This window comes from Eurosta solidaginis, unplaced genomic scaffold (genome assembly GCF_040869045.1).
Source record: "Eurosta solidaginis isolate ZX-2024a unplaced genomic scaffold, ASM4086904v1 ctg00000120.1, whole genome shotgun sequence".
NCBI classification, from domain to species: Eukaryota; Metazoa; Arthropoda; class Insecta; order Diptera; family Tephritidae; genus Eurosta; species Eurosta solidaginis.
In genome coordinates, this window is record NW_027136879.1 from 1,892,355 (window position 1) to 2,036,533 (window position 144,179).

The following is a 144,179-nucleotide window of genomic DNA, read 5'->3' on the forward strand; positions in this document are numbered from 1 at the left end:
CCGTTGCACGTATTTATATCAACCTGAACAAAGCGATGGCAAAAAACCCCAGGGTATCACGATTTATTTTTACAAACATCGATTACAAGTTATCATAGGGATGACATAGTACAAGGTGGTATAATATTTTAAGGCAAATACACAGCATTGATAATGACATTGAACAGCATTTAATCTTCCACAGAAGCCTATATCTATCTCGATTCCTTCATACCTGTACAACCAACCGTTAGCCAATCAAAGTTAATATAATCTGTGTGCAAAGCACGCTAGGTAGGCAATTGAAAAGTAAAATCCTCTGTCCGCAAACGAAAATCATGGTATACTTTTCATACCCGTCTTACTATATGGTGCATAAGCATGAATCAGATGAAGCGGCTCTGAGAGTTTTCGAGAGAAAAGTTTTCAAAAGACCTCTACGCGTTGGTGATGGCGAGTACCGAAGAAGATTTAATTATGAGCTGTACGAGCTTTACGCAAAAATCAACATAGCCCAGCGAATTAAAAATCAGCGGCTACGCTAGCTAGGCCATGTTATGCGAATGACAGAAAATATTTTTATCGGAACCCTGCTAGGAGGTAAAGGGCGGCCCCCACTCCGCTGGAAAGATCAGGTGGAAAACGATTTAAACTCCTTTGGTGTGACCGATTGGCGCCAGGTGGTGTGGCGAGGAAGCGATTGGCGCGCCTAGTTGGACGGATATAACCGTTTAAACGATTAAGCGCCAATTAAGTAGAAGTAAAGGGCTGTCGTACAGTTCATTTAGTTTCATTTTTTTGACACTAAGTGTTGTCAAAAGGGTGTTTATTAAATGTATTTTGGTCGATTTTATTGGAAATATTCATATTTATAAAAAATATGAATATATACTTTTTTCACAATAGTTCAATTCCTCTTCCAATAATGGCTATCGAAACGCAGTATAATGAATGGCCGAAAAAGGAGGGATGAAACACTCATTTCAAATATTTTATTTCATAAATTTTTTGTTACAATGGTATTTTGAAAATAAAATACGATTGATATTAATATAATTTTCGCAAAGATAACGCCTTTTACATTAGTCCATGATCCTATATTTAACAAAAAAAAAAATTGTAAAATAGGCGTGCCCCTTAACCAATGTGGGAAAAATATGTGTACCTGATTTTGACTTGATACGTCAATTGGTCTCACAAAACGTTGCAAAATGATTGATTGACTAATAGGAAGCGCGACGCCTATTTCCAAAAAGTTTTAAGTAAAATAGCTTATTTACAACTTTTTTATAAGATTTGTCGGGCAGTATTCTCGAAAATTAAGCCTTAAGCTGGTGTAATCTGCCCAGGAGTTGCGATATTTATTACTTATATACAAAGGAATAAATTTAGGGGGGCGGTAAAGTCTTTATATGTAACGATATCTTAAATAAGATTTATTGTTTTTTAATACTTTTATGTTGTAGCCTTTTAATTAGTGCACACGCTCGACAGGCGAAACATTTATTAAATAAATTTTCCGTTTCTATATAAATTTATATTTTTTATTTTTTTGCTTATTTTTTCATTGCTTATTTGTTTGTTTATTTCGCTTTTTGTTTTTATTTTTCAATATATTTTTTTAAATGACTTTGCTAAGCGTTGACAAGCGCACTAAGAAGCGAGTGTGAAAAAAATTCAAACATATTTTAGAACGCAAATGTTTTATTTTATAAAAGAGGAAAGCTAATAAACAAGCTTAAACTATTTAGACAAAATTTGTTTGAAAGATTTTTAGAGAAATATAAATTTTGATCAAAATACTCGTTAGCGAAGTGTTACTTCTCACTTTAAAATATTCTCGAAGTTTTAACTATATTTTAGTTTTTAAACATTAACAATGAAGTGTTTGTACATACATGCACTCTTCAACAAATATAAATCACAGTCTATAGTCAATGTGCAACAGCCACTACTGGGAAATGAACTTATCCATATTGCATGCAGTTGCTACAGCAAATTTTCATTGCACAATTAATGGCGCTTGGGCACCTGTGACTTTTGTCACTTTTAAATTATTACTATTTATTTTTCATTAAGATAATTTATAACTTTGTTAATGACATTTAAACACCTTGTCACCATTTCCTATACAACGATTTTATTAAATATGTACTTATATAGGTATATTTATTTATTAAAATTTCCGTTGTTCCGTGTGAACAGCGCGAAAACAATAGCGACAATTAATTTCCCACTATTACTTTCACGAAATTACATATTTGAGCTGTCGTTATTTATTTATATGGGGTATTCCATCCCATTTCGACCAATTTTGAACCCGACCCCTTTAGAATTGGCTGAAAGTTTTTCTTCTTTTTCTAGCTTCCCAAAGACGTTTTTCAGAATTTTTTCAAATTTTTCCATCCAACTCAAAAAAAGTTATGAATTAAAAAAAAAAACGGTGTTTAACTTTTCTTTTTTTTTTTTTGGCGGCCACCGTGGTGTGATGGTAGCGTGCTCCGCCTATCACACCGTATGCCTCGGGTTCAACTCCCGGGCAAAGCAACATCAAAATTTTAGAAATAAGGTTTTTCAATTAGAAGAAAATTTTTCTAAGCGGGGTCGCCCCTCGGCAGTGTTTGGCAAGCGCTCCGGGTGTATTTCTGCCATGAAAAGCTCTCAGTGAAAACTCATCTGCCTTGCAGATGCCGTTCGGAGTCGGCATAAAACATGTAGGTCCCGTCCGGCCAATTTGTAGGGAAAATCAAGAGGAGCACGACGCAAATTGGAAGAGAAGCTCGGCCTTAGATCTCTTCGGAGGTTATCGCGCCTTACATTTATTTTTTTTTATAACTTTTTCAAAAATTGACCGTTTGGGATATTTTTTTTTTTTAATTTGTTTTTAAATTTACTTTTCGGAAAAAATACAAAAAAATGTTTAAGGTTTTTTTTTTTTCAGTTAAATAAAAAAAAACTTATCGGCCCACTCCGGGATTAGTGGGGATGATTGCAGAATTGATTGAAGTTTTTTATGACAAAAAAAAAAAATAATGGCGAAATTCGAAAAATCTCGAAAAACTGAAAAATTACAAAAAAAAACATACAACAAATGCAAAGCATTTCTAAACCTACACAAAAACAACATAGTTATAACAGACGCAGACAAGGGAAACAAAACTGTGGTTATATACAAAAGAGACTACAAAGAGAAAATGGAAGAGCTACTGGAACACAAAAACACTTACAGAAAACTGAGAACAGGCCCAACAAATACACTGCAAAAGAAAAACAACAGAATAGTCAACGATCTATACAAACAAAAATACATAAACATTAAAGAAAAACACAAATTAACTTGCTCGGCAGCGATTGCACCAAAACTTTACAGGTTACCAAAAATACACAAGCCAAATACACCCTTACGCCCAATTGCATCATCCGTGAATGTACCATGATACCAGCTATCGAAACATATAGGAGACATAATAAAGAATATAACCTCAGAAGAGTACAACATTAAAAATATGTTTAGGCTGAAAGAGAGACTACAAAATATGATAATCGACAAAGAAGAAGCTCTTGTATCTTTCGACGTCGTGTCACTATTCACGAACATTCCCACCAATCTCGCCATACGAATAATAATGGAAAAATTTTATAAAATCAACTCTTTAATAAATATACCCAAATGCAAATTCCAAGAAATTTTAAGATTTTTTTTACTTGATAATAATTATTTTATTTATGACAACGACATATACGCTCAAACTTTTGGTATGCCAATGGGCAATCCGCTCTCACCTACAATAGCGGATATAATTCTAGATTACCTTATTGATAAGACTCTAAATGAGCTGAAACAAAAACATGGCATCGACATAAAATTTTTAGTAAAATATGTGGACGACATTCTGGCGATTGTAAAACGTAAGGACCTGGATTTAATATTAGAAACACTTAACAAATATCACAACAAAATTCAGTTTACGATTAAAATGGAGAGAGATGACAGCATACCATACCTGGACGTAAGAATATATAAAAATATAAATAATGGAAGCCTCTCATTTGAGTGGTACGCAAAGCCTTTATCCTCCGGCAGACTGATAAATTTTCATTCGTCCCAGCCAGTGAAATACAAAATAAACACGGCAAAACATTTGATAAAGAAAGTACTAACTATAAGTGGCAAGCAATACTGGAACACAAACTTGCAAAAAATTGATAAAATGCTTAAAAGCAATAGCTACCCACACACCCTAATTAAAAATCTAATAAAACAAATAATAAGAGAAATAAATAACGCACAAAACAACACAACGGAACATAAGGAAAATAAGTCAAAACAATACTTCAGTGTAACCTATGTACCTAAACTTACCCAAAACCTCAGCAAAACTATATTCCACGACAAACAAAACATATCTTTATCATATAAATCAAACTACACACTCGCAAGTATATTTACTAACACAAAAAGCCCAACCGAAAAATTAGAACAAAACAATGTGGTATATGAAATAACGTGTAAAGGTAAAGAAAATGAAATCTGCAGCAGGGTATATATAGGGACTACCAAACGTGCACTGGGAATCCGATTGAAAGAGTACGAAGCTGATATACAAAACAAGAAAACCACCACCGCCTTAGCGCAACATATCACAACAAGTGGACACTCAGCTGATCTGGCTAATACAAAAATAATAGATAGGAACAAACACGGGAGAGCCAGATATACATTGGAAAGTCTGAGAATATTGGAAAAACGGGCAAATACGATAAACAAGAAAGAGGACACACAAAATATAGCAGCTGCTTACCTTTTATGTTTATAGTTAAGAATCATTATGACAATGATACCAATGTTAAATGGTACTAATGCTTTTAGTTTTAATATTTAAATAACAAATATATTACGTAAGTGTTTTCTATGTTTATACGTATGTAAATCAATGTTAGTGTTGTTCTCGTTACATATATAAAGTAAATTTATATATATAAATTAAAGTAGTCTTTATACCATAAATTAATGTAAATGTTTTTATCTTTATTGTTGTAAATAAATTAGATCACCTCTGATGATGCTAGGAAGTCTAGCGAAACGTTAGGTGGAAAAATTGAAATAAATATCTTTATTTGCAATTAAGAAACGATTGGTCAAAAAAGCCTATTCCAACAAAAATCTACAAAAATAAATTGACCGGAAAAATCATAAAATTACAAAAAAAAAACTTTAAACTTTATATATTGGATTCCGATCGGTTTGATTGATTTTCATATATTTTTGTTAAGCTTTTCCGATCTATTCTGAACTAGTGCAAATAAAACAATTTATTTCACCTTACAGCTCGACGTTTCGCCAAATTTCCTTGGCTTCTTCTGGAGCAGTTCTGTATTTATTAACAATAAAAACACAAAAACAACAACATTCATTTGAAATTATCACAATTACACATATTAACATTTAACAATGATTTATAAGTTTTCAAATTTTCACTTACATTTGAATTACGGCATTAAATTAAAGAAATAAAACATAATTACAAGAAAAAAGATTAAAAAATATGGAAGATTAAAAATATAAAATAAAAAATAAAACGATACCATCCACTGTGGTACACTTGTCATACTAAAAGTAAAATGTTATAAACATAATATGTAAGTGGCAGCGATACCATCTGTGTCCTCTTTCTTATTCATAGTCTTTTCCCTATTTTGCAAAATTCGTAGGCTTTCCAAGGTGTATCGTTTTTTCTCTCTAGCTTCTTTGTCTATTATTTTCGTGTTTTCGAAGTCAGCGACGTGGTTGTGTGTTATTACGTGTTGTGAGAGAGCTGTATTTTGTTTTTGTTTCCTAATATCAGCTTCATGTTCAGCTAATCGTGTACCCAAAGCGCGCTTAGTTGTTCCTATATAAACTTTGTAGCATTTTTCTTCGTTATTCCCTTTGCATTCTATTTTGTAAACCACATTGCTTTGTTTTTCTCTGTTTATAGGAAGAGAAAAGAAACAGAGAACAACAAAGCAATGTGGTTTACAAAATAGAATGCAAAGGGAATAACGAAGAAAAATGCAACAAAGTTTATATAGGAACAACTAAGCGCGCTTTGGGTACACGATTAGCTGAACATGAAGCTGATATTAGGAAACAAAAACAAAATACAGCTCTCTCACAACACGTAATAACACACAACCACGTCGCTGACTTCGAAAACACGAAAATAATAGACAAAGAAGCTAGAGAGAAAAAACGATACACCTTGGAAAGCCTACGAATTTTGCAAAATAAGGAAAAGACTATGAATAAGAAAGAGGACACAGATGGTATCGCTGCCACTTACATATTATGTTTATAACATTTTACTTTTAGTATGACAAGTGTACCACAGTAGATGGTATCGTTTTATTTTTTATTTTATATTTTTAATCTTCCATATTTTTTAATCTTTTTTCTTGTAATTATGTTTTATTTCTTTAATTTAATGCCGCAATTCAAATGTAAGTGAAAATTTGAAAACTTATAAATCAATGTTAAATATTAATATGTGTAATTGTGATAATTTCAAATTAATGTTGTTGTTTTTGTGTTTTTATTGTTAATAAATACAGAATTGCTCCAGAAGAAGCCAAGGAAATTTGGCGAAACGTCGAGCTGTAAGGTGAAATAAATTGTTTTATTTGCACTAGTTCAGAATAGATTGGAAAAGCTTAACAAAAATATATGAAAAACTTTAAACATTTTTTTGTATTTTTTCCGAAAAGTACATTTAAAAAATATTTAAAAAAAAAAAAAGATCCCAAACGGTCAATTTTTGAAAAAGTTATAGCATTTTGAACACAAAAACGGTGTTTTTTTTTAAATTCATAACTTTTTTTGAGTTGCATGAAAAAATTTTAAAAAATTCTGAAAAACGTCTTTCGTAAGCTAGAAAAAGAAGAAGAACTTTCAGCCAATTCTAAAGGGGTCTGGTTCAAAATCGGTCGAAATGGGATGGAATACCCCATATATATTTGTTATTGTTACTGCTTTGACTATAGACATGCAACAGTGTCGTATTATGCCAAATATGAAAATATGTATGTGTGTTTATTTGGATTCGCATTGCGTAAGTAGAAACATATGTAAAAAATATGCGATTATTGAGTGCCACAACAAAAACAAAAACAAGAAATATACATTCATTAAATTGCCACAAAAACGACAATAACAACAACAACCGCATGTATTTTATATATACATAAATGCACACAATTAAATTATTATGTGTGAAAACAATTAATTATAGTACAACAAAAACAAAATGTAGATAGGTAGACGCGTAAGCTTATAACAATCTGCATATATAGCGCATTTGCTACACTAATCGATTGAACGGTGTAAAGGTTGAATGTTGGCTGAGGAGTAGGGAAAGGATGCTGGGAGCCCTGCAGACGCAAGCAACGCAATGCGATGAAGTGAAAATTCCAATTTGCCCAGATTAATTACGCATTATGCGATTTTCAAGCCGAAATTTGTTGCAGCGGCGTGTGGTGAACATTGTAGGTAGAAATTGAAGAAGTAAATATAGGCGTATAAGTTCGACAGCATAGCAGCGAGTGCGACACGTAATCTGAATTACATGGTGGGTATGTATGCACACTGGTGGCTAGAATTATAGGGCACTGAAGCTATGAGAGTTTAAGTTTTACGTTTAAATAATTACTGCGGGTATTAACAAAAAACGTTTGAAACACAAGTTTGTTGAAAAATCGAAATGTGCAATGAAAAAACTTCTACTATAAATTAACGTTACTACAACGAAACGTTTGAAGAAAGAAGAAAACAGAACATTTTTATAAAACCGCTTACTTTACATAAATTTAATGGGATTTATTGGATTAAAAAAAACCATTAAATTTTAAGATTCCGTAAGAAGTTATGAGTGAATTAAAAAATTACTTTGATTTCATGTAGTTGCCTTGCAAAAAATGCGATTAGTCCACGAGGAGTCGTAAAGAATATGCGACTTCAGCCACCTGTTTATGCATGAACGAGTAGTGTCGCACTGATCCGTTTTAATTTCATGTAGTCGCCCTGCAAAAAATGCGATTAGTCCAGGAGGAGTCGCAAAGGAATATGCGACTTCAGCCATTCTTGATCTCTTTATAAGGTTTGAAGTGATTCCTTTTGGTTGAGCATACCCTATGGAGAGACGAATTGTATCTGTTTATGCCTGAACGTGTAGTGTCGAACTGATCCTTTTTATACTTCTGCGGGTACGGGTTCTTACTCTTCTTTAAACCTTTATCGGTATAGTTAAACAGATTTCTTTGCAATTGTTTTTGTTTTATCGAATCGAACCTGAAACTCTTTGTACCCCTTCGAGTACTGTCGGCTACCGATTTTACAATTATTTTCATCAACGAAAATTTTTAGACTGATTATAACCAATTGTACCCAAAAGGACTTGGTGGTATCAATTATACTCCACTGTAGGCAAAAAATTATAGCAATGGCAGACCGCTCTATTCGGTATTAGTCGCAGGTTTTTTTTTCAGGATATTTAAGCAAAGAAGAATTTGAACAAATGACTAAACATTTTATTGCAGCTCTAATACTATACTTTCAATGTTTGAGAGGTAGGTACGACCGCAATTGATCGCGTTATGCAAATATAAGCCAGCAGTTTTAAGATTTACTCAGATGTGTGGGTTGGAATCTACTAAATCACAGATGTTTCTTTGGCATTTACGCTGCTGTCATATTACAGTCGGGACTTGGCATTGTCGTGGACTGGTGAAAAATTGTTGTTTTTGTTTTTGCCGTCCTTATTTTAACTGTAAAAACAAGGAGTGTTTAGGAGGGCAGTGTTACAGACGTCGTCATTCCTTTGCAGGATATGAACCCACCGACACCAGCACATTTTAGTTATGCTCCGACTGGTCCGGGATCGGTTTTTATTCCGGAACTCGCTATGTGGTAAGTAGAGGTAGGTAAAATTCAGTAGTTTTTAACTTTTGGCTTATTTTGGTTTGTATTCACGTTGTTGTTGTTGTTGTAGCGATACGATTGCTCCCCAAAGGCTTTGGGGAGTGTTTGCGATGATACAGATCCGGTACGCTCCGGTAACACAGCTTCATTAAGGTGCTAGCCCAACCATCTCGGGAACGATTTATATAGCTGCATTAAACCTTCAGGCCATCCCTCCCTCCCCACCCCAAGTTCCATGAGGAGCTTGGAGTCGCCAGAGCCTCGTCTGTTAATGAAATGGGATTCGCCGCTCGAAGGTAAGGTTGACAATGGGTTTGGAGAAGCTATATATTGCGCTGGCAACTTGAAAGGGTTGCGCTATACGGCCCCTTGAATCTGTTATTTTAGTTGCCTCTGACGACAGGCATACCTACCGCGGATATATTCTAACCCCTAACCCACTGGGGTTTTTTGTATTCACGTGCTGGTTTCTTGTATGTTTCATGGCTTCACTGTGTAAAACAATGTTAGACGTTTAAATATTTCGTCAGTGCTCGTGTTTATTTGTTCGTACGTAACTATACCATTGCATGTTTTTGTTGTATACTACTATACTTTTCTAAATATTCCAGGTCACAAAAAATCAAACACTATATAAAGGGCTAATGATTACCATTTTAAACTTGCTTTATATAAAATTGGGCGTGGCCTTTAACCGATCCCGCCCATCTTTACTAGAAATATTTTTTGCTATATAAACAATTTCATTACGTATGTTAATTTTTCTTCGAGTTATGGCTCCCGAAATATAGAATTGCTTAGTCATAAAAGTTAGTAATTTTCAAAAATTTTAGTGTTTTCCAATTTAATGTTATAATTCAATTTAGAAAGTAAAATTCTATTAATACAAAGCCCCTTTTCGCTAAGATTTAGCTTATTATTTTCGTCCATGACCCTTTTAAAAATGTTTTATATAAAAATGGGCGTGGTCCTTAACCGATTTCGTAAATTTTTCTTCGAAGCATTTCTTATAGTAAAGGCAATCTCTCTGCCAAATTTTGTTACGATACACTGAAAGAAATGGTGCTAGTAAAATCAACAAATCGGTTCTGTTGTTCTTGACTTAACGGAGATTCGGTGAAGATGATCGAATTATGGTTAATTCGGCCGAGTTCTTTTTCAAGCGAACAAATTAGTTTAATCATTTCAACAGAAGAGAAATTGTCGCTCTTAAACTAACAAAATTCTGTAAAATTGACAGATTCCTGGTCAATCTAACTGATTTTTCTGTTAACACAACTGATCTTACAGGTCATTTCAAAGGCGATCAACTGTCAATACATGAGCAAATTTCAAAGAGAATTTTAGGCTCACTGCACTCCCTACTTTGTACTTATGACACCGGTGCGACTTGTTAAAAAAAAAACACCAAAATAAGAAAACCGTCAAATCGAAAAAACACACAAAATGGGAAACAATAAAAAACTAGTCTTTCAGTTATAAATACAAAACTAAAAAACCCTTTTTTGAGTTTACTGTGCAAAAAATTATGAGAGACCGGGACACCTATATAACGGGTACAATTTTGCAACTTCTCGTCCAAGGGAAATGCAAAATTGCGCCCTCTTGTTGCAAAAGTTTTGCATGAACGAACAGGATTTTTCCAAAATTAGTAACATTTTGTTCAAGCTTTTATTATTTTCACTCAAGCGAACGAATCTAACAAGTAAGGAAGGCTAAATTCGGGTGTAACCGAACATTACATACTCAGCTGAGAGCTTTAGAGACAAAATAAGGGGAAATCATCATTTAGCAAAATTAACCTAGGGTAACTCTGGAATGTGTTTGTATGACATGGGCTTCAAATGGAAGGTATTAAAGAGTATTTTAAAAGAGAGTGGGCCTTAGTTCTATAGGTGGATGTCTTTTCGAGATATCGTCATTAAGGTGGGCCAGGGGTGACTCTAGAATATGTTTTTACGATGTGGGTATCAAATGAAAGGTGTTAATGATTATTTAAAACGTAGTGGGCCTTAGTTCTATAGGTGGACGCCTTTTTGAGACATCGCCATAAGGGTGGACCAGGGGTGACTCTAGAATGCGTTTGTACGATATGGGTGTCAAATTAAAGGTATTAATGAGGGTTTTAAAAGAGAGTGGCCCTTAGTCGTATATGTGGAGGCGTTTTCGAGATATCGACCAAAATGTGGACCAGGTTGACCCAGAACCACGAACAGTATTCCTGCCAAGATTCCAAGGGCGTTTGATTTCGCCCTGCAGAACTTTTTCATTTTCTTCTACTTAATATAATAGGTGTCATACCCATTTTACAAAGCTTTTTCTAAAGTTATATTTTGCGTCAATAAACCAATCCAATGGCGGCCACCGTGGTGTGATGGCAGCGTGCTCCGCCTACCACACCGTATGCCTTGGGTTCGCACCCCGGGAAAAGTAACATCAAAATTTTAGAAATAAGGTTTTTTAATTAGAAGAAAATTTTTCTAAGCGGGGTCGCCCCTCGGCAGTGTTTGGCAAGCGCTCCGGGTGTATTTCTGCCATGAAAAGCTCTCAGTGAAAATTGTTGCGATGGATAAAAATTGTCAGAAATTTCGGTTGAATTGACCCGTATTTCGGTTGATTTTACCAGTCCTTTTCTTTCAGTGTAGGTTTAACGATTTTTGATTTATGATTAATATAATTTGTAAAATTGATTTTCTCACAAGTGGGCGGTGCCACGCCGATTAAAAAATTTTTTATTAAGAGTCTCAATATCAGTCCACATGTCAAATTTCAACATTCTAGGTGTATTATTTACTAAATAATCGGTTTTTTTGTGTTTTCCTAAATGTTATATATATAAAAAGTGGGCGTGGTTATCATCCGATATCGCTCATTTTCAATGCCAATCTATTCTGGGTCCAGATAAGCTCGTGTACCAAACTTGGTGGATATATCTCAATATTTACTCAAGTTATAGTGTTAACGAACAGACGGACAGATGGACGGACATTGCTCAATCAAATGTTTTTTCGATACTGATGATTTTGATATATGGAAGTCTATATCTATCTCGATTCCTTTATACCTGTACAACCAACCGTTATCCAACCAAAGTTAATATACTCTGTGTGCAAAGCTATTTGAGGCTATTGTTGTATTTTTTTTTTTATACTCCTCTAGCTGCGTACGGTTAACCTAGTTATTCCAGACAAGCGCTATATCACATTAAGAAATACACAATATGTATCTACTTTTGTAAAGTGCAAACAGCTGCCATCATCATCAAATAACGACGCCACAAATAAAAAAGTTTATTATCCAATTTTTGTATGTGTGTGTAGGTGTACGTTTCTATATCCGCCCGACTCAGTGCATCCATGTAACCGCAAGCGGTCAGTGTGGTAACATTTAAGCACCTAGTGTATGACGCCGCTTGGTTGGCAATCTACATTTAAAAAGCATTTGCGTTAACCACAAGCGCACAACTACACACTTATCTGCACTACGAACACTCACGCATAAACATGCACACATCTACATACATACGTCTATTAAAAGGTGTATTTGTGTAGCTAACGCTGTTATGGTTTAGGCCAGCTAGCTACCTATGTGGCATCAAAAAAAAACTCCAGTGGCAAATAAAATCGGTCAAAACGTGGTCTTAATGGGTTAATGGTGAGCGAATTGTGGGCAGCACAGTGTAGTCGTTGGTCATTGTTAAGCTCGTAAATCGTTAAGAGTTGAAAAACAATTTAATTTTTGTCAGCTTTTTTTAACTATTGCTTTGTTTTCGCTTTTTTATTGCTATTAGTTTTAGTATTTAGTTATAGGAGAGGGAATGCTTCACCTTCGACTCTTTCACCATAACGTTATATCAAGCCTACTGTGATGCATTCCTGTGCAGTTTGAATTTAAGGCACATTGTAGGTTCAGTTATGTATGAAAGGTTCACCATCAGCGCCCGCCTTTTCTCCTCTCCTTAATTCGTTACTCATATGAAAAGGTCATACAGCAAATAATTGCCGACCAAATGGCTAGCCATAAATTATTGGTAAACATTTTAACCCAAGCGAAGCTCATATCTATAGATCTACGTCTTTGTGTCATTGTTGCTGAAATAAATAAAAACTGTAACAATTAATTCTTTTTTATAAGCGCATTTGAGTGTTTAAATTTTTCTACTTTTTTTAATGAGCCGTTTTATATTTGTTTATTGTTTTTCAACTTTTGGCACAAATCATTGGCAATCATCTACTGCACCTATGAGCATATCTCTGGTGGAAGTGTATAACCGCTTAAGCGAACTTGTAGCCAAGTTTTTCCGAGGCTTACTGACATCATACTTTGATTAAAATTAGATGCACAGTATTTTAATATTACATGCGCGCTTTTGCACCTCCTCGGACGACAGCTGTTATTTACCCATTGGTTTCGAAGTTTTATGCGTTTGTTTGATGAAACCGAACGATACTCGTACTTTTTGCCTGAATGGCACCAAATTGAAAAATTGCATTCACTTTAGGTGAAAATATTTTCCACAAAGAAAAAAGACAGACGGATGAATATTTATTTTAATGTGTGTATGTACCCAATATTTTTCGAGTGGTACAAATAAGGCAAAAACCCAACAAACATTTTTTTCTTCAAAATTATGCAATAGTCGTTTGGTGAATATAATTTCTAAATTCTGTGTTTAGTGCTCTCCTTTTGATTAGATTTTTTTTCAACGATAGCTATGCAAAGACTGTAATGGCTCTCCATGGCTAATAACAGCTCATATTGGCTCCCTACAGTTAACAAATCGATAGCGCAATAAGAATGCGGAAAAGCAGTATAGCTTGCTTGAATAGCTTTAAAATACTTTTGGGCGGGAAAATTTTTATTGACTTCATTAGCTTAATTGTTTTAAGCATTTTGCTTTACGACTTTGTAATAGATAAAACTCGTAAGTCGTGTTTGTACAATATGAGCATAAAATGAAAGCTGTTGATGAGTGCTCTATAGTAGCTTGAGTTGCGATATTTCTGTCACTTTCCAAGATATAGATCTAAACGTGTCCCAGTAGTTTTCGGGGATTTAAAGAAACGTGCATTTAAACGGAAGATATTGGCAATGGTGCCAATATAGTATGATTTTAATTTTAAAATCATAATCTGTTAAGGAGGTACGAGTCAATATTTAGAAACAAGCGCTAACACGCAGATTGTTTTAGTTGTTTTTTTTTGTTAAAATCTTTTTTAGACTAAGCGTTTAATAAATTTTTTGTGGCTTATTTGTGAATTATTTTTGAGTACTAACAAACATACGTGCATTTGTCTTGCCTCGTTGCTCGTTAATCAACGAATAAACCACTACAACTTCGCTGATTATATTTTTACCAACACAGCCACAGTTTCAATTATGCTTACGACTAAAATAGAGGTTACATGAATGAGAGTGACACTTAAACTAAAAGCATAGGGATAGGGCAGAGCAGTGTGGCGTTATAGGGAGACTGAGAATAATAGAGCAAGTGGAGAGAAAGGAGAAGACGAAATTTGAGATGTAAACTTCTAGGTGATTATTTAAAAAATTTAAGTTAAAGTTCGGAAAGGACAATGCCTTTTAAGTCCTTGCATAAACTGCATACTGTAACGAATTTTGGGAAATACCTGATTATTTTGCAGCTCTGTTAACGTTCGAAACTCTGAACCGTCCAATAAATAACTCAAATATTCAGTACAATAAAACATTCTTTATTTAGACTACTTTGGGAGTGGTACTTCACAATTATAATTATCGCGAACTTCACAAAAGCATGTTAAAATCAAACTGGTTCCTGATTCCTCAGCTTGCGCTGCTTTTATACTCTCAGTTACCTCATTCGTCTATTTCTCCTAAGGTCTGAACGTTTCACGAACATGCCTTCTAGAACAGTTCTATATCATGTTTGGTTATTTAGCTATATGCACGTATATCTTTAGTTTATGTAAGGCCATATGCTTTATTGCCATCTATGTGTGTGAACTATTCTCTGTACTGTTGGCTGTTGGTAATGTGTGTGTGAAATATTCTCTTCGCTTCAAGCTGCTGGTTGTGTGTGAAATATTCTTCGTTGCCTTCTATGTATATTTGTATATGGCTTTCTGGTGTTGTATGGCATTTATTTACTAATCGCACAGTGATGCATGAAATTGCTAACATTCGCCACAATACATTTTATATGGCAGAACTATGTTTGTAGGGTAAGCTGGATATATTGGGCTATCAGCGCAAGAGTTATGTATGCCAAGACTATAGGCGCCATTAATTTATGTATACCAAGAGGTGGCTAACGCCCCTATCAACATAGGCAGATATTTTGCAAGAACCACCGAGGTATTGTGGACTACACCTCTCAAAACCATATATCCGATTATCTTGGTAACGAAGATTCATCTCAAATATTCAATGGGTATTTTCTCGCATAAAAGTGGTATAAATGTATATGCATGAGAGTCATTGCAATTGTGTGTTGTTAATGGTTCGCGGTTACGCCGTTTTCACTGTTTTTTTTTTGTACGCAAAGAGGCAGTAGCATTAGTAATATTTATTTATACACCTTTTGGGTTTTTGCATATTGACGAAGTACCTCATGAGCGATTGCTGCCATGTCGACTTTTGCATTACCATACATGCCTACATATACACGCATATATGCATATATAAGCAGCCCTAGGTACTATTTTTTTTTTTATTTAATGTGAAAAGTGAGTAAAATAAAGGCGTTGACCATCAACTCAACTTTAGCTGCAGTAGCACATAAGGCTATTCGTCAAGAGGTCAAATCTGGATGGCATTCGAGTATTTACTTGATTGCAGTTACTCATAATTCATGTCCTTCATTCTGTTTCTCTTCGCTGGTGGTATTTCACTGACTTTTGTTCAACTCTTGCGCGTGTGTGTGTAAAAAGTTAATAGCAATTTATTTTCCATAAAATATATGAAGTTAAAGGCGTTGCATAAAATATGCTACTGCGTGGTAAAAGGACCCATGAGGAGTATACTCTTTTTAAGCATTTTGAAATCGCTGCAAATTTGTTGGTGTTGAAAAAGATGTTTATTTATTTTAAATTTTACTTTTTGAATGAAATGATGTGAGAAAAAACAAATTGTATTTCGGGATGACTAACACCCCTAGCTTGTTAGGAGCTTAGAATATACCCACGGCAGGTATGCTTTCGGGGAGTGTCCCTATCGCTGCAACAACAACAACTAAATGATAACACTTTTTTAGATATTTTTACTAATATTTTCTATATAGATACTAGCAGACCCGGCAGACGTTGTTCTGCCCTAAATTTGCATACATCTGCATACATTTTAATAAGCTTTTTCCGTCTAACTCTGCCCTTGCCCCTCTACACTTTTTCCTAATATCTGTATTCACTCCTCCCTCCGTATTTTTCTCTTCATCTAGCTCCATCTTCGTCTCATTCTATCTCTTTCACAGTCTCTTTCTCCTTCTCTCTTTTCTCTTCTCTCAAGTTTTTCTCATTCTTCTTCATATCTTATTGCCAGTCCCAGAGGGTGGTATGCATTTTGTTTTAGTCCCGTTCCGAGTATCAGTCCCAGTCACACTCCGAGTTTCAGTCTCAGTCCCAGTCCTAGTGCTAATCCTAGTCCCAATCCGTCTCTGGTCTACTACCCTGAAAAAAGCATCGTAAATACTAATATAGGCAAATTTATATACCAAATTTCAGGCAAATCGAATAGGACGTATGTAAATAGGTATGTGGGTGTTATTAATTCATGTCTCTATTTCGGCTTCGCATGCATATTTACCAATTTTGCCAGGTTGATACGGCTAAATCGAATATCGAAATGAAAATTTCTTTAAAGCTCTCAGCATAAGCTTTTATTTCATATCCATAATACACACACATTCTAGAGGTATCCGGGTCCATCTTTTGGCCTATATCTCGAGACCTTAGTCACCCAGCGGTGTAAAACTTACTCTGTACTAAAGCACTCATCAACAGCTTCAATTTGATACCCATAATGTAAAAACACTATCTAGGCATTCACGGGCCCACGTTTTAGCCTATATCTCGAGACCCTAGTCACCCAGGGTATGAAAATTACCCTCTACTAAAGCACTCATCAACAGCTTTCATTTGTTATCCATATTCTATAAACACATTCTAGGGGTACTCGGGTCCACGTTTTGGCCTATATCTCGAGACCCTAGTCACCCAGGGGTATGAAAAATACCCTCTACTAAAGCACTCATCAACAGCTTTCATTTGTTATCCATATTCTATAAACACATTCTAGGGGTACACGGGTCCACGTTTTGGCCTACATCTCGAGACCCTAGGCACCCAGGGGTATGAAAATTACCCTCTACAACAGATGGATGCAGCTTAGGACTATTCATTAAAAGTAGTAAACACGTAAGAGCTATTTACACTTTTATATGAATTTTCCCTACATTATTACATTTTTCGTAGGTAGTGTTTTAATCTGCTATCTCTTGTAGTTATGCTCCTATTTTAATTTTATCATTTACTAGAGCCACCCTCAATTCACCTCTAAATATTCTAAATTTTTTATTTCAAGCATAACATGTTTATAAGAGTTATGAATAAAGAGTAAGAAACATTAAAAAAATATAAAGGACACTTGCAAAAGGTAGCCATGCCAAAATTTTTTTATGAACACTTTGAAAAAGTTTCATGCATAACAAATTTTGAATTGCCACTTTCGCTTTTCGGTTTAAGATGAGCGTTTTTTTAAACATTTGTAAAGTACTTTTTTTGTGATAAACTTTTTTTGGAACGGGTTTACCTAACGCTTAAGGGCGAATTCTAAGTCTGTGATATGCAGTAAGCGGAGTGAGTGCGCAAGCTTCCTTTGGCTGAACTAAAGTTGCATGCAATATTTTTGATATTAGTTTTCTCACAAACACATATACATTATAAAACGTAAAAAAAAAATTGCACAGGATATGCAACACATGCTGACCTGTACATTCATATTTATGTATGTTTAGATGTACATATACACCCCATTGCATATTTATAGCAACATTTATATTATTTCGTTTTAAAATTAATATTTTTATAATATAAATCGTTTCACTAAGATTGCCAAAATGTTTTGATAAATTTTATATTTGGTTTTAAATTTGGATTTTTTTGGTAGCAATTTTATTAAAAGCTTAATTAGTAAGAGTTCCATATTTTTTATAAGAATTCCATATTTTTTATAAGAGTAAAAATACAAAAATTGAAAAAAATGTTTTGATAAATTTTTGATTTTAAAATCGTTTTTTGTTTAATAAAAATTACAAATTTAGAGTATAATTTTTAAAATCTAAAAAAAATAAAGAAAAACCGTTTTTAATATTTTTCGTTTCAAAATTAAATTTTAATAATACAAATCCTATTAGAAGATAAATTAGTATTAGTTCCAAGTTTTGAGTACAAAGTTAAAAGTTAAGACGATTTTTGAAAGCATTATAGTGTTGATATCTTATTAATTTCAAAATTAATATTTGTATAATAAAAATTTAATTAAACACCAAATAAGAATTCTAAATTTTAAGTATAATTTGTAAAAATTAAAAAAAAAAATATTCGAAAAAATAATCTTTTTTGGTTATTTTTTTTTTTTTGTTTACAAATTAGTATTTTATTTATAGTAGAAATCTTATTAAAAGTTAGAATCCCAAATTTTGAGAATAACTTTTCAAATTGAAAAAACAAATTTCGAAGGAAAAGTTTTTCTGAAATGTGTATGTATTTTAAATGAAAATATAACCAAAATAAGATTCTTCTTTTAGTGGATTGAATTCATTATGTTCTGAATTGTCAGAATATTTATCGTCTCACCTTCCTTATTTAACCCCTAAGAGGAACTCATTTTTTAAAAACTCTAAAATGAATATTGCTCTTTATTGCCATTTTTTATGAAAAAATAGGTGAAACTTTTGTAAAAATTACTCATAAATATAAAAATGAAACGATTTTCTTTTAAATTTTGGAAAAATACGCTCAAAGTTTAGAGCAAGGAATAAAAATAATTAGGATTTTAGAATTAGAAAAAAGAATAAAAATAATAAATAAATTTTTTTTTTATATAAAAAAAGTTAAGGTTTAATTTTTAATGGAAACATATAAAAAAATTGTTAGTTTTAGTGAAAAATTCCATTTTTCTAATTCTTGAATAAAAATGCTCTTTTTAACTAAAGCATATATGATACTACTTTATTTTTGCTTGGATTCCAAGCTAAAAAAACTGACGAAACTTTATCGGAACTTCAAAACACAACAATTTCTATCATGAAAAAGCGAGACCATTATTCCCAGTGAGTTTGACATGTTTTTATACTCAGTTGAGCAGAGCTCACAGAGTATATTAACTTTGATTGCATAACGGTTGGTATAAAGGAATCGAGATAGATATAGACTTCCATATATCAAAATCATCAGTATCGAAAAAAATTCGATTGAGCCATGTCCGTCCGTCCGTCCGTTAACACGATAACTTGAGTAAATTTTGAGGTATCTTGATGAAATTTGGTAGGTAGGTTCCTGGGCACTCATCTCAGATCGCTATTTAAAATGAACGATATCGGACAATAACCACGCCCACTTTTTCGATATCGAAAACTTCGAAAAAGTGCGATAATTCATTACCAAATACGCATTAAGCGATGAAACTAGGTACGTGAGTTGAGCTTATGACGCAGAATAGAAAACTAGTAAAATTTTGGACAATGGGCGTGGCACCGCACACTTTTAAATGAAGGTAATTTAGAAGTTTTGCAAGCTGTAATTTGGCAGTCGTTGAAGATATCATGATGAAGTTTGGCAGGAACGTTACTCTTATTACTTTATGTCTGCTTAATAAAAATTAGCAAAATCGGAGAACGAACACACCCACTTTTAAAAAAAAAAATTGTTTAATTCAAATTTAAAAAAAAAAGTTAATATCTTTACAGCATATAAGTAAATTATGCCAAAATTCAACTCCAGTTATGATATGGTGCAACAAAATACAAAAATAAAAGAAAATTTCAAAATGGGCGTGGCTCCGCCCTTTTGCATTTAATTTGTCTAGAATGCCATAAGTCGAACAAAAATTAACCAATAATTGTGAAATTTGGTGGAGGCTTAGCTCCTAGGACTATAACTGTTTTCTGTGAAAAAGGGCGAAATCGGTTGAAGCCACGCCCAGTTTTTATACACAGTCGACCGTCTGTCCTTCCGCTCGGCCTTTAACATGATAACTTGAGCAAAAATCGATATATCTTTACTAAACTCAGTTCACGTACTTATCTGAACTCACTTTGTATTGGTGTAAAAAATGGCCGAAATCCGACTATGACCACGCCCACTTTTTCGATATCGAAAATTACGAAAAATGAAAAAAATGCCATAATTATATACCAAATACGAAAAAAGGAACGAAACATGGTAATTGTATTGGTCTATTGACGCAAAATATAACTTTAGAAAAACCTTGGTAAAATGGGTGTGACACCTACCATATTAAGTAGAATAAAATGAAAAAGTTTTGCAGGGCGAAATCAAAATCCCTTGGAATCTTGGAAGGAATACTGTAGTATGTATGTATGTGTGGTATTACATATATAAATAAATTAGCGGTACCCGACAGATGGTGTTCTGGATCACACTGGTCCACATTTTGGTAGATATCTCGAAAACGCCTTCACATATACAACTAAGGGCCACTCCCTTTTAAAACCCTCATTAATACCTTTAATTTGATACCCATATCGTACAAACGCATTCTAGAGTCACCCCTGATCCACGTTTATGGCGATATCTCGAAAAGGCGTCCACATATAGAACTAAGGCCCACTCCTTTTTAAAATACTCATTAACACCTTTCATTTGATACCGATATCGTACGAAAAAATTCTAGAGTCACCCCTGTCCCACCTTTATGGCGATATTTCGAAAAGGCGTCCACCCATAGAACTAAGGTCCACGCCCTTTTAAAATACTCATTAACACCTTTCATTTGATACCCATATCGTACAAACAAATTCTAGAGTCACCCCTGGTCCACCTTTATGGCGATATTTCGAAAAGGCGTCCACCTATAGAACTAAGGTCCACGCCCTTTTAAGATACTCATTAACACCTTTCATTTGATACCCATATCGTACAAACAAATTCTAGAGTCACCCCTGGTCCACGTTTATGGCGATATCTCGAAAAGGCGTCCACACATAGAACTAAGGCCCACTCCTTTTTAAAATACTCATTAACACCTTACATTTGATACCCATATCGTACAAACAAATTCTAGAGTCGCCCCTGGTCCAGTTCACCTATAGAACTAAGGCCCACGTCCTTTTAAGATACTCATTAACACCTTTCATTTGATACCCATATCGTACAAACAAATTCTAGAGTCGCCCCTGGTCCACCTTTATGGCGATATTTTGAAAAGGAGTCCACCTATAGAACTAAGGCCCACGCCCTTTTAAAATACTCATTAACACCTTTCATTTGATACCCATATTGTACAAACGCATTCTAGAGTCACCCCTGGTCCACTTTTATAACGATATTCCGAAAAGGCGTCCACCTATAGAACTAAGGCCCACTCCCTTTTAAAACACTTATTAACACCTTTCGTTTGATACCCATATTGTACAAACGCATTCTACAGTCAACCCTGGTCCACTTTTATAACGATATTCCGAAAAGGCGTCCACCTATAGAACTAAGGCCCACTCCCTTTTAAAACACTCATGAACACCTTTCATTTGATACCCATATAGTACAAACAAATTCTAGAGTCACCCCTGGTCCACCTTTATGGCGATATTTCGAAAAGGCGTCCACCTATAGAACTAAGGCCCACTCCTTTTTAAAATACTCATTAACACCTTTCATTTGATACCCATATCGTACAAACAAATTCTAGATTCGCCCCTGGTCCACCTTTATGGCGATATTTCGAAAAGGCGTTCACCTATAGAACTAAGGCCTACGCCCCTTTAAAATACTCATTAACACCTTTCATTTGATACCCATATCGTACAAACAAATTCTAGAGTCACCCCTGGTCAACGTTTATGGCGATATCTGGAAAAGGCATCCACCTATAGAACTAAGACCCACGCCCTTTTAAAATACTCACTAACACCTTTCACTTGATACCCATATTGTACAAACGCATTCTAGAGTCACCCCTGGTCCACTTTTATAACGATATTCCGAAAAGGCGTCCACCTATAGAACTAAGGCCCACTCCCTTTTAAAACACTTATTAACACCTTTCGTTTGATACCCATATCATACAAACAAATTCTAGAGTCACCCCTGGTCCATCTTTATGGCGATATCTTGAAACGGCGTCCATCTATAGAACTAAGGACCATTCCCTTTTAAAATAGTCATTACCACCTTTCATTTGATACCCATATCGTACAAAATAAATTCTAGTCACCCTTGGTCCACCTTTACGGCGATATCTTGAAAAGGCGTCCACCTATAGAACTAAGGCCCACTCCCTTTTAAAACACTTATTAACACCTTTCGTTTGATACCCATATCGTACAAACAAATTCTAGAGTCAGGCCTGGTCCACCTTTATGGCGATATCCCTAAATGGCGTCCATCTATAGAACTATGGCACACTTCCTCTTAAAATACTCTTTAATACCTTCCATTTGATACACATGTCATACAAACACATTCCAGGGTTACCCTAGGATCTTTTTACAACATGGTGATTTTCCCTTACTTTGTCTCCACGGCTCTCAAATGAGTATGTAATGTTCGGTTACACCCGAACTTAGCCTTCCTTACTTGTTGTTTATGTTTTACATTTTATTTTTACATTAACACTTTTAACAATAAAAACAATGCAAATGACACGCGAAAATTATATCGGTCTCCAGTGGTTCACTTTTTTCACAAGAAAGTTGATTTTAATTGTGTTTTGTGCACTAAATTTTCAAACTAAAAACAAAATTTTCATGTGTCAGAAAAAAATAATGAAGAAACGGCCGAATGTCAAAAAAACCTATCGAAATACAAACTGGATCGTTTGTTTTTAATGAAATAGATTGTATTTTCCTTGTATTTCGTTAGTTTTTTGAAATATAGTTTACATACTTACACCAGTACTGATGCCGTATTAGGAGGGAGTTCGACAAAAAATTGAAGATAAAATACAAGAAAAAATACACGAAAATAAAGAACTGTCATATAGGTATAAAAGAAATATGCTGGAAAATATAAAAAACTTCAAAATTTTTTTTTCACTCTATGCACAATAAACCCGCTCTAAATTGCATTGTTTATTAATAAGGAATAAAAAAAAAATAAAAAAAAGTTTTTTAACTTTTGGATAACAATGCCAACACATGCAAAAATTTAAGTCAATTTGTTTTACCTTCTGAAAAAAATTCTTAAAGCTTAGAACCAAAAATAATATCGCCCTAATTGTGTTTTTTATTAGAAAAAATATAAAATATGGAAAGAAATTTTTTAAAATTTTTGGAAAAAATGCTTTGATCTAAAAAAATGTTAAGATTTTTTTTTGAATTTTGGAAAATAATATTTCATGTGAGTTTCTTTTTTCCGCATTTAATGTTTGTGTAATGATTTAACAATGTTTATGTTCCAACTTGTTTTTACAAATTTGTCTTTGTTATATTTATTGTTTTTAAATAAAGATGTCCAGCCCCTGAGGATGCCGAGGAGCTTGGCGAAACGTCGGGTTTATAAGTGAAGTTTAATCTTGCACTGTTCAAATATCTGACCATACAAGCCTATAATAATTCTGAATAATATTCAAAGTTTTTGAAATTGAAAGAATTTTTTTTCGCTTTTTGAAAAAAATTTAAAAGATTTTTCTTTCAATTTGAGAAGTTTAAAGGTTTTCTTTTTAATTTTGGAAAAAAATGTTCATAAATATACAAAAATTACAAATCTTTTTACTTTTTACAGCCCCACTTTTAAATATTGAATAAAAAGTCGGACATTTTTTCTTAGAATTTTGGACAAAAATGCTTAAAGTATAGAATTACATCGCTCTTGTTTGCGCATTCTTTCACAAAAAATATAAAAAATTGGAAGGAATTTCCTTAAATAGTTAAATCATATCAATATGGGTGGTGCTGTAAATATGTGATGTGGTATATGAGCAACATCATATCATATCGTAGGTGTTTATGAATGACCGTAATAGTCAGCGGAGGAGTTAAAGATATTTGTTTTTGAACTACTAAAAAATGCACGAAAATGAGCAAACTAAAACAATGGAAAGAAGAACGCTTGGGTATGAGTAGAAAATGGTGCAAATGGTACTTAAAGCGTTATGAGCATTTTTCACGCATATGCACACAAAATATTAGTTTGCTTTCAGGCGCACTAGCCGGTAAGTAACTACACAGACTCGAGTTTTTTTTTCATGTGAGGACTACATTTTTTTTGTAGGTGTATTTGAATACCGCACACATATGATGATATTTTTGGTCAAACGTTAGATTTATACACAAGGGAGTTATTGTACATATGTACGTATGTATGTAGATATATCACAAATTATATAGACTAAAACAAATCAAAAAAAATTTGAAATAAAAGTAGCGGGATCCAAAAGGCGAATAGAAGTAAAAATCAAGTCAAAAGATTTGGTTGCGCTGTGATTAATTTTGCCTTACTCTGCATCAGCGTTTGCATATGAATTTATTAGTTTGCTTTGCATGCTCTTCGAAGAATTTCAGTAAATGTTTTGGCTCAAGGGCATTCGTAAACTATCCATATATAGCACAGAGCAGGTGATAGTGATGAAAAAAAAAATTAGAAAAAAATAATTTGCAAGGGTAAAAGAAGATATTAGTTTTTAGTTGAGCTGAGAGTGGCTGTCCTGCAGTGTGTTTGTGTGGGATGCGTCACACATGCTGCACATGTGCAAAATCTGTGCACATATTGATGTATATGTATGCACATACTCATGTTCGTAAAGTTTTTTTTTTATATTTCATATATACATATATACATACATATATATGTATCTACATCGATAGCTTTTAATAAAAAAGAAAGGTTTCACCGGAAAAAGCAAATCATAATTTATGACCATAACAAGCGATAATAATAAAGTCTGACTGCTAAAGTAGACCTTAAGCACATAGCCGAGTGAAATAAATAAAAAATATTTTCTAGTAAGTAAATAGAGGCAAGGGGAATTACTGCACGCCATTGCCACCTTACTTATCTGTAGTGTTACTGATTTGTGAGGTGGAGAAATTACGCGCAATCAACTTCGCTTTCCTTAATTTTTTTTAGTATGGCATGCCAATGGACGTATCTTGTTCGGTATATTTTTTTTCTTTTTTATTACTTTTTTCTTATCAGTTCACAGAAAATAGTCATTTTCTACCTTAACGTAAGACAAATAAAAGCACGCATGCGTATATATATCTAAATGTATGCCTTATAGTTTGAAGTCTCCTGACTTATCTGGCAAACTGTTGCTACGCATTATCGTACAGTGTAACAAAAGGACTTTGAGTTATGACTGTGACTGACTGTTAGATAAGAATAACGAGAAGAATACAAAAGAAAAAAAATGTGTACGTATCAAAAGTAACGGGCTTCAATAAAAAGGGAGCTTCAACCTTAGACGTACATATGTACACACATATGTATGTATAATTGTGACTACAAACTTGCTAATAGAGCCTGCATATGATAGGCTATGATGACGTATGTATCTACTATTAAAAAAAATATTTATAAATAACAAGTAAGGAAGGCTAAGTTCGGATGTAACCGAACATTAAATACTCAGCAGATAGCTTTGAAGACAAAATAAGGGAAAATCACCATTTAGCAAAATGAACCTAGGGTAACCCTGGAATGTGTTTGTATGACATGGGTTTCAAATGGAATGTATTAAAGAGTATTTTAAAAGGGAGTGGGCCATAGTTCTATAGGTGGACGCTATTTCGGGATATCGCCATAAAGGTGGACCTGGGGTGACTCTAGAATGTGTGTTTGTACGATATGGGTATCAAATGAAAGGTGTTAATGAGTATTTTAAAAGGGAGTGGGCCTCCCAGTACGTGAACTAAGTTTAGTATAGATATATCGACTTTTGCTCAAATTATCGTGTTAACGTCGGAGGGACATACAGTCGACTGCGTATAAAAACTGGGCGCGACTTCAACCCATTTCGCACATTTTCACAGAAAACAGTTATCGTCATAGAATCTATGCCCCTACCAAATTTCGCAAGGATTGGTATATTTTTGTTCGACTTATGGCATTAAAAGTATTATATACGAATTAAATGAAAAAGGGCGGAGGAGTCACGCCCGTTTTAAGATTTTCTTTTATTTTTGTATTTTGTTGCACCATATCATTACTGCAGTTGAATGTTGACATAATTTACGTATATACTGTAAAGATATTACATTTTTTGTTAAAATTTGACTTTAACAAAATTTTTTTTAAGGGGGCGTGTTCGTCATCCGATTTTGCTAATGTTTATTTAGCACACATATAGTAATAGGAGTAACGTGCCGTCCAAATTTCATCATGATTTCTTCAACGACTGCTAAATCACAGCTTGCAAAACTTTTAAATTACCTTCTTTTAAAAGTGGGCGGTGCCACACCCATTGTCCAAAATTTTACTAATTTTCTATTTTGCGTCATAAGGTCAACGCACCTACCAAGTTCCATCGCTTTATCCGTCTTTGGTAATGAATTATCGCAATTTTTCGGTTTTTCGAAATTTTCGATATCGAAAAAGTGGGCGTGGTTGTAGTCCGATTTCGTTCATTTTAAATAGCGATATGAGATGAGCGCCCAGGAACCTACATACCAAATTTCATCAAGATACCTCAAAATTTACTCAAGTTATCGTATTTACGGACGGACGGACAGACGGACGGACATGGCTAAATGAATTTCTTTTTTCGTCCAGATCATTTTGATATATAGAAGTCTATATCTATCTCGATTAGTTTATGCCGTTACGGATTACCGTTATGCGAACAAAGTTAATATACTCTATGAGCTCTGCTCAGCTGAGTATAAAAAGAAAAACTATGCACTACATTCATATCTTGTAATTTAAATAGTACACGTCGAATGACGGTGAGCCTATCCAGTTACTTCTCTGATAATACTAAAAGTTGTACATATATATGCCCTATACTTTATTTTTGTAATCTTTTTTACAGCAGGTTAGTTTACGCCAATGTTGTACTTATTATTAGTACTCTTTTTGTGGTTTTTTTTTGGTTTGTTGTTATGACTGTACTGTATGTAGGCGGTTATCGTCATTTGATTGTTTCAATTTTATTTTAGAAAAATACTAAAGCACATATCTTTTTGGGTTAATATATGATAGTTTTTTGTTTAATGGAAACAAGAAAAACAAGTAATGATTGGTCTCATGCCTTTTATGAATGGAGCTGAGCAGTAATCTGATGCAATTTCAAAAATTCAAAAAAATTAACAATCAATTGTATGAACTATATATTATATATACGACAGATCTGGAAGATTTTCGGGCAAATGTTTGCCTGATTTGTAAGCATCCTGTAAAATTTCAAACTTCTAGCTGCTGATGAGGAAGAAATGATATACTGCATAAATCGTCGGTCTTAACAATCTCTTCAGACAACATGGTATGCCTTGTATGTACAAATTCCGTGAAATCTCAAGCTGCTAGCTAATAAAATGAGGAAGAAATGGCGTTGAATACTTAAATACGAAAAATTATTTGTATGGCAGATATATCCTAAAGTAGTCCGGTCCGACTGGTTCCGACAAGTGATTGATCCAACACCCAAATATACCCACTCACCGAACTTCATCTAGATATCTCTTGAAGGACTAGTTTGCGTTCAAACAGACAGACGCACATGGCATAACCCATTGTGAATGATAACTAAGTGTGATATCTTACCTTTCAACTGCCTGACAGGATGGTTACTTTTTAGCGTTTTGACAGGGTGTTCAATATGGCTGCGCATATCTTCAGCGGGCGATAGAAAGAGATGCAGAATGAGATAGCGATAGTCAATTACAAATCAGATGATCCAATCATTTTGGAATTTTGACGTCTATGCAGAAGATATCACACTTAGTTATCATTCGCAATGGCATAACCAATTCAGCTCGCCAGCCTCATCATTTCGGTGCACTTATTGGTGGGTATATCTATGTTCCTATAAGGACTTACAATTTTTGAGATTCGGACTAATATAACTTTTAATTTTCATTAAAGGTATGAATATAATTAAATAATGTAAACTCACAAAATATAATAATAAAGAATAAATAATAATGATTGTAATGATAACGAAAGTATTTTTGTTATTGATATTAGAGAAAAATTGAAAACAAATTTTGATTTTTGGCGACCTTTAAATTTAACAATTATTTCTTCAAACTGGCTCTAGGTCAATAAATTAAACAAGTTGTTGTTGTTTTTGTTCCAATATATTTCGATCTCCAACGGAGATCGTCATCGGGGACTACAATAATAAATAAATAAACACTTTATTTTACACAATTTATCACAGGCAAATTTATATATATGTATGTATAAACATATTAGCATCATTACTGCAAACATACATACATGAGTTCAGATGTTAGGTGGGCAGCGTCTGTTCGAGATGCTGTTGTTGAACTGATTTTCGCGAGTCAAGTAAGTGGCGGTAGATGTGTGCACACATTTCAGAGTCTTTCTTGTAGTTCAATCTTTTGTTCTCGTCCGTGTCTATTATGTGGAGCATCTCCAAAGTAAAGCGTTTGTTGTAATGCTGTTCTTGCTGTAGTATGCTCACAGCGTCAAAGTCTGGTTTATGTCCGCTCTCCGCACAGTGGGCCGCAAGTGCTGTTTTATGTGTATTGCTTGATTGTAAACATTTGATGTCAGATCGGTGCCCTGCTATTCTTGTTTTTAACTTATTTTTCGTTGTGCCAACATATTCTTTCGCACAAATGTTATCTCCGTCTCCTGCACATGATATCTTGTATACAATATTGTTTTTCTCCATCGTTTCTAATTTACTTTTCATATTCTTGAAAAATATTTGGTTTGTGTACGCCGGTTTGTGTGCAATTCCGATTCTTTCTTTATCATAAATATTTGAGCATTGTAATCTTTCGGAAAAGCCAGGTATATATATAATAGATTTATATGTGATCGGTTTTTTACCTTCGATTTTTGATTTGGTACCCTTATGATGCGTGTTTATCAACCTACGTATTACCACGGACGGGAAATCGTTCATCTTGAGAATGTGCTCGATACGTTTTTTATTCTCAGGGTGAAAAATTGAATCACTAGTATCTAAAACTCGCCGGATAAAATTTCTCGCTGTATTAAAAATCATACTTTTCGGATGTTTAGATAAACAATTTATAATACGTCCTGAAGATGTAGGCTTTTGGTACCAATCCACTTTAATTTTATTGCTTATTTTACATACCAAGGAGTCTAAAAATGGTAATTTGCCATCTTTTTCCAACTCCATCTTGAATTGTACATCTTTGTGGTATGAATTTAGCAAATCGAAGGTTTCGTCCAGTTTATCCTCCTTTACTAATGCAAACACAGTAGTAAAGAACACGAGACTACTTAGTAAATACGTAGACGATGTGTTTGCATTAGTAAAGGAGGATAAACTGGACGAAACCTTCGATTTGCTAAATTCATACCACAAAGATATACAATTCAAGATGGAGTTGGAAAAAGATGGCAAATTACCATTTTTAGACTCCTTGGTATGTAAAATAAGCAATAAAATTAAAGTGGATTGGTACCAAAAGCCTACATCTTCAGGACGTATTATAAATTATTTATCTAAACATCCGAAAAGTATGATTTTTAATACAGCGAGAAATTTTATCCGGCGAGTTTTAGATACTAGTGATTCAATTTTTCACCCTGAGAATAAAAAACGTATCGAGCACATTCTCAAGATGAACGATTTCCCGTCCGTGGTAATACGTAGGTTGATAAACACGCATCATAAGGGTACCAAATCAAAAATCGAAGGTAAAAAACCGATCACATATAAATCTATTATATATATACCTGGCTTTTCCGAAAGATTACAATGCTCAAATATTTATGATAAAGAAAGAATCGGAATTGCACACAAACCGGCGTACACAAACCAAATATTTTTCAAGAATATGAAAAGTAAATTAGAAACGATGGAGAAAAACAATATTGTATACAAGATATCATGTGCAGGAGACGGAGATAACATTTGTGCGAAAGAATATGTTGGCACAACGAAAAATAAGTTAAAAACAAGAATAGCAGGGCACCGATCTGACATCAAATGTTTACAATCAAGCAATACACATAAAACAGCACTTGCGGCCCACTGTGCGGAGAGCGGACATAAACCAGACTTTGACGCTGTGAGCATACTACAGCAAGAACAGCATTACAACAAACGCTTTACTTTGGAGATGCTCCACATAATAGACACGGACGAGAACAAAAGATTGAACTACAAGAAAGACTCTGAAATGTGTGCACACATCTACCGCCACTTACTTGACTCGCGAAAATCAGTTCAACAACAGCATCTTGAACAGACGCTGCCCACCTAACATCTGAACTCATGTATGTATGTTTGCAGTAATGATGCTAATATGTTTATACATACATATATATAAATTTGCCTGTGATAAATTGTGTAAAATAAAGTGTTTATTTATTTATTATTGTAGTCCCCGATGACGATCTCCGTTGGAGATCGAAATATATTGGAACAAAAACAACAACAACTTGTTTAATTTATTGACCTAGAGCCAGTTTGAAGAAATAATTGAAAAATTGAAAAGTTTACAAACGGCGATGGTTACTAGGATACGTTTCTGAACTTCACTTCTTTATCAGCTAGCTTCTCGAGAACTGAGTATTGAACTCGAAATCTCCAACATTCATACTTTATTCTAGTGTAAAGGCAGATGCCTTTAACCACTCTGCCATATGAATGCACCGCTGCTCGCTTTGCAAAAGTATAAAATCGTGATTAGTCTAAATAACACTGTTCTTCCAATATAAACCTGAAACAATGCCTTAAAATATATGGAATATGACCCTACTCATTCATCGATAGCTGGCAACTTGATACGGTTTCATATATCGTATCCCATATGTCTAGTACATATGCAAGTTACCCAATGAACACCTTTCTTCAATCTCGATTTAGAAGCACTCAACTCTTAGTCGCAAGGATGATATAATTATGTGTTACTTCTTCCCCAACTTTGCTAATGTTTCTTTTTTTGTTTATTGGGTTAGAGATAGTTAATTTAAATTTTTTCTTCCGTTTTCTCAACCAACTGTCCCGCAAGACTTGCTACTGCGAAATCAAGAAACTCCACTCAATTTCATTCTTTCATACTGGCAATATGCGCCTTCATTCTCAAGTGGCAATTTATTTATTTATATTCGTTTTTTACAAAGTTGATTTGAATATCTGAGTTATCGTAAGAGTATGTACGCATACTTTACTTTTTTTTGTTCGCTTATGGATAAAGATAGGTAGCGAAAGCAATACGGGAAACAATGGCAGCTCTTTGTTTATTAAGACACGAGATTTTTATGAATATTCGTAGTAGGGAATGAATTTTGCTGTGGAAGGCTAGTATGATCATCTGAGTCTACATACTTTTCTTTTAGTTATTTTTTTTTTTTATGAACCAGTTATTTTTTATTACCTAAATAACAAATTTCATTGTATTTTGATATTTTTGACTCTTTCAACATTTTTGTTATCTATACATTTATTTAATTTTTTTTTTTTGATTTAATTGTATTTTATTTTATTTGTTTTTTATTTCATTCCGTTCTGATTTTATTTGCTTTTATTTTGTTAATTTTTTGATTTCTATTTTATTTATCGCATTATTTAAATTCTATTGCATATATTTCATTTTGTTTTTATTTTCATTCTAGTTTATTGAATTTTATTTTGTTTTGTTGTTTTTTAAAATTTATTTTTTTGTTTTATTTTTATGTTTTTTTATATTTTGCATTATCTAGTTTTCTTTAAATTATTAAATGTTATATTATTTTATTTTATATTTTTTGTTTTTAAATTTTGTTTAATGCTGTTTTCTTATACTTAATTTAAATTTATTTTTTTATTTCAGTTCCAATTTTTATTATTTTTTCATGTTATCTAATTTAGTTTTTTTTTATTTAAAACATTTTTTTTTCATTTAACATTTTTTATACTAAATACTTAAATTAATTCTTTTTATTTTTAATTCTTTTTTTCTTAAAATTATTTTAAATATTTTTTTAATGGTATGTAATTTAATTATATTTAGTTTATTCTTTATTTTGTTCTATTAATTACAGTAACATTTTTTCAACTATAATTGCAAACCCCTATCACCTTCGAAATCATTTGATCTTTCTTCAACCTTCATACAATACACGGGCTTTGCTTCTCTACATGGCCCTTCAAGGCATTGGTTTTGGTAAGCCATCACTTCAGCCAACCTAACATAAACTACACAAGACCTTTAACATTAACAAAGAAATACAATTTAAAGTCTCATTAAACTGGCATGCATCATTGCCGATATATGAATTCACATTCTTCATTCTTCTTTTAAGCTTTTGAAGATAATAATAAAAAAATATTCTTTTTTTTTGTGAATGTTTTTTGTATAGGCTTTGCTGGTATTTTCAATTTGAAATGAAAATATCAAAAAACTTTAGTTTTCCTCCATTTATACCCAACGTTTCGCCAAGCTCTTTGGCATTATCAGGGGTTAAATCTATAATTTGCACCGAAAAATGATAGAACAAAATTAATTTTAACATATTTTATCACTATAACAAACCTTTTTTCTACAAAAACTTACATAGAAAGAAATAATTTAACACTTATAACTAATATCACAAAAACAAAGTGATTATAAACTATCGGTACCATCATCTTTAGGTACACTTGTCGTACTGAGTATCATAAGCATGGCAAATAGCTAGCAGCAATAAATTGTGTGACCTTTTTTTGTTCATTGTCCTCTCCCTTTTTTGTAATATGTGTAGATTTTCCAACGTGAATCTCGTTCTTTCCCTCTTTTCTATGTCTATTATTTTCGCGTTCATTAGATCAGCTGTGTGTCCATGTCATAATACGTGTTGAGCAAAAGCTGTGCTGGTCTTGTTCTTCTTAATGTCAGCGTCGTGCTCTGCAATCGGGTTCCTAGTGCTCTTTTTGATGTTCCAACGTAGATTTTGTCACAGTTCTCATTGTCTCTCCCCGTGCATTGAATTTCATATACTACGTTGTTTTGTTGTAGGGGTTCTATGGGACTTTCTGTTCGTGTAAAGATAGTTGAAAGTGTGCTGTTGGATTTGTAAGCGAGGGATATGTTTCGTTTTTGTTTCTTCATGTTCTGGTTGCAGTTTTCAGTAAACTTGGGTATGTATGTGACACTGTGGTATTGCCTTGTCTCCGTTGCGATCTCTGTTGATGCTTTATTTCGTTTTCTATTTCCTTCTGATAGTTCTTGTTTTATTAGTGATGTAATTAGGCGACTTGGGTAATTGTTGTTGGTGAGTATGTTGTGTATTTTGGTTTTGTTTTTTCCCAGAACTTTTGGTGGCTTATCGTAAATATTACGTGTATTAAATTTTTCGCTGTGTTTATTTTATATTTTTTGGGTTGTGATGATATGAAATTTATAATACGTTCGAATAATATCCAGGTCGCTTCGTTTAACAATCACAAAAACGTCGTCCACGTACTTTACTATAAATTTCATCTCTATGTTGTGAAGTTGTTTTAGTTCGGAGATCGTATTTTTCAGTAAATCATCCATTATTATATCTGCTATGGTTGGAGAAAGTGGGTTTCCCATTGGCATTCCATAGCTTTGTGTTTTTTTTGTTCTTACTTGATTGGACGTTTGCGTTTGCGCGCTTGGCGAATGCAGCACTTCATGTTTTTCCAATTTTTCGCGTGTCTGGAATGTCGCTGTACATTGCACACAATGATATAGACCCAAATCACCTACTCCAATCGAACCAGGACTTGATGTTGAGCGCGCTCCATCCATATCGTATACACTACAACTTAAAGTCAAGAACCACCACTTCCACCACCATTCATGTTATTCGCAAGCGCATGCGCCGCTGCATGCTTATGATGACCATTTGTGGCTAAAGCTAACAGTTGAATGGTGGGTGAATTGCGTGAAGACGATGTAGTAGAAGTTAACGAATTCGCAGAACCTCCTTTACCTAGTACACCATTACTTTGGTATCATTTTTTAAATTGATATTGTATGTTTTTGGCGTTGGGTGAATTTGGATTGATATTAAGTTGGGTGGGATTTGTAGCTGTTGGTGAACGACGTGATGTATAATCAATACTTGTAATACTATTGTTGTTGTTGTTTTTAATATTGCTATCGTTGTTGTTGTTGCTATTGTTATTTGGTGAGTTTATGAATTTTAAAGTGCTGCTACTATACTATTACTATTTTTGTTACTACTGTTGTCGTCGTTATCTTCATTGTCCTCATCAATATCGCCAATATTTTGTTCGTTATTGTATGATTGTTGAGGATGTTGGCGGTGTTGTTTTATTCTACAGATTATGATGATTATAGCCTAGGCTGGATGGAAAATAGTCGATATTAAGTTTTTCATGCGGATGTTCGTTGGCGATGTGTTCTCGAAGAGACTGAAATTGGAAGAGGAGTTTGTTATTTTAGAATTATTTTCTATATCGTTTGCCTTACGGCAGACCACTTTTTCTTGGCTATTTGTTTGAAAACGCCCGTAGCAGGAGTTTTAGTTCAAAATCAACTCTTCTCAGAATTTGCTTTTAGAGCTCCCTATCTCAGAATTTTTTTCAAAACACACATCATTTCAGCATTGGTTTCCAGAAGCAAACATATTTAATTTATGCTTAGATAATGGTTTGAAAAAATTTCTGCGACAGGGCATTCTTCAATAAAATTCTGAGGTATATTGTTTTTTTTTTTTAAATAATTCTGAAATAGAAACAATTTGAAAGTGAGTGTTCTGAAAAAGTTTTCTGATGTAGGGCGTTTTCCAATAAATAAATGAAATAAGGACATATTTCAAGCAATACAGTTACTGTTATGCTAAAAACGTTGAAAAGCTGCTTATATCAATCTTTGCTGTTCAAATTAAATTTTAACTTTGCGGCTATGTAAGTTTCATAATTGAAGAGCCTCTTGACTTATATTAATCTGATTGATTTGGAAATGATTCTTTTAATTTATTGCATTACTTACTTGAAATCCTAGCCTCATTGAACATTGTGGACATTTCACCATAAAATCTGTATGCGGTGATATTGCGCCAGTCATAGACGTAGGCTCCTCTTCACTGTTACTGTTGTTCTTGGAGCTGTTTTTATGATGAGGATGATGTAAACTGGATGCCAGTGAGGGAAATGCAAAACAGAAAATAAATAAAAAAAATTATACAAAGTTATCAAAGACGACTAAAAACTATGATAACGGTAAGATAATCAATAATTTAAGAGAAATATAATAAAATACATACTTATATTGGTTATTTAAGAGTCAGTGAATTAGTATCAGTTTGGCGGAGCGAAGGAGCGACTGCCGCGCCTTGTTGGACGGCCATAACCGTTTAGACGGTTAAGCGCCAATTAAGTAAGTAAGAATCAGTATCTGTTAGATTGTATGTAGTATAAAGTTCTCTACAAATAAAGTTAGAAGATTGATTATTTAATAAACAAAACAAAAAAAAAAACACCAACGATTTCTACAAAATCTTATAAATTAGCATAATCTCGATCAAACCATTGCATGTAATTCGTGTTTTTGTTCTTTATTGAACCACGATCTGAAAACATGAAATACAAGTGTAACAACTGTTGCGTTTATGCCACTATTTATAGATTTATCTTTTTAATTGTTTTGCATTCCTTTCTTCAAATATATTTTTTAAAGTAGAAGACACACAAAAATGCTTTCGCGAGTTTGACAAATCTAAGTGCGCAATTGTACTAAGTTTTTTTATTACTTAAGCCATTGCATAAAGATCATTTCCCTCTTAATTTTATGGCTGAATTTGAAGTGTTTCTTTGAACATACATATGTGCTTATATACGCTCTCATACATATCTATACACCTATTGATACACATATGTACGTACTATGAACATTCATACAAAGTATGTACCTCTATAATAAAAACTCAGTTCAGCACAATTCTTGCGTGAAGTCATAATTATACACGGAACTTAACCTTAGGTATGAATTTATCGCTTTAACATATATGTACATATAAATTTCAGCTTACTCTCTGCATGACTCCTTACGTTTGTTGAAGTAAGCCTACTTGAAGTACATACAAGGCCATACAACTCACGTACACAATAGCCGTGTTTTTTTTTTACACGCGTATAGGTACGTTTCGTTTGCGCGTGAAAAAAACGCCTATCCTCGCTCAGATAATGCTTAGGAGACCCATCTAGCGGCTGTGGTTAAGCAACTAGCTACAGCAACAGGGTGTACCGAAATGCGGAGACACAACCCTCTGTTGTATTTCTGTGTATAACATATAGCTGAATCAGTTGTGATAAATAGTGGGCGCGCATAGAATACATAGAATTAGTGCAGAGGGTGAAACATAAACACATATTTCAGTTACATCTGAGTATAATGCGTACTCAAATTTAGTAGTGCTAATTTTATGCGTAGCAATTTCAGAGGTGTATTTAAAGTTTGCCGCTAAGCAGTCCATATAAAGTTTAAGCGTAAAACTATATAGATGTGAAAAAAACACACACTATACACTGTACATATGTATGTACGAACACTTAAGTAATAAACAAAGATGATGATCTCATCGCCAGGTCTCTGCACCAGGTTTCAAAGTATAACCAGAGAATTGTGTAAAAATTCGCTGCTGTAACGTAATGAAAACAAAAACAACTACACACACACTAATAACAGCCACCAACACCAAGAATCAGTGAAACAAGACAATACACAGCAAGATAGGCACAGATAAAATACTTAAAGTCAAAAACATTTTTATACTCAGTTGAGCAGAGCTCACAGAGTATATTAACTTTGATTGGATAACGGTTGGTTGTACAGGTATAAAGGAATCGATATATATATAGACTTCCATATATCAAAATCATCAGTATCGAAAAAAAATTCGATTGAGCCATGTCCGTCCGTCCGTCTGTCCGTTAACACGATAACTTGAGTAAATTTTTTAGGTATCTTGATGAAATTTGGTATGTAGGTTCCTGGGCACTCATCTCAGATCGCTATTTAAAATGAACAATGTCGGACAATAACTCCGCCCACTTTTTCGATATCGAAAATTTCGAAAAATCGAAAAAGTGCGATAATTCCTTACCAAATACGGATAAAGCGATGAAACTTGGTAGATGAGTTGAACTTATGACGAAGAATAGAAAACTAGTAAAATTTTGGACAACGGGCGTGGCACCGCCCACTTTTAAAAGAAGGTAATTTAGAAGTTTTGCAAGCTGTAATTTGGCAGTCGTTGAAGATATCATGATGAAATTTGGCAGGAACGTTACACTTATTACTATATGCCTGTTTAATAAAAATTAGCAAAATCGGAGAACGACCACGCCCACTTTTAAAAAAAAAATTTTTTTAATTCAAATTTTAAAAGAAAAGTTAATATCCTTACAGTATATAAGTAAATTAAGTCAACATTCAACTCCAGTAATGATATGCTGCAACAAAATACAAAAATAAAAGAAAATTTCAGAATGGGCGTGGCTCCGCCCTTTTTCATTTAATTTGTCTAGGATATTTTTAATGCCATAAGTCGAACAAAAATTTACCAATCCTTGGTAAAGGCTTAGAGGCTTAGATTCTAGGACGATAACTGTTTTCTGTGAAAAAGGGCGAAATCGGTTAAAGCCACGCCCAGTTTTTATACACAGTCAACAGTCTGTCCTTCCGCTAGGCCGTTAACACGATAACATGAGCAAAAATCGATATATCTTTACTAAACTCAGTTGACGTACTTATCTGAACTCACTTTGTATTGGTGTAAAAAATGGGCGAAATCCGGCTATGACCACGCCCACTTTTTCGATATCGAAAATTACGAAAAATGAAAAAAATGCCATAATTATATACCAAATACGAAAAAAGGGATGAAACGTGGTAATTGTATTGGTCTATTGACGCAAAATATACCTACCATATTAAGAAGAAGAAAATGAAAAAGTTTTGCAGGGCGAAATCAAAAGCCCTTGGAATCTTGGAAGGAATACTGTTCGTGGTATTACATATATAAATAAATTAGCGGTACCCGACAGATGATGTTCTGGATCACCCTGGTCCACATTTTGGTCGATATTTCGAAAACGCCTTCACATATACAACTAAGGGCCACTCCCTTTTAAAACCCTCATTAATACCTTTAATTTGATACCCATATCGTACAAACACATTCTAGAGTCACCCCTGGTCCACGTTTATGGCGATATCTCGAAAAGGCGTCCACATATACATATAAAACTAAGGACCACTCCTTTTTAAAATACTCATTAACACCTTTCATTTGATACCCATATCGTACAAACAAATTCTAGAGTCACCCCTGGTCCACGTTTATGGCGATATCTCGAAAAGGCATCCACCTATAGAACTAAGGCCCACGCCCTTTTAGAATACTCATTAACACCTTTCATTTGATACCCATATAGAACAAACAAATTCTAGAGTCACCCCTGGTCCACGTTTATGGCGATATCTCGAAAAGGCGTCCACATATAGAACTAAGGCCTACTCCTTTTTAAAATACTCATTAACACCTTTCATTTGATACCCATATCGTACAAACAAATTCTAGAGTCACCCCTGGTCCACGTTTATGGCGATATCTCGAAAAGGCATCCACCTATAGAACTAAGGCCCACGCCCTTTCAAAATAGTCATTAACACCTTTCATTTGATACCCATATAGTACAAACAAATTCTAGAGTCACCCCTGGTCCACGTTTATGGCGATATCTCGAAAAGGCGTCCACATATAGAACTAAGGCCCACTCCTTTTTAAAATACTCATTAACACCTTTCATTTGATACCCATATAGTACAAACAAATTCTAGAGTCACCCCTGGTCCACGTTTATGGCGATATCTCGAAAAGGCGTCCACATATAGAACTAAGGCCCACTCCTTTTTAAAATAATCATTAACACCTTTCATTTGATACCCATATCGTACAAACAAATTCTAGAGTCACCCGTGGTCCACCTTTATGGCGATATTTCGAAAAGGCGTCCACCTATAGAACTAAGGCGCACGCCCTTCTAAAGTACTCATTAACACCTTTCATTTGATACCCATATCTTACAAACAAATTCTAGAGTCACCCCTGGTCCACCTTTATGGCGATATCTCGAAAAGGCGTCCACCTATAGAACTAAGGCCCACGCCCTTTTAAAATACTCATTAGCACATTTCATTTGATACCCATATTGTACAAACGCATTCTAGAGTCACCCCTGGTCCACTTTTATAACGATATTCCGAAAAGTCGTCCACCTATAGAACTAAGGCCCACTCCGTTTTAAAACACTTATTAACACCTTTCGTTTGATACCCATATTGTACAAACGCATTCTAAAGTCAACCCTGGTCCACTTTTATAACGATATTCCGAAAAGGCGTCCACCTATAGAACTAAGGCCCACTCCCTTTTAAAACACTTATTAACACCTTTCGTTTGATACCCATATTGTACAAACGCATTCTAGAGTCAACCCTGATCCACTTTTATAACGATATTCCGAAAAGGCGTCCACCTATAGAACTAAGGCCCACTCCGTTTAAAACCATTATTAACTCCTTTCGTTTGATACCCATATTGTACAAACGCATTCTAAAGTCAACCCTGGTCCACTTTTATAACGATATTCCGAAAAGGCGTCCACATATAGAACTAAGGCCCACTCCCTTTCAAAATACTCCTTAACACCTTTCATTTGATACCCATATAGTACAAACAAATTCTAGAGTCACCCCTGGTCCACCTTTATGGCGATATCTCGAAAAGGCGTCCACCTATAGAACTAAGGCCCACGCCCTTTTAAAATACTCATTAGCACATTTCATTTGATACCCATATTGTACAAACGCATTCTAGAGTCACCCCTGGTCCACTTTTATAACGATATTCCGAAAAGTCGTCCACCTATAGAACTAAGGCCCACTCCGTTTTAAAACACTTATTAACACCTTTCGTTTGATACCCATATTGTACAAACGCATTCTAAAGTCAACCCTGGTCCACTTTTATAACGATATTCCGAAAAGGCGTCCACCTATAGAACTAAGGCCCACTCCCTTTTAAAACACTTATTAACACCTTTCGTTTGATACCCATATTGTACAAACGCATTCTAGAGTCAACCCTGGTCCACTTTTATAACGATATTCCGAAAAGGCGTCCACCTATAGAACTAAGGCCCACTCCGTTTTAAAACACTTATTAACACATTTCGTTTGATACCCATATTGTACAAAAGCATTCTAAAGTCAACCCTGGTCCACTTTTATAACGATATTCCGAAAAGGCGTCCACCTATAGAACTAAGGCCCACTCCGTTTTAAAACACTTATTAATACCTTTCGTTTGATACCCATATTGTACAAACGCATTCTAAAGTCAACCCTGGTCCACTTTTATAACGATATTCCGAAAAGGCGTCCACCTATAGAACTAAGGCCCACTCCCTTTTAAAACACTTATTAACACCTTTCGTTTGATACCCATATTGTACAAACGCATTCTAGAGTCAACCCTGGTCCACTTTTATAACGATATTCCGAAAAGGCGTCCACCTATAGAACTAAGGCCCACTCCGTTTTAAAACACTTATTAACACCTTTCGTTTGATACCCATATTGTACAAACGCATTCTAAAGTCAACCCTGGTCCACTTTTATAACGATATTCCGAAAAGGCGTCCACCTATAGAACTAAGGCCCACTCCCTTTTAAAACACTTATTAACACCTTTCGTTTGATACCCGTATTGTACAAACACATTCTAAAGTCAACCCTGGTCCACTTTTATAACGATATTCCGAAAAGGCGTCCACCTATAGAACTAAGGCCCATTCCCTTTCAAAATACTCATTAACACCTTTCATTTGATACCCATATAGTACAAACAAATTCTAGAGTCACCCCTGGTCCACCTTTATGGCGATATCTCGAAAAGGCGTCCACCTATAAAACTAAGGCCCACGCCCTTTTAAAATACACATTAACACTTTTATTTGATACCCATATTGTACAAACGCATTCTAGAGTCACCCCTGGTCCACTTTTATAACGATATTCCGAAAAGGCGTCCACCTATAGAACTAAGGCCCACTCCCTTTTAAAACACTTATTAACACCTTTCGTTTGATACCCATATTGTACAAACACATTCTAAAGTCAACCCTGGTCCACTTTTATAACGATATTCCGAAAAGGCGTCCACCTATAGAACTAAGGCCCACTCCGTTTTAAAACACTTATTAACACCTTTCGTTTGATACCCATATTGTACAAACGCATTCTAAAGTCAACCCTGGTCCACTTTTATAACGATATTCCGAAAAGGCGTCCACCTATAGAACTAAGGCCCACTCCCTTTTAAAACACTTATTAACACATTTCGTTTGATACCCATATTGTACAAACGCATTCTAGAGTCAACCCTGGTCCACTTTTATAACGATATTCCGAAAAGGCGTCCACCTATAGAACTAAGGCCCACTCCCTTTTAAAACACTTATTAACACCTTTCGTTTGATACCCATATTGTACAAACACATTCTAAAGTCAACCCTGGTCCACTTTTATAACGATATTCCGAAAAGGCGTCCACCTATAGAACTAAGGCCCATTCCCTTTCAAAATACTCATTAACACCTTTCATTTGATACCCATATAGTACAAACAAATTCTAGAGTCACCCCTGGTCCACCTTTATGGCGATATCTCGAAAAGGCGTCCACCTATAAAACTAAGGCCCACGCCCTTTTAAAATACACATTAACACTTTTATTTGATCCCATATTGTACAAACGCATTCTAGAGTCACCCCTGGTCCACTTTTATAACGATATTCCGAAAAGGCGTCCACCTATAGAACTAAGGCCCACTCCCTTTTAAAACACTTATTAACACCTTTCGTTTGATACCCATATTGTACAAACGCATTCTAGAGTCAACCCTGGTCCACTTTTATAACGATATTCCGAAAAGGCGTCCACCTATAGAACTAAGGCCCACTCCCTTTTAAAACACTTATTAACACCTTTCGTTTGATACCCATATTGTACAAACACATTCTAAAGTCAACCCTGGTCCACTTTTATAACGATATTCCGAAAAGGCGTCCACCTATAGAACTAAGGCCCATTCCCTTTCAAAATACTCATTAACACCTTTCATTTGATACCCATATAGTACAAACAAATTCTAGAGTCACCCCTGGTCCACCTTTATGGCGATATCTCGAAAAGGCGTCCACCTATAAAACTAAGGCCCACGCCCTTTTAAAATACACATTAACACTTTTATTTGATACCCATATTGTACAAACGCATTCTAGAGTCACCCCTGGTCCACTTTTATAACGATATTCCGAAAAGGCGTCCACCTATAGAACTAAGGCCCACTCCCTTTTAAAACACTTATTAACACCTTTCGTTTGATACCCATATTGTACAAACACATTCTAAAGTCAACCCTGGTCCACTTTTATAACGATATTCCGAAAAGGCGTCCACCTATAGAACTAAGGCCCATTCCCTTTCAAAATACTCATTAACACCTTTCATTTGATACCCATATAGTACAAACAAATTCTAGAGTCACCCCTGGTCCACCTTTATGGCGATATCTCGAAAAGGCGTCCACCTATAAAACTAAGGCCCACGCCCTTTTAAAATACACATTAACACTTTTATTTGATACCCATATTGTACAAACGCATTCTAGAGTCACCCCTGGTCCACTTTTATAACGATATTCCGAAAAGGCGTCCACCTATAGAACTAAGGCCCACTCCCTTTTAAAACACTTATTAACACCTTTCGTTTGATACCCATATTGTACAAACGCATTCTAGAGTCAACCCTGGTCCACTTTTATAACGATATTCCGAAAAGGCGTCCACCTATAGAACTAAGGCCCACTCCCTTTTAAAACACTTATTAACACCTTTCGTTTGATACCCATATTGTACAAACACATTCTAAAGTCAACCCTGGTCCACTTTTATAACGATATTCCGAAAAGGCGTCCACCTATAGAACTAAGGCCCATTCCCTTTCAAAATACTCATTAACACCTTTCATTTGATACCCATATAGTACAAACAAATTCTAGAGTCACCCCTGGTCCACCTTTATGGCGATATCTCGAAAAGGCGTCCACCTATAAAACTAAGGCCCACGCCCTTTTAAAATACACATTAACACTTTTATTTGATACCCATATTGTACAAACGCATTCTAGAGTCACCCCTGGTCCACTTTTATAACGATATTCCGAAAAGGCGTCCACCTATAGAACTAAGGCCCACTCCCTTTTAAAACACTTATTAACACCTTTCGTTTGATACCCATATTGTACAAACGCATTCTAGAGTCAACCCTGGTCCACTTTTATAACGATATTCCGAAAAGGCGTCCACCTATAGAACTAAGGCCCACTCCCTTTTAAAACACTTATTAACACCTTTCGTTTGATACCCATATTGTACAAACGCATTCTAGAGTCACCCCTGGTCCACTTTTATAACGATATTCCGAAAAGGCGTCCACCTATAGAACTAAGGCCCACTCCCTTTTAAAACACTTATTAACACCTTTCGTTTGATACCCATATTGTACAAACACATTCTAAAGTCAACCCTGGTCCACTTTTATAACGATATTCCGAAAAGGCGTCCACCTATAGAACTAAGGCCCACTCCGTTTTAAAACACTTATTAACACCTTTCGTTTGATACCCATATTGTACAAACGCATTCTAAAGTCAACCCTGGTCCACTTTTATAACGATATTCCGAAAAGGCGTCCACCTATAGAACTAAGGCCCACTCCCTTTTAAAACACTTATTAACACCTTTCGTTTGATACCCATATTGTACAAACACATTCTAAAGTCAACCCTGGTCCACTTTTATAACGATATTCCGAAAAGGCGTCCACCTATAGAACTAAGGCCCATTCCCTTTCAAAATACTCATTAACACCTTTCATTTGATACCCATATAGTACAAACAAATTCTAGAGTCACCCCTGGTCCACCTTTATGGCGATATCTCGAAAAGGCGTCCACCTATAAAACTAAGGCCCACGCCCTTTTAAAATACACATTAACACTTTTATTTGATACCCATATTGTACAAACGCATTCTAGAGTCACCCCTGGTCCACTTTTATAACGATATTCCGAAAAGGCGTCCACCTATAGAACTAAGGCCCACTCCCTTTTAAAACACTTATTAACACCTTTCGTTTGATACCCATATTGTACAAACACATTCTAAAGTCAACCCTGGTCCACTTTTATAACGATATTCCGAAAAGGCGTCCACCTATAGAACTAAGGCCCATTCCCTTTCAAAATACTCATTAACACCTTTCATTTGATACCCATATAGTACAAACAAATTCTAGAGTCACCCCTGGTCCACCTTTATGGCGATATCTCGAAAAGGCGTCCACCTATAAAACTAAGGCCCACGCCCTTTTAAAATACACATTAACACTTTTATTTGATACCCATATTGTACAAACGCATTCTAGAGTCACCCCTGGTCCACTTTTATAACGATATTCCGAAAAGGCGTCCACCTATAGAACTAAGGCCCACTCCCTTTTAAAACACTTATTAACACCTTTCGTTTGATACCCATATTGTACAAACGCATTCTAGAGTCAACCCTGGTCCACTTTTATAACGATATTCCGAAAAGGCGTCCACCTATAGAACTAAGGCCCACTCCCTTTTAAAACACTTATTAACACCTTTCGTTTGATACCCATATTGTACAAACACATTCTAAAGTCAACCCTGGTCCACTTTTATAACGATATTCCGAAAAGGCGTCCACCTATAGAACTAAGGCCCATTCCCTTTCAAAATACTCATTAACACCTTTCATTTGATACCCATATAGTACAAACAAATTCTAGAGTCACCCCTGGTCCACCTTTATGGCGATATCTCGAAAAGGCGTCCACCTATAAAACTAAGGCCCACGCCCTTTTAAAATACACATTAACACTTTTATTTGATACCCATATTGTACAAACGCATTCTAGAGTCACCCCTGGTCCACTTTTATAACGATATTCCGAAAAGGCGTCCACCTATAGAACTAAGGCCCACTCCCTTTTAAAACACTTATTAACACCTTTCGTTTGATACCCATATTGTACAAACGCATTCTAGAGTCAACCCTGGTCCACTTTTATAACGATATTCCGAAAAGGCGTCCACCTATAGAACTAAGGCCCACTCCCTTTTAAAACACTTATTAACACCTTTCGTTTGATACCCATATTGTACAAACGCATTCTAGAGTCACCCCTGGTCCACTTTTATAACGATATTCCGAAAAGGCGTCCACCTATAGAACTAAGGCCCACTCCCTTTTAAAACACTTATTAACACCTTTCGTTTGATACCCATATTGTACAAACACATTCTAAAGTCAACCCTGGTCCACTTTTATAACGATATTCCGAAAAGGCGTCCACCTATAGAACTAAGGCCCACTCCGTTTTAAAACACTTATTAACACCTTTCGTTTGATACCCATATTGTACAAACGCATTCTAAAGTCAACCCTGGTCCACTTTTATAACGATATTCCGAAAAGGCGTCCACCTATAGAACTAAGGCCCACTCCCTTTTAAAACACTTATTAACACCTTTCGTTTGATACCCATATTGTACAAACACATTCTAAAGTCAACCCTGGTCCACTTTTATAACGATATTCCGAAAAGGCGTCCACCTATAGAACTAAGGCCCACTCCGTTTTAAAACACTTATTAACACCTTTCGTTTGATACCCATATTGTACAAACGCATTCTAAAGTCAACCCTGGTCCACTTTTATAACGAAATTCCGAAAAGGCGTCCACCTATAGAACTAAGGCCCACTCCGTTTTAAAACACTTATTAACACCTTTCGTTTGATACCCATATTGTACAAACGCATTTTAAAGTCAACCCTGGTCCACTTTTATAACGATATTCCGAAAAGGCGTCCACCTATAGAACTAAGGCCCATTTCCTTTCAAAATACTCATTAACACCTTTCATTTGATACCCATATAGTACAAACAAATTCTAGAGTCACCCCTGGTCCACCTTTATGGCGATATCTCGAAAAGGCGTCCACCTGTAGAACTAAGGCCCACGCCCTTTTAAAATACTCATTAGCACATTTCATTTGATACTCATAATATACAAACGCATTCTAAAGTCAACCCTGGTCCACTTTTATAACGATATTCCTAAAAAAGGCGTCCACATATAGAACTAAGGCCCACTCCCTTTCAAAATACTCCTTAACACCTTTCATTTGATACCCATATAGTACAAACAAATTCTAGAGTCACCCCTGGTCCACCTTTATGGCGATATCTCGAAAAGGCGTCCACCTATAGAACTAAGGCCCACGCCCTTTTAAAATACACATTGACACCTTTCATTTGATACCCATATTGTACAAACGCATTCTAGAGTCACCCCTGGTCCATTTTTATAACGATATTCCGAAAAGTCGTCCACCTATAGAACTAAGGCCCACTCCGTTTTAAAACACTTATTAACACCTTTCGTTTGATACCCATATTGTACAAACGCATTCTAAAGTCAACCCTGGTCCACTTTTATAACGATATTCCGAAAAGGCGTCCACCTATAGAACTAAGGCCCACTCCCTTTTAAAACACTTATTAACACCTTTCGTTTGATACCCATATTGTACAAACGCATTCTAGAGTCAACCCTGGTCCACTTTTATAACGATATTCCGAAAAGGCGTCCACCTATAGAACTAAGGCCCACTCCGTTTTAAAACACTTATTAACACCTTTCGTTTGATACCCATATTGTACAAACGCATTCTAAAGTCAACCCTGGTCCACTTTTATAACGATATTCCGAAAAGGCGTCCACCTATAGAACTAAGGCCCATTCCCTTTCAAAATACTCATTAACACCTTTCATTTGATACCCATATAGTACAAACAAATTCTAGAGTCACCCCTGGTCCACCTTTATGGCGATATCTCGAAAAGGCGTCCACCTATAGAACTAAGGCCCACTCCCTTTTAAAACACTTATTAACACCTTTCGTTTGATACCCATATTGTACAAACCCATTCTAGAGTCACCCCTTGTCCACTTTTGTTACGATATTCCGAAAAGGCGTCCACCTATAAAACTAAGGCCCACTCCCTTTTAAAACACTTATTAACACCTTTCGTTTGATACCCATATTGTAAAAACGCATTCTAGAGTCAACCCTGGTCCACTTTTATAACGATATTCCGAAAAGGCGTCCACATATAGAACTAAGGCCCACTCCCTTTCAAAATACTCCTTAACACCTTTCATTTGATACCCATATAGTACAAACAAATTCTAGAGTCACCCCTGGTCCACCTTTATGGCGATATCTCGAAAAGGCGTCCACCTATAGAACTAAGGCCCACGCCCTTTTAAAATACACATTAACACCTTTCATTTGATACCCATATTGTACAAACGCATTCTAGAGTCACCCCTGGTCCACTCTTATAACGATATTCCGAAAAGTCGTCCACCTATAGAACTAAGGCCCACTCCGTTTTAAAACACTTATTAACACCTTTCGTTTGATACCCATATTGTACAAACGCATTCTAAAGTCAACCCTGGTCCACTTTTATAACGATATTCCGAAAAGGCGTCCACCTATAGAACTAAGGCCCATTCCCTTTCAAAATACTCATTAACACCTCGTACAAACAAATTCTAGAGTCACCCCTGGTCCACCTTTATGGCGATATCTCGAAAAGGCGTCCACCTATAGAACTAAGGCCCACGCCCTTTTAAAATACTCATTAGCACATTTCATTTGATACTCATATTATACAAACGCATTCTAGAGTCACCCCTGGTCCACTTTTATTACGATATTCCGAAAAGGCGTCCACCTATAAAACTAAGGCCCACTCCCTTTTAAAACACTTATTAACACCTTTCGTTTGATACCCATATTGTACAAACGCATTCTAGAGTCACCCCTGGTCCACTTTTATAACGATATTCCGAAAAGGCGTCCACCTATAGAACTAAGGGCCACTCCGTTTTAAAACACTTATTAACACCTTTCGTTTGATACCCATATTGTACAAACGCATTCTAGAGTCAACCCTGGTCCACTTTTATAACGATATTCCGAAAAGGCGTCCACCTATAGAACTAAGGCCCACTCCGTTTTAAAACACTTATTAACACCTTTTGTTTGATACCCATATTGTACAAACGCATTCTAGAGTCACCCCTGGTCCAGTTTTATTACGATATTCCGAAAAGGCGTCCACCTATAAAACTAAGGCCCACTCCCTTTTAAAACACTTATTAACACCTTTCGTTTGATACCCATATTGTACAAACGCATTCTAGAGTCAACCCTGGTCCACTTTTATAACGATATTCCGAAAAGGCGTCCACCTATAGAACTAAGGCCCACTCCGTTTTAAAACACTTATTAACACCTTTCGTTTGATACCCATATTGTACAAACGCATTCTAAAGTCAACCCTGGTCCACTTTTATAACGATATTCCGAAAAGGCGTCCACCTATAGAACTAAGGCCCATTCCCTTTCAAAATACTCATTAACACCTCTCATTTGATACCCATATTGTACAAACGCATTCTAAAGTCAACCCTGGTCCACTTTTATAACGATATTCCGAAAAGGCGTCCACCTATAGAACTAAGGCCCATTCCCTTTCAATATACTCATTAACACCTTTCATTTGATACCCATATAGTACAAACAAATTCTAGAGTCACCCCTGGTCCACCTATATGGCGATATCTCGAAAAGGCGTCCATCTATAGAACTTAGGCCCACGCCCTTTTAAAATACTCCATAATACCTTTCATTTGATACCCATATCGTACAAAATAAATTCTAGAGTCACCCCTGGTCCACCTTTATGGCGATATCTCGAAAAGGCGTCCACCTATAGAACTTAGGCCCACTCCCTTTTAAAATTATCATTAACACATTTCATTTGATACCCATATCGTACAAACAAATTCTAGAGTCAGGCCTGGTCCACCTTTATGGCGATATCCCTAAATGGCGTCCATCTATAGAACTATGGTCCACTTCCTCTTAAAATACTCTTTAATACCTTCCATTTGATACACATGTCATACAAACACATTCCAGGGTTACCCTAGGTTCTTTTTACAACATGGTGATTTTCCCTTACTTTGTCTCCACAGCTCTCAACTGAGTATGTAATGTTCGGTTACACCCGAACTTAGCCTTCCTTACTTGTTTTATTTGCTGTGCCAACCAACGCATGATGCGAACTCTAGCTTCAACCGGCAAAAATTAAAAAAAAAAAAATGGCATAAATCTCTACAGAATAAGTGTAGCTATAACAAGTAAGGATGGGACTGTCTTCGGCTACCCTTTTCACCCTTTACCTTTCATGAATGGGGCTGAACAATAATCTTATCCCGTTCGTAATCTCCGAATAATCGGATGTATAAGATAAAAAATATCTAGTGAACAGATCTACATACCTAAACGATTTTTAAGATAAATATAAAATAAAAAATAGGTAGGTACTTTGTGTGAGGATGCAAAGTTTCAGGTTTTTTGTGGTCTGCGTGTAAAAACTATGACTACGAATCACGTATTTCAAAAATATATGAAGTAAACCTAACTATTTGATGAAATTTGATGAATTTTGAAGCTTCTATCCGTAAAAAAGGGGCAAAAATTACAGTTTTTATGAAGTATATAATATATATACCACCGATCTCTATGATTTTTTCAGACAACAATATATGCTATATAGTAAGTATTTGGTGAAATTTGAAGCTTCTAGCTGTTAAAATGGGCCGAAATCGAAAAAAAAATATATATACTATATATACCATCATATATTTATTATATATATCACCGATCTCTATGATTTTTTGACACAACAATATATACTATATACGTAAGAAATCGGTGAAATTTGAAGCTTATAGCTGTTAAAATGGGGTAGAAATTGCGAAAAGTTTCTTATCTGAACAATCGGTTGTATGAGATATATACTATATATACAACCGATCTCTATGATTTTTTCAGACAACAATATATGCCATATACGTAAGCGTTCGGTGAAATTTGAAGCTTCCTGCTGTTAAAATGGGGCTAAAATTGCGAAAATATATATATATACTATATATATATACTATATATATATACTATATATATATACTATATATACCACCATATATATACTATATATACAACCGATCTGTATGATTTTTTCAGACAACAATTTATGCTATATACGTAAGTATTCGTTGAAATTTGAAGCCTCTAGCCCTTAAAATAGGGCAGTAATTACGAAAAGTTTCTTATCTGAACAATCGGTTGTGGGGGATATATACTATATATACGACCGATCTCATCAATTTTTTCAGGCAACAATATGTGCAATATACGAAAGTATATGGTGAAGTTTGTAGCTTAAATCTGATAAATTGAGTAAGATATTACAAAAATCCACTTTTTCTGAAAAATCGGTTGTATGGAGGATATATGCTATAGTGGCCCGATCCGGCCGGTTCCGACTAATGTCTAATCGGACACCCAAATACACCCGCTCCCCAATTTTATCAAGATATCTCAAAAATTGAGGGACTAGTTTGCATACAAACAGACGGACGGACAGACGGACATGGCTAAATCAACTCAGCTCTTCAACCTGATTATTTCGGCATACTTAATGGTGGGTCTATCTATTTTCCTTTAAGGACTTACAATTTTGGGTTTCGTGACGAAATTAATATACCATTTCATTTTCATGAAAGGTATAAGAAAGAGTAGAGCTGTAAACAATTTTAATAAGAGTTAGGGGGAAAACACACGGCATGATTTCCTTTTTCGCATTGCTTAGGCTTAGCATTTACAGAAAAGATGGAGTAGAATCTTACTGCACCTGATTTCGAGCATTTCAGACAAAGTTTACTTATTTTTTTTAATGCTTACAGGCAATGTTGTTGATCAGATTATTATTGAGAATACATACTTAGTAATACATACTTTCAAACCTCGACAGCGTTTAGAAATTTTTAGATATTTTAGAAACATCCGCACAGGACACAAGCCACACAAAATGAAAACTCACTATAAAAACAACATAACAATGTGACGTCGCAATATCCTAATATCTTTAAATATCCACGTGATATCATCATCATCGGATAAGTTTTCTTCCGAAATACAGTTATTATAAACTTATAGAAAAATCAACAACAAAAGCACTTTTAAAGACAGAAATTTAAGAAATATTTTATCGACTGCTAAGTGGAATATCGGCCTATCTCGACAGATATTTCTAGAATTACAGGAAACTTTAGAAAAATACCCTATATCAGAATATTATTCCAAAAACGCCCTATACCGAGATTTGAGTCAAAAATGATCAATCTTTACATAAACTCATATGTACATTTTGACGTGAGATAGGGCGTGTGTTTTTAAAAGAAAAAAATATTATGAATAGTTGGAAATGTAGAAAGAGTTACTTATATGAGTACTTTTTGACAACTGTATCTAGCTTAAGACATACAGACCCCCATAAACTCAGAACGAGCTTTTTTTTTAATTTTTATAGAAAGGACTTTTTGCTGCTATATTCACTATTGAGTTCCATCATATTTAAATATTTTTAGTCTTTGTATAAATATTTTAATTTTTTTGCAAAGCAAAACTGTTTCTTGAAATACCGGCCAGAAATTCTGGGAAAATCCCTACATAAACTGTGCCCTATGAGCTCACCATACAGGCCTAAGTATAGTAGCTTATGTTTTCCTAGTTATACTGGAACTGTTTCATATTTTCTGTAAAGGGCATAGTTGGGTCATTGCATGTTTTATTTCAATAGGCTTTGTAGAGGACATTCTCTAGCTTTTCCTGGTTTTATAGAAAGTTCTATCGAACAGCTGAAAACAGCATGCCCACTTTGTTCTGGATTATTCTAGACGCTGCCTGGATGAATAATTATATACATATATGCTGTTTCATTAACTCCCGTTCGTTTTTAGGCACTATCGTACAGGGCGAAATTAGTGTTGCACTTGAAAATTTTCTAAAATATATTTCAAAATTCAGCTTATGCAGCTAAATCTAAACGCGAAGGGCCAATAACACTGACAGTCTCTCAGTGAGAGATTGTAAAAAAAATCTAAAAGTTTTCTTTTATTTGCGTCGAAGGCTTACATAACTGAAATGAAGTACTATTTCACACAAACAAACTTCGGTACAAACAGAACAGGGAGTTGTGTTGTTCAGTGTCTTCATCTTTACCATATATAAAATTAAAAACTCTAACTTGCTTAGAGCAAAACAGTTTATCTACTGGTCCAATTTTTCTTATTCAAGTCTTAACATGCCATACATATATTTGCCACAGATTTAAATAAAAGCATTTTTTAAGAATTTTAATTTTGAGCTCTCGTGTGGTTCAATCCAAAATGAGTACTGTGATACGATGCAAAATATTTGCAAAACATTTTGTAAAGTTTTCTGATTCGATAGGGAAACGGCCCAACCAAGTATATTATATTTTTCTATAAGTAAATATCCCAAAAATTGGACCTTTTAGTCAATGTTGTTTGTGCTTCCTTTAAATTTTGTAAGAAATACATATGTGAATAAATACTGTAGGGAATTTCGTAGGGATAAATTGTAGAGAGTGCACAGAAAAAAATTCCCTTCTTGTTTAGTCGGGATTTTCCAAAAAATTATATATCATCACTGCAAATGACTCAACTCAATACAATAAGAGGGGAACACATTCACATACATAGGTAAACAAACGGTTAAACACAATAACAACATTCAACATTGGACACAACAGCGCAAGAGAGCTGGAGAACAAAAAGAAATGATGAATGTGTTTGTGTAAGTAGTCACTTTATGTGCGTGTGTGTAAAGAATCAAAAGTGTGTGTAAACGAATCAAAAGTAACGAAGCCAAATAATCAACAATGCCGGTTAACTGGTTGAAGTAGCCGTAAATAACACAATAATATAACAATAAAAAAAGCGTGAAAGTCAAAATGGTATACAACATGGAGTTTGAAGCTCTGGGGCGATGGAGCTGTAAAAAAACTACAAAAGATTTTGTTACGAATATTAGCAAAACTAAGGGGTGCTGCTATCTCTAAGCCGATGCTAAGCAGTGACGTGAATTCACATCAATAATTAAATCATTATGTATCTACATAAACGAAACAAGAATTGCGTCTACACATATATACCATGTACGTATACGAGCAGCGGAGAATCAATGCACAAACACATGCATACATCTGAGATACTCCTGAAAGTATGCAATGAGAGAAGCTATAAAATCGTGCAATTGTAGTTACAGCTGAGAAGTTTGAGAGCTAATGGCAACTAGTAGATACTGGAAGCGCCTAGAAGATGCGAACGTTGAAATCAGAGAGTATAAAAGGCAGCAAATGTAGAGGCGCTGGAATTCAGTTTGATTTGAGCTATCAAGCAGTTTTCAGGACGCTATCAGTTTCATCAGTAAGTTTGGTTATTAAGCCAGCTAGTTGCAAAGTATAAGTGTTATTGTGAAGTACTTTAATAAAGACCATTTTTCATTATTCAATATTGGAGTTATTTTTTCAACAGTATAGTGATACGAACTTAGCAAAAGGGCAAATAAGAGGATTTGCAAGTAAATTCGTTACAATATTATTGACCGCTGCATTTAATGTTTTTTGTGCTTACAACAAAATTTATAACGTTCGCAAGTTTATGTGCAACTGAGGCATAATAATATAGGTATGCGTCTATCATTAATTTCAATTAAAGTGAATACTTCACGTATCGAACTGCAGTGCGTCCCATCGTCAACGTACGTATGGATGTAGGTTAGTCTGGGTCGATTTATTAACCGATATCGCGCCATCGATTCTTGGATTGGATTTGGGCTGAGGAAAGAAAAAAGAGCCAGCGAAATTTCATTTTTTTGACTTTTTTTCGACTTTGATTTTTAAGGTTTTTTCATGACCTACTAAAAAATTTTCATTTGATTGTAAAATTTTCATGTATACCGTTTTTTTTTTTTTTTTTTTCAGAAAACTGTTTTCGCCAACGTTTTTAGCGGGCAGGATATACAAATTTTTTTAGTAGTTCATGAAAAAATCTTAAAAATCAAAGTCTAAAAATAGTAAACAAAAAAAAAAAAAAAATGAAATTTCGCAGGCTCGAAAATTATTTTTTGGGTATGCGTAGTGGAACTTTTTTTCCTGAGCCCAAATCCTATCGAAAAATCGATGGCGCGATACCGGTTAACTTTCGTCCATACAAATCGACCCAGGTTAATGTAGGTATCATATCATTGCACAGCAAGAATTCTGTTTAAAGCACTTAACGCAATCTCATGCATATGAAGATGTATGTATATACAATGTGGGTATATTCTTTCTTATATGTAAGTGCACAACATTGCTAGACTCTTATTACTTCGATCTCGTTTAGTTATTTCTTTGTAGCTATTAAAAGAATTTAATTTTGTTAAGGTTTTGTTAAAAATGATATGACGAGTGTGCGCAATGCTTTTTTATGCTCTTGGTACCTACATACACGACCAAATGCATCCATTTCACTCAATTGCCACTTTCCCCTATGACAAAGTCAATTTGTTGGGTTATTTTTATTGTTGCAGTAATACACAGAGTAGGTATACACAAATACTTATTTGTGCTTTATTTGACTTGTTGTTGTTATTGTAATTTGATAGTTTACCTTAATTTACCTCAATTAACCGTTGGCAGGCTGGCAAGGCACAAACAGCAGACATACAACAGCAACAACATTTGATTGATCAATGTGCGTAGCAGAGGATGAATTGTTACTGAAGGTGCGAGGGCACTTGCTTTGTTATTACATTTCCAGCCTGCAGCGGCTGCATGTGAAAGTACTCTGATGGATGCTCATGCTAGCCAAACCACAACGATCTTCAATTGATTTCTTCTTATTTTTATTTTTTTTTTGTGTAACGCACTGTATTACATATGAGACTACATTTGATTAAATATAATGGCCCCAACAACAACAATAAAAAAAAGAAAATAAAAGCCACCGAAACGTCTACAAAAAAATGTGCAGCGAATTGTCGAAATCAACATTAATAAAATTGTTTATAGGTACCTTTTTGCTTAAACTTGTATGTAAATATGTTTCTTCTTCTTGTATATATATGTACCTATGTAAGTATGAATATGTTTCTGTCAATATGAGATTAGGTACCTCAATAGCTTTAGCCGCTATAAATCACATTTTTGCTACATATACACATATTTCTTTCTTGTAATATTGTTATTGTAGTTACTATTTCTGGGTCATTGATTGCATTTGAAGTGCAACGCTTACAATTACAATTGTTATTATTGCTCTAGCAATGCATAGTCGCATTACAAATTGTGTTGTTGCTGTTATTGCCCGAACCATTTAACTTTCTACGTTGAATGAATGAATGCAACTGTTTGTTGTGGCAAAGTGTTGCTATGTACGGAATATATGTACATATATGTATATGTATTTAGCGCCATCAAAGTTCATTGTACGACAGGGAAGAAATTATTTTCACTTTCTTTACGAGTATTGGACGTAGATCATAGAAAGAGATAGCAAACAACTAAATAATATATTTAAATTAAATAAAAAAAATTTAATACATTAAAGTATATACATAAAAGGATTTTAAAAAATAGTATAGTTAAAAAATAAAATATAAAAAAGTCACTATAGTAAATGAAGTATAATAAAAAAAAAAAAATTAAAACGAAACAAAACATATAGCTAAAATAGAAAGAAAATTTTATAAAAATTGAGTAAAAGCAGATAAAAGAACAGAAATATTTAAAAAATAAAATATAGCAGAAAAGCTATGAATAAAATAAAACTGAAGGAAATTAAATTAATTAAAATATGTCAAAATAATAAAGAAATAGAGACAGAAAAAATAAAATTGAAAAATATATAAACTGCAAAAAAAATTAAGTAAAAACAGAGTAAATAGAAAAAATTTTAATATAATGAAATTGAGCCAAATCATACTAAAAGCATATAAACATACAATCATAAAAAAAACTAATAAATAAGTGTAAGGCGCAATAAACTCTGAAGAGATTTTAGGCCGAGATTTTCTCCCAATTTGCGTCGTGCGCCCTCCTTGGCGGGACGGGACCTACTTGTTTTATGCCGATTCCGAACGGCATCTGCAAGGCAGATGAGTTTTCACTGAGAGCTTTTCATGGCAGAAATACACTCGGAGTGCTTGCCAAACATTGCCGAGGGGCGACCCCGCTTAGACAAGTTTTCTTCTAATTGAAAAAGCTTGTTTCTAAAATTTTGATGTTGCTTTGCCCGGGGCGTGAACCCAGGATCTTCGGTGTGGATGGCGGAGCACGCTACCATCACACCACGGTGGCCGCTCAATCATAAGATAAAATAAAATAAAAAAAAGAAAATGTAATAAAAAGTAAAAATAAAATAAAATAATTTAAAATAAAATAAAATGAAATAAAATTAATGTAAACTAATTTAGAATAAAATCGAAATATCGACGAATATATGTAAAATACAATAGCAAAACATTGTATTTTATTTTTTCAATAGGCCTTGAGCTCATTAAAGACTTCAAAAATGTTACAAAGAGAAAATAAAAATCAACAAAATAATGAGAATGAAATAAAATAGAGTAAAATACACGAAATGGGAATAAAATACAATAGAAAGATTAAAATAAAAAAAAATAAAAAATATTAAAATCCAAAAAAATTAAATGAACAAAAAAACATAACATACAAAAGTATAAATAAAAATTAAAAAAAAAAAATCAATAAAAAATAGTCATATGTTCCTGATGACGGTTTTAGAATAAAACCGAAATATCGACGAATATATGTAAAATACAATAGAAAAACATTGTATTTTATTTTTTTCAATAGGCCTTGAGCTCATTAAAGACTTCTAAAATGTTAATAAGAGAAAATAAAAATCAACCAAATAATGAGAATGAAATAAAATAGAGTAAAATACACGAAATGGGAATAAAATCAATAGAAAGATTAAAATAAAAAAAAAAAACAAAATATTAAAATCCAAAAAAATAAAATGAAAAAAAAACATAACATACAAAAGTATAAAATAAAAAAAAAAATAACTAAAAAAATTAATAAAAAAAAATAAAGATAAAAAAGAAAGGCAAAAAAAAACAATATAAAATAAAATCGAATAAAGTTCAATAAAATAAAAAAAGTTAAATTAAGTAAAATACAATAAAATAAAACAAAATGAAATAAACAAAAAAAAAAAAAAAAATAGGATAATAAATTAGTTAATTAGTTTATTTTTTCTATTTAATTGAAATAGATAAAATAAAATAATTTGACTAAATAAAAAATAACATATACTTGGAGAAAATAAAAAAATAATATCAGAATGAAAAAAAATAAAACAAAAACAACTTGAAATGAAATAAAATTTAACAAGTAAAATAACGCAAAATTTTATTGAAATGAAACAAACAAAAAATACTTTTAAAAAGGCAACAATTTTTAAATACTACGTATGTGGATGAGAACTGGTTTTATATCTTCTTAACATACATTTGCCTCCAAGAACCATTTTGCAAATTAAAATGTTTAATATTTGTGACAGAGTACTAAAATACATCGACACTTAGGCCAAAATATGCTATTAATATCAAAAACTTAAATACATCTTCTAAATTCTTCTAAAATTTTGATATGACGAATTCTCCAAAAATTTTCAAAAACTTGACAGGTATACACCGCAGACGTTGACAATTATAGATATGTAATTTGTCGCGAAGATGACCTTGAAAACGTATTAACATACACAGTACAAGACGTGCCATGCGCTAATAATTAGCAAATGAAAATATATATTGAAATCAAATTGTTAGCTAGATTTGTGCCAAAATCAATACTTAACTCAGAAATAATTGTCAACTATTTTGACAAGTAGCTGTCAATCAAAAGTTTTCATACAAATTAAGCGTTGACACTTAAAAATTGCTTGTATTTCAACAGGTACACAAGATGTGTCAAAAAAAAATATGCGAGAATTTGATTTGACCAAAAAAAAATTTTAAATTATGAAAAGTTAAAATTTTAAATTCTTCCTAAGACACCCCTATTTCGCCTCGTTTTGCTACTAAATCTAAATGATTTGTTGCACAATAAAATAAAATTTAATATATACTACATATGTATATGAATTCTGATTTTAATTGGAACGTCCCTCTTACTACGCACTCCATCACAGGTGAGATAGTGCATTGGCAAAACACCAGAATGTTAATCTCATAAAATTTTAAATTAGACAAATATTCCAAATTTCCAAGTCGTTAAGCCCCCCTTTGACGTACTAACGACAAAGTCCTCTGTTTTCTTTTGTTTGATGTGGTTCTTTTTACATAGTTTTTTGCCAAATTTTTACTATAGTTTGTTGATATTTTATTCTTGATTTTTTTTATTTACCTTAACGTTTAACGTAGATTATTTAAGATCGCGGGTTCGAATCGAGCTCAAGGCCTAACAATAATTGTTTATCATTATTATTGTTATGATAAATTTTTTCTTAATTGAAAAATTCAGTCAAACAAACCACCGCTGTATAGCTAAATGGTTAGCGCAGCGTGCCTAAGGCGTACTGATGATGAAGGCTTAGCACCCTTCGAAATGGATCTATCTGCGCAGCTATGGCAGGTTGTCTGAAAAATGTTCTACTTACTATTCTAAAAACAAAATACAATTTTTCAAATATAAAAAAATTAAAAAAAAATAATCATTACAAAAAAAAAAAAAAAAAAAAAAAACAAGTAAATGTGTCTAAGTTCGGGTGTAACCGAACATTATATACCCAGGGTGAGCTTCAATTGTACATTTCATTTCATATAAATTACTTTTCTACATAACACGTGGCGCCGCCCGTTACAAAAAAAATGTCTCTCCATTTCCTCTTACAATAAAACTTGATAAGTGAAATATCATTGATTCAAAACTATTTTTTTGCTAAGTTATAGCTTAATATTCTAGTCTACGACCCTTTTGAACTTGTTTTATATCTAAGATGGGTCTTTACCCGATTCCGTCCATTTTTACTAGAAATATTTTCTGCTATAAGGAAAATATGTGTACACAATTTCATTACGATATGTTAATTTTTCTTCGAGTTATGGCTCCCGAAACAGAGAAAATGGCTTAGTCATAAAAGGGGCGGTGCCACACCCATTTTCAAAAATTTTAGTGTGTTCCAATTTAATGTTATAATTCAATTTAGAAAGTAAAATTCTATTGATACAAAGCTCTTTTTTGCTAAGGTATAGCTTATTTTTTTCGTCTACGACCCTTTTAAAAATCTTTTATATAAAAGTGGGCGTGGTCTTTAACCGATCTCGTAAATTTTTTCTAGAAGTATTTCCTGCTATAGGGAAAATTTGTGTACCAAATTTTATTACGATCCGTTAATTTTTCTTCGAGTTATGGCTTTCGGAACATATAAAATTGCTTAGTCATAAAAGGGGCGGCGCCACGCCCATTTTATAAAATTTGAAGTTTTTCCTATCTACTGTTATAAATACACTTGATATAAAACTCCTTTTTGCAATGATATAGCTTAATTTATTCGTCCACAACCTTTTTAAACATCTTTTATATAAAAGGGGCGTGATCCTTCAAAGCATTCCTTATGGTAAAGGCAACCTCTCTGTCGAATTTTGTTACGATAAGTTTAACGATTTTTGATTTATGATTAATAATATTTGTAAAATTGATTTTATCACAAGTGAGCGGTGCCACGCCCATTTTAAAAAATTGGAGTTTGAATATCAGTCCACGCGTCAAATTTCAACATTCTAGGTGTATTATTTACTAAATTATCAGGTTTTTTGTGTTTTCCAAAATGTTATATATATATAAATATTGGGCGTGGTTATCATCCAATTTTGCTCATTTTCAATACCAATCTATTCTGGGTCCAGATAAGCTCATGTACCAAATTTGGTGAAGATATCTCAATATTTTCTCAAATTATCGTCTTAACGGACAGACGGACGGACAGGCATGGCTGAATCAAATTTTTTTTCGAGACTGATGATTTTGAGATGTGGAAGTCTATATCTATCTCGATTCCTTTATACCTGTACAACCAACCGTTATCCAATCAAAGTTAATATATTCTGTGAGCTCTGCTCAACTGAGTATAAACAAAAAAATTATTGTTCTGGCCTTGAGCTCGCTTCGAACCTTGAATCCTTTATCAATAGGCCGATAAAACAAAAAGCATTTTCAAAATTTTATTTGTACTTCTAGAAATGTTTTTTTGTTTTGTATTACCGGCCTTAATGTTGTTGCTTATTAAAAACATTTGTTCGAACTTTAGGGCCTAAAGTCCAGGCCACACAAATATATGAATAAAAAATAAAAAATCCATTTTGATTTTATAAAATATTTGAACTTATTGTTGTGAATATTTTGACTTTAGTTTTGAAGTCATCCTCAAGAACTTTTGATTGTTCCGTTTTTAATAAGACTTTTAGAAATCTTTTTGTGTTTACAGTTTTTCGAAACAAAATCATTGGTGCAAATTTAACTGTGCGAAATTTTAGAAACATTCATAATACCTACTTTTCTCCCATAGCCGGTTTCCCCTTTTTCGAACATTGTTCAGAATAAGAGGAAAGAGAGAAGTGAAAGAAGTCACAAGGATTTTTCATTTAGAATACGAGGAATGGGTGAAGGGAAAAAATTCGCAAGGAATTTTTGTTTAGAATTGGGCTGTATTAGTGATAAAATTCAAAAATAATTTTTAATGCTATTTTTACGCTCGCAGTTGTACATATAATGCAAGTAAATAAAAAAAGAAAATAACGTTGCATATGTAAGCAAACTGTATGACGCAGAAGCCAGGAGACAATTTTACAAATATAAATTAGTTGTTTTTAATGAATCAAATTGTAACCGAAGACCAAGTTTGTAGGAAGTGTATAAAGAAAAAGTCGTAAATACATGGGCCTTAAATCACTAATAAATGTCATCAAAGTTGTCAAAAGTACGGGTTCAAATCAGACTACCGCAAAAAAAACTTGGCCCCCCGGTTTGCTGTTGAATTTTTTTCAAATGTTATTAAAAAAATTTACGTGATTGAGGGCATCGTTATATAAATTTGCCTCCCAACTATGATACAAGAAATTATATTTGTACTGAAATGATGCATCATTCCAGTGGCGATCCGGCAAAGGTGAAATGCCAACTATAAAGGTGTACTAAAAATATTGTAAGCCCATGTATGAATAGAGGTATGTGCATCATACTAAATTTGTAAAATTGAAATTGCCTCTACCCAAAAGTTCGACCCAAAGGGGGGACATCAGAATTCGTTTTAGAGGTACGGTTCCTTCGGCAAAGTTTCTTACTTTGATCCCCAGAATACGATTTGCACAGAGCAATGAGTGATTTTTAAATCGACCCGCCCTAATATATATATATATGCAATTGCATGTGTATATATGTGTGTTTGTATGAAGATGTGACGTATACGATCTTTGTTGTGTGCTTATAACAATAATTTAAGAAAAATTCCTTAATAAATATTTTATTTGATGATTTACCTATTTAGTGAAGTCTAAGTCAACAATTCCATATCTATTACATATTACATGCATATAAATTGTATGTGCGATTTTTATCACATTTTTGTAAAATTTTTAGACTCAGCTGAGCAAAGCTCACAGAGTATATTAATTTTGTTCGCATAACGGTAATCCGTAACGGCATAAACTAATCGGGATAGATATAGACTTATGATCTGAGCGAAAAAAGAAATTCATTTAGCCATGTCCGTCCGTCCGTCTGTCCGTTAAAACGATAACTTGAGTAAATTTTGAGGTATCTTGGTGAAATTCGGTATGTAGGTTCCTGCGCACTCATATTAGATCGCTATTTAAAATGAACGAAATCGGACCATAACCACGCCCACTTTTTCGATAACGAAAATTTCGAAAAACCTGAAAAGTGCGATAATTTATTACCAAAGACGGATAGAGCGATGAAACTTGGTAGGTGCGTTGACCTTATGACGCAGAATAGAAAGTTAGTAAAATCGTGGACAATGGGCGTGGCACCGCCCACTTTGAAAAGAAGGTAATTTAAAATTTTTGCAAGCTGTAATTTGGCAGTCGTTGAAGATATCATGAAGAAATTTGGCAGGAACGTTACTCATATTACTATATGTGTGACAAATAACAATTAGCAAAATCGGATTACGAACACGCCCACTTTAAACAAAAATTTTTTTAAAAGTCAAATTTTAACAAAAAATTGAATATCTTTACAGTATATTAGTAAATTATGTCAACATTCAACTCCAGTAACGATATAGTGCAACAAAATGCAAAAATAAAAGAAAATTTCAAAATCGGCGTGGCTCCGCCCTTTTTCATTTAATTCGTCTAGACTACTTTTAATGCCATAATTCGAACAAAAATTTACCAATCCTTGTGAAGTTTGGTAGGGGGATAGATTGTATGACGATAACTGTTTTTTGTGAAAATGGGCGAAATCGGTTTAAGCCACGCCCAGTTTTTATACACAGTCGGCCGTCTGTCCTTCCGCTCGGCCGTTAACACGATAACTTGAGCAAAAATCGATATATATTTACTAAACTTAGTTCACGTACTTATCTGAGCTCACTTTATCTTGGTATAAAAAATGGCCGAAATTCGACTATGACCACGCCCACTTTTTCGACAACGAAAATTACAAAAATGAAAAAAATGCCATAATTCTATATCAAATATGAAAAAAGGGATGAATGAAACATGGTAATTGGTTTGGTTTATTGACGCAAAATATAACTTTAGAAAAAACTTTGTAAAATGGGTGTGACACCTACTATATAAAGTAGAAGAAAATGAAAAAGTTCTGCAGGGCGAAATCAAAAGCCCTTGGAATCTTGGCAGGAACAGTATTGTGGTATTACATATATAAATAAATTATCGGTACCCGACAGATGATGTTCTGGGTCACCCTGGTCTACATTTTGGTCGATATATCGAAAACGCCTTCACATATACAACTAAGGGCCACTCCCTTTTAAAACCCTCATTAATACCTTTAATTTGATTCCCATATCGTACAAACACATTCTCGAGTCACCCCTGGTCCACCTTTAGGGCGATATCTCGAAAAGGCGTCCACCTATAGATTTAAGGGCCACTCCCTTTTCAAATACTCATTAACACCTTTCATTTGATACCATATCATTCAAACACATTCTAGAGCCACCCCTGGTCCAACTTTATGGCGATATCCCGAAATGGCGTCCAGGCATAGAACTATGGCCCACTCCTTTAATACCTTCCATTTGAAACCTATGTCATACAAGCACATTCCAGGGCTACCCTAGTTTCATTTTGCTAAATGGCGATTTTCCCTTATTTTGTCTCCAAAGCTCTCAGCTGAGTATGTAATGTTCGGTTACACCCGAACTTAGCCTTCCTTACTTGTTCGTTGTGTGCTTATAACAATAATTTAAGAAAAATTCCTTAATAAATATTTTATTTGATGATTTACCTATTTAGTGAAGTCTAAGTAAACAAGTCCATATGTATTACATAAGTACATACATGCATATAAATTGTATGTGCGATTTTTATCACATTTTTTTTTAATTTTTTGTTCCTTACTATAACTTGAATATGTTTCCTACAGTTTGTAGCACCCAAGTAAGTGTGTCAGCTATTCATTTAGCTCAATCAATTTTGAATAAAACTGGTGATGGTTGAACAAAGAAATTATAGTATAAAATCAATACGAATGGTTATGTGTGTATGTGTGTATGTACATAGGTAGGTCAATTTGTAGTATAAAATGAACGCCTAGTCTTAAAAAGCCTCAACAGAACAAGACACTACCAGAAAAACGAAAATCTCATATGAATTCGTTTGACATTTCCTATAAAAGGACTCTATGGCCTCATTCAGTCTATATGAGTCACGTATCAGCCAGTTTAAATTAACCCTCCTACAAAATGATTTAAAAAATTTACTAGTCTTTGAATGGTTTAAAAAATTTTAAGCATATAGTATATGTGTTGAACCTTTATAAGTTGCGTACTACATCACATGAATTGTTCTTAAATTTTTTTATTATTATGTAAATAGTAATGTTTTTCTAAATGTTTACTTTATGGTACCCAAACCGTATTGTCATGTTGGACATTTATAAATTCATGACAATTTAATGCGGTTTTTTTAAATCATTATTGCATTAAAAAATGTTCCTCAAATGGTCAAAAATATTCCCCTGTTATTTGACCGGCTTTCTATCAACTAAGTATATGCACCTTTCGTTTCTTTAAGTATCAATTTTATTAATATTCGTGCTTATTCACATTTATATACTATATATATTTCTATAGATATACATTTTTCATGCAAATTAATTGGCTTTGATTGATAAGACTTGGAAAATTTGGACACTATGTAAACAAATTCAATTGAAATTTATGATTCGTTGAAAACATGATGACATGTTTTACGGTTTGCATGCAATTTGAACTAGCTTGAAGTTATTCTCACACTCATGTTCTTCCAATTTTTTAGGTTTAGATTATTTGCCTCAAAGTTAACTCATGAAAGTTTTCAGATTTTTCTCAATTAAATTTTAAGGTTTATCTGTGCGATGAAATAATTTTTTGTTAATAAAAATTCTAAAGTTCTTATGTGAAAACGCCCTTATAGTAGATGTGTTTTTTGGTAACTGGCTGATTTTTTTGGAAATATTCTACGTTGCAGAGTTTGCGACCGATTCCTTTGCTGTTCGAAACGAACCGTATTTACATATATCCAGATAAATGCGGTCATTCCGATAGCGCTCCTTAATATTGCCGTAGCAAGAAAATTTGTTGGAGGAGAGCCTTATGAATTTAATTTTTGACTTTCGGTTAATTTATGCTACTTAAATTGAGCCGCATCTTGAGTTAAACGTATGCTAGGGAATTCGACAGGCATTTTACATATTTTAAGCTGAGAAACCATTTGTTAAGAAAATGTTCTTCTAATAAAGGAAATATTACATGGATCCAGTATAAGCTTTATATTTACAAAGTAGCTGTTCGTGAACATCTTTTTCTTCCTGAATGAGGAAAAATTTGCTGATCCACTCACTGTCACTGGTAAGATAATTCTACTTAATATTGAATAATAAAATTCATAAGAAAAAAGGGCAAAACATGTATTTGATAAAAACACAAAGTAGTAGTAGTAAGTAGTAGTAGTAATTTGCACTGCGGTACAAAGTTCTAGAAGTTTGCGTAAGCATCGTATACTCGAATAGACCTACAACTTGTGGTACCTATGTCTCGAAAAGAGTATATCATCGCTATCAAACATTGTAATTGGCAGAATTTAGTCCTTGGGTTTATTTGTGAAGTGCATTTGTAATGAGAAAGAGGAAAAATTCATCCAAATAATATTTTGCTTCAGCATTTTCCAGTCGAATGCGAAAGCATCCATTTGACAAGGAACTCAAAATTTATGCACAACAGCTGCTTTACTTATTGAAATTTAATCTCAGCAAAATAAAATTTGTTACGATTGCATACAAATTTTAATAAATATATATTAATATATCAGCAATAACAACAAACGCAATTACTAATAGCAATTGGCAATTTCAATGGCAATGCAAAAACGCACTTACATCAACATTCAAGTGCATAAAATTAAGCCATAAATTAAAGCACTTAATAGCCAACATTACTATTGAAAATTAAAGCATTTGCATAAATAATACAATAATGATGATGGTGATTTTTGTTATATTTTTCATTCATTGCCTGCATTTAGCACAAATGGATGAAAGTGGCGCACGCCAAACCAACTAAAAGCGCAAGCAGCGATATTTTGTACCAATAGAGGGGCACATCAACGACAATACAACAAAAACAATTTGTGATGGTATTAGTGTTTTTATATGTGCGTTTTTTGCAAAGAAAGTGCAAAAAATCTATATCTATTGCATTTATGAAATCTGCATTTGAAAAGAGTAATTTGTTAAAAACTAATGGAAATGTGGCAACGCTTGAATTATTAAAACTGATTGCTTGTGCTAAATGCATGTAATGTATGTATGTGATAATTGTTTGTTGCGCAGCAAATTTGATTTATTGATGCATTATTCATCGAGCTCCACCTTTATATTTATTTTTTTTTTTATTATTTACATATACGCTTATGCAGTAAATAAGAGTGGAAATTGCAATACCTGTGAGAAAATGCGTATTACTCTAGGTAGGTATTTACACGTTGTCCTGAGTACATGTAAACGTCGAAAAACATAAATAATCATTTAACACCACTAGTTACTTTATATGCCTACTACTGCACTGTGGACGCGCGGCTCTGGTTTTGTGAACTTCAGTCAATGAACATCCAAAAGCGATTTTTACAATACATACTCATTATACCTTTACGAACATGAAATGGTATATTAACTTTGGTCCGATGTTTGTAACGTTGAGAAATATAGAAGATAGACTCACCATTAAGTATACCGAATTGATCAGGGTGACGAACTGAGTTGATATAGCCATGTCCGTCTGTCCGTCCGTCTGTCTGTTTGAACGCAAACTAGTCCCTCAAATTTTGAGATATCTCAATGAAATTTGGCACAAGGATGTATTTTTGTATTATATTAGACATTTGTCGGATCCGATAGGATCGGACCACTATAAAATATATCTCCCATACAACCGATCGTTCAGATAAGACGATTTTGGTCATTCCTGCCGCAATTTAGAATGTATAAACGTGAAACTCGGTGATACATAATCTAATATATCATAGAAGATATCCTGAAAAAATCACTTTGATCGGAGCTATATATAGTATATATCCCATACAACCGATCGTTCAGATAGAAAGTTTTTGGCAATTTCTCCCTTAATTTCCAATATAAAAACGTTAAACTTGGTGATATTTATTCTAATATATCATAGAAGATTTCCTGTAAAAATCATTTCAATCGGAGCTATATATAATATTTATCCCATACAACCGATCGTTCAGATAAGGTGGTTTTTGCCATTTTTTATTTTATATTTATCTTAAAAATCGTTTAGGTATGTAGATCTGTTCACTATATATTTCTTATCTTATACATCCGATTATTTGGAGATTACGAACGGGATAAGATTATTGTTCAGACCCATTCATGAAAGGTATGAAGACTTCGGCACAGCCGAAGACAGTCCCGTCTCTACTTGTTTTATTTTTTACTGGTAACCACAACTTTTCATAACGCGGATTTTGAATAAATTATCCCGAAAACTTTCTCGGAATAATCCCGAAAGAATACGGAAATTATCTCGCAATAGTACTGAAATGATCCTCAAATTACCCCAAAAACAATTTCGAAATGATCTTGAAATACTCCTAAATTGATATCGAAATAGTCTTGAAATCCCGGAGATATCGCGAATACAATCCAAAAATTGTATTGGAATTATCCCGAAAATAATTCCGAAAAGATTCAGGAATAGTTTCGAATTTATTCTGAAGAAGTCTTAAAATTATCCAAAAAAAGTACCTTAAATATACCTTTGCCTATGGGATACCATAGCTGCTCTGTAGAAAGAGGATATACATTTTTGTAATGGCCCAGGAAGTACATACATATATTTTGTTTTAACGAATTCTGTATATTGACTCCTGTCAAACGAATCAAGTCGGCTGATCCATAGTACTCTCCCAAACGCCACCTATTTACTACGTGTGGAAATGTTGAAAAGCTTGTTTATTTGATTGTAGACGTGTAATGCAGAGTGTGTCGATCAAGAGTGCCAATGCGGAGGATGGAAAAATAAAAAAGGTGTCTGCTTCATTTCGCAAACGCGCAATTGAGTATATTTATATTAGACACATTCAAACGATTCGAATCGAAAGGTGCAGCAAAACATTCAAATAATAAATGTTCTAGTTGAAAGCGAAAATTAGTGGCGTCCAAAGTTGTCAAATATAAATAGTTCAAGAACCAGATGAGAATTGATATTTGGACGAAAATTAGTACTTATGTGGATGTACAACGAAAATTAGAAATTATACATAAAAATAAAATGAAAACTAGAAGCAGAAAATGTAAAAAAAAACTAATACAAATATAGATAGGCAATAACAAATTTATTGTTCAAGGATGAAAGAGTTTTTAGCGACACGAAGGACAGTGGGGCGATATGCAACTTGAGTACTAAACATTTTTTTTTAATAACACCGTGCAACAGCCGGCTGGGTATTGGACCAAACCCACTTTTTGTAGAGATTGAGGCTTAAGTAGACAAAGTACTACCACCGTTTTTCAACGTTAGCCTCCTAAAAATAGATATCGGCTTTCGAAAATCTACATTTCAAAATTTTGTTTTTTTGTTAACGCGTTCAGCAAATTAAACATGTGGTCGTGGTCCGCCTTTTTATTTTATTTGAATTCTTTTTTTGAAAAATTTTGTATAACAGCTTTTAAACGAGGTGAAAAGTCAAAACTTCGAAAAATGAAATACCTCATATTTCCGAATTTTCGCAACCCATATAAAAAATCTTAATATTGATGTGAAGGTGGTTAAATGGCCTTTGTTTTGATATGCATATCTTTAGACTTTATGAAGAAAAATTTGGCAAAATCCCTGTTTAAGCGAAAAAATTCCTTTTTTACCAAAATTTATTTTAACCAACACAATTTCCAGTTGATAAAACTATTGAATATTAAATAAATCATAAACTTGCATTAAATGTGCTATTTTCAAATCAAAGCACTGCGTTTTTATACTTATGAGCTCTTAACAGTACTTATGTCCACTGTGCTTCCCAATAAATTATGGTCATCAAGTGTGCGATGCTTTTAAAGTGAGTAAATGAGAACAGCTGAGATTTAGTTCTCATTCAATAGACAAAAACTGATATTCATTATACCTTTCATGAAAATGAAATGGTATATTAATTTCGTCACGAAACCCAAAATTGTAAGTCCTTAAAGGAAAATAGATAGACCCACCATTAAGTATACCGAAACAATCAGGTTGAAGAGCTGAGTTGATTTAGCCATGTCCGTCTGTCCGTCTGTCTGTTTGTATGCAAACTAGTCCCTCAATTTTTGAGATATCTTGATAAAATTTGGTGAGCGGGTGTATTTGGGTGTCCGATTAGACATTTGTCGGAACCGGCCGGATCGGACCCCTATGGCATATATCCTCCATACAACCGATTTTTCAGAAAAAGAGGATTTTTGTAATATCTTACTCAATTTAACAGATTGAAGCTTCAAACTTCACCATATACTTTCGTATATTGCACATATTGTTGCCTGAAAAAATTTATGAGATCGGTTGTATATATAGTATATATCCCCCACAACCGATTGTTCAGATAAGAAACTTTTCGTAATTACTGCCCTATTTTAAGAGCTAGAGGCTTCCAATTTCAACGAATGCTTACGTATAGAGCATATATTGTTGTCTGAAAAAATCATAAAGATCGGTGGTATATATAGTATATATATGGTGGTATATATAGTATATATATATAGTATATATATATATTTTCGCAATTTTAGCCCCATTTTAACAGCTAGAAGCTTCAAATATCACCGAATGCTTACGTATATAGCATATATTGTTGTCTGAAAAAATCATAGGGTTCGTTGTATATATAGTATATATCTCATTCAACCGATTGTTCAGATAAGAAACTTTTCGCAATTTCTACCCCATTTTAACAGCTATAAGCTTCAAATTTCACCGATTGCTTACGTATATAGTATATATTGTTGTGGCAAAAAATCATAGAGATCGGTGATATATATAATATATATATGATGGTATATATAGTATATATATATAGTATATATATATATATTTTTTTGCGATTTCGGCCCCATTTTAACAGCTAGAAGCTTAAAATTTCACCAAATGCTTACGTATATAGCATATATTGTTGTCTGAAAAAATCATAGAGATCGGTGGTATATATAGTATATATCTCATACAACCGATTGTTCAGATAAGAAATTTTGCGCAATTTCTTCCCCATTTGAACGGCTAGAAGCTTCTAATTTCATCAAATGCTTACGTATATAGCATATATTGTTGTCTGAAAAAATTATTGAGATTGGTGGTATATATAGTATATATCTCATACAACCGATTTTTCAGATAAGAAACTTTGCGCAATTTCTGCCACATTTTAACAGCTAGAAGCTTAAAATTTCACCAAATGCTTACGTATATAGCATATATTGTTGTCTGAAAAAATCATAAAGATCGGTGGTATATATATTATATACCCCATATAAACAGTAATTTTTGCCCCTTTTTTACGGCTAGAAGCTTCAAAATTCATCAAATTTCATCAAAAAGTTACGGTTACGTCATATATTGTTGAAATACCTGTTTCGTAGTCATAGTTTTTACACGCAGACCACAAAAAACCTGAAACTTTGCATCCTCACACAAAGTACCTACCTGTTTTTTATTATACTCAGTTGAGCAGAGCTCACAGAGTATATTAATTTTGATTGCATAACTGTTGGTTGTACAGGTATAAAGGAATCGAGATAGATATAGACTTCCATATATCAAAATCATCAGTATCGAAAGAAAATTTGGTTGAGCCATGTCCGTCCGTCCGTCCGTCCGTCCGTCTGTCCGTTAACACGATAACTTGAGTAAATTTAGAGGTATCTTGATGAAATTTGGCATGTAGGTTCCTGGGCACTCATCTCAGATCGCTATTTAAAATGAACGATATCGGACTATAACCGCGCCCACTTTTTCGATATCGAAAATTTCGAAAAACCGAAAAAGTGCGATAATTCATTATCAAAGAGGGATAAAGCGATGAAACTTGGTAGGTGAGTTGAATTTATGGCGCAGAATAGAAAATTAGTAAAGTTTTGTATAATGAGCGTGGCACCGCCCACTTTTAAAAGAAAGTAATTTAGAAGTTTTGCAAGCTGTAATTTGGCAGTCGTTGAAGATATCATAATGAAATTTGGCAGGAACATTACTCCTATTACTATATGTACGCACAATAAAAATTAGCAAAATCGGAGAACGACCACGCCCCCTTTAAAAAAACAATTTTTTTAAAGTCAAATTTAAAAAAAAGTTAATATCTTTACAGTATATAAGTAAATTATGTCAACATTCAACTCCAGTAATGATATGGTGCAACAAAATACAAAAAAATTTCAAAATGCGCGTGGCTCCGCCCTTTTTCATTTAATTTGTCTAGAATACTTTTAATGCCATAAGTCGAACAAAAATTTACCAATCCTTCTGAAATTTGGTAGGGACATAGATTCTATGACGGTAACTATTTTCTGGGCGAAATCGGTTGAAGCCACGCCCATTTTTTATACACAGTCATCCGTCTGTCCTTCCCCTCGGCCCTTAACACGATAACTTGAGCAAAAATCGATATATCTTTACTAAACTTAGTCCACGTGCTGATCTGAACTCACTTTATCTTGGTTCAAAAAAGGACGAAATCTGACTATAACCGCGCCCACTTTTTCGAAATCGAAAATTACTAAAAATGAAAAAAATGCCATAATTCTATACCAAATACGAAAACAGGGATGAAACATGGTAATTTGGTTGGTTTATTGACGCAAAAAATAAGTTTAGAAAAGACTTTGTAAAATGGGTGTGACACCTACCATATTAAGTAGAAGAAAATGAAAAAGTTCTGTAAGGCGAAATCAAAAGCCCTTGGAATCTTGGCAGGAATACTTTCCGTGGTATTACATATATAAATAAATTAGCGGTACCCGACAGATGATGTTCTGCGTCAAACTGGTCCACATTTTGGTCGGTATTCCGAAAACGCCTTCACATATACAACTACCACCACCCCTTTTAAAACCCTCATTAATACCTTTAATTTCATACCCATATCGTACAAACACATTATAGAGTCACCCCTGGTCCACATTTATGGCGATATCTCGAAAAGGCGTCCACCCATAGAAGTAAGGCCCACTCCCTTTTAAAATACTCATTAACACCTTTCATTTGATACCCATATCGTACAAACAAATTCTAGAGTCACCCATGGTCCACCTTTATGGCGATGTCTCGAAACGGCGTACACCTATGGAACTAAGGATCACTCCCTTTTAAAATACTCATTAACACCTTTCATTTGATACCCATATCGTACAAACACATTCCAGAGTCACCCCTGATCCACCTTTATGGCAATATCTCGAAAAGGTGTCCACCTATAGAACTAAGGCCCACTCCCTTTTGAAATACTCATTAACACCTTTCATTTGATATCCATATCGTACAAACATATTCTAGAGTCACCCCTGGTCCACCTTTATGGCGATATCTCGAAAAGGCGTCCACCTATAGAACTAAGGATCACTCGCTTTTATAATACTCATTACCACATTTCATATGATACCCATATCGTACAAACACATTCTAGAGTCACCCCTGGTCCACTTTTAGAACTATGGCCCACTCCCTTTTAAAATATTCTTTAATACCTTCCATTTGATACCCATGTCATACAAACACATTCCAGGGTTACCCTAGGTTCATTTTCCTATATGGTGATTTTCCCTTATTTTGCCTCCAAAGCTCTCAGCTGAGTATGTAATGTTCGTTACACCCGAACTTAGCCTTCCTTACTTGTTTTATATTTATCTTAAAAATCGGTTAGGTATGTAGATCTGTTCACTATATATTTCTTATCTTATATATCCGATTATTCGGAGATTACGAACGGGAAAAGATTATTGTTCAGCTTCATTCATGAAAGGTATGAAGTCTTCGGCACAGCCGAAGACAGTCCCGTTCTTACTTGTTTTGATATAAGGACGTCCTAAAAAATACGCCTTAGACATAAAATTGTTTTAATAACGTCCGACAAATCAGTTTAACGGAAAAATTTTTCAAAATTAAGGTGAGGAAGGTGAAATTCTTTTTTATCGTTGGGCATCGAATTCAGCAATGTAGAAACACTTAGAGTTATGTGAAGGCGTTTTCGAGATATCGACCAAAATGTGGACCAGAGTGACCCAGAACATCTTCTGTCGGGTACCGCTAATTTATTTATATATGTCATACCACAAATAGTATTCCTGCCAAGATTCCAAGGGCTTTTGATTTCGCCCTGCAGAACTTTTTCATTTTCTTCTACTTAATATGGTAGGTGGCACACCCATTTTACAAAGTTTTTCTCTAAAGTTATATTTTGCGTCAAAAATCGAATCCAATTACCATGTTTCATCTTTTTTTTTCATATTTGGTACAGAATTATAGCTTTTTTCATTTTTCGCAACTTTCGATATCGGAAAAGTGGGCGTGGTCATAGTCGGATTTCGGCCATATTTTATACCAAGATAAAGTGACTTCAGATAAGTATGTGAACTAAGTTTAGTTAAGATATATCGTTTTTTGCGCAAGTCATCGTGTTAACGGTCGAGCGGAAGGACAGACGGTCGACTGTGTATAAAAACTGGGCGTGGCTTCAACCGATTTCGCCCATTTTCACAGAAAACAGTTATCGTCATAGAGTATATGTCCCTACCAAAATTCACAAGGATTGGTAAATTTTTGCTCGACTAATGGCATTAAAAGTATTCTAGACGAATTAAATGAAAAAGGGCGGAGTTACGCCCATTTTGAAATTTTCTTTTATCTTTGTATTTTATTGCACCATATCATTACTGGAGTTGAGTGTTGACATAATTTACTTTTATTCTGTAAATATTTTAAATTTTTTGTTAAAATTTGACTTAAAAAAAATGTTTTTTAAAAGTGGGCATGTTCGTCATCCGATTTCGCTAATTTTTTTTAGCACACATATAGTAATAGGAGTAACATGCCTACCAAATTTCATCATGATATCTTCAACGACTGCCAAATTACAGCTTGCAAAACTTTTTTTTTTTACCTTCTTTTAAAAGTGGGCGGTGCCACACCCATTGTCCAAAATTTTTCTAAGGCCAACGCACCTACCAAGTTTCATCGCTTTATCCGTCTTTGGTAATGAATTATCGAACTGTTTCGGTTTTTCGAAATTTTCGATATCAAAAAAGTGGGCGTGGTTGTAGTCCGATTTCGTACATTTTAAATAGCGATCTGAGATGAGCGCCCAGGAACCTACATACCTAATTTCATCAAGATACCTCAAAATTTACTCAAGTTATCGTGTTTACAGACGGACGGACAGACCGACGGACGGACGGACATGGCTAAATGAGTTTCTTTTTTCACCCAGAGCATTTTGATATATAGAAGTCTATATCTATCTCGATTAGTTTATGCCGTTACGGATTACCGCTATGCGACCGGTTTGTCTCAAAACCAAATTCGACAAAGGATGACGGAAAATCGTTCCAATATACATCATTTATCCACCCTGTCGGAAAATCTGTATTTTCTGGCTTACCTTAATAGGCTCATTAATTCTTCCGTAAATCTTCTCGCTCTTGCTCTTATCCAAGTCCAACTCCTACTATTACTCTTAATATTATCCTTATTCTTAACCTTCCTGTTAAATTCTTGTGATCACTTTGTCTGAAACCATTACTCTTATTTTTACTTTCAATCTCACTCTCCACTTGTTCTCTTTACTTTTCCAACTTCCTCTATTATTTCTTCCTATTTCCTCTGTTTTCTCGGTTCTTTTCTTTCATGTTCTCGTTTCCATTGTGGAGATATATCGGGTTTGACTCTTTTCTTGTGGTAGTAAAAAGTAGCAAAATAGTACCAAACATTTTCCCTAACTATTGCTTTAAATTCATGACCGGATTATGAGGGCCGCCAAATTTTTGTTGTTGTACTACTGAGATCACCTGTCTCGTTTTATTGCGTCATGAATCTGTTATACTTTTTCAAGGTTGCACACTTTTTTCAATAACATTTTTTTTATCTCAGTTTGTTCCCCATTTTTCTTAATTATCTTCTTATTCAATTCATTTGGCGACATAAATACCCAGGAATTCAGTGTTCAAAACGCATCTTTAAAGCTCTTCTGCTGTTTTTGCCTTATATAGAACTCCTGGAGACTACTAAATTCACAACAAATCCAAGGCAAAATTTTCACACAAAGTTGTAGCAAAAAAAAGCAAAGACTTTAAACACTATGTAAAATACATTGCTCATAAAAACAAGCAAAATACAAAAAAAAACTACAAAACATTGCAAATTAATAAGAATAAAAAGCAACTAGCAGCTAGCAACAGCTAAAGTCTCAGCCTCAGCCTCAGCCTCAGCCTCAGATGCACTACAAAGGGCACACAAAAAAATGCGCATTTTTCATGCAGAACGTCATGGATGCAGATTTCTATATTTAGTACTTAGGTATTAAATGTTATATGTATGCATATGTTAAGGCAACTAAACGTCTGTGAACTAGCGTCAGATTGACTGCGTGATGCACCTTTTGAAAGTGGAGCTGGTGATGGCGGTTGTAATGTTTGCTACCTAAAGTATAAATGAGTAAATATGTTGCATATGTAATTCAAGCATACCATGGACATAGTGAATGGCCAGACAAGCACCAGGATAGATGAATACAAAATTGTAACAATATGAAATAGGAAAAAAATATTTTTAAATAAAAATAAATAAAAAGATGGTCAAGTAGACTCTATAGATTTGAGATAGTCTACAAGATGTATTTGCGCACATTTTAAAGACTACTCGCGTAGGCAAATAAGTAAAACTGGAATAAAATATTAGAGTAAAACACTGTGATATTGTAATTACCCAACCAATAAAGTTGTAAGCGATTCTAAGAAAAAAAGGTGTACGGAAAATTAGACAGACAGGATTTACTTTCAGATTATATTACAAGCCTCACCCACGATTAAAACGTACAGTCGCACCGTTTTCGCACAATATTTATTTTAAATCGTTTCATATGCAATATTATTCTTTTAGCAATCTTAGCTGATCAATGCATGTATATAATAGGTAAAAAGTTTAGAAAAGTTAGTTTTTTACGGACATGAGCGAAGAATAAAAAAATTGAAACGACCGATATTAATCAAGTGTTCCGTAACAGCGGTGCTTTGTTTACGGATTAGTCGTGGGTGTGCTAGTACATACATTGTGTCTTGATAGGGTAATCTGAACTTGGACTCCAAACTACACCTTTTAACTGTTTCCATGTCGGACCACAATTTATACGTCATATCGCCAGGTATATATGTAGAGAGGTCCACACCGAAACGAAACATTTGTATATGGTTTTCGTATCAAAAAGTTTTTTTTTTGGTGTGGACCTCCACATATAATACTATCAATTTTGAGTATAACATAAAACAAAAAATTTTAATTTAACTTTAACCACTGTGCAACACCCCTTCACCGGGACGAAAATTAATATGTGATAGGTTTAGCTGTTTATAACTTTTTAAAGGGGTGAGAATGGAAAAGTGCTTCATTGTATTTATAAGAACTGACAGTATTCTCCAAAAAAATTTTCCCTACTTCTCCAATTGCGACATTTGACTTTCTCAGACGGATTGTCAACAGGGTTGCTGCTAATTTCAAATTTTAGTAACCAGAATTTTCCAAAAGAGTAACCAAAAGTGGAAAATGGTAACCAAACCGAAAAAGCTTGCGTTTTTGCTGGCTGCAATGACATTTATTTTATTTTATCGTACATATAACGTAATCAAAGTACACATTTTTACATAAAATTTGATAAAACAAAAACATAAAAACATGTTATTGCACATGCTGTGTGTATGAGTATGAAAAATATTTTTTTACATTAGATCTAACTACATACCTATATGTGTAATGAGATCAAAAGTAAATACAATTACAAATAATAATAATACATGGCAGTGTCGCCGCTTTACAAAGAGGCTACACCATTGAATTTTAAATCAAATTTCCCTTAATATTTCAAAATCACTCTACATGTTATGTACATGTTGCACAATAAAGCTCGAAAAAATAAATTATAGGTATCAAAGTGGACAGTTTAAACGGTAACCAAAATAGGCAAGCTAACCACGTAACCAAACGAAATTTCCGTAACCAAATTTGGTAACAAGTAACCCAAAACGGCAACACTGATCAACATGAGGGGGAAAATATGCAATTGAAATCAATTATTTTCAGAAAAAGATGCTAAATATCAGAGACAGTGCATTGATTGCATGCAAAAAAATTAGCACGTAATAGGGATAATCACATTCAACACGGCTTCTACAGACCACAACCACAATAAACCAAAGCTTGACGACAACCGTAGCCAAGCATTGGCTCCTTGATTACTTTGAAAGAGGCAGCCACCAATATAAATTACAGCAAACAGTAGCGAAAATTTAGAATAAAGTTTTAATTATCTTTAAAAAAACGCCCAAAAGAATGATTTTAGCTTTTATTATCTGTTATTTACTTCTATTTTAGTTTTTATTGACAAAATAAAAAGGACGCCACTCACTGTCGCTACACAAAAATAGAATTAGGTTTAAACTGGCTACAACGGCTTTCGTGATTGATTGTCGTGCTGCTCTGTCGCGCCGAAAATAACGACACTCGTAAGAACATGCGTAAAACTAATATGACAGATGTGGCGGCTACACCGCCGTCTAAATGTAATCAGCCCTATTGGTGGTATTCCGCTCAATAGGCTATTAAATAAAATTTGCCACTCTTCTACTTCGGCTATTTGGGTTAGGGTCATGATATCGAAAGTATAGTACCGATACTGTAGTCATTACAAATATCGTTCTTCAAGGATCGCGTACCCGATAGCTTTAAATAAAAGTATTGGTACTATATTTATAATACAAACGAGCGGTTAAACAATGCTGTATAGAAATTAAGCCTTAAAATAAGCGAATGATTTGTCGTTAAGATTTACCTATTTTTTGTCATAAAAGCTATGCAAAAGTTTTCAAACTTGTAACGCAAATTTTATAGTGCTGATGTCAATATCTAAGAATCTGGCTTCCCCAGGTACATGCCTTCTGATGGATACATATCAACCTTATATATAACGGGCGAACTTGTTGGTGGGTATGCAACACATTCTACATATGCACGATATTCCCACATATGAAGAAGTTGCACTAAACATGTGTTCCGCTTGCTATTAATTGACTTTACACTCCGCCAATACCTCTATCCCGGTTCACCATGAAAAATCTCAAGCGGTTTATTTACAGCAATTGCTTACCTATGTAAGTCACCTTTTCTTTACATTGTAAAGGTGCATTATATTTTGAAGAGTACAGCAGAGAAGATACCACTTGAGTGCCGTCATACATAGCAAACTCGTAACAGCAAGAACAAATAAAAGTAGAGACTATAACTCAAGCAGCGCTATTGTATCTAAATTTAGCGTATAGTTACAACATACACCTATCTACTGACTAAATGAGGTAACAAAGAGGCATTCGTTCATAAATGCTACTAATAGCGATTTGGTCCATTGAACGCATTTAGGTAATTGTTGTTGTTGGTATACGCCTTCCAATTGTACACCAAATACTTGAGTTCCATTTGTATGTATAGGTAAGTAGCCTTCATATATGTATAGCACGTTCTCTGTCTATTTGGTTTGACCAAATGGTAGGTAGAAATAATTGACGGTACCTATGCATTTGTCTGGGCATATGTTCCTCATGTGTGCTCATCTAAAAATGTTCAAGTGATTAAGGTAAGCGTGATTTTTTTCTCAAGTGGTTCTGGTTGGTAAATGTAAATCGGATATTGTTTATATGGATATAATTCATGTGCGTTAAAAGCACCTAATGGTCAATGTTAAATGTTAAAGATCAGCAGGGTAAAATTAAAAAAAAATAGAATATGATTTTTATCTTTGAGAGGGATTTAGTTTTGCGACATAGAATGTATAGGCCAATCAATAAGTTTTACCGTTAGGATTAAAAGGAGTTTGGCGGGCGTAACGTGACCTTCTATCATTGGTCGAAACCGATAGGTTTAAGCCGCGATAATATACACCCATCAAGCAACACAGTACGGGCTACAATTCCATGATACCATGAAAAAAAACTCAGAGAGTGAATATAAACCCAATAAGTACAAAAAAATAATAAAATAACGGGAAATAGAAAGGTTAAGGTACATAAAGAATAAAGGAGAAAAAAGGTTAGGTTAGGTTAGAGTGGTGATGGAAATTAATAAGCTCGATTCCCATTTATGCGGTTCCAAGTTTGTCTGGATATTTCACATGTAGGTTGCATAATATATTTGCCATTAGCTTTCTCAGTGAAAAGAGATAGGAGGCCGTACTTGCACATAGCTGGAAGAAGAGTAATGTACCTTCTTCGCTAGTTCGCCGGAAGCACAGCTCCGTTGACGAAGTGTTCCAGCCCTGGAGGGCCTTGATCGAAACATGATTTAAGATACAATTACGAAATGTGGGATTCTTTTAATATCTTTTAATTCAGCTTAAAGGAGGCTACAATGGATCGGCAGTCATATACTGAAGGATAGTGAGGAATACAAGGAGCCATGCGTGAATACACGCTCGAGGACTGAGGGTCTTATACACTGATGTTGTTCCATTCCTGCCTCTCTGAAATTTTAGCCCAGAATTTTTATCTAGAGAAAGGAAAAATATAGCATAATGAGTTCACGCAAGTTTTCGAGACTGAACATGCACAAATCAAATGTTTCTCCAGACCAATCTAAAAGCAGTGGGGTTTGTTTTGCGTTTGGTTTTAGCTATCGGAAGGAGGTAGAGCATAAGTTTCGGAGAAGTGTTCCTGATATAAGCATTGTAGTTGAATGTAGAATAAGAGAAAGGGAAATGCATAAGATAATTAGAAGGGAAAGATAGGGTAAAAGAATATGGAAGGGAGAAAGGGGAATGGAAAGAAAAATAAAAGGAAAGGGAAGGATAAAATAAGTATGGATGAGAGGAAGAGCGAAGAACAAAGAAGAATAGTTTTGATAATGAAATGATGATGCTGATTATGGTGTTTAGAGTAATGAAAAGAAGATAAAAACTAAGCTTAAGATGATGACGAACTCTTGAGAAATACGGAGCCTACTAATAAGAAGGTAAGCCCCTTTAAATCTACCTTTACGCGTATGGTGGAAGCTACGGCCGCGATTGAGTTTAGAGCTATGGTTAAAAGTCAATCACGACTAGGGTTCTAGTTATTGTTATGGTTTTGTTAACGGTTATCGTGATGGGCTTACTACTGTTGTGGGGAGGGTTAAGGTTTCGGTTACGGATGCAATTCTAGTTACGGTCGTAATTGCGATTATGATTACAATTACGGTTATGAATACGATTATTATAATTACCAGTTACCATGATGGTTACAGTGAGGCTAACGGTTACAATCACGATTAGGATTACAGTAAAGGTTATGCTTACAGTTACGGTTACGTTTACAGATACAGTTACGAATGCCGTCCAAGATAACTGCGACGGTAACAATTACAGCTAAAGTTACGGTTGGTTACGTTTACATTTACGATAACGTATACGATTATAGTTAAAGTAACGATTACTTGCAGTGAGTGTAATAAGAACCGCTCTTTACATTGTATGCTGATCTTCAAAAATTCGGTTACAATTAAAGCAATTAAAAATTCAATTTGGGCTTTAGATTACATGCATTTCTTAACTGGGTATTTAAAAAAAAATATGGATGCAATAAACATTTTCCACACATCCACTCGCGCCACTGAGCAATAATTCGTTAAAAACTACAATAACGAAGAAAAAAATGGGTTTTAAAAACTTGATACATTGTAATAGTTGTTCAACGGTATTTATTTTGGTATTTTGAGTAACAATTACAGTGCAATCGCATGAAATTTATTGTAATTGAGCCAAAATACCAAGCCAAACCAAGCGAGCACAAAAAAAAAAAAAATAAAACATAAATAAAACAAAAAGTAACAGGTTTCGAGGATACAGTTGTGTGCGCCAAAACAACCGGCATAAAGAAAGCTCCACCTCTGAGGTCCTCTTTATGAGTGTGTGAGTACATGTGTGTGTCAGTGCATGTGCATGGGGTTTTATGTTTGTTGGGGCTACCGAAATTGTTTACATGTTAATTCCCTTTTTGCGCTACGTTTGCATAAAATCAATGCGCGCAATGAAAATTATGAGCAAAATCAAAAACAAAAAAAAATCAATATACAAATTCTCATACCAAACAAACAAAATAAGTAAAAATTTATATACGTATAAAAAAATAATGAAAATACACACCAAGATGCAACCTAAAAGCATTGGACGCACGGACAACCGACCAATGCAAGCGCAAATACTTTGCCAAAATTTTGTTGAAAAAAAAATCAAAAATTCACTTTGCTGGTATATTTTATAGGTAAACACACATGTGCACAACACATGTAAATTGGTTTATGTTGCTATTGCAATTTTAAATACCCTTTGGGTACCTTTTTTCGGCATCAGTACAAAGGATTCTTGCCGAAATATAAATAAAATAAAAAATTAAAAAAAAAAAAATTAGTTAAAACAACTGGTGAGCGTGTACTGTGATATTTTGCCTTTAAACACAATTACCAAATAAAACAAAAATGAAAATTTCCAAAAAATGCGATCTTTAAATATATTGGAATGCATTTATTCTACTTTCAACAATTGCATATGTTGTATACGAAAGCTAAAAAGTAAACAAAAATTTTATAAAAAATAAAATCAGTAAAAAAAAAAACAATCTGCTGCACGCAAGAAAGGTGCTTACAGCTGGAGGCGAGCGCTGGAGCGGGACCTGAACTCCATGCAATTTGCATTGAACAATTGTTTCGAAGACAATTTCAGCCAACTGGGCAAAGGTTGGGATAAGTTCAAATAAATACACAGGAGTATATAAATATATACATACATATGAGCACATAAGAGCTCGCAATTCATTTAACAACTTCGTCGAAAAATATATCTGCATATATGCAAAAGCCAAATAAAATTAAAATAATTGCAACAAAAAGAAATATTGGCAAACCATTTACTTTTAACGAAAAATGCAAAAAAAAACAACAAATACGCAACAAAATCAACTGCAATGTGTGGAGTAAACAAAATTAATTTGCACAAAAACTTGACAAAGGCGGTGGAGACTCTGGTCTTTTCCGGCAGGTTGAGTAAGAGTGATGGATGATGGTGGGGGAAGTACAGCGATACCTACATATGGTTGCATTGTTCATAAGTAAAACACTGTGTGGTATATGCATATGCTAAAATACTTGTAGGTATATGAGTATAAATTTTCAACAGTTGCTTATTGGCACCGAAAGCCACTACTTTAGATACAAACAAATTTTTTAAATAAAATAAATCTGACTCTGCGCTTAAATCGAAAATGTAAATGAATAACATAGATTTTTATGTATGTTCATATACTAAACAGAAAGAAGTAATGACAAGTTTGTCTTTGACCTCATCATTTACTTTTAGTTGCTGATAGCAAAGTGTTAAAAGTGGTTTCCTTTTCAAATTCATTCATTTGGCCTATGGTCAAGAAATTTACTCTTGGTGTTGCGATAAATCAAATTCAACAAGTCGGCATATTTTTTATAGCAATTTTTCAATTTAAAATATGTGATAGCTGTTTGTTTTTTGTTTGTTTAACTTTTTCATATTTTGTTGACTTTTTAATACATTTGTTAACGAAACTACAACTAAACTTTTTTTCATAACTTTTTAAAAAACTAAGTGTCCTAGGTTTTTGTTTCATGACATTGAGTGTACGTATGTATATGAAAAAATAAAATTGAAAAAAGTCAAATCATCTTAAACTACTTGGACAGCTGAAAAAAAATTTATGTATAAGCGAATTTTTGGTTTTTCATAAAGGAATGGACTTAGAAATGAGTGTAAGCATTGAGATAACTATCTATATATTTCTGGTACATAAGATTTTATCTTTTTTATGTAACACAATTTCTTACTATACACTATTTCTTAATATATCCAAGCATCTTCACATTCCTTTTTTTTTCAAGTCAAAACCCCTATAGCAAGCTTAGCTCAGCCACTCTTGTTGGTTTCATAAGCAACTACAATAATTAATCATTTGTAATGTTTGTCGACAAGTTGACGTTGAGTTTTAGACATACTGATAACGGATGCCATTGTATGAAGAAAATAATTTACTTTTCCTACCTTTACATCTTTAAGATGGAATATCTGCTGTGTGACAGACTTGAGTCTCGTAAGATGGCTACCATATTCTCTGTATATTCATGCATACATACTTACATAGTTTCTAATATTCGAAGAAAAATTTCTATAAATGTAAACTAATTTATATCACTTCAGTTTACATTTGATAGGTATATAATTTATTTTAATCTCAAACAAACTAATCTTTATTGTTACTAATTAATTTACTCAGTCGCTTCAAGGCGCATCAAACTAACTCCTTCGCTGCTGATGCCATTGCTTAGTTTCAGTACACTTTAAGTTTCTACTCCACCGCCTTAATTTTCGTAAAGTAAACTTTCATTTAGCTTAATTTTCAACATAACACAGACAAACAGTTAAGCTATTTCATAAACGTATGCTAACAAGTTTGAACTTTTCGTGGATAGTAAAAGGTTTCTTTTGCTTTAGTTGTTTTTTTTTTTTTTTTTCGTTTCTTGTATAGCGTTTCAGCCGCAGCGTCCAGCGTCTGCCAAGTGGAAACTTTCTTGAAATTTTGCCAAATTTGTATGCCGCCTGCTGGTTTGCTATTTTAGTTGGCCAGTTTTTGAATTTGTTCTATTCATTATTATATTATAGCTTTCGCCGTCTTATGTAGCTAAATCTTTGCTGCCTAGTTTCTTTTTTGTGAAAGACACGCAATTTTAATAGATTTGCATTTTTGATTTTACTGATATGCACAATCGATTTGGTATATAAGCTTATAAAATATACACATTTATTTGATTATGAATTAAATAAATGGAAAGTAGAATAAAATTTAAGACAGATGGCAACTTCAGCGCCCCCATTTTCTCATTAACTCTTCCTTTACGTTTTCTTCTCACTTTCTTTTAGAACTGTTTAATCACGAAGGATGTATGTTTTTTTTGTATTTTTTATCGTACTAAAAACATTAGGACTCTTTGGTTTCACATTGTGATTGATGTGATGTGATGATGTGACGGGACGATGTGATGGGCTGATGTAATTGGAAATGCATACGTTTCAAATGAAATTACATATTATGGAAATTTAAACGCTTTACAAGAAACATATCAAATACATGGTTAAAAATTTTGGTTTAAATTTAAACTTTTTGCATTACCTTCATAGGTCATAACAAAAATTGATTTAAAATTAAAAAAGTTCGAGGTTTTATGAAAGTGACTCCACAGAGCTGGAAGTCTGATAACCGAGTCACGTGCTGTACACACTGCATTATCACTTGGATATAAACGCATATCCTAACACTTCATATGTGTAACAAAAAATTTTTTTGAAAAGTGCCTTTTACTTGCATTTGATTTCACAAATAAAATTAAACAAAAATGCAAAAAAAAAAACACTTTGGTTTTGTTTTAAAACCTTTTTAGATTTTAGCCTCTTTTGTTCTATTAGTATTAAAAATAAAACCGAAAAAGCTGAAAAAAGCAATATTAATTGGTCAGTTCAGGGATCGTTCAGGGACCGTATAGCGTTATATCGAAAACCAATTTCACTCTTACGATAAATATGAATCTGTTAAGCTTTTCGTTAAAATGAAAAAAAACATTATGAATGTAATTATTACTTGTAGCCACTATTTCCCATATTATCCAATCCCCATTTCAGTGCTGTCATGATTTAAAAAAACGAATTCGATCACGGATCGTATAACACGATACGAGCCCAGGTATATTTTTCATAAATTCATTCAATCCACTCGGTGCGAGAAATTGGCTCTTAATTTCAGAAATTTAGTTAAAATTTTAAAATTCAAAAAATTTGTGGTATTACAAATTGTTAAACTATGTACAACAAATACTTTAAGTTTTCTCGTGTGAACTGAAAAATTCATCCGCCCTATAAACACAAGCTTTTTTTCACAAAAAATGTGTTTTATCAAACCGATAAATCTAAAAGTTTACTTGAGAAAACAGCTATAAGGCTTAATCCAAAACTGGGAGACAATCTGCAAAAAATAAACTTTTTTGGCTAACTATTAACTAAAAACACAGATCACGTTCTGCTGAACGAGCCTAAAAATATTCCACACAGTTTCGATTAAAAATATAGAGTAAATATGTACCAAAAATAAATAGCACCAAAAAGGCAATACTTAGAAACAAATTACAAAGCGTGCAGGAAGGCCTTCGAATGGCTGAGGGGATAGAGGCATCTATCTTACCACCACAATGAATGCAGGTGAACTCGTGTTCAAAACTCAGCACCCGAAAAGCTAGCTGAGAAAGAAGTGAAATTCAGAAACATGGCCTAGTAACTGCCGGAATGTGCCATCTTTGTAAATTATCGCTAATATTAATTAAGAAAAATTCTATAGAGCAAGACGAGGCTATCTCGCTAACTAAATAAACTTAACTAAAAATATTTAAAATGGTCTACAAGAGAAAAAATGTAATAATGTCAAAGGCGTTGAACTTAAGTTAGACAGAAATATACATACCAAACATGTTTACATAAGTACGGAATCTGGGGATTACTGATATATACACCTTCTGCTAACGTTCGAATCGCTAAACTGTTGAATAAATCACTCCCATATTCAGTATTGCAAATAGGTCTTTATTTAGATTACTTTGGGAGTAGTACTTCATAATTATACTTCACAACCAATAGCGTGTTTAAAAAAAAACTGAATAATCATTCCTCAGCTTGCGCTGCTGTTATACTCTCTGTTGCCTCGTCCGCATATATCTACTAAGGTCTAGACGTTTCGCCTTCTAGAACTTCTATATCTCCTGCTTGGTAATTGAGCTACATTATGGGTGTGTATGTGTGAGTAACAACTACGGCTGATGACTACATCTGTGTGTGTGAGGTATCTCTTGGTTGCCTTGTACATATGTAAGTGTGGCTGGCTAGCTTTAATGGGTACATGTACATAAGAGTGGCTGCTTCATGTTTTTGTTGTTGCGTGATTATTAACTAGCCTCGTGATATTAACAATATATGTATATATATATATATATATATATATATATATACAATAAGCGCTTATTGATGTTGTTGATTTTTGCGTAAAACATATGTCCACTTAAAAGCCTTCCCGCAATATGGATGCCACAAATTTAAACCACGAAATACCTTTGGCTTTTGGCAAACATGTTTCTACACATGCACACACACACATAAGCCACAAGAAACAAAAAAAAAAAAAAACACATTCGTTCAGACGTCACTAGGTTACCGCTCTTAAAGAGGCAAAAACAAATAGGAAATAAAGGAAAATTCTGATTTATTAGTGCTGTCTCGTCTCTTAAGACTATGTATTTGTGTAGATATATATCTCTGGTGTTTCAATAATTTTACTAAGTAAGTTTGCTTGTCGCAATGCTTGTATGTCACCTGTTTTTCTTAGGTGTAGCTGTGTATGTGTTTGTGTGAATGTATTTGTGTTAGCTGCCATAATTTTTCAAATCACGATACTACACATTTTCATAAATTTGTAAACAATTCGTGAGCTACTTCCAGCATGCGCAATTAATATTATTGTGTGTTTGTTTAAATAAAAATAAATTGTCAAACATAACTTTTCAATGTGGTATCAATTAATTTTAACAAAAATATATACATACATATTAGCTTTATTTGCTGGTGTTGTTGTAAGGTGTTTTGCCAACAACACTCAGCTGTTTAAAGATATCAAAATTAAATCAACTCAAATTAACTTGACGCATAATAATGAAATATTTTTTTTTAGTAAATAGAAATATGTATATGAGCACAAAAATTATTAAAATTTGTTAAAAAAAAAATTACAGTAAATGGTTGTTAAATGGAACTGAAAAATGTATTTTTTGCTAAGAAAAAACTACTAAAAGATTGCTAGCTTTAATTTATAAATTTACATATGACGCTTAATATTCAAATCAAATTTAGTTAAGCATATCGATGTCTCACTGTACACGCCTACATTTTACGTGTGTTTTATCTCAAAGTCAATTAATTATTATGACACCTTTTTAAACATATGTACAAACTTATATAAGTATCAATGTGTATTTGATATAGTGTATAATTGATATTGACCTATTTTAAAAATAAAATATTATACAGGTTTTCTTTTGTTCTTCTCGTGATTGATTACGATGTCAACATCCGTTGAGTGCATTCTTCGTGTCGCCGCAACCGCGGTGTCAAACTAGTACATAAATCTTAAAATTTGTTATATTATTTTAAATATAACGCAAAAACGGGGTCCTCAGAGAAATTGTATAAACAAGTATGTATGTATGTAAGTCGAATAGCCATGTTTAGTAGAGTGTGCTCTCTGCCTTTCGAATAGTGACTGATATAAGAAGTATAGGTATAATAGTCGTAATACTGCCTTACTTTGAATATTAAAATGTAGAATTTAAGTGTGTTATGTACATATTTATATATGTATGTGTGTAGAAAGAGAGCATAGAGCTATGTTGCTTGTCTGGTAGGCAATTAATTTTCCGACGCTCTGGTAAACACATGTACTAATTATGCAGGATTACGTTCGCTTGTCTTTGTTGAACTATTTCTGAAGGATTTTCTTATGCGCAAAAAAATTGTTTCCGAAATGTAAGTGATTTTTCGACAATGAAACTTTTTGAAAATAATCATTAAAATTTTCTTTATTCTGAAGTTTTTGCTGTGTAAAGAAAATTTGATAATGCATTTGCAAAACAAAAAAAGAAAAGAGATTTGAGTATTCAAAAGAAAAAAATTAAATAAGTAAATGAAAAAAAATATATATACATTGAATAAAAGATAAAAAAAAAATTTAAATAACTTAACAAGATAACGTAAAATAAAAAATAAAATGGAATAAATAACTATATTACGTAATAAAGAAAAAAAATTAAAATTGAAAAACTTATAAACATAAAAATTAAAAGAAATTGGCAAAATAAGTAAAATAAGGCAAAATAATAAAACAAAGCAGGAATGCAACAAGGAATGAAAAAAAATAAAGCGCAAAAAAATAATAAAATATCGTAATAGCATTAATAATAATATAACATAAAGTTTAGTCAGATTTGAATTAGCAAAACCTTAATAAACAAAAAAAGCAATAAATAAACGACAAAACAAATAAAGTAAAATAAAACAAAATAAAATAAAATTAAATAATATAAAATAAAGAACACTCAGAAAAAAATAATTAAATTATACTAAATGGTATTAATTAAAATGAAATAGAACACATAAAATAAAATAGAACTAAAAAACAATAAACTGAAACAAAATATAACAAAATAAAATAAAATTTATTATATGATTGATATAAAATATACGACATGCATGTCGCAGTGTTGTGAATATCAATTGGCACGAACCAGAATAGAAGTAGGATTAATGAAGACAAACAAAAAACCGCTGTGGTGGCTGAATGGTTATAGCAGCGGCGCCTAAACGTTGCCGATGAAGGAATTTATCAGTTCCCGAAATGGATCTATACAACGAGCTTTGGCAGTTGTCTAAATTTTTTCTTTCTTCTATTCTAATTTAAAAATTTTTTCAATTAAGAAAAAAATTATCATAACAATAATAATGATAAAAAATTATTGTTAGGCCTTGAGCTCGATTCGAACCCGCGAAAATAAAATAATATTTACAAAACATTAAATAAAATGACTTATTCAATAAATTTGATAATAACAAAGGAGTTAATAAGTTAAAAAATAAAAGTAAGCTCTAAAAATATCTCTATAACGCTATAGTGCATAAATTTTGTAATTTTTGTAAATTTGAATTATAGAATTAGGCCCAGGAGGTGAACTGTTTTGCTCAAACAATTCTAAAGGCTTTCAATTTTATTCTTTGTAACGTGAGGAAAAAGTCATGGAATGACAGTGAAGCAAGGATCCTAACCCTGAGACCCCGTTTCCTATCTAAATAAAGTGTACCCTATTATTCTGCAGGTTGTAGCAGGGGCAACCACACTAAGGACAGTGAGGGCGTCTACCGCACAATGTAGAATTTAGGCTAAATTTTTTCTCAACATTCTCCACAATGCAATTTTTTCGGCATATGTTTTTTTTTAACATACTCAACATTTTAAACTAAAAACCTTGAGAAATATCTACTTAAGAGGCCTGATAGTGGGCATTGCAAACCTTGCTACTGCTAAAACAACAGGGTAGTTTGCATCTTAAAATTTGGTACTTAAAGACGTTATCATGTTTCAGAATGACGTTGGGTGGACCATCATCCAATCCTGGTGACCATTACAAACCCAGAAATTAATCAGAAATGCTCTTGGCTGTATCGTGTTATTAAGATCCGTGATCGAAATCAATTGTTTAAAGGCATTGAAATAGTTAATCGGATTATGCGGTGGCTACCAAAACTCATTAGATCCAAAACTGTATATCATTTCAAATGCGAATCTTCATATTTTATAGATGGGCCCTATTTGAGATTTTATTTGAATAGCGCCGTATCGCGTTATACGATCCCTGATCGAAATTAATTTTTAAAACGCAATAGTTCTGAAATTGGTAATCGGATTAGAGAAATATGTGAAATAGTGCCTACCAGTACTTATATTAATTTTGACGAATCTTTTGACAGTTTCTGGTTTATCGTTTGAGTGAAATTGCTTTTCGATACGTGATCGTATAGCATTATACGGACCATGTTTGGGACTTTTTTAAAATACTATATTCGATAATTTTACTGAGAATTAAAATTTTATGTGAGAATTTTATTTAAATAGTCTATCTGAGAATAAATTAAATACTTTCAGCTGATATGCGAATTTTTGCGACAAATTCTGAGGTAGAGCTTTTTTAAATAAATTCTGTGACAGTACGTTTTTGCAAAAGGTAGTCGATGTTGAGTAATATTCCACTAAGCTATCGGTTTTAATTTAAAAATTAAAAGGGATGCTCATTTAAAATAAACAAACCTAAATTGAGGCACATCTCAGAATCTGAAACCACTGCATTTCCGAACTTAAACCTGAAACTTCTTCATGACCGATTTCGAATCGATTGTATTCTCTGCAAAAAGCTGAACCCTGTTTTCTGCATCTGCACATGCGTCTAATTCGCTGTCAATTATTTTACTTCAAACTTGTTTTTTCTCACATTTCTACAACAATGTTCTTTTATTGCTATTTCAAATCTAACAACATATTGTAGTTGTACTTGTTGTTATTTTGAGCACAACAACCAATCGATACACATCACTCGCCATACACCTTTATGCATACATTTCATAAATTTCCACAAAACGTTAATTGCTTTGGCAGTACGCGCGGCAATACAGCGTTGAAATTCAATTAACTGTGTGAATTTGCATTCGAGGGTATCGAATCGGAATTGCAGATGCGCCCACTATAACCACCCAACAATATTGCATGTAAAACACCTCTTTCACACCTACACGCAGATGTAAGCATCATACGGATGTAACTTTAATTATTTATGCATATATAGACTTGTGTGTATGTGTGTTTATATATTCGTTCATATTGTTGCGGCATATTTAGTTCGCACCTTCAATTTGTTGAAATGAGTTTATTGCATTAATAGGTTTATGTTTTGTTTATGTTCAACTTCGACATGGAAAACGGAAAGCTTTAGAAAGTACTTTACAATAACTACAAACATACATACCCAGTATGTAGAGTGGAAAGTTTGTAAGTGCATAAGTATGCCCTTACACTTGCCGTCGGTGTTACGTGTAGCAGTCAGTCAGTGAGTCGCACATAAAACAATATAAAAGTCTTACATACATTGGATATACACCTATATCTAAAATTAAGTGTGTATGTGTACGACACTTGTTTGTCTTAATTGAAAATCGTATTAAATTTTCAATACTTACAAAACCATCTGAGCGCTGCATGAGAGCAGCACTTACGGTTGCTATGAGAACCATTCCACGGTTGCTGTAACTCAGGTGGATTTTTAGAGATTAATAATGATATTTGAAAAAAGAAAGCTAAAACCTGTGTTAGATACCAATTAGATCAAGGTTTGCTACAACAAAATAAATAGCATTGTAATCACATCAGAAAAGTGGACAACCCTATAACGAAATTGTTTGAACGGGTCACGCGCGAGTTTGTACGGGACACTTTGAAATTAATTTTTTAAAATCTGATTTCTTCATCTTCTTTATAGAAAAATTGATGCTGTGGTTATCTAAAGTATGATTTATGTAACTTCTCTGAAATTTGAAAATTTCGGGTACAGGCTTAGATGCCTCCGAGGCACAACTTCCTGGATTTGTTCGGCTATTCCATATTTTTTATAACAAAAAAAAAAAAAATAAAATTTTTTTATAGCAAAAATTAAAACATATTTTTTACTTTTTATTTTTTCAACACAAAAAAAATTTTAATATCAAAATAGGTTGACAAAAATTTTTGTAAATATGTATTAGAGCTTTGTTATAAACATTTTTTTTTTTTTTTGTTATGACAAAATTTTTTTTATTTGTATTTGATAAAAAATTTTATAACAAAAAAAATGTTTTCTCTACTATTTTTCTTACATTTGAAATATATTAATCAAAAAAGCAATTGGGAATATCCGCTGAAATTTTAAATTTTTCATGGAAAGCTCGATTAGCATATTCGCGCATATGTGTACATAAGCAAACTTTATAAACAAATATTCTTAAATTGAACCCATATATCTTTTTGAAGAATTATTTTCATTGATTGCTCGTTGTTTTTCGATTTTGATACCTTATTCACTTCCTCTTTTTCTTTTTTTTTTTGAATTAATATTTTTTCGATTTATTACTTCGATCGCCGTTATCTCTATCGTCTACACAATTTTTATGTTTAGCGCGTCTCGTTGGTTTCGCATAATTTTTATATATGTATGTTTGTATAAAAAAATACAAATTTAAACAAATTGACTGCGAATATATGCTGCTTTTTCTGTATTTTGTCTAAACTTATTTTAATAAAGAAAATATAAAATTGTGTACTCGCGAATACGATAGACTGATTTGGAAAATATCAATAATTTGGCGCCACAAATGTGTTTTGCATGCAAAAAACGAAGTAATATTATAAAAATAATAATATTTCTATTAAATTGCTTGCTGTGAAAATATGAATGGCGTGGAAACAGTAATTATGAAAAAAAAATTCAGTTATACCCTTAGAAATTTTCATGCCGCCGCAAAGGTCAGCGGCGAATTTTTAATTAACACCCCTATTATGAACTCGTACGATACACGATAAACGCTTGCAATCTGTTCTACCGTATTATGAAATAAATTCTAGCGTGTGAAACCCGATCGTTAGCGTTTATCGTTTATCGTGGTATTACCATACGCTAACTATCGCATACACTGTTCAATTTTCTATGCTAGCTATCGTTGATAAATTTTTCCACGATACGTTGGGAACTATTTAAATAAAAGTAAATATACAATTATTACATAATCCAAAATAATCCAACTACAGGCTCATTCCCAACACTCTGTTGCAACACCCTGGGCAAGAAGCCTTAAAGTGGCACAAACCTTCAAAATTTTGGGATGGATGGCTTTTTTTACGAGCGCGCAAACTGCCTTCTATTTCTGTTAAGACATACTCTGACATCAATTTTGTTTAATTAACTTTTTTGCTTTTAGTATGTCAAGTACTTACAGTGCAGAGTTCATTTCAAGAAGATTGAAAGCATCTCTCAATTTTCTTCTTTCTGTGGAATCTATGCAAGTTTCGTCAATTTGTTCATTTGAGTTTATATAAAAGGTAACAGAGGTTGCATAAAACATTTTATTATAACAGCTTTTAAAAAATTTTGCCACTTTTACGTACAAGACAAATGAATTGTTAGTATTTACGTTTTGTTTTGCTATCTGTTTCGTATAGATTCACAAAAAATTTGTAAACAAAACTCTGCTGTTATTCACAATAGTACATCTATCGGGCGTGTGGAAATCGCAATATGAAAGCTGATTATTTACGATACGCTAGGAAGCGTTTATCGTCTATCGTATGAAAATTAATAATAGGGGTGTAAGTGTAGATTGTTGTTGAACTTGCTAAATGTTAGAAGTTAATTAAAAGAGCTCATATGTTAACAAATTTAAAGTGACTTTGGTTATTTAAATTTTTTTGATTTATTACTTTTATAATTAAATTAAATTACAACTTTTAATACATACATATTATTTGCAATTTATTAATTTTCAAAAAAAAATTTTTTTCATTCCAAAGATTCACTTTAAGGATTTCGCTCCAATTGCTGAACAGCAAATAGGGTGAAATAGGAATAATACGGTAAATATGCATTTATAGTAGAAGTAATAATATTTCATCAAAATGTTCCTTAAATACGACGACTGGTTGAAATATGCCACAACTCAGAATTCTGCTGAAACAACTATCGCAGAGACTCTTAAAGAAAGTCAGTATAATTTCAATAAACTATGAAGAATATTTTAGGATAAAATATTCCGTAATTGGGTTCTGAGTTAGGACGCTTAAAAAAAAAACAACCCCGAAACAGTTCGCTTTCGAACTGGCAGCCGAGAGAGAGAGAGTGATATTCCCCTCATAGATCCATATATCTACTGTTGAGTATAATATAATAATATAGATAATAAGCCGTTTTGAAAAATCGATTTAAGGCTGTTGAGCTAGCAGTAGAGATAACGTGATATTCCACTCAGCAGTCGACAGGTAAATATTTAATCCAGATTTTATTTCGAACAAAATATTTGAAAAACAAAAATTTCTTTTTATTATAACGTCTCTCCCACTGCCATTAAATGAATGTTTAAGTAGATTTCCAGCTTTTTAATTCAGAATACTGTTACGGTGCAACATAGCTGAACAAATTTACATGGCTCACGCCTGGAGATATGTAGAGAAGTTATACCAAATATAAGAACGTTACAGTCTACTTTTAGAAACTTCTTTATTCTAAACTCTGGCATACTACAGATTTGAAACGTAATTTCTATCAGATATAATCAAAGAATATTTCGTTGGATGGCGTAAATATGGTTAGATTTGGCCTCTTTTCAGAACAATAGCCACCGAAAATAGGAAGATGACACAAAAATGTTTATAATATTAAGTAGACAAGGGAGGTATAACTCTTCACTCAATAAAAAAGTTCCGCTGATCTATTTAGGTATCTAAAGTCAGTCCTTAAACGGTTTTTGAATCCGCTTTCATTTAATTTACCTTCAAATTTCAGTTTAATTGGATCGCAATAGATAATAATTGTGTTATAATACAATTTCGAAGTGTTTTAGGTCGAGCTTCTCTCTTAATAGGTAAGAACCTAAAATTGTTTCTATAAATTTTGTATGCTGACCCCAAAGAGATAATTATTGTTATTTTTTTTAATAAAAAGATCAACAACATCGATATATCGGACAACTTTTTAGAAAATTTGTCCCCTTTTCATGAATATGATTATGCGAGTTTTATATCCTAATTTTTCTGTAAAAAACTCCAATATGTTAATATAGATTAAATGATTTGCCGACTAATACGGAGAGTGCATTTTCAATTAAAATTGTAATGCCCCTGTGCTTTATGTTCCATGTTCAAATTCCCAAATTAACGAGACGCTATTATTTGGTATAAAGGATAGAAATTTCTCAGACACCTGCCATAGTTGCGCAGATATACCCATTTCAAAGGTTCCTAAGCCTTCATCATCAGTACGTTATAGGCCTTGAGCTCGAATTCGAACCAGGAATGCTTTATCAATAGGCCAATAAAAACAAAAAAAGTTGTTGAGATAAGATATATCAAAATTTAAGAAAAAAAAAAAACAGGAAAAAAAAAATAAAACACCTTTACAAATAAATATAGTTTAAGATAACTAAAAAACACGCAAATATGGTGCCGTTTTAGTATTTACAATTCACTTAGATATTTGATGTTGATAGAACCGAGTTATTTAACCACTGCCGCGAGTCTTCAAGAATTGCCGCTAGATGGGTCTAACTATCCTTTGTGCGCCTAGCCTAGAGAGTTACAAACAAGCATACATAAAAGTGAAGCTAATAAAAACGTGTTAAAAACATAATATTCCATTCCACGTATTTAATACATATGTATGTAGTATTTCTGACTCTAAATAACACTTCAGCAACATTTGGCTATTAATAATTTAAATACTGTCCACGAATGCGTTGATAAGCCAACGACTGTGATATGTCACTAACATGAATAGATAAAACCGTAATAAATCAATTTTTCTACTTATATAAAGAAGAACAATAACAACCTGCACTAATCGAAAAAAAAGTAAAAACCATGCTAGCGCTTATCAACAACCTATACGAACATTGGAATAACTACAGAGTCCAAAGGTAAAACAAACAGATTATGACAAGTGAAACGAAAACACACAAACCAAACGCACGTACTAAGTACATGATAGAAACAAAGGTAACCAAGAAGGTAGCAGTCAAAAAAAACGAAATACAGACTGTAAAGTCTACAAATTGCAGGATAAGCGTACATTAGCAATGAGAAGACTCATAAATCAACAGAAGCATAAATAGAATAGAATCTGAAATCAAACAACTATACAAACCTACAAACAATGTAAGCAATTATTTGTCAAGTCATAGCATGTGTGCCATGTTGGCTGTTGACTTTTTAACTGCCTTTCATGTAAAATACGAGTTGAAAGCCGCCTCCTGTGCTGCTGTCTGACCGCTGTCTGGTCATAAATTCAGGATTACACACATCTTAACTCAACAAAATTTATTTACCTTTTTCTCTTTGACCGACAAAAACAGGTAGTCATGTATGTACAACATATATCATTAGCTTCACTTGTGCTCAGGTGTATCACCTGCCACAACATAAACTCCGCAGCATGTGTTTTTGTGGTAATTCTGTCTTGTTCGGTGTTCGAAGACCTGTTCGCGTGCGCATGTCAAAACCCTCAAATATACAAATACTACGTCTGTAACCATTCATAGCAAAACACGCTTGTTTATCAGAGCGCCATTTCGCTGCACACTTGCATTGTTGTATTTGTATGTATGTGTGTGTTGGCACGAAATGAGGGTTAAAAACTGTTAGCTTGTTACCTGACTTCATTGTATATCATGACAGAACATGTCTATGGAATGAGGAAAGGTGATTTTTGTCTGCTTACCTATGTTTTTGTTTATTTGTTTACATGTTCGTGAGTAGGTAGGTTACTTGTTTCATAATTGGTAGAGGTGCCAGTTATGTTCAATACAAAACGTATGATTCCATGCTTCTGGGTACGGGAATATCAACAAGCTCTATACACTTGTTTGTTTTGTTAATGCTACAAATTATATGGTTTAACAGGTTGTTATGACATTTTAACAAATGGCGTGTTGAAAAATGATGGCGTTAATGGTTGCTTAAATGCTGTTGAGATGTAGATAATTACATACTAAAGTAAAAATTATAATTTCTCTGAGTATTAATTGTTTGTGTGGTATTAAAATAAAAGTAAAAGTTTACACGCAATTTGTCGCGTTTTCGTAATGGTTCAGAAAAAGAAGGAATTTTACTGAATTTCGTTAACATTTGTAGTGGATGAGCATGTGCAAACACTTATTGAGCCAAACCGCTGCCATAATGTGACGAATTCAAAATTCAATTGGTCAATTACTAAGATGTGCCACCCAAAGCAGACACATAAGCAATACAAATACAAAGGCTACTCACCTAATTAAATTTGGTGAGCGGGTATGAGATATTTGTCGGAAACGACCAGGTCGGACCACTACAACATATATCTCTCATACAACCGACTTTTCATATTAGAAGGTTTTCTTCATTTTTGCTTCATTTCAACAGCTACAAGCTTTAACAAGATAATATCGTATATAGCGAAATTTTTTGTCCGGGAAACCTAGCGTGAGGATGGTCAATAAATTCTATATTTGAAAGTTATCGAAAATGTTGTTTATATCAGTTACCTATATAATATTTGTTATAATATTTCTATTTTACAGATATTGCAAATTTTTTTTTACCATTACTGTATAGGTTAGGTTAGGTTATGTTGAACTGGCCGGTCTATGAGGACCTCACATAGACTGATTGAGTCTGTAGTGTTACCAGAAGTTTGTTTTAACGACCAAGCTGAAAAACCCTATCAAAAACCAGGACCTATGTTATAAAATAACTCCGTCCCCATTGGCAAATATTAGAAGCTTCCTAGGACTTAAGCTACTTGCTGCTTCCAGATCTGACAGCTTTATCACTCCCAATAGCTGGAGTCTTAGTCTGGCAAGTGCAGGGCACGAGCACAGAACGTGCTCGATCGTTTCTTCCTCCAACCCGCACTTCCTACATCTGCTATCACTGACCAAGCCTAATTTGAAGGCATGTGACGCCAGAAGGCAGTATCCAGTCAGAATACCCGTCGTGAGTCTACAGTCCTCTCTTTTTAATGATAGAAGCAACTTTGTTAGCCTTTCCTGCTTGGTCGATCATGTGCACCTCTCGCCTTCGCTTAATCTGGCACAGTCTAATTGGGACTGTCCACTGGTTTCGTGACCTCGTACAATCCCCATTGTTATGTAATCTTCCTGCAATTTAACATGCAGCCGATCCATCTGATTAAGGCGGGATGTACTTTAATGTAATTAAGACCATCCATAAACCCACATTTAGAAACATTATTGAAAGCCCCGGCAATATCCAAGAAGACTCCCAGAGCATACTCCTTATATTCCAGGGATTTCTCTATGCTAATTACCACCATATGCAATGCGGTGTCTACCTACTTGCCTTTAGTGTACGCATGCTGTGTTGTGGAGAGCAGCTTTTCATACACGTTGGACTTTATGTACACATCTATCAGCCTCTCAAAGGTTTTGAGCAGAAATGATGTTAAGCTAATGGGTCTATAGCCTTTGGGATAAACGTGACCGATCTTCCCCGCCTTTGGTTGGAAAGCACACGAGCAGTTCTCCAAGAGTGCAGTACATGATTCAGCCTTATGAACCCATCGAATATTATTTTAAGCCATTCCACGGCCGCCAAACTTAAAACTTGAAGCATGGCCGGAAATATACCATCTGGGCCCGGCGATTTAAACTTAGAAAACGTTTTCACTGCCCATTCGATCTTGGTATCGGTCACCAAGCCCGGGACTACCCGCTCTGTGATCGAAGTGTGAGTGATTTCTGCTGAGTCTTCAAAACCGTCTCCCGATGGGAAATGTGTGCCGAGAAGCACCTCAAGGGATTCCTATTACGTGACCATTCCCCGTTCTCTTTCTTTATTAGTCCCTGGACTATGTTTCCCCTTGCTAGGACTTTTTTCAACCGTGCTGTGTCGCTGGAGAACTCTATATCAGTACAGAAACTTTTCCATGAGATTCTCTGCTTCCTGGAAATTTCACGCTTGTAGATCCTCAGTAGATGCCTGTACTCGTCCCGACACGCTTCGCTTTCCGCGGTCTTTGCGAGCTTAAATATTTTTTTTACCTGTCTTCTTAGGAGTCTCAGCTCATTGCTCCAACATGGCGGCTTTGATTTTCCTCTGAATCTTCTTATATGTTATATGCAGTCATAAGCGTCCCTGTTAGGAACTCATTCGACTCCTCCAGTTCCTCCACATTGGCAATCTCTTTGGGTTGTACCCAGTTTTGTTTCTACCTGTTTCTGGAATTTAGTCCAGTTCGTTGACCTAGGGTTTCTAAAGGTTCCTCCCTTCTCTACCCTCTTTAGGGGGATGCTGAAGCTGATATACGCATGGTCGGAGAAGGATGGTCTATCAAGAACCATCCAATCATACCTTGATATATCACGCTCGGAGCTCAATGTAATATCCAGAACATTGCGGGATGTTGGACCAATGTATGTAGGGAGATTTCCCGTTGGATATCTGCAAATTGGTTTGCAGGATATAACAAAATATAGATTCGCCTCTCTCGTTCGTATCTGCTCCTCCCCACGCATTGTGGTGCGCATTTGCATCTGCGCCTATGACCAACCGCCCTTTGCGCCCTTCCTCCTGTACTAGCCTTTTACACTCCATCGGTGAAACTTCCGCAGCATGGGCCATGTGCTTATTCTTTTGCTCAACGGCAACCACTACGACGTCCTCAGTAGTGCAATTAGGCAGCATGTATGAGTGCAGCTGTTTCCTTGCATTACTACAGCTCGCACCCGTCCTTCCGTTTGCGCGTAGTAAACGCCAAACCCGCGCGCGCTAAGTCCAGAAACCTTTCCCCCCGATGAGAGCCATGGCTCCTGGATCAGCGCCACGTCAAACGTACCCTCCTCAAGGGTTAGGAGGAGTTCGCTCGACGCCACTTTACTGTGTTGGAGGTTTATCTGTAGGCTGTCTCTTTTCCATTAGGCTTTTGAGGTCCTTTTCGACCTCGCCCACCTCTAGCGTGTTGGGATTTTTATCCTTGGGACTTCTTTTCCTGAGTCGCATGTAAATATTGCCAGTGCCAAAGGACATTTTTCCAAGCTGCGTGAACAATATATCCTCCGCCTGCTTGTTTATTTGGAAGATGTAGAACTGACTTTCCTCGGTAGGCCGAGATACAGTAAGTAACTTCCAATCCCGTGTCAGTATGTTCGGATTCTGATTCTGTAGAAGTCGCAGTGTATCCTCCGACTTCATCACGCATGGAATCCATACCTTAACTTTTGGTACCGTGGGGATTTGCGCTTTATCATATATATTGGGGCACATCTGTCCTACAGCTTTGGGCCTACTTGTCTTGTCTATGCGACTGCCCTGCCTCGCGGTTCTAGGGGTGGGGGCCTTTCTGCCTCTTGAAAGCAGGCTTGTCGCTTCCGCCGAACGTTGCCTCTTCATTCTGCCATTCGACGCTTCCTCCTCCTCGTACCGGTTGCAGAACCGAGGGTTTATCGCAGCAAATCTTTTGAACTGCCATCGACCTACTTCTACCGCCTCATGGGCCCATTCCAAGCGCTCGATCTCCACTTCTGTTGGGTTGACCACTGCTCCCAGGCATTGGACAATTCTTAGTGCTGCAAGGTACTGCGAGAGAGCTTTTTTACTTCCTCTGTTCCGTACCCTTCTCCACTCCTCTACTCCGTTTTCATTTGTGTGCTTCTCCAGTTCATTGAAACAGCACTACTCTCGCTCCCCGAGTCCGACGCATCGCTTAATGCGTATTTGTCGTCCTTCGCTTGCGACTCAGTCCTCCTCTTATCATCGTCCTTATTACAATTAGTTAATGAGTCGTTCATCTTGGTCGTACGACCACCTGCCCGACAAAGTGGGATCAGCGGTCCAGTATTATATACGGGGAAAGAACCATCCGCCACAGCAGCGCCCCTTACTGTGGTAAGGCTATCAATACTTCCCGAGGTGGCCCGGTATGGGGAAGTCCCCGTTCGAATACATCCGAATTTATCCCCTGGCTGCAAATCGTCCAATAGGCACGGTCCGCATAACACTCTGGCTTAGGGGGCTGGCGGTTCTTGGTCACCGACATCCTGCCGCCCTCCTATGAGGCGAAACGGCGTAGATGTTAGTCCTAAACAGCTCCGCCTCATAGTCGGGCGCTATGGAGTTCGGCTAAGCCCTCACACCAACGACAAGGTGCCTATCCTAGTGAGGGATTACTGGATACAACGGCTTTAGAATATTTTTCAGCAGTAAAGCGGTTTCTAAAATTTATCTTAGTAGTTATTCTTGTAATACATATTATGTATATCATATATAATTGTAAAAATCATGTTTGATATTTTTGTCCTCAATACCAATATTTGCTGTTCGCTAATTTATAACGAGACCTCTAGAGATGGATGAACAAAAACCTGGCAACGCATGAAAGACTTCCGATTCTTTTGCTGGGCTGCGCTTTCAATGAAAGCTTGTTCTTGTCTTAGAATCACCTGCAAGAGAGCTGTGTAACATCGCAGCCGATTAGATTTCCACTATCTCTAATAGGTGAGATGGTTAGGTGGGGTTAAGTTTGAAATCCCTCCCGCTCTTGTCCTCAAATATTATATATCAATATTCTCGAGGCAAAGTTCCTGATGCTATGTGTTTGTGGACCCTCACTTTTAATTAACTTTTTCTATATATTAGAATTGTATGTCTTGAAATTTCAATGCTAATATCTATGTTGTTAATTTTAAGTTGAAATGCTACATTTTAAGAACAGAATGAATGAATAAATCTAATCTAATCTAAAAGCTTCCCCGTAAGCTAGGAACGTAAGCCTTCAGATATAGCTTGCGACCTGCAATAAGAGTCGAAATATTCGGAACACTAGTACGTTGGGATACATTTAGTTAATATTCAGGATGCATATTGCAAAAAAGAAAATAGAAAGATTCGTAAGCAAAAAGTGTTTTTATGGGAAAAAATACTGTTTCTCAAGCTTAGTAAAAGAGAGAGTTGTCAACTTGTACTCAAGTGTGATTCTCTAATGGAACTCAAATGTAAGATTGCAGTACTGCAGTATTTTAAGGAAAAAATCATAATTCACCATGTATAAATAATTTCTAGTTTATAACGCTTCAAAGAACCGCTGTTGACTTTAGTGTTGCCATCTTTGAGAGCATTTTAATTTTCAACTTCGCCTCAACTAGAGATCCAATGTCAAAATTTCTCTAACGTCGGAGAATAGTTTCAGAATAATATTGAAGAACAATTAAAGAACTATAATTTTCAAACAAATTTCTCTAACCTAAGAATTCATGAGCTTAACATCGGCTTATAATAATTAAATATTCAATTATTATGTTTTTCTAAGAGAAACTGAAAAGAAAGAAACAAAGATTTACTGGCATATTGCGATGGTACCATTTCGCAAACCGCCACGTAATCATCATCAGGCGATTTCGACCGCGAATCACACAGTGAAACTGTAGTTACCCTAACCACTAGGCTATCCTGCTTGTAGATTTGTTAAATAATAAGTATAAATTGAACATACCATTAAACAAATTTCTATAATGTTGGAGAATAATTTGGTAGTGTTGTCGGATATCACCTTGGGAACTACATACATATTCATTGAAGGCTGGAGAAATAGTTTTACGATGTTTGTTGGGAAATTTAGAAGGTGTGAGATAGAATAAAGAAAACTGAGGTAGGGGATCAAACCAGTACCAGATATATTATTTTCGACACAGAACATTTTTCAGATATACTTGATGATCCATAATGAACGTGAGTTCTAGTGTTACATTCTGTACATTCAAATTACTTTTAGGTATTCAATTGGCCAGTTGCGACAACCCTTATTTCTCTTATTTCTATAACTCTTCACACAACTCATCTATTGTATTTCATATAGATGCAGAAAGTATATCTTTATTTAACAACTAGCTTCATATCGCAAAAACTAATAAAGTAAGGAATATTTTGGCCTCTAATAAAATAGATGTTAATTTGCCTACGTTTTTTGTGTTACCACTTTGTCACAGTGCAAACAAATCTCTGTTTGGCTGATGTCAGATGTTTATTTTTATTTTAAGTGAAACGAGTTGAAAGACCCCTGTTCTTTTTAAAAACAATATACAATAATATAATTTTTTAAAAATTTAACGCTGTTTGTTCTTTTTTGTTTACAAAAACATTTTTTTTTTTAATTTCATATACCCCTACGCTTGGTTTCGTTGCTACTCGTACATACGTATTCGATCTCAAATTGATGAAGCAGCGTTTAAGGTGTTTATTATTATTAATCTTCTGAGCTGAGTTATCGAGCGTTGAGGTAACAATGTATGCCACCTAAAGACGTCTTCTCATATAAGTAATTTTGAAGTACATATACAATGTATGTATGTATATGGGGTATTCCATCCTATTTCGACCAATTTTGAACACGACCCCTTTAGAATTGGCTGAAAGTTTTTCTTCTTTTTCTAGCTTACGAGGGACGTTTTTCAGAAGTTTTTCAAATTTTTTCATCCAACTCAAAAAAAGTTATGAATTTTTAAAAAACACCGTTTTTGTTTTCAAAATGATATAACTTTTTCAAAAATTTACCGTTTGGGATCTTATTTTTTTTTTTTAATTTGTTTTTAAATGTACTTTTCGGAAAAAAATTCAAAAAAATTTTTAAAGTTTTTTTTGTAATTTTTCAGTTTTTCGAGATTTTTCGAATATCGCCTTTTTTTCTCATAAAAAACTTCAATCAATTCTGCAATCATCCCCACTAATCCCGGAATGGGCCGAGAATTTTTTTTTTTTTTTTTTTCTTATTTAATTGAAAAAAAAAATTTTTTTATTTTTTTTTGTATTTTTTTCGAAAAGTACATTTAAAAACATATTTAAGAAAAAAATGAACCCAAGCGGTCAATTTTTGAAAAAGTTATAGCATTTTGAAAAAAAACACCGTTTTTTTTAAAAAAATATTTAAAACTTATTTTGAGTTGGAAAACGGTGTTTTTTTTTTTTCAAAATGCTATAACTTTTTCAAAAAGTGACCGTTTGGGATCATTTTTTTTTTAAATATGTTTTGAAATGTACTTTTCGGAAAAAATACAAAAAAAAATTTTAAGTTTTTTTTTGCAATTAAATAAAAAAAAAATTCTCGGCCCACTCCGGGATTAGTGAGGATGATTGCAGAATTGATTGAAGTTTTTTATAAGAAAAAAAATGGCGAAATTCGAAAAGTCTCGAAAAACTGAAAAATACCAAAAAAAAAAAACTTTAAAAAATTCTTTGAATTTTTTCCGAAAAGTACATTTAAAAACAAATTTAAAAAAAAGATCCCAAACGGTAAATTTTTGAAAAAGTTATAGCATTTTGAAAACAAAAACGGTGTTTTTTTTAAATTCATAACTTTTTTGAGGTTGTATGAAAAAATTTGAAAAACTTCTGAAAAACGTCTTTCGTAAGCTAGAAAAAGACGAAAAACTTTCAGCCAATTCTAAAGGGGTCGGGTTCAAAATTGGTCGAAATGGAATACCCCATATATATATAGATTGATATCCTTAATTTTTTATGCAGGCGGTGTTGTTGACAAAAGCGTGCTAAGCTCAAACTCTTAATAATTTTTTTCTTACCTCACAGCAAGATACAGTGTATTGTTGTGATGATCTGTAATTTGATGCATGCCCATGTGAGTATGTTTATTTGTATACAATTTTTTTCTGCTACGGTTTAAGGTGAATTTATTTGTTTATTATATGAAGTATGATTTTTGGTTATATTGTACTTTAAGCATTATGCTTATTATCCCTTTTTAGAGACTTTGTGTGTATATTCGATGGGCTCAATGCTGGTTTTAGAGACCACACACTGGGTTTTAGTTATCTTGAAAACGACACAGACATACATATATATGTATGTATATACGAGTACAGCATCCCAAAAATTAAGCATAAAAAACGTGCTTATAAATTTACATTGTAGGTAGTTCTTTGTTTTTAAATTGGAGACGCAAACCGTTGGCGTATGAAAATTTTAAATTAATAGGAATTAATGATGACTAATGAGAGCGTACGGTAAAGTACTTTAAATGTTTTTAAATTGGATATATTATATTGATTGTTGATTTCTTTTTAAAAGTTTGTTTTTATTTATTTATTTACCATGAAATGAATATTTTTAGAAAAGGGCAGTAGGTTTTTGTTTAATTAAATATTGAGCAAAATAGCAAAAACAACAATCAGCAGCGTAGTTTTTTTTTTGTTTAAGTTCAAAAGCCTGTTAACGATATAAAAATGCATATCCATGAATTTTATTGTAACGAATTCCTTTTAAAAGTGTGACGGATTAGTATAATGGAAAACAGCAACATAGTCAAGAACTGGTAACTTTGTTTAAATTCTTATATTCGAATTTTCGAAAATACTTATAATATGAAGACCTGACAGCAAATTTAGTGTAACCAACAAAAAATAATTTATACAAGGTGTTATGTTACTTTATAAGAGGTGGGAAAATCCTAACTTTTTTTCTTGAGATTTTCCCTCTTGGCTACATGGTAGCATCTGTAAAATTTTATTTTTGTTGTTCAATATTAAATTATTGTTAGGTTCGAATTATGGAGGTATGAAATTAAATTCCAAAAATATAATTAGTTTTCCGATTGATTCTTAAAAATATTGTAACGAATGTTAGCAGCACTGAGCGATGCTATCGTCTCTAAGCCGATTCTAAGCAGTGACGCGAATTCACATCCATAGATCAATCATTATGTATCTACCTAAACGAAACAATAATTGCGTCTACGCATATGTACCATGTACGTATACGAGCAGCGGAGAGTCAATGCACAAACACATGCATATATATGAGATACTCATGAAAGTATGCAATGAGAAAAACTATAATATTGTGCAATTGTAGTTACAGCTGAGAAGTTTGAGAGCTGCTGGACTAGTAGATTCTGGAAGCGCCTAGAAGATGCGAACGTTGAAATCCAAGAGTATAAAAGGCGGCAATTGTAGAGGCGCTGGAATTCAGTTTGATTTGAGTTGTCAAGCAGTTTCGACTAAGACGCTATCTAGCGAACAAGAGCAGTATTATTTTGAATAGTAGAGTTTCACTTGAGCTATCAGTTTGGTTATTAAGCAAGCTATTCGTTGCACATTTAGAGTGTTATTGTGAAGTACTTTAATAAAGGTCATTTTGCATTATTACAAATTGGAGTTATTTATTCAACAGTTTAGTGATTCGAACTTAGCAGAGGATTGCAAATAAGAGGATTTGCAAGTAAATTCGTTACAATACTTTTGGTAAAAGGTATTATAAAAACAAAAAAATATTGGTATGAACCTCTTACAAATAAAATAGATATATACTGCGAGGAATTTTCAAACGAAATAAGTAAGTGCAAAAAACAAGAACGAAATTTATAAACTTATTTTTGTTGATAAAATATTTTCAATGGAAAGAAAGCAACGAAAGAAAAAAATCTACTGCTAAGCGACAAAAATATTAAGTGAATATGGTACATATGTTTACTTATATTTAATTTTTATTATTTAAGAATTATGAATGAATCAAACGCTCTCGTACCTACAGAAAAATATTTATTTGTTGATGCATTGTACTACTGCAAAATATTTACTAATCGCAGTGATTGGCTGTGTTTTCTTTCTTGTTTTTATGGCTACAAAATACTTTTACATCAACGGTACACTTGAGTTCAACAATATTTTATGATAAGAAAATTTTACAAAACAACAAAATCATATACATACATACATATGTTGTATATTTATAAAAAAAATTTGCTTCTCGGTACGTATATTATAAAATGTTGTTTATAAAAATTTGCTTTTTCATGGGGTTTCTTTGAAATTTATAATTTATTTTCAGATTTGTGACAGATTTGTTAAATTTTGTGTTAAATTGGAATTTTTAAACTTAATTGTTTTTTTGTATGTTTGTGGACATTTTTTGCATTCACGAACAAAATAAAATTCTTTAACACAATGGTCTGTATATTTCATTTTGTGTTTGTAATACCACACTTTTACCCAAATCTTACTTAATTGGCGCTTAACCGTCTAAACGGTTATGGCCGTCCAACAAGGCGCGCCAGTCGCTCCTTCGCTCCGCCAACCGGCGCCAATTGGTCACACCAAGGAAGTTTTCCACCTGGTCCTTTCAACGGAGTGGGGGCCGCCCTCTACCTCTGCTTCCATAGGCGGGTTCCGATAGAAACACTTTCTTGGCCGGAGCATCATCTTTCATTCGCATAACATGGCCTAGCCAGCGCAGCCGCTGCGTTTTAATTCGCTGGACTATGTTGATGTCTGCGTATAGCTCGTACAGCTCATCATTAAATCTTCTTCGGTACTCGCCAACGCCAACGCGTAGAGGTTCATAAATCTTTCGAAGAACTTTTCTCTCGAACACTCCCAAAGCCGCTTCATCTGCTGTTGTCATGGTCCATGCTTCTGCCCCATATAGCAGGACGGGTACGATAAGTGACTTGTAGAGTATGATTTTCGTTCGCCGAGAGAGGACTTTACTTTTCAATTGCCTACCTAGTCCAAAGTAGCATTTATTGGCAAGATTGATTCTTCGCTGGATTTCAGTGCTGATGTTGTTGCTAGTGTTGATGCTGGTTCCCAAATAAACGAAGTCTTTTACTATTTCGAAATTATGGCTGCCAACAGTAGCGTGGTTGCCAAGGCGCATATGCGCTGACTCTTTGCTCGATGACAGCAGGTACTTCGTTTTGTCCACATTCACCATCAAACCCATCTTTACCGCTTCTTTTTCCAGCTTGGAGTAAGCAGAACAGCACGGGTGTTTAGGCCGATGATATCAATGGCATCAGCATATGCCAGTAATTGCACGCTTTTATAGTAAAAAATAAAAAAATAAATGTAAGGCGCGATAACCTCCGAAGAGATCTAAGACCGAGCTTCTCTTCCAATTTGCGTCGTGCTCCTCTTGATTTTTCCCTACAAATTGGCCGGACGGGACCTACATGTCGAGGGGCGACCCCGCTTAGAAAAATTTTCTTCTAATTGAAAGATCTTATTTCTAAAATTTTGTTGTTGCTTTGCCCGGGAGTTGAACCCAGGGCATACGGTGTGATAGGCGGAGCACGCTACCATCACACCACGATGGCCGCTTTTATAGTATATTGTGAAAATCTGGTCGATGGTGGATTTGCCAAATCTGAAGCCACACTGATAAGGTCCAATCAGCCGGTTCACGGTGGGCTTCAATCTTTCACACAATACACTTAAAAGGGCCTTATATGCGATATTAAGAAGGCTGATTCCACGATAGTTGGTGCATTTTGCAGTATCCCCCTTCTTGTGGACTGGGCAAAGAACACTTAGATTCCAATCGTCGGGCATGCACTCGGCAGCCCATATTTTGCTAAGGAGCTGCTGCATGCGCCTTAGCAACTCCTCGCCGCCGTACTTGAATACCTCCGCAGGCAATCCATCAGCGCCCACGGCCTTGTTGTTTTTCAATCTGGTTATTGCTATTTTAACTTCGTCATAATTGGGCGGGGGACATATATTCTATCATCATCGATTGCGGGATCGGGTTCTTCATGTCTGCGCGGTGAATTGCTGCCTCCATTTAGGAGAGCAGAGAAGTGTTCCCTCCATAATCTAAGCACAAGACATCAGTTACAAGGTCGCCGTTTTCGTTCCTACAGGGGTTTGCCCCGGTCTTAAATCTTCCGTCTGTCGCCGTATTTTCTGGTAAAATTTTCGGGTGTTATTTCTGGTGGCTAGCAGCTCAAGCTCCTCGCACTCACGCCTTTCTGCTTCTGCTTTTTTCTTCCTGAAAAGGTGTCTCTCTTCCCTTTTCAACTCACGATAGCGTTCACACACTCCTCTTGTCGCGCTCGCTTTTAACGTAGCCCTGTAGGCAGCGTCTTTTCTTTCGGTTGCAACGCGGCATTCTTCATCGTACCAGTTGTTTTTTCGTGGCCGCCGTTAACCAAATATTTCCTCGACGGCAAAACGAAGTGCTTTGGAGATATGCTCCCACTGCCCCTGTATTTCTTCAGGATGAGTTGTGCTCTCAGAGAGCAGGTGTGAGAGTCGAGTTGCGAAATCATTGGCAGTCTGTTGTGATTGAAGCTGTTCGACGTCTAGCTTTCCTTGTGTTTTTTGTTCCTTGGTTTTAGCCGCGCTGAGGCGGGTGCGTATTTTGGCTGCAACAAGATAATGGTCCGAGTCGATGTTAGGTACTCGGATCGTGCGCAAATCTAAAACTCTGGAGGCATGCCGTCCGTCTATCACAACGTGATCGATCTGATTGCGATTATTTCGATCAGGAGACAGCTATGTAGCTTTATGTATCATTTTATGCATGAACCTCGTGCTGGTATGACCATGTTTCGAGCACCGGCAAAGTCAATCAGCCTCAGCCCGTTAGGAGAAGTTTCATTGTGTAGGCTAAAACTTTCCGACTGTAGTGCCAAGAACACCTTCTTTGCCCACCCTGGCGTTAAGGTCGCCAAGCACGACTTTTATGTCATAGCGGGGTCAGCGCTCGTATGTGCGTTCTAATTGTTCATAAAAAGCGCCTCATCGTTTTTCTCCTCTGTCGGCGCATTGTTGCAGATGAATGATATATTAAAACATTTTCCTTTTATTCGGATAGCGGCGAGACGCACGATTCCGACGCCGAAACTGCGCTTATTCGTATGGCCACTCCAATAGATGTCAAAATTTTTGATCTTCTTTCTTCCTTGCTTCGTCCAACGCATTTCTTGGATGGCGGTGATGTTAGATTTTGCTTTGACGAGGACATCAACCAGCCGGGCATCTGCACCAATCCCATTCAGGGAGCGGATGTTCCAGGTGCATGCCCTCAATTCATTGCCCTTCAAACGTTTGTCATGGTCGTCTACAATAGAGTGTATTTATTCGAGGCTTGTTGGTATATTTCATTGGAGTATGGTTTTACCTGGCGGGTCTCAAGCTCTGTGCACAACCCGTTCTGCGGGGGTGAAAATATTACTTGCACGTTTATATAGCGAGCCGCTTGTTCCAAGATAGACGCCCGCTTGCAGCCGCACCTAGAGGTGTACAGACGCTGCCGATGAGATCTCCCCGGCTAGCCCTTAAACCGATTATGTCAGAGTGGCCTATCCAGGTTGTCGCCTTCTCATATTAGCTCACCGCTTAACGGATGTTTAGCGGCTACCCAGAGGATACTTGGCCGCAAGCGACCGGCAGTAGTGAGCTGCTTGAACCGCACGCAAAAGAATCGCTCTGGCCATTTCCAGGTGAATTGAGGTGAGAAGCTTTCCCCACATTCGTGGACTTCTACACACGGCTTTAAACTATTGGAATAATTCGATTAGTCGTGTATTCGATTATAAGATTTTAGATTTGCTTTAGATAAATAACTAATCGCAACTCAACGATTATTTGAATACCTTATTATACTGCGCTTATTCGTATGACCACTTCAATAGATGTCACAATTGTTGACCTTTTTTCTTCCTTGCTTCGTCACACGCATTTCTTTGATGGCGGTGATATCAGATTTTGCTTTGACGAGGACATCAACCAGCCGGGCATCTGCACCAATCACATTCAGGGAGCGGACGTTTCAGGTGCATGCCCTCAATTCATTGTCCTTCAAACGTTTGCCATGGTCGTCATCAATAGAGGGTGTATTTATCCGAGGCTTGGTGTTATATTTCATTGGAGTATGGTTTTACGTGGCGGGTCCCAAGCCCAACGCACAGCCCGCTCAGAGTAGGTGAAAATATTACCTGCACGTTTATACAGCGATCCGCTTGCTCCAAGGCTGACGCCCGCTTGCAGGCTCAACTAGAGGTGTACAGACGCTGCCGATGAGATCTCCCCCAGCTAGCCCTTAAACCGATTATGTCAGAGTGGCCTGGCCAGGTTGTCGCCTTCTCAAATTAGATGATACTTGGCCGCAAGCGACCGGTAGTAGTGAGCTGCTTGAACCGCATGCAAAAGAATCGCTCTGGCCATTCTCAGGTAAATGGCGGTCAGAAGATTTCCCCACTTTCGTGGACTTGTATACACGGCTCCACCCTTCTGAGTTAGCTTATTTGATAGAAATTAAGAGAATGAAGTTTTTAAATTAATCTTACGGCGCTTAGCTCGAGATTCAAAACTCTGCTTAAATTAGATAAGATATTTTGCTTGGGTCACAATCGGCTGTCACTTAGAAGAACACCGGAAATCGCCCTCAGCATTCTAATAAGATTAAAAATTTATTGTTCTGAAGAAATCGGGCATTAAATTTTATATCATATCGCACGCCTAGATAAACAGCGATCAACTTAAAAAATCGCAATGTTCAGAAAACGTGAAAAACTGACTGCCTCTCCCATATGCGCCAATGCAATTTCAAATGTTTACAGTCTTTTCTTGTTGATTAGTGGAGGTGTTAATAAATCGAGTATACAGTTCGTTAGGTATTGAATTGGAAAGTCTGGAGATAATCATAGTTTCTAAATTTCAGATTTTTTAGTGAGCTTCCTATTGATCCAGATCTCGACCCCGATGTCTATTAAAAATACAAATTGGACTGACGATGATGATTGATGATTTTTTCTATCAAAGGATCTAAAACTAATAAAATATAAACAGTTATTATCAACTGGCTCATAAAATCTTACAAAAATATGTATGTATATTCGTATATCTATGGCCGAATTTACTCAATATAATAAATACAATAAGGTTTTTAAATACATCATACAGCGCTTTCAAAGCTTGTTCTTTATAAACTGGGAACTAAAGAAGGAAAAGAGGATGGTTAATCTCTCTCGGATTCTACTTAAATTAGTTAAGAAATCTTGCGTGACTCGTACCGAACATTAACTGGGAACTAAATAAGATGGTTAATCTCTCTAATTCTAATTACATTAGTTAACACATTTTTCTTGAGTCTTAATGGGCTGTCATATAGAAGAAGACAGGAAACGGCCCTCAGCATACTGAAGAAAGCGCGCATGTAATTTTATATGATATGGGTGTTTCTTTTTTTAATGTTGGATCGATGAAGTTAATCATAAAATATCACGTCATAAAATTTTTTCATATTAAGGTAAATAATCTGTTGCCTGTTGCAACACACTATCTCAACATGTTTGTCAAAAAAGTCATATCTCAGTTTTTGTTATGGTATGTTTTGAATAAAATTTGAAGGCGGGGTCTGTGAAAAAATTTTTTGTTCCCACTAATTCTAGGATAGGTGCTCTTGGTTTCCTGAAATATAACATTTTCTAACATATAAACGAGATAGCCCAATAATGATGTTGGAGATCAACTCGAGAGCTATACATTTCAAATAAATTGTCAAAAACTGGAAAATAATCGAAGAATGATGTTGGATATCAACTTGAGAACTATATATTTCTTGAAGACCAGATAAATATTTTTGATGCTTGTTGGGTAATCTTATAAGTCGTTTTGAGATTTCCGTAGAACTTGACAATTTTTTTATAGAAGACTCAAAGATTCCAAAAACAATGCCAGTTTCTTATTTCATGGATAAACAAATTTTAATAAACACATTAACAACCAAAGGTGAAATGGAAAGGAAAGGAACATTTTTAAAGAGTCAATCTTTATTTTTACTCTAAGCTAAAAATAAAAATTTTTAAAAATGTGAACTTACATTGTACGGCAAAAGCTGGTGATGATGGCATACTTTGATTTATAATATTATCCTCTTGGCCAAAACGTGATAACGACGGCACCAAACAGGACAACATTGGATCTAAATTATTTAGGTAATTAACAACGTTAATCTTTATTTTAGCTTATTTTCAATACCAAAGTGTGAAAATCAGTAAATGCAGCTTTAGCGACGGCAATGATTTTCACATAGTAATTTTTCACTACGGCAATTTCGTAGTACCTATAGCGAAATACATTTTAACACACAAATTTTAGAATATACTCTAGCAGCCAGCCAATAGTGCTAAGCAGATAATATTGAAATTGAGTTTTTGTAAGTGTTGGCGTTTACCGTAATTTTGATTTCCGTTGGAAAATGGCGGCGCGTGGCATAATTAAACAAAATTTTTTGTGGAAAAGGTTTCACACAGTGTGCTCCAAAAATGCAGTTCACATTTCTTATTTATATTGCCAATTAGTACATATCTATCTTTTTATAATTATATATTTTCGAGTTCACACTTCAAATGTTGTGTTTGTAGTTATTCACAATGTTAAAGCAACCGGTTGTTCTTTTACGAAATTCGTCAATTTCTCATAGTTACTGCACAGTGAAAATTTTTAGTAAATGTCTCCAAATATACTTTTTTGGTTATTTATTTTAAAACTTTTTATTTTTTTTTAATTCCGCTCTAGTTTGCGTATTTTTGCAATACGCGCTTTCTTATCCTTTTTTCTATGCAAACTTTACGTACAAAATTTTATTTTCATTTTCCAATTTCATCTTTCGTTTTATTCCACACTTTTTTTATTAAATCCATTAATGTTTACAGTTTTCATAAATTTCAAACGAATTTTTATTCAATTAAATTTTGGAAACAACACGTGTACTTACAGCGCGACGCTCTAGTTGCTACTACAATTTCTTGTGATGATTTTTGTGTGGCTGTGTCGCAGGCAAAGAGAGTAGATAGATTATCTACTCTCTTTGTTCTTACATTTCCAATCTTTTGTGAAATTGCTTGTGTGTTTTTGTGGCTGCTGCCGCTGACGTGACATATGTACACGAAATATGCATTTACCGCCTCGCTGCGATGTTTATTTTGCAAGTTTACCATGTTCCTTTTGAGAGGGAGGCGTTGCTGTTCTACTTGACGGTGGTTAATGTTAACAGCTTATGTATGTATGTTGTAGGTTTGGTGGCGTTTTAAATGATGTTCGGGTTAGTGATAGATATGGTTGTGTTGCGGTATATATTTTTGTTGTTTGAGATAGCGGTATATCGTACTGAGTCGCGTGTTGATGCGCTCTCAAATGCCAACCTAATATAAACGAACGAAAGTCATTTTCTGTCAAAAATGTCTCATGCACATACAACTTGTATGAGAGCAACCCAAATTGAACTTGCTGCGTGAAAACCTAAAAGCCTTCCGCGATTTACAACCAGATTGACTGAATTTTGTGTGTGTTAGTGCAGTCGGGTGGCTTCGTGACACACATATTTGTTGTCGGCTACACGTTGATGAAAATCAAAAATTTTTGATTTTTTCATTTGACGCTAGCTTATTTGATAGTCGCGGGGTGTGATTGACAAACGCAGTGTTGTATTTAGTTTGTGTCGACATTCAAAATGAAAAAGTGCGCGGAAGAACAGCAATTTATATTAAAATTTATTGAAAATTATCAATGTTTACCAGCTTTATGGAATGTAAAGCTTTTATTATTATTTAATAAAATTTGTATTAATTTTTTTATTATTTAATAAAACTGCTGTAGTTGCAAGTAAAAAAGTCATCATCCGATGACATATTCACGTCCGAACGCTACGGTTTCTCAATGCAAATGTTGATTGATGGCTTTTTATTTAATAGTCGCGGGGCAAGCGTCAAATACCCGACACGCACACATACAAAAATTCAGTCAATCTGGTTGTAAATCGCGGAAGGCTTTAATAACTCGATTTCCAATTTTTGTTCTGCGTGATATTTAGATTTGACGTTTGCACACATGCTTTACATTGTCGCAACGCATGCTTATTTGGGTTAGGGCAAAAAACGCCGGTTGTTTGCGTGCGCTAAAAAACGCAGTGCGGTTTTATTAGGTTGGCATGTCAGCATCTCTGGTTACATAGTGTGAACAACATTAGGAACAAAGCAAATAGCACGTTGGCACAAGTACGGACTTGAAACAGTGGAATTATCCACAAAAATTAAACAAAATTCCTTAATTTCTCACATCCTAAATAAAAAAATCCCATGAAATTCCCTCCGGATTTAAAGTGTTTATTTCTTTTGTAGAACTTTGGGGCAATGCACTGTCTTCTAGTGGCCACATGACACACAAAGCTAATCCTGTTAATTTGAGTGATCGATGTTGATGGTCCTTTGCCGGTTGCAGATCCTATACGTTTTGATAACAAGCACCATTAAGGTACTATGCCAACCATCTCGGGAACGATTCATTATGACCACATGAAACCGTATAGGCCATCCCACCCTCCTAGATTCATGAGGATATTGGAGTCGCCAGAGCCTCGGGAATAAAAGAAACAGTATTCGCCACGGATAGGTAAGGTTGACAATTGGTTTGGAGAAGCTTTATATTGCTCTGGCAACCCCTTGAAAAGACTGCGCTACACAACCTCCTGAATAAATTTGGTATTTGAGTCGCCTGGTATGACAGGCATACTTGCCGCGGGTATATTCTAGGCCCCCTAGCCCGCTGGGGGTTGCCCAGATGTTGATGGGCAGCGGTTTGCTAAGCGTCGAGATCAAGAGCTTCTTAGCTATAGAAGCGATATCATCAGCTAAGTAACTTAAGTATTTCTTAAGATAGATGAGAACAGAATGTTTTATATAAAAAAAGGGATTCCGAGCTATCAAATATATTTGAGTTAGAGTTGAAACGTTGCACGCCTTACAAAAGGCTTCGAATGGATCGTTCGCCACAGATTCCAACCAGCCACTGTACTCTTTGTTCTCCTGGCTACTTTTTTTGGAAATGCGTTTTATTTGCAGAGGACTTACGAATTTTGTGAAATATTTCATATTATATCTTCTGAAGAAAGTCGCAAAATTTGTAGGGTACTTAATAAATTCATGCTGTTGTGAATTGTGCAAAATACGATAAAGGCGAAGCAATACAAATAATGACAATTGTCTCTTGAGTTGCCAGATATACAAATATAGTTCCTAGTGATATTGTGCGAGGGTAGAAATGAATAAAAGCAACGTATCATTTTACAGTATTGTTCAGAGTGCTGTTAATTTTAAGTTGGGTTATGATCAACTTATCATACATAGGTGGTTTTGCTACAAGAAATCTTGTTTTTTAAATGTCGCTTTTTCCCCTTTTTACAGGCTTGTGCTTAAAAAAGTAAATTTCCCACAATCTGGCGTCACTGGCATGAAAAAGTTGATGCTGTTGTAGTGTTAACAACGATGTTAAATTTGTTTGGTGGGTATGTTAAAATACTGTTAAATTTGAACTTTCTACAAAGAACTGTTATGAGCGCAAAAAAAACTTTAGTTTGTCTGTATTACGGTATAACATGAGCAATAAGGGGAACCGGTATCCGAAAACTTTCCGAAAATATGTTACCATACTACAAGGCACTGTTACCGTTACGTAACATTAAATGTTAGTTTTCGTTTTCGGTTCATATGCAAACAAAACACCATGTGACGCTTATCTTTGGAATACACTTAGCTATCAACTGGTAGCAGTAAAGTATTTCAACTATACATACACATATGTACCATATAAGAAGTGTTACAATAATTACAACCACTAAATTAACTGAAGGACTAACTATGAATTGGTACTTTTCATGCATTTACATTTGAATGTTTTTGTGTTTCTATGTTTGTGATAATTGCTAGATATACCGTGACCCAATTCAAGATCATATTTAATAATTTGCATATTGTATTTCTGCACATACTTGCTTAAAACAATGCATCGAAAAAAACTGTAGTTATGACCATAAATAAAATTAGAGGTAACAAGTAAGGAAGGCTAAGTTCGGGTGTAACCGAACATTACATACTCAGCTGAGAGCTTTGGAGACAAAATAAGGGAAAATCACCATTTAGCAAAATGAACCTAGGGTAACCCTGGAATGTGTTTGTATGACATGGATTTCAAAAGGAAGGTACTAAAGAGTATTTTAAAAGGGAGTGCGCCATAGTGCTATAGGTGGACGCAGTTTCAGGATATCGCCATAAAGGTGGACCAGGGGTGACTCCAGAATGTGTGTTGTACGATATGGGCACCAAATGAAAGGTGTTAATGATTATTTAAAACGTAGTGGGCCTTAGTTCTATAGGTGGATGCCTTTTCGAGATATCGCAATAAGGTGGGACCAGGGGAGACTCTTTAATGTGTTTGTACGATATTGGTATCAAATTAAAGGTATTAATGTGGGTTTCAAAATGGAGTGGCCCTTAGTTGTATATGTGAAGGCGTTTTCGAGATATCGACCAAAATGTGGACCAGGCTGACGTAGAACATCATCTGTCGTGTACCGCTAATTTATTTATATATGTATGTAATACCACGAACAGTATTCCTGCCAAGATTCCAAGGGCTTTTGAATGTGTTTTCTAAAGTTATATTTTGCGTCAATAAAGCAATCCAATTACCATGTTTCATCCCTTTTTTAATATTTGGTATAGAACTATGGCATTTTTTATTTTTCGTAATTTTGAATATCGAAAAAGTGGGCGTGGTCATAGTCGGATTTTGGCCATTTTTTATACCAAGATAAAGTGGGTTCAGATAAGTACGTGAACTAAGTTTACTAAAGATATATCGATTTTTGCTCAAGTTGTCGTGTTAAGGGCCGAGCGAAAGGACAGACGGTCGACTGTGTATAAAAACTGGGCGTGGCTTCAAACCAATTTCGCTCTTTTTCACAGAAAACAGTTAGCGTCATAGAATCTATGCATCTACCAAATTTCACAGGGATTGGTAAATTTTTGTTCGACTTATAGCCTTAAAAGTATTCTAGACGAATTAAATTAAAATGGACGGAGCCACACCCATTTTGAAATTTTCCTTTGTTTTTATATTTTGTTGCACCATATCATTACTGGAGATGAATGTTGACATAATTTCCTTATATACTGTAAAGATATTCAATTTTTTGTTAAAATTTGACTTAAAAAATTTTTTTTTTAAAGTGTGCGTGTTCATCATCCGATTTTGCTAATTTTTATTCAGCAAATATATAATAATAGGAGGAACGTGCCTGCCAAATTTCATCATGATATCTTCAACGACTGCCAAATTACAGCTTGCAAAACTTTTAAATTACCATCTTTTAAAAGTGGGCGTTGCCATGCCCATTGTCCAAAATTTTACTAATTTTCTATTATGCGTCATAAGATAAACGCACAAACCAAGTTTCACCGCTTTATTCGTCTTTGCATTTACGCACTTTTTCGGGTTTTCGAAATTTTCGATATCGAAAAAGTGGGCTGGTTGTAGTCAGATTTCGTTCATTTTAAATAGCGATCTGAGATGAGCACCCAGGAACTTACATACCAAATTTCATCAAGGTACCTCAAAATTTACTCAAGTTATCGTGTTTACGGGCGGACGGACGGACGGACATGGCTAAATGAATTTCTTTTTTCGCCCAGATCATTTTGATATATAGAAGTCTATATCTATCTCGATTAGTTTATGCCGTTACGGATTACCGTTATGCGAACACAGTTAATATACTCTGTGAGCTCTGCTCAGCTGAGTATAAAAATATGTACATACATATGAACATATGTGTGAAGGTATTTTAGATGATATTTGCATCATATGCTATTATCGTCAGACTTTGGTTAGGATGAGAAGACGTTCATTACAATGCCCATACTTCTGCTCGGATACGCTTATTATGACTACTGTCAATAGTCGCAATTCCCTCCATTCTCGCAGGTTTTGGAAATGGCGCATATTACTTGCTTACTTAATTAACGCTTAACGGTTTAAACGGTTATGCCCATCCAAAAACGTGCACCAGTCGCTTCTTCGTTCTGATAACTGGCGCCAGTTGGTCACACCAAAAGAATTAAACCGATTTCCGCCTGTTCCTTCCAGCGGAGTGCGCCCGCCCTCTTCCTCTGCTTCCATAATGGCGCCTACATTCAGAGAAAAACGCCGTTCTAAAATCCAGCACCACCGGACTCAATTCAAGCTTTTCATGTTCTTACTTTTTTGTTCTTGAAAAACGAACGACCTGTTCTTAAAACAAGAACCTTGTTCTTGAACTAACACCAGTTTCTTAAAAAGAGAACGAATGTTCTTAAATTATCAAGAAAAAAGAAACGATATAATTCGTGTGCACTACAATGTTAAATACAATATTTGGCACAAGCTACCAAGCAGTTGTAGTGGCCCAGCGGCTATGTTGTTGCGGTTACGATCGTGTGGCGCGAGTTCGATCGCCGTCAAACTCTGAAGTTTTTTAAAACAATTTTTTTATATTCTATTTTTTTAACTCTTATTTTTCGTTCAGTTCCATTCAGGTAATTCTCAAACTTGTTATGAAAAGTTTTAAATATATATTCAGATTGCATCATCAAATAAGAAAGATTTCTCTTATCGAGAAATCTATGAAAAAATTCATATTATGCGTTTTTTCAGACCTTTTTGGCATTTAATAATAGTTTTTTGTTATTAATATTTCTTATTAATAACAAAAAAATTATTTATTAATAAAAAATATAAATAAATAAATGGGTAATAATTAAAAAATTATCTTCCTCCCACCAATGGTCAAGCACAAACCGTTCTTAAATTGAGACCGAAAACTGTTAAATCGACCGCAAATCTTTCTTGAATCGTGAGAACGAAAAATCTTAAATCAAGCCCGAGTAGTGTTTGAAACGAGCATAGAAGGTTTACAAATCAATACCAAAGTGGTCATAAAATACGAACGGTGTGCTTGGAAAAACTGTTCTTAAAAAAAGCCCATCGGTCACGAGTTAAGAAAAAACGTACTTAACAGATTGTTTGTCAACGAATGTTCTTAATTTTGAACTTGTTTCATTCGTTTTAGAACGATTTTTTCTCTGAGTGTATTGGCACCCTGTAATACATTTTCCACTGCTGTCTCCTCTAAGTACCCACACTAAAGACTTATTTAGTTTGAAAAGAAACTACCATCAAGGTGATAATAACTTTAAGACTTCGACCTCATCACGGTTAATTCGTATGAAGGTAGTTCCATTTTGCCGATTTGTTTTTAAAAGTAGCTTTGTGGAGTTTAAAAGTGTAAAAGAAAACGTTGATTGTATCAGGAGATAACCTGACAAGTTACACTCAACAATATTTGTCATAAAACTTCCCTAAGAGATCACCTAATAACTTCTGACCCTCATCAACCTTTTCTTCGCCGATATTGAGCGGCACTTGACTCTAACCATTTCCCATTTCCTCACTTTTCATTCGAATGTTTATTAGGCCATCTTGCATCGACAAAGCTCGTGTTACGATAGGAGTCTATTCCGTCTTCCTATAGCGTAGGCTACTGCTTCGAAAACACTGCATGTCTTTGGTAGACGTCATTACTGGCTGATATAATGCTTCTAGCAAAGTCCAGCTAGAGTACAAATTTCTATATCTTTAGCTGAGAGGTAAACAGTCGCATGTACAAAAAATAAATAATGAGAAAAGAGCAAAACAAGAAAATTCTTCACCTCAATGAAAATCGGAGTTACAACATTCTGAAATAAAAAAGTATAGGCAATCAAAAATATCTGGGTTGATATTTTTTGCCAGAGGGTCAAGAAGACAGGCTCAAGCTTAAAATGGTGTAAACTCCATTTGGGTCATAAGTGCTGTTACGACTTTACCTCTCAGCGACAGATATAAGCCACATCTAAAAGGCAAAGCATGATTTGAGAGAGTTATACGAACATATATGTATACGCAAATAGATGTACCATTGAACTGGGTGACCGACCCACATAAATTAAAAAGTTGCAAAATACCGCCATAAATTTGGGACTTATCTATGATAAATAAAAATAAAACCTTTTTTGCTTTAATGGAGCTTTTCAGACGAGAATTGAGAAGGGAAAATAAAATTTTTCTTGTACGCGTTTCGATGCCTTACATCTTCTTCTTCAGGGCGTCTGAATATTTTATTAAAAAAAAAAACACTAGGAAAATTAAACTTTTCAATTCTGGGCCGAAAACTACATTAAAGCGAAAGGTAAGGTACAATTTTGGCCCAAAAATAAAACATTACATATGTAAGTATAACATTTTTTTTATCAAATTTCATATTTCAGTATTTTGGTCTTGACATCCTCGTTGGTTACACATAATTTATTTAGCAGTCTTCATGGGCTGACAAAAAGCGGAATATCTTCTAAGGAGCTTGTTTGGGTGTATTTTCGTAATTTTTTCTTCACTTTTATCATGGTTCATCTGAGCATTTGTAAAATAGTCTGAAATGTCTCTGGCAAGAGCAAAAACTTGTTTTATTTAAAAAGTTTGAGCTAGTCGAAGATCAAAAATTCAGGTTACCGAAAGATCTTTGAAAGGCGTTAACAGGACTACTGCAGCAAACCGATTTGAATTTTAATATCTCAATCGGCTCTGGTCAAGCAAAAGACAAAAGTATATCAACTTAATATTTTCTGGATTATATGGCACCAAATTAAAAAAGTAACAAATAATAAAACGACCAAAAAGTGTACAGAAATAGCGAAGAAGCGTTTTGCAACGTTTTCTGAGATGTCGACCAAATTTTGTACGAATTAATTTCCTATAAATAAGCTGAAAAAATTCCCAAAAAAGTAAATTTTTTTTAAATTGAATAACAAAACTCATTACTATCGCAAAATTTTACTCATCACTCTCAGAATTGCTTAATCCGGCACTGAATACAGGGCTGTAATCTCATACTTTATCACATGCGTGCATATAGCATATGCACTTTTGTGGGCACCTACTCATTTAACCCGTTAAAAAAAAATTCTTCATTCTTTTTTAATAACTTGGACCTTATTTCACAAGTAGCAGTGTTGCTTATCAGCAAATGTGCTGAAGTCCATTTCTTAGTTGAACTTAGTTGCATGGATGGGCGATGGCGGCAGCAGTGCCCTCATCTATCTTTGTATGTGAAAAACAAGGGAAAAATTAGGGAAAAACACCATGTAGGAAAATGAACCAAGGGTAACCCTGGAATGTGTTTTTATGACATGGGTATCAAATGGTGGTCCTAAAGAGTATTTTAGAAGGGAGTGGGCCATAGTTCTATAGGTGGATGCCTTCTCGAGATATCGCCATAAAGGTGGACCAGGGGTGACTCCATAATGTGTTTGTACGATATGGGTATAAAATTAAAGGTATTAATGAAAGTTTTAAAAGGAAGTGGCCCTTAGTTGGATATGTGAAGGCGTTTTCGAGTTATCGACCAGAATGTGGACCAGGCTGACCCAGAACATCATCTGTCGGGTACCGGCAATTTATTTATATATGTAATACCGCGAACAGTATTTCTGCCATGATTCCAAGGGCTTTTGATTTCGCCCGGCTGAACTTTTTCATTTTCTTCTACTTAATATGTTAGGTGTCACACCCATTTTACAAAGATTTTTCCAAAGTTATATTTTGCGTCAAAAAACTAATCCAATCACCATGTTTCATCCCTTTTTTCGTATTTGGTATAATAGAATTATGGCATTTATTTAATTTTTCGAAATTTTCGATATCGAAAAAGTGGGCGTGGTCATAGTCCGATTTCGCCCATTTTTAATACCAAGATAAAGTGAGCTCAGATAAGTACGTGAACTAAATTTAATAATGATATATCGATTTTTGCTCAAGTTGTCGTGTTAACGGCCAAGAGGAAGGGCAGACCGTCGACTGTGTATAAAAACTGGGCGTGGCTTCAACCGATTTCGCCCTTTTTACAGAAAACAGTTACCGGCATAGAAGCTATGTCCTTTCCAAATTACACAAGGATTGGTAAATTTTTGTTCGACTTATGGCATTAAAAGTATTCTAGAAAAATTAAGTGAATAAGGGCGGAGCCACGCCCGTTTTGAAATTTTATTTTATTTTTGTATTTTGTTGCACCATATCATTACTGGAGTTGAATGTTGACATAATTTACTTAATTTAATTTGACTTAAACAAATTTTTTTTTTTTAAGTGAACGTGTTCGTCATTCAATTTATTTAGCACACATAGTAATAGGAGGAACGTCCCTGTCAAATTTGATCATGATATCTTCAACGACTGCCAAATTGCAGTTTGCAAAACTTTTAAATTACATTCTTTTTAAAGTGGGCGGTGCCATGCCCATTGTCCAAAATTTTACTAATTTTCTATTCTGCGTCATAAGGTCAACCCACCTACCAAGTTTTATCGCTTTATCCGTCTTTGGTAATGAATTATCGCACTTTTTCGGTTTTTCGAAATTTTTGCTATCGAAAAAGTGGGCGTGGTTATAGTCCGATTTCGTTCATTATAATAGCGATCTGAGATGAGTGCCCAGGAACTTACATACCAAATTTCATTAAGATACCTCAAAATTTAGTCAAGTTATCGTGTTTACGGACGGATGGACGGACGGACATGGCTAAATTTCTTTTTTCGCCCAGATCATTTTGATATATAGAAGTCTATATCTGTATCAATTAGTTTATGCCGTTACGGATTACCGTTATACGAACAAAATTTATATATTCTGTGAGCTCTGCTCAGCTGAATATAACAAGAAATCAAAATGAATGTAAAGGAGGAAGGAAATATGTATGTAGTTGTGTAATAAAACGTATCAAATTGGAATGCAAGAAAGCAAGAAAACAATGAATTCAACAAAAAAATGTACCTACGGGTCAACGTCTCAACTGGCTTGAGAGCCGCCTATATGTTTGCTTATCGGATATACTTTCATATATACAATGCATACTTTGTGTGAGTACATCCCAGCGAAAAATGCAATTAGTGCAGAATGCTCGTAAAATTAGTTTCGGATGCACTCAGGCGAATTTTGAAAATAAAAGCAAAAATTAGATTAAAACCCATCAGCCGTCGCACAACACCAAATATCCATGAAAAGCAAATCTCCCAACAAACCACTACAGCTCATCTTTCATGGCTAATAGGTTAATTCGAAAAAATCAAGCGTTAGTGTATTGAGAAGAATTTATAGGACTACTAATATTGTAACTATTTGCGATAGGACTAAGGCATGAGTCTCTGTTTTCATTCTAAAGTCTTAAGCTTTTAGTTGTTTACATGGTTTCTATTCTACAATTTGCTGAAATCATAGCACATACGGCAAATAGTGTCCCTTGTTAATTGCCTATGTATGTAAAATAAAAAATTATGGTTAAATTAACCAAAGAGGATAAAAATGTGCCACAAAACAAAGAAATAAAATGGTATAGCTACATATCAAATATTCAGCCAAAAATAAAGCCCTCAGCAGGATATATAGGAACAAATACATTCGTCAATATTTGTCGTATTATGGTTAGCCGAGTTGTTTGTTGAAAGAGTAAAATTTGTTTAGTCATGTCAACAGAGGCGAAACTATTGGTCTCAAGTTAACAGACCTCTTTAAAAATAACAGATTCTCTATCAATTTAACTGATGTTTCCGTTGGAAGAATTGATTTCATTGATTATTTCAACAGCAAACAATTGGCAATATTATGAAAATGCATAAATTATTAAAGAAAAACTTATTGGCGTTGTTGTAGCAATGCCACATATGTATATTTCTGCCATCTGACGAAAATCTGTTATTTTAAGATTATTTTAAAGATGACAGTAATAATAACAGAATTGTGTTTCACTTATGATGGGAAATCTTTTGTTGATTTGACTGTTAAAATGGCCAGTTCAGAATCAACAATTTGTGCGAAGTTCTTTCAACATCAATCGATAAAAATTGACAGAAATTTTGTTTGAATTGGCCCGTAATTCTGTTGATTTTACCAACTTTTCCTTTTGGTATATTTAATTTTTCGTTTCATGTTTATGCGATTCTCACGCAGAATATGTTTTAAATACGAATCCGAATAATATTTACCTTAGAGAGAAATATATCCCAAATATATGTTTATGACAATGAGTAAATGAATAAAAAAATAAATGTAAGGTGCGATAACCTCCGAAGAGATCTAAGGCCGAGCTTCTCTTCCAATTTGCGTCGTGCTCCTCTTGATTTTTCCCTACAAATTGGCCGGACGGGACCTACATGTTTTATGCCGACTCCGAACGGCATCTTCAAGGCAGATAGATGAGTTTTCACTGAGAGCTTTTCATGGCAGAAATACAATCGGAGCGCTTGCCAGACACTGCCGAGGGGCGACCCCGCTTAGAAAAATTTTCTTCTAATTGAAAAATCTTATTTCTAAAATTTTGATGTTGCTTTGCCCGGGAGTTGAACCCAAGGCATACGGTGTGATAGGCGGAGCACGCTACCATCACACCACGGTGGCCGGTAAATGAATACTAACCAGAAAAATAGATATTATGGAAAAGATCAACTTCAATACTTAGGAATTCTGAAATCAAGTACAAAGCGTTTTTGAAACAAAAATAAAAATATCCTTATTTGAAAATGAGTTAATATTAAATGGAACATAATTTCTCAAATATATCATATTTTATATCGACTGTTTAGTGATACATCTGCCAATTTCAGAATTTGTTTCAAAAAACCGGCATAGTTTCTTATTGCGACATGTCCGCGAAACGTGCTTCCAGTAACACATTTTAGGAGGATCTTTCTTATCCCTGTGCAAAGAGTTTTATTTTAATTTGTGAGGTATCTCGGCTAAAATAGAATCGTAGCACTATAGTACATGTATATCCACTATACACCTCAGGGTATATATGACACATACATCTGTATATGATGCCCTCAAACCGATATTTATACTATACGCAACACCAGTGTGCTACGGATCGAAACGGACCCATCAAAAAGATATATTAGCAGCATATCGACTTGCAGTTATAAGAATAGCAAGTGCTAATCGGACGGTGTTCGACAACGCGATCCTGGTCCTAACCCGGAAAATCCCAGTGGAGTTACTGGCAAGCAAAATGGCCGATCTGTATAACACTAATAACGAGCGACTATCTGAAGACGTCAAGAAAAGAGCCAGGAAGCAAACTATAGCTAAGTGGCAAGAACGGTGGGAGGCCTTGAGTAAAGGGCGTTGCTCCTTCACGTCAGTTTGGAACGTAGCTCAATGGAATCAGGCAGATACTGAATGGACATGGTGGTTTCAAAGAACATTTATGGCAGCGTGGGATAGAGGAAGATCCTCTTTGTTCAAGATGTACCACGGAGTTAGAAAACGCAGAACACTTCATGTTCCACTGCCCTGTTTTCACGGGGAAATACTCACCTTGCATAGAGTTTTTGCTCCAAAACTGGGGGTGTTTTTTAGTCTACGGACACACGGTTGCTGCGACGGCAATTATGGTGCATTAGGTATTTTTCAGCCCTCCCCCCAAAAAAAAAAATACCGATATATTGGGACTAGTTATTGTCCAACTGTACCAAAAAAGAAACACAAAATACATTTTTTTACAGGGATTATATGCAGATAACGTGAACATTTCTACACTACCTATTCAACACTGTTTAAGTACGAACTCTTCGTAACAGCCTTAAATTGCGTGGAAATTAAAAGCAACCAAAAAATTAAAAAAAGTAAAGAACAAAAGATTTAAGTAAGAAAAATATATCGATAAACAAACAAAATGTGCACCATATCAACAGCCACAAAGCATAACAAGAAACAACAATAACTGGAAGCGATTAAGAATATAGCAAACAAGTAAGGAAGGCTAAGTTCGGGTGTAACCGAACATTACATACTCAGTTGAGAGCTGTGGAGACAAAGTAAGGGAAAATCACCATGTTGTAAAAAGAACCTAGGGTAACCCTGGAATGTGCTTGTATGACATGTATACCAAATGGAAGGTATTAAAGAGTATTTTAAGAGGAAGTGGGCCATTGTTCTACAGATGGACGCCATTTAGGGATATCGCCATAAAGGTGGATCAGGCCTGACTCTAGAGTTTGTTTGTACTATATGGGTATCAAATGAAAGGTGTTAATGAGTATTTTAAAAGAAAGTGGGCCTTAGTTCTATAGGTGGACGCCTTTTCGGAATATCGTTATAAAAGTGGACCAGGTGTGACTCTAGAATGCGTTTGTACAATATGGGTATCAAATGAAAGGTGCTAATGAGTATTTTAAAAGGGCGTGGGCCTTAGTTCTATAGGTGGACGCCTTTTCGAAATATCGCCATAAAGGTGGACCAGGGGTGACTCTAGAATTTGTTTGTACGATATGGGTATCAAATTAAAGGTGTTAATGAGTATTTTAAAAAGGAGTGGGCCTTAGTTCTATGTGTGGACGCCTTTTCGAGATATCGCCATAAACGTGGACCAGGGGTGACTCTAGAATTTGTTTGTACTATATGGGTATCAAATGAAAGGTGTTAATGAGTATTTTAAAAGGAAGTGGGCCTTAGTTCTTTAGGTGGACGCCTTTTCGGAATATCGTTATAAAAGTGGACCAGGGTTGACTCTAGAATGCGTTTGTACAATATGTTTATCAAACGAAAGGTGTTGATAAGTGTTTTAAAAGGGAGTAGGCCTTAGTTCTATAGGTCGACGCCTTTTCGGAATATCCTTATAAAAATGGACCAGGGATGACTCTAGAATTTGTTTGTACTATATGGGTATCAAATGAAAGGTGTTAATGAGTATTTTAAAAGGGCGTGGGCCTTAGTTCTATAGGTGGACGCTTTTTTGAAATATCGGCATAAAGGTGGACCAGGGGTGACTAGAATTTGTTTGTACGATATGGTTATCAAATGAAAGGTGTTAATGAGAATTTTAAAAGGGCGTGGGCCTTAGTTCTATAGGTCGACGCCTTTTCGAAATATCGCCATAAAGGTGGGCCAGGGGTGACTCTAGAATTTTTTTTACGATATGGATATAAAATAAAGGTGTTAATGAGTATTTTAAAAAGGAGTGGGCCTTAGTTCTATATGTGGACGCCTTTTCGAGATATCGCCATAAACGTGGACCAGGGGTGACTCTATAATGTGTTTGTACGATATGGGTATCAAATTAAAGGTATTAATGAGGGTTTTAAAAGGGAGTGGCCCTTAGTTGTATATGTGAAGGCGTTTTCGAGATATCGAACAAAATGTGGACCAGGGTGATCCAGAACATCATCTGTCGGGTACCGCTAATTTATTTATATATGTAATACCACGAACAGTATTCCTTCCAAGATTCCAAGGGCCTTTGATTTCGCCCTGCAAAACTTTCTCATTTTCTTCTACTTAATATGGTAGGTGTCACACCCATTCTACCAAGTTTTTTCTAAAGTTATATTTTACGTCAATAGACCAATACAATTACCATATTATAATTATAATTATATATAATTATAAGTATATAATTATGGCATTTTTTTCATTTTTCGTAATTTTCGATATCGAAAAACTGGGCGTGGTCATATTCGGATTTCTGCCATTTTTTACACCAATACAAAGTGAGTTCAGATAAGTACGTGAACTGAAAATTTTTGTTCGACTTATGTCATTAAAAGTATCCTAGACAAATTAAATGAAAAAGGGCGGAGCCACGCCCATTTTGAATTTTTTTTTTATTTTTGTATTTTGTTGCACCATATCATTACTGGAGTTGAATGTTGACATAATTTACTTATATACTGTAAAGATATTAACTTTTCTTTTAAAATTTGAATTAAAATTTTTTTTTTTAAAAAGTGGGCGTGGTCGTTTTCCGATTTTGCTAATTTTTATTAAGAAGATATATAGTAATAAGAGTAACGTTCCTGCCAAATTTCATCATGATATCTTCAACGACTGCCAAATTACAGCTTGCAAAACTTCTAATTACCTTCTTTTAAAAGTGGGCGTTGCCACGCCCATTGTCCAAAATTTTACTAGTTTTCTATTCTGCGTCAGAAGTTCAACTCAACTACCAAGCTTCATCGCTTAATCCATATTTGGTAATGAATTATCGCACTTTTTCGATTTTTCGAAATTTTCGATATCGAAAAAGTGGGCGTGGTTATTGTCCGATATCGTTCATTTTAAATAGCGATCTGAGATGTGTGCCCAGGAACCTACATACCAAATTTCATCAAGATACCTCCAAATTTACTTAAGTTATCGTGTTAACGGACAGACGGACGGACGGACGGACGGAAATGGCTCAATCGAATTTTTTTTCGATACTGATGATTTTGATATATGGAAGTCTATATCTATCACGATTTCTTTATAACTGTACAACCAACCGTTATCCAATCAAAGTTAATATACTCTGTGAGCTTTGCTCAACTGAGTATAAAAATTCGAAGACAAAAGACTGACAGAAACCACAATGATAACAATAATTAAATGTTTCCTCGCAACAACAAATATATGTACCAATATATTGTACAGACATACGTAATTTAAAAGTTTTATACCGAATTCGTTAAAACAACAACACTCATTCACTCTGTTAAGTATTTTAATTTACTCGGGCATATCTCACTGGTTTGTCACACAACGAGCGCCTATACGTTTTACGATATGAGTTTGTTTGTGTATGCGAGCATTAATGGGGCTAGGGGTGGAGCTTGCGATTTATTGTTGCTTTCTCACACTTGCTGTTATTGTGGTATGTGTGAGAAAAAAAATGTTGTTTTGTTGGTTTAAGTATTAAGCGTATAGGGGAGGGGGAGCCAAAGCACCTATCCATACACATCGTATGAGAGTAGCAATGTGCTCGTATGTAGCATAAATTGTGTGTGTTGTTAAAAAATTTAAAAATGGAATCATGGGCACTCACCTGAGCAAAGGTGACTATTGAAAGACACTGTGAAAATCTAGAGCGCTGAAAGGAATTAAATACAATTTATATGTTACTTGTTTTATAAATTCGAAAGCTTTTACGATTAAACCACTGAAGCGATCTTAACCTTCCTATACTCGCGCATTGGTCTCTGAGACCACGGTTGCCACAGCCTGTTTTCATTTGGGACTAAAACTCGTCGAAAAAAAGGACCAAATTCCAAAAAAAGTACCAACATTTGTCTTCGTTTAGTGGTATACAAACAATGTAATAATGAACAACTTAAAAAGTACAAAACTACATGACGTTACAAACAAACAGAAAGTGCTTCAGTTAAAATTGATGATAATTATTGATGATGATAACACTGGATCACAAATTCCAACTTTTTTTCTGCACCAGAGACGCGATTATGAAATTCGTATGTGAAATGACCCCCTGATTCCGAAAATTAAAGTTATTTTTAATTCTATGGTAATGTTTTTGAGATATTTATGAATTACCGTTATTTCAAAAAAAAAAAAAAATAAATAAAAATAAAATAAAAGTGTCAACTTAATCATATATATCTCAAGAACGAATTAAGCAATTCCAAAACGGTTCGAAGTTTTTAAAAGCTAATAAAATTTGCGGGGCCCCGCAGATTCAAAGATAACGAACAATCATTACGGATTTTTAAAATTTTTGTTGTAAAAATATGAAAAAATTTGTACTTTGCGAGGAACGATCTCGAAAAGTTTTTTTTTTGCAGAGTTTTTCTCTTCTCTCTAAGCTCTGTTTTATTACAAAAAAATAAGCTTTCACTCAACAAAATCGATGGACTAATACAAAAGTTATAAGCATTCATGTAAATATTCCCATTTAATACTTAAGTACCATACTGGTACATATGTGTTAGTATTCTCATATCAGTTAGTTAGTTTTTGTGGATTTTTTTATTTTCTCTCAAAGCCCTGTTTTATTACAAAAGAAATAAGCTTTCACTCAACAAAATCGATGGACTAATACAAAAGTTATAAGCATTCAAGTAAATATATCCAAGTGTTGTATGCACAGTTTATAGAAAATTTTATTACCTTTTAAAAACTCGTTCTTGAGATATATGATTAAGTGGACCCAATTTTTTTTCCATAGAATTAAAAATAATCTTTATTTTCGGAATCAGAGGGTGATTTTACATAGGAATTTCATAATGGAATTTCATAATAATGGCGTCTCTGGTGCATTTTGGTTGTAAACCAGTGTAATTAAATACATTTTATCACATATGGGCATATTTTTCAGTCTTATACACATATGTATGTGTATATATTTGAAAACTTAAAGCATACATGTTTATAATATATTCTGGGCTACATCGAAAATAACGTATAATAAAAACAGTTTTATATCGTTCATTGTATTACTTTTCTAGGACCAGCCTATGTCTTTCACCGACAAAACGTAATGAGGACCGGGGTTTTGCGTAGAGCGGACTAAATTTGGTCCAAATGGACCCAAAGTGGCAACGGTGAAGCCGAGCTCTATGCTAGCTGTCGGATTTGTGGCTTACTTCGTTTTAGTGCACGCTGTGCGTTCGTGCGAAGCGTACGTATTGTAGCATTTGGCTCCAATCGGTCCGTGAGACCGACGTGAGTATGCCCTGATTGTTATGTTGAGGCTCAAAACTAAGCCAAACATAGATAAATATATACTTTGATATATATTTTATTATTATTAAGAAGTTTATTTTGTGTTTAAGAAGAAGTTCAGATTTTATTTTTGTTTTCCTATTACTTAAGAAAAATATCTCAAATTTGAAGACTGATTTGTTATAGACTGAAAGTCTGTAAAATAATTAATAAATGAAGTACTATGCACACTATTTTGTGTCACTTTGCCCTAAATTTTAAAATATTTTTAATTTAAAAAACAAAAGTATTTAAAAAACTATATTGTAGGGGGTATGAACTATCGGTCTGTGAGACCGTGCGCGAGTATATATGTTACAATAATTGGCGCGAGAATTGGAAGATTAATGAAGTTTTTGCTCCCGTTTTAAGCCCGTCTTTCACATAGATATATTTAGGAGATATGACAGAGATGTGACTCAGATAGATAGATGGAATGTGGTCTTACCTTCTCCTATCTTAGACCCATCCATATCCACCCCGACTTCCTTTCCCCATCCCACCTACATTTCATTGTAATGAATTCTATACAGATTAATATAAAGAGTACATACATATATCAATTATCGATAGTTTGAGCCAAAACGATACGGATTTTTGACAAAATGAAATTTATATTGCCTGTGGGCATGACACCGCCCACTTTTCCAAAACTTAATATAGTCAGTAAAATACCGAGTGATCGCGGTAACCTACTGCGAAAATTTTGTGAAGATCGGTTGAGTACTTTGGACGGCCATAGAACTCCCAAACATACACATATATACATCCATACAATATGGGTATCAAAGGAAAGGCGTCAATGAACTCTGCATCGTAGTTTGATATCTCAGAATCGGTTTCCGCAACATTCGCATGGACCAGACTCGACGTCCAAAATGTATTACTACAACATAAGTTTCAAACAAATATTTTCTTAGCTATCCCAATTGAGATATTACTAAAAATTTGTACCCAAATATTTACAAAACCCTGTTTTTACAATATGGGAATCACTGTTCTTGAATAGCTGCACGGGTAATCCATCAACACCGGCGGCTTTGTTGTATTTTAATCTGAATATTGCCGTTTTTCCTCCTGCTTGGTAGTTCCGCACATATTTGGGCACATCATTTCTATTGTTTTCGGTTGTGGGGACGGGCTTAGCATCCCCACTGGGTACTTCATCTTTGCTTTGCAAATAGGAGGGCAGGGAAGTGTTCCTGTAATAGTATTAAGACCCCCTCTCTATCGGATCACATATTGGCGTTTTCGTTATTACAGAAATCCACCCCGAGCTTTAAGTCTTTCGTCGATGCAATCGATCTCAACGTGGCATTGTAGGCAGACCCCTTTTCTTTTGGTTGCAACGCGGAAATCTTCGTCGTACTATCAGTTTTTCGGATAACCAGTATACAACTTCATCTTCAGCAGCGCAAAGAAGTGCTCTATAAAGTGGTCCTACTGCGTTCTCATTCTCTCTGGTTGACATATGCTTGCGGAAAGCAGGGGTGCGAAGCAAGGTGCATAGTAATTGGATATGTGTTGAAACTGCAACTTTTCGACGTCTAGGTACCTACCATTCCGTGTTTCTCAGCTGCGATGCTGTAGAGATCTGAGTCGATGGTGGGACCTGGAGTCGTGCACAAATCTAAAACAATAGAGGTATGCCGTTGTTATATCGTAGTGTAGTCGATCAGGTTGAATGAATGAGGCCAGCCATTTAGCTTGATAGATAGTTTTATGTTTAGGCTTTGTGCGGGATATAACAATGCTTCGGATGCCAGCGAAATCGATCAGCCTCAATTCATTGAGTGGAGGAATTCCGCTGGCAACCTCTATAAAGGATTACGCTACACAACCCCTTGAATCCAATTCGCATAGCTTGGATGGTGGTGATGTCATATCATGTTATCATGGGCCATTAAACCTTTGTTTGTAGTTGTCTTTTTAAACTCAAAAACGTCCTTTAACTTATAAGTGCAAAGAGAAAAGACATGAAGTATGACCATGTTGGTACCCAGATGGCAAATTTGTTTATACAATATGGGTATCAAAGGAAAGGCGTCAATGAACTTTGCATCGTAGTTCGATATCTCAGAATCTGTTTCCACAACATTCGCATCCAACGAATAAACCAAATGCGTTCTACAGTTGACGGTGTTTTTCATTTAGATATGTGAATAGGTTTCGGAGATATCGACTAAAATATTAGCCTAGTTAAACCCTAAATCTGTTTGTGCTTAACACAATCGATTTCGGAGACAACCCTGAAAATTGGACCCAGACTCGACGTCCAAAATGTATTACTACAATATAAGTTTCAAACAAATATTTTCTTAGCTATCCCAATCAATTTCGGAGATTTTGCTCAAAATGTGTACCCAAATATTTACAAACCCTGTTTTTACAATATGGGAATCAATGTTCTTGAATAGCTGCGTAGGTTATCCATCAGCACTGGCGGCTTTGTTGTATTTAAACTGAATATTGCCGTTCTTGCCTCTGCTTGGTAGTTCCGCACATACTTGGGCACATCAATTCTATTGTTTTCGGTTGTGGGGACAGGCTTAGCATCCCCACTGGGTGCTTCACCCTCGCTTTTACGTAGGAGGGCAAGGAAGTATTCCTGTTATAGTCTAACAACCCTCGCGACTACGGATCCCAGATTGGCGTTTTCGTTATTACAGAAATCTACCCAGACCTCTAAGTCTTCCATCCTTCAAGGTTTTTATAAAATTTTCGGGTACTATTCCTCATGGATAGTAGCTCAAGAACTTTGCACACACACCTTTTTGCTTCCGTTTTTTCTTTATGAAAATGCGTTTCGCCTCCCCCTTCAACTTACTGTAGCGTTCCCAACCTCTTCCTGTAGCAATCAATCTCAAAGTGGCATTATAGGCAAATTCCTTTCTTTTGGTTGCAAAGCGGAATTCTTCGGGTGCAACCGAGCATTACATACCCAGAGCTTTGGAGACAAAATAAGGGAAAATCACCATGTAGGAAAATTAATCTAGGGTAACCCTGTAATGTGTTTGTATGGCAAGGGTATCAAATGAAAGGTGGTAATGAGCATTTTAAAAGAGAGTGATCCTTAGCTCTATAGGTGGACGCCTTTTCGAGAAATCGCCATAAAGGTGGACTCTATAATGTGTTTGAACGATATGGCTATCAAATTAAAGGCATTAATGAGGGTTTTAAAAGGGAGTGGCCCTTAGTTGTATATGTGAAGGCGTTTTTGAGATATCGACCAAAATGTGGACCCGGGTAAACCAGAACATCATCTTTCGGATACCGCTAATTTATTTATATATGTAATGCCACGAACAGTATTCCTGCCATGATTCCAAGGGCTTTTGATTTCACCCTGCAGAATTTTTCTTCTACCTAACATGGTAACACCTACTACTCGCGCCCGGTCTCACACGCATTTTACAAAGTTTTTTCCAAAGTTATATTTTGCGTCAATAAACCAATCCAATTACCATGTTTCATCCCTTTTTTCGTATTTGGTATAGAATTATGGCATTTTTTTCATTTTTCGTAATATTCGTTATCGAAAAAGTGGGCGTGGTCATAGTCGGATTTCGGCCATTTTTCATACCAAAATAAAGTGAGTTCAGATAAGTACGTGAACTAAGTTTAGTAAAGATATATCGATTTTTGCTAAAGTTATCGAGTTAGTGGCCGAGCCGAAGGACAGACGGTTGACTGTGTATAAAAACTGGGCGTGGCTTCAACCGATTTCGCCCATTTTCCCAGAAAACATTTACCGGCATAGAAACTATGCCCTTACCAAATTTCACAAGAATTGGTAAATTTTTGTTCGCCTTATGGCATTAAAAGTATTCTAGACAAATTAAATAAAAATGGGCGGAGCCACGCCAATTTTGAAATTTTCTTTTACTTTTGTATTTTGTTGCACCATATCATTACTGGAGTTGAATGTTGACATAATTTACATATAAGTACATACTGTAAAGATATTACATTTTTTGTTAAAATTTGATTTGAAAAAAATTTATTTTTTTAAAGTGGGCGTGTTCGTCATCCGATTTTGCTAATTTTTATTAGTACACATATATAAATAGGAATTTCATCATGATATCTTCAACTACTGGCAAATTACAGCTTCCAAAACTTTTAAATTACCTTCTTTTAAAAGTGGGCGGTGCCACGCCCATTGTCCAAAATTTTACTAATTTTTTATTCTGCTTCATAAGGTCAACCCACCTACTGAGCTACATCGCTTTGTCAGTCTTTGGTAATGAATTATCGCACTTTTTCGATTTTTTGAAATTTTCGATATCGAAAAAGTGGGCGTGGTTATAGTACGATTTCGTTCATTTTAAATAGCGATCTGAGATGAGGGCCCAGGAACCTGCATTTCAAATTTCACTAAGATATCTCAAAATCTACTCAAGTTATCGTGTTTAAGGACGGACGGACGGACGGACATGGCTAAATTAATTTCTGTTTTCGGCCAGATCATTTTGATATATAGAAGTCTATATCTATCTCTATTAGTGTATGCCGCTTCGGATTACAGTTATGCGAACAAAATTAATATACTCACAGAGTGCTCAGCTGAATATAAAAATGGTCCTACTGCATTCCATCGGGTTTACTTGTGCTTTTAGAGAGCTGGGGTGGGACGCAAGGGCGTAGTCATTAGATGTCTGTTGAGACTGCAACTTTTCGACGTCTAGGTACCTAGCATTTCGTGTTTTTCAGCTGCTATGCCGTAGGGATCTGGGTCAATGTTGGGGCCTAGGGTTGTGCACATATCTAAAACACAAGAGGTATGCCGTTTGTTTATCGTAATATAGTCGATCAGGTTGAATGTTTTGTAATCTGAGGCCAGCCATTTAGCTTGATAGATAGTTTTATGTTTAGGCCTTGTGCGGGATATAACAATGTTTCTGATGCCAGCGAAATCGATCAGCCTCAATTCATTGAGTGGAGGAATTCCCCTGGCAACCTCTAGAAAGGATTACGCTACACAACCCCTTGAATCCAATTCGCAGCATAGCTTGGATGGTGGTGATGTCAACGTTTTCTTTTATCATGGGCCATTAAACCTTTGTTTGCAGTTGTCCTCTTAAACTTTTTGTTTCTTTTAATTGGAGTGTGATCCTACGTGGCGGATCGAAAGTTCAACGCACGGCCCCCTTGTCCTACCAATTTGGTAAGTCTCTGTAGAGGAAATAAAGAGAGTGTATTAAAGAGGAATGAAAGACGGAAGTAAGGTAAACGAAGGGAGTGGGATGAGAATTTCTCAGACTGCACCAAGATTTTTTAAAATTTTATTCATTGAACATCACTTATCTCCTAATACTTCTCTACCAATTTGCCACACCTAAGAACTCTCTTGTATTACGAATTTCGTACTGAGTTTTATTTAACAAAACCCAATTATTATACTTGCATATGCACATATCTATATGAGTAAATCAGAAATCTTTTTTAATTGTAATTTTTATTAAAAATACTCTACGAAAACCGTTGTAATCCAATTTAAATAAAAAATTTCAGAGATTATTGCACATCGACTTTCACACGACTCTTATCTTTCATTCAATCGTCATCAATAAAGGTTGAACCATTAGGCATTTACATGCAATCAAAAATTGTTTCACACACAATGCCTAGACACCATTCTTATGTCATTTCCTCATTAACTTCATTTAATCCTAATATTCAAAACAGATTTATATACACACATTCTAATGGACTGCTTTTCTCACACTCCCACCGATTGCAGTTACATTCAATCAATACTTGAAAATAAAATTTTTGGCATTGTAAAACCATTCCATAAAATTGGTAAACTCGAAAAACCAATATAGAGTACTATAAAGTACCACCAAAAACCAAAATAACATACACGTTACATGCTCTTATACATACATACATGAACAGCGGTTGATGATCATTAATTGATCCTCGATGGTGTGCCGTATTTTAAGCTACGGGTAGTCGAAAATGGATACAAGCCCACTTATCAAATAACACATTTTACGTATTTTAAAGACTGCCAAACGTAGATTTGTATTTATTTGTGTGTGTACACATTTACAATCATTAATGATTGTAACAAATCTTAAATGTGAAAACCTTTCAACACTTAACTGTTAAGCAAAAATTCTAAATTTTTATGCTCAGTTGAGCAGAGCTCACAGAGTATATAAAGTTTGATTGGATAACGGTTGGTTGTACAGGTATAAAGGAATCGAGATAGATATAGACTTCCATATATCAAAATCATCAGGATCGAAAAAAAATTTGATTGAGCCATGTCCGTCCGTCCGTCCGTCCGCCCGTCCGTAAACACGATAACTTCTGTAACTTTTGAGGTATCTTGATGAAATTTGGTACGTAGGTTCCTGAGCACTCATCTCAGATCGCTATTTAAAATGAACGATATCGGTCCATAACCACGCCCACTTTTTCGATATAGAAAATTTCGAAAAACGGAAAAAGTGCAATAATTCATTACCAAAGACAGATAAAGCGATGAAATTTGGTAGGTGAGTTGAACTTATGACGTAGAATAGAAAACTAGTAAAATTTTGGACAATGGGCGTGGCACCGCCCACTTTTAAAAGAAGGTAATTTAAAATTTTTCAAGGTGTAATTTGGCAGTCGTTGAAGATATCATGATGAAATTTGGCAGGAACGTTGCTCCCATTACTATATGTACGCTCAATAAAATTTAGCAAAATCGGAGAAGGACCACGCCCACTTTTAAAAAAAAATTTTTTTAAAGTAAAATTTTAACAAAAAATTTAATATCTTTACTGTATATAAGTAAATTATGTAAACATTCAATTCCAGTAGTGATATGGTGCAACAAAATACAAAAATAAAAGAAAATTTTAAAATGGGCGTGGCTCCGCCCTTTTTCATTAAATTTGTCTAGGATACTTTTAATGCCATAAGTCGAACAAAAATTTACCAATCATTTTGAAATTTGGTAGGGCATAGATTTTATGACTCTAACTATTTTCTGCGAAAATGGGCGAAATTGGTTGAAGCCACGCCCAGTTTTTATACAAAGTCGACCGTCTGTCCTTCCGCTCGGCCCTTAACACGATAACTTGAGCAAAAATCGATATATCTTTACCAAACTCAGTTCACGTACTTATCTGAACTCACTTTATTGTGGTATAAAAAATGAACGAAATCCGACTATGATCACGCCCACTTTTTCGATATCGAAAATTACGACAAATGAAAAAAATACCATAATTCTATACCAAAGACGAAAAAAGGGATGAAACATGGTAATTGGATTGGATTATTGACGCGAAATATAACTTTAGAAAAAACTTTGTAAAATGGCTGTGACACCTACCATATTAAGTAGAAGAAAATGAAAAAGGGCGAAATAAAAAATCATTGAAATCTTGGCAGGTATTACATATATAAATAAATTAGCGGTATCCAACAGATGATGTTCTGGGTCACCCTGGTCCACATTTTGGTCGATATCTGGAAAACGCCTTCACATATACAACTACCACCACTCCCTTTTAAAACTCTCATTAATACCTTTAATTTGATACCAATATCGTACAAACATATTCTAGAGTCACCCCTGGTCCACCTTTATGGCGATATCTCGAAAAGGCGACGACCTATAGAACGAAGGCCCACTCCCTTTTAAAAATACTCATTAACACCTTTCATTTGATACCCATATCGTACAAAATCTAGAATCACCCCTGGTCCACCTTTATTGCGATACCTCGAAAAGGCGTCAACCTATAGAACTAAGGCCCACTCCCTTTTAAAATACTCATTAACACTTTTCGTTTGATACCCATATTGTACAAACGTATTCTAGAGTCACCCCTGGTCCACCCTTATGGCGATATCTCGAAAAGGCGAGCACCTATACAACTACCACCACTCCCTTTTAAAGCCCTCATTAATACCTTTCATTTGATACCCATATCGTACAAACAAATTCTAGAGTCAACCCAGATCCACCTTTATGGCAATATCCCTAAATGGCGTCCACCTATAGAACTATGGCCCACTCCCTCACAAAATACCCTTTAGTGCCTTTCATTTGATACACGTGTCATACAAATACATTCAAGGGTTTCCCTCGGTTCATTTTCCTACATGGTTATTTTCCCTTATGTTGTCACCATAGCTCTCAACTGAGTATGTAATGTTCGGTTATACCCGAACTTAACCTTCCTTACTTGTTGTAAATGAATTTCACTAAAGAAGACTTAGTCGATGAGTGTGTCAAATTCACCCTCAATCCACGACGTTTTGGTATGCCACCCTAGTCCCTACGTACTTGATATCTAAACGTGTCGATCGCTCAGCTCATATCTGCTGACTCTCACATGGGTGCCACCACCGGGCGAATAAAAAAAAACGTGTCGCAGTTTTTGAAGAACGTGAGAACGTCAATACACCCTTTCCCACAATTTTCGCCACAACATTCGAGTTCAAGTATTAACGGCCACTTCACAATTAGCTACATTCATTTGAACTACATCAACCATACGAGCTCACAAACATGGAATTTACATTGTATAGAAAATTTAGGAAAAATTCCAATTAAGCTGGAGTTACCATGTAGTTGTGGCTATTTTCAGTTTGAAACAGAAAACCCTTTGAATTTTTCTAAAGAAAATGTATATTTCACACATAAATCTCAAATACATTCAAGATTTAAATTCGTATGTTGCGGTTGTACTAAGCCGTCCCTACATCGTGCGGTGGGGAAAAAGTTGTTGTTATACAATTTATGATACCTTTATTCAAATTGAGCTCATTTCAAATGCAATTAAAATCAATACGATGTCCAGATCTTGCTCGCTAAGTGTAGGAAAATCCAATGGGAAACTCTTCCCTTTTTGCCCAGCTTAAAAAAATATTTCTAACTAAAGCTGGTGAGAAATGGAAAAATTATTGAATTGTTCATGTTTTGTTCAATTTTTTAATTAGCAGTAAACTTTTGCTGCTATTAGTAGTTATTCCAAAACGTATCATATACATTGTACAAGGTTTCGCGAAAGGTATCATCTAATTCTCTAAAGGGCATTTTCAACTTCTACGGTTAACAATATAAATTAATACTTAGCTCGATTTGCCTCCGAGGAGATTTAGACCGAGCTTTTCTCCAAATTTGCGCAGATATACAATAGTAGTGTTGGTCAGTCGAAACCCCTGCCGAGGTGCTACCCCCCTTAGAAAAACTTTTTTCTGATAGTAGGAACTTTTTTTCCAAAATTTCCGAAACGGAATTGGGATATTCCATATAAATACTACGCAAAGGTATGTCCAGTGATTGTCTTTCCTTCTTGGGTCAAAAAGAACCTGTATCACTCAGAGGGAACCCAGTCAAGATTATCGAAAATCACGCTTTTCAAAGGTGTCTAAAACGTAGCATAAACCACTGGAAGATGACATCAATAAAGGATCTCCTCAACAAATGCTGTGGTGTCAAGCTACCCTGACTTAATTCTTTCCGTATAGCTGCTGTACAAGTAATGCGTTAAGGCTGCAAATTACGTATTTTAGTATCAAAATATATTTTTTTAAGCAGGCGCGGATCTAGGGGGTGGAGGGCGGGGAAATAGGAGACATTAATTTGAAACCTTAAGCCATTTACCAAATTAAGTTAATTAAATCAGACGAGGTTTTTGAATTCAAGTGGGAGCTTCTGCTGCTGATCGAGATTAACCAACCACCAACTTACCTCTAGGAAACTTTAAAAATCACATCATCAAGCAATCTGCTAAATGTCTAGCTAAAAAAATTTTGTTTGATAAACGGGATACAGTGAAAGAAAAAAGCTGGTAAAGTCAACAGATTTAGGGGCCAATAAAACCGATATTTCTGTAATCGCAAATAGCTGTAGAATCAACTTCGCACAAATTGTTGATTCTGAATTGACTTCTTCAGTAGTCAAATTTAAAAAACAAAAGTTCATCAAATGTAAGCCACAACTCCGAATTTTCATTATAATTGAAATAACCCTTTTCTAAAGATTTTGATGTCGCTTTTTCCAGGCCTTGCCAATGTGCTAGGCGTAGCACGCTACCATCACAACATGGTGCCCGCCTAGCTCTGCTCTGTAAACCGACATATATAAATGTTACCTCAAAGAATACCAATGAAAACAGTAAAAAGAACAAATTTCCGTTAGTTAACCATCACGTAAACCCCTTCTAAGAAGTTATGGTGGCATTTCCAGGCTTAACCTACCCCACGGCTTGATAACGCTTTGCAATTTTCCTTTATCTGCCATATGAAAATGATAAGATCTTCTTCACATACATCTAATAAGTAAGAATATTGAATTTGTACCAAGGAGTGAAAAGAGCCAAGCTGGGCACTTAGTCCTTGGGTTATTCTAAGTCGTATCTCGTAAATAAATTATCTATCAAATTGAGTAACCTTTGTACTCGGTCTACCAATGGCGCTTAAACTTTTTTTAAACCATTCTATTCTAATAAAAAAAAATTTTAAAATTAATCAAACGTATGCACATTGTGCTGCACCTTGTATATGCAGAATCCAAAGTTTACTTTCAACTAAATAGTATGTATGGGAAGCCAATCGCTAGTTTAGATGCTTCAAAATGTAAAGGGAGTATGAATGGATATATAAATAAATTTACTGAAATTAGTCTTACATATTCCAAGTGTTTGGTGGCATATTGGGAAACCGCAATTGAGTTTGAAAATTGGTGCAAGAATATAGAATTTCACACTTTATGGCATGCAGATACTTTTTTTCTAACATACTGAAGTGTAATATTTTGTCACTTTATTGCAAGTAAAGTGAATCTGGAAATATATGTAAAACATGTATATTTCGTCGGTGAAAGTAAAAAACCTTATATGAAACTTTTTTTAAACCTTGTACAAAGGATTATGGTAACTAATATTACATGGGTAGTGCCAATGAGATCTCTCTCTTCATTAAAACCAGAGAAAAGATCCCTTAAAATTCTGCGTCAAAATTTGAATTTTAGCAAAATGTCACTTCTGATCGAGGCGCACAAGGTTTGCAGGAAGATATACGAATAAATAAATCGCGTTTCAAGAAAAGAGTTGGTCTTTCAATAGTCTTGTTCAGTTCCAATTTGTTAAAATAGGTATATTAGACTGAGTCGATTTATTAACCGATATCGCGCCTCAGATTTTTCGATAGGATTTGGGCTCAGGAAAAAAAGTTCCACTACGCATACCCAAAAAAATAATTTTCGAGCCTGCGAAATTTAATTTTTTTAGCTTTTTTCGACTTTAATTTCTAAGGGTTTCTTCATGACATACTAAAAAAAATTTCACTTGATTGTAAAATTTTTGTAATATTTTTTTTTTTTTTTTCAAAAAACTCTTATCGACAACGTTTTTAGCGGATATTTTTGGGTCGGACAGGGTATATATATGACAATTTTTTTAGTAGGTCATCAAAAAAGCCTTAAAATTAAAGTAGGAAAAAAGTAAAAAAAAAAAATAAATAAATTTCGCAGGCTCGAAGATTATTTTTTGGGTATGCGTAGGGGAACTATTTTTCCTGAGTCCATATCGGTTAACTTTCGTGCATACATATCGACCAAGGTTAATGTATATGGTCTAAGCTGGAAGGAATGGGCTTAGAACACTGAGCATATCTGGTGAAGAACTGAATTGAAACGTCTGCTGAAAAACAGAGGCCTTTGTAGCGAGTTGTGTTATTAAAAAACTAAGAGGCACTGCACTGCTAATCGGAACCATAAAGTTTCGGCAAACACAATTGCCCATAGGACATGATAAAATTCTAGTCATATTTCAGATTTTTCAAAACGGCTGATTTTAATTTTGCATAGATTCTAGGATCCATCCGTCCATAAACATCAATTTAAAATTTATTATTATCTTAACATTCTGGCGCAGGCGCTTGCTTACCATAATCCAATAATGAGTTCATTCATCATCATAAAAACAAAAGATGCACAAAATAGACAATAAAAATGGCATTTTTGAAAGGTGAAGAATCTTAGAATTGTTGTTCATTTAAAAATTTGGTAGAATGCGAAATCATCTGTTTAACCACCTTTGCACACTTCAACACATCTGAGTATTTGTCTCGTGCCAATTTATTGTCACGCGCCCTTGTTTTGCTTTGTCCTTTTGTTTTTGTACTCAAACCTCAAATGCGAAAAGCCCTAATCCGCAATCCTTTTTTGTACTATTCAAAAATTGTAAAGTATGTTTTTGCTCATACAATTGTAGACATACATACATAAGTGGATATCCTTGCCAAAAAGTGTGACAATAAAAAGGCATCATCTTCCGCAAATAGTGCCACAAATGTTAAAACATCTGCCAATGCCACCAACATTTGCTTATTCAACATACATACACACATGTGCTTATAAAGGCGCATAGCCCTTCATCAAACCCCGATATTATTTATAATGCACAACAACCACACAACTTGGCGGTTTCACAATCACAATTCTGCATTCTTACAAATATCCTTATGAATATGTAGAATTTTTGCTTCATTCATGAGTTGACCTTAACGTACGACAAAACCACAATCAGACTCAAGGGAAATGTGAAAAGCAATGCTTATGCTTACAACATATTGTTACGAATATTAGCAAAACTATGGGGTACTGCTGTCTCTAAGCCGATGCTAAGCAGTGACGTGAATTTACATCAATAATTCAATCATTATGTATCTACATAAACGAAACAACAATTTCGTCTACACATATGTACCATGTACGTATACGAGCAGCGGAGAATCAATGCACAAACACATGCATACATCTGAGATACTCCTGAAAGAATGCAATGAGAGAAGTTATAAAATCGGGCAATTGTAGTCACAGCTGAGAAGTTTGAGAGCTGATGACAACTAGTAGATTGTGGAAGCGCCTAGAAGATGCGAACGTTGAAATCACAGAGTATAAAAGGCAGCAAATGTAGAGGCGCTGGGATTCAGTTTGAGGTGAGCTATCAAGCAGTTTCGATTAAGACGCTATCTAGGAGCCATAGCAGTATTATTTTGAAAGTAGAGTTTCATTTGAGCTATCAGTCAGTTTGGTTGTTAAGCCAGCTAGTTGCAAAGTATAAGTGTTATTGTGAAGTACTTTAATAAAGGCCATTTTTCCATTATTCAATATTGGAGTTATTTATTCAACAGTTTAGTGATTCGAACTTAGCAGAAG

The 144,179-nt window shown here is 34.7% G+C and overlaps 1 protein-coding gene across 2 annotated transcripts; it reads right to left on the reverse strand.

Annotated features, from left to right (window-relative positions):
- Positions 1 to 32,102: 32,102 nt before the first annotated feature.
- Positions 32,103 to 113,683, reverse strand: LOC137235626 (zinc finger protein 1-like). 2 transcript variants are annotated; one of them, XR_010948006.1, is made up of 3 exons: positions 112,457 to 113,683; positions 35,205 to 35,346; positions 32,103 to 34,624 (listed from the first exon to the last, which is right to left on the reverse strand). XR_010948006.1 is itself a non-coding variant. In XM_067758520.1 (3 exons), exons 1-3 carry the CDS (start codon positions 112,551 to 112,553, stop codon positions 34,529 to 34,531), a joined length of 354 nt encoding a protein of 117 aa, XP_067614621.1. In that variant the 5' UTR covers positions 112,554 to 113,683; the 3' UTR covers positions 32,103 to 34,528. The 2 variants fall into 2 exon arrangements, 1 of the variants encoding a protein (XP_067614621.1); XM_067758520.1 differs by having other exon boundaries at positions 35,205 to 35,365.
- Between the last annotated feature and the right edge of the window lie 30,496 nt (positions 113,684 to 144,179).

Bases quoted from the DNA above. Each gene is read 5' to 3' on its own strand.
- LOC137235626 (XM_067758520.1), bottom strand. From the start codon at position 112,553: ATGTTGTCCTGTTTGGTGCCGTCGTTATCACGTTTTGGCCAAGAGGAT. The intron at 35,366-112,456 runs GTAAGTTCACAT...TCTGTTTTGCAT, and splicing joins ACCAGCTTTTGCCGTACAAT to TTCCCTCACTGGCATCCAGT. The intron at 34,625-35,204 runs GTAAGTAATGCA...TTCCAATTTCAG, and splicing joins CAATGAGGCTAGGATTTCAA to TCTCTTCGAGAACACATCGC.